Source organism: Python bivittatus, unplaced genomic scaffold (assembly GCF_059951505.1).
Source record: "Python bivittatus isolate LINGU-HERP-01145 unplaced genomic scaffold, Pbiv_v1 ctg000340_np1212, whole genome shotgun sequence".
NCBI classification, from domain to species: Eukaryota; Metazoa; Chordata; class Lepidosauria; order Squamata; family Pythonidae; genus Python; species Python bivittatus.
Genome location: NW_028277056.1, coordinates 4,641,776 through 4,773,568, shown reverse-complemented (window position 1 = coordinate 4,773,568; position 131,793 = coordinate 4,641,776). Strand labels below are relative to the sequence as shown.

General features: G+C 45.6%; 2 protein-coding genes across 10 annotated transcripts; one reads left to right on the top strand and one right to left on the bottom strand.

The window, feature by feature from the left end:
• Positions 1 to 19,207: 19,207 nt before the first annotated feature.
• On the bottom strand, positions 19,208 to 62,307 carry EMSY (EMSY transcriptional repressor, BRCA2 interacting). Of its 9 annotated transcripts, none has more exons than XM_088140463.1 (22): positions 56,740 to 56,881; positions 50,409 to 50,517; positions 49,614 to 49,713; positions 48,485 to 48,559; positions 47,592 to 47,773; positions 47,232 to 47,381; positions 45,646 to 45,908; positions 45,089 to 45,386; positions 43,545 to 43,754; positions 42,237 to 42,386; positions 39,995 to 40,168; positions 38,617 to 38,652; positions 37,913 to 38,049; positions 36,795 to 36,968; positions 34,201 to 34,399; positions 33,122 to 33,286; positions 32,304 to 32,459; positions 29,823 to 29,882; positions 28,788 to 28,942; positions 26,963 to 27,505; positions 23,335 to 23,826; positions 19,209 to 21,273 (listed from the first exon to the last, which is right to left on the bottom strand). In XM_088140463.1, exons 2-22 carry the CDS (start codon positions 50,476 to 50,478, stop codon positions 21,082 to 21,084), a joined length of 3,981 nt encoding a protein of 1,326 aa, XP_087996589.1. In that variant the 5' UTR covers positions 50,479 to 50,517; positions 56,740 to 56,881; the 3' UTR covers positions 19,209 to 21,081. The 9 variants fall into 9 exon arrangements, with proteins under 9 accessions (XP_087996594.1, XP_087996589.1, XP_087996591.1 ...); XM_088140465.1 differs by having other exon boundaries at positions 47,598 to 47,773; XM_088140461.1 differs by lacking the exon at positions 56,740 to 56,881 and adding an exon at positions 61,943 to 62,307 and having other exon boundaries at positions 19,210 to 21,273; positions 47,232 to 47,384.
• A 138-nt stretch (positions 62,308 to 62,445) lies between these two features.
• Positions 62,446 to 81,457, top strand: THAP12 (THAP domain containing 12). Its single transcript, XM_088140469.1, has 5 exons — positions 62,446 to 62,660; positions 70,483 to 70,603; positions 73,823 to 73,930; positions 76,797 to 76,833; positions 78,602 to 81,457. Exons 1-5 carry the CDS (start codon positions 62,572 to 62,574, stop codon positions 80,542 to 80,544), a joined length of 2,298 nt encoding a protein of 765 aa, XP_087996595.1. The 5' UTR covers positions 62,446 to 62,571; the 3' UTR covers positions 80,545 to 81,457.
• The last annotated feature ends 50,336 nt before the right edge of the window (positions 81,458 to 131,793 follow it).

The following is a 131,793-nucleotide window of genomic DNA, read 5'->3' as shown; positions in this document are numbered from 1 at the left end:
AAACTAATCATCGGAAAGCTTACATAAATTTTAGGATACAAGGATGGGTTTTGGGTTTGATCCAGCAGAGTCCAAGGGAAGTTTTCCCAAGTCAAATGGTGGCATGGAGAGAGGAATTTGGTTAGAGAAGCATCACAGCTGGTGCTAAAAAGATTAACTCTTTTTACTCTGCATCCTCCAAGAAGCTCACCAATATGAAGCTTTGGTCTGCCCAACTGCTGATATGCCAAAGGTTTCTTACCAAGGAACACAGCCCTTGGAGTAAATATTCTGTTTCCCTAAAAAAAATGAGGAACATGGCTGATGCAACAAGGTAGCTCTTAGCAAAGTCCATTTATGGTCAACGGGTTGAATGGAAAGTATGCAGCTCAAGAGGAGATCTGCAGTATCTGTAATGGTGGGATTAATGCCCCATTAAAACTTCCTTAGCCTTCGCTGTGTTTCTCAAAGTAGTAAACTAGACTGAAAGTTAGATCTCTATCTAGTTTCGGGACTATAAACCCTTCTCCTTCCATTCTCCTAAGCATACCAAACAAAGACCAATTAATCTTTGGCCACTGGGTGGGTGTTGTAGGCTGGACTTCAGCCGGAGCACTGCTGTAATGCAAAGTGGTCCTCTTGAAGAGGTCCCTAAAACAGTGTTTCTCAACCTCAGCAACTTGAAGATGGGTGGACTTCAACTCCCAGAATTAAATTGAAGTAAATAATGCGTCAGCTTTCGCCTCTCGGTGCTCACCAATGTGATGGGATTCAGTCTCCATGACTCTGCAGAGTTGATGACCAGTGCAGCTAAAGTCCCAGAGTGGGGAAGAGGAGAAGACATCTTGCAGGAGGGATCTGACACAGCAGCAAGCCTCCCATTGGTTTCTTGAGTGACAAGGTTTGGGCTGAATGGAGGGACCAAAAGATGCTGAAGTGATTGGAGTGGACCGTAGAGTCATCCCAACTCTGTTTCCTATTCTTGGTGGCTCATGGCATCAAGCAAAGGAGAAGGACATTCTCATCTTCTTTGAGTCCGCCCAAATGATATTGGTTGAACTCTATGGCCCCCCCTTCTTGTTCAACCCCCATCTCCCATCCCCATCTTTCATCAGCCCCAATTAGCATGTCTTATACAGGGATGATGGGAACTGTAGTCCAACATCTGGCGGGATAGAAGTTCCTCTGGCCTTGGCATGACCTTAATGTAACCAATTCTTAGTCTTAAATTTAATGCAAATCTTCAGGTGTGATCAATAGTAGTCCTTGATAGGATGAAGGGAAATAAGGGAAAATCTGCTCCAAATTGGAGAGATACAAACTTAAGCCACAAGGTCATATAAGGTCTCCAAAGCCTTTGGATGGGGGCCCAGTTTTCTGGAGTTGCCACTGAATTGTCATTTTTTTAATGTAATGGGAGGGAGTAACGTTTTAATTCACAGGGAACAACCCATCTAATTTTAATTCAATTCAAATTAAATCAATTTTAGTTTTGCCTGAGCCCTGCCATTTGGCACAACTTAATCCTGGCAATAGGTGTGTGTGTAGCCCTAGATGAGCCCAGGGTGGGGTCAACAAAGTAAAAATGGCATCACACATAAGAAAGGGGGCAAGGCTTTGATTGTGCAATTGGGACCACCACCTGGACTTTTTTTTAACCCCCCTCGAATGTTCTCATGTGTTCTTACCACATCACACAATAGCCAAATGTGGTCCTTGACCTGGAAAAGGCCAAGCCCCTGTGGGCAACCCATGGCCCCAGGACAATGCGTGGCCTCCAGATTTTAATCCTATAGAATAAGCCACCTAGAGCCACCCTATGACTGAGGCAAGAGACAAGTTGGCAAATAAATGCATTAGTATGGACACCACCTTGAGGTTCTGAATGAGACAGGATAGAAATCTAACAAATTCATCCTCAACAATAGCTGGACCCATGCATGTGATATGGGCCCACTAATGTTTTGGCCCACAGCACCCCATATGTTAGGTGGCCCCCAAAACACTTCCAGTCCCCAGCCCACATGATGGAGACAATGCCTAATGAGTATTAGCTCATGGACATCAACTTGCAATTCATTGATCTACAAGTCCCATCACCTTCCAACTCATCTGGAGGGACCAGAATGGGGGACAGCTCTGCCAAACAGAAATGGGGGCCCTCTTCCTGATTAGCCTACCATGAGTGTCTGCCAAGAGCCATGATGAGATCATGTACATGATGCCAACAGCTTGTGTCACTTGTGTAATTGGCATGATGATGTCATGAGCCACCCATGTGACATCACTTGTCCTCCTCGCCCCTCCTCCCCCAACTCAGATGCCCATATGGCTGGTCTAAGAGAAGAGAACAAGGAATTTTGGAGCACTTAAGATTAACCCAGGGAATCCTGCAAAACTTTGGCTGGACTTCAGCTGGAGCACTGCTGTAATGCAAAGTGGTCATCTTGAAGAGGTCCCTAAAACAGTGTTTCTCAACCTCAGCAGCTTGAAGATGTGTGGACTTCAACTCCCAGAAATCCCCAGCCAGCATGGCTGGCTGGGGAATTCTGGGAGTTGAAGTCCACACATCTTCAAGTTGCTGAGGTTGAGAAACACTGCTGTAGAATCTCAAAAGTGCCCATCTTGGATCTTAATCATTCTGACTGCAGGGAGACTTGATTGTCTGGAAACTGAAATCAGTGGAAGAGGGTTGCAGAACCGTGAATAAAAAAGTGAACCTGAAACCTGTGGAGGATAATGCCTTGAACCCGAGGGGCGAACGTAGGAGGCACACATGGAAACACAACAGGGGACTCACAGAGCAGAAAGCAAAACAGCTCAACACTTTGGGGTCACCAAGAAAGTGCAACCGAATCGTATCTGGAACAAACCCAGCAGATGTGCTGAACTGTCTAAAAATGTTGCTCTGCGCATGGGGAAGCTTCTCTTTCTCCAGAGAGAAGAAAACATAGCTTGTGCCAACAGCCGCATAAAAAGAAAGGGGGGATTTTGAAAGAGTGAAGTGGAGGCACCCCAAGAACATTTAGGGCCCTTGGCAAAAGCTCAACTTTCCCAGTTTTTTTCAACGACACCTAATAGTTGTACACATTTCAACTGCACATCTATGAGCCTTTGGGCCATACGTAAGAGTTTGACCAGGGAAGACAAGGGCCAGGTTTCTAAACGATGCACTAAACTATGATTTGCTTTACCGTAGTTGATGAACAAAACCGTAATTAGCTTGGATCGCACGACCCTACGCCATTCATTATGATTTAAACTCGATGACTGGCTTCTCATCATATATTAACGCCAAACCACAGAAACCACATCGTGGTTTGGCCCAAGGCCTCAACACAGCCACTGTGTGAACTGGAGAATTTGCAAAGTTGGGAAGATCGGTGATTTTAAATTGATCGTCCATGCTTCCTTTTAACAGCATCATTTGCATAACCTTTGACAGTCATGCGTTTGGGATTTTGTCATGTTCCACATTTGCCTGGAAAGGGGTGGGGGTGAGTCCTAAATTTGGCTAAGGGCTGGCATCTTTCATCTTCCCTGAATCGTCTTGTGCAAAAGCTTGCTTTGGTGTGGCGGGGGGGATAATAACTGGCCAGGGAATGTTGCAAGAGGGACCACAAATCTCTGTTCTGGGGGAAATAACCCTTTTCACAAGACAAGTTTGCTTTGTTGAGCTTGGAAGGAGATACGACTTTCAGTTGGTCCGAACTGTGAGTCATTCCGGTGCTTGTTTTTTGATGGAGGATCTGAAGCTGTGCCTTGCGTGTTCATGTAATCCATGGGTAGTGATAGCGGTTTGGTGTGATGTGTGAGCAGTGGGGTTGGGGGTCAGGGCTGTTTTCTCCAGTGAGTCACACAGAGAAGAGTAGATTTCAGAGGTGGTAGTAGCAGATTTCTAACTCAGATTCTAAATTCTAATCTCAGTCTAAATGAAATATTTAATCATCGAGATCAGTGTTTTTCAACTCCCAGAACTCCCCAACCAAGCATGTGGGCTGGGGAATTCTGGGAGTTTATTTTATTTATATTTATTTTATATTTCAAATTTAGATACCGCCCATCTCACAACAAAGTGACTCTGGGTGGTTCACGATAAAACAGCAATAAATATTAATTAAAATACAATAAAAACAATATAAAATACAGTAAGAATAGAATAAAAACCAAACACATACACAAATAATATCTTCCAAGAGGTTGATGGTCAGTAAGATGTTAACATGTGGGAGCATCTTCAAGGTGCCAGCCACCCCCAGGGTTGGTTGCCCCTTTTTTCACCCCGTGCCAGTTGGCAGAGCCAGGTCTTGACTGCTTTCCAGAAGGACAAGAGAGTTGGGGCCTGCCCCACCTCTGGGGTGGGGGGGCGAGTTGAAGTCCACACATCTTCAAGTCGCCAAGGTGGAGAAACCCTGGTTTAGATTTTGTAAATCCAGCCCTGACTCAGGGCAGGAATGCAAATGACATGAAAGGGTCACCGCAGATGGACATCTGGCTTCTGCATGAGCCCATGCGATGGAGGAGCACCGGCCATCTCGCCGGGCCACTGGCTCAGTGGTTGGACTAGCTGCTCCGTGCTGCGTTACCAGCAACATATGGGTGTCTTATTCCTACTCCAGAGTTTCACAGCCCATTACACATCCCTTCCCTCCTTCAGTCTCTTTCACGGGAGGGAAGGGAGGTACATCTGGATGGGCTCCAAAGGGTTGAGTCCCAGCATCATTTGATCAGCGGGAAACTGAGCCAACGCTGGAACTGCCTCAAACTGGAACAGCCAACGGAAAAGGAGAGGGGCGCCAACGGCTATCCGGCAACCACCATCTCGCCTGGTTTTGTGTATTTATTTATTCGATTGGATGAATTGAATCAGTTTGTTTGTGACTCTAGGGGCTCACATTAAAAACCACCACACCACACAACCCTTAAACAAAATACAAGAGCAATAAAAACCAATAACCCCTTTAAAGCCCAGTTAGAAACCAAAATTAAAACCAGGAAACGTAAAAACACAGGCTAGGGCAAGTCTTTTGACTCTTCCCCATGGAGAGCACCAGGGACAGTCCTTTGTTTCCAGTCTCCTGTTCACAGATTTCTCCGCACCTCTTTCAAAGCACTAGTATGAGATGGCAGCAAAGCAGGAGTGTCTGCCGGGGGGTCAAAAAAGTCAGGATGGTGGCCACATCTGTACGACACAGATAAAAAAAGGGCAAGGCTTCAATTGTATGGGTGTGCATGCCATTTTGACTTTTTTGACCCTCTCTGCTGCCATCCAGGAGACATCTGGGTTTTGCAGACCAGCTCTGATAGCCTTGGGCAAAATTAACTTGAACTTCGTAGATAGCTAGGCTCCAGTTCCAGGCAACGATTGCACAGAATTGCCTTGCCATTGCAATCTGAGCTCCCAGGAAGACCCCCAATAAGGGCTAACGAAACATTGGCAGATCCGGCCAGAGAGGGAACTGAAATCTTAATGTCTTCCTCGAAGGACATGTGAGGGCGCACAGAACGGATCTGCCCTCCTCCCCCGTTGCTTCTTGAAATCTTTGACTTCCCAGCGGTAGCCACCACCAGAATGCACTGACAAAACTCCACAGCACACATCCTGTGGAGTCACATCTGCTTCTAGTAATGGAAACTAAAGAGGCTCAGGAGCCTGACTCGTGAGTCAGCAGCTCGTTGAAGGAGCAAAGCCGAGGCTATCCAGCCTTGGGACATGGATCCTGCTGGCCAACAGGTTGTGGGACCAGCGATGGAAGACTGAGATGGGTGGCTTAGGAGCGGTGGGCAAGGATTTAAAAAAAATTCTTTGTTCTTTTCATTTCACTCTGAACGTCTCCATCTGCTTCCTTTGTCATATGTGAATTTTTGGTCATCCAGGGGAAGACGGATGGAAGGTTGTGGGGATCTAACCCACCAGCCATGTTGGTGTTTAACTCCTTTCCCAAGTGAGCCTGCGAAAGAAGCTAAAACCCCACATTTTCCAGTGAACGCAGTGACCTGGCAATTCTCTAAATGATGTAGATCAATGTTTCTCAACCTTAGCAACTTTAAGCAACTCCCAGAATTCCCCAGCCAGTATCAACTGGGGAATTTTGGGAGCTGAAGTCCACACATCTTAAAGTGGTTGAGGTTGGAAACCCTGGGGTAGATGATTTCACAGGCCAGGCAACAGATGTCATGCAAGTCATGATGTCATAGGTCAAACAACACAAACTGTGCTCTGTGGGTCCAACAGACAATCACATACATTTGCACGCTGACATCATGACATGCATGATATCCTCATGGCTTATGCTAGACGCCAGTGCGCATTTTGCACCAGTCATAACTTACATCCAGGTCATGCTTGCATAAAAACATGGGAATTCCCCCTCAATTCCATCTGGGTTATATTCAGGAAATTGCCATCATTGAGGAGAGTGTGGAAAATAAAAAATGCCTGCGGTGATCCATAAGCGAGCAGCGTTCCAAAGAGATAAAGCGCAGCGAAATGGCAGTGTGGGTGTGCACTCCTGTGGGTGCTTCCTGTGACAGAGAACTACTAAGGGTTTGGGCTGCCTTGTTTTGCGAAATATTCGGCTTATTGTGCTTGAAATGATTTCATTTGCTCAATGTTGCCCTTGCTCTCACGTCATTCTTCCAAGAAAATGTGTGTGTGAGAGAGAGAGAGATGACAGACAGACAGACAGACAGACAGACAGACAGACAGACAGACAGATGATAGAGGGGGGAATGGATGGATGGAAGACTGATAAATAAAGGTATGGAGATGGATGGATGGATGGATGGATGGATGGATGGATGGATGGATGGATGGATGGATGGAGAGAGGGGGGAATGGATGGATAGACAGACAGGCAGACAGATAGACAGATATAGACAGACAAGTGCTTCTCAACCTTGGCAACTTTAAGACGCGTGGACTTCGACTCCCAGAATTCCCCAGCCAGCTGGCCTGGATCAAGCCTTCCCCAAGACCCCTGATGCTGGCAAGTGTCCTTTGGCAATGAAATTGCAATCCGTCTCACGTCTGGCTGGAAGTGACAGGCCAAGGAACTTTAGCAAAAAAAGGAACCTTTCCAGCATTGGGGACATTTTCCTTAGAGCCCGGCAGCTGATGCCCAGGTGCGAAAGCCTTTTTAAGTTTCTTGGAAAGAAGCTGTTTTCTCTTGGAAAGGAAGTACAAGTCCTGCTGAATTTTGCAAGCCGTTTGGGAGAACCCCTGGTCTTTTCAAGGACGTTCTGCATTTCCTCCTTGCAAAAGGGATCGTCAGGGCTTCATGCAATGGAGCTGTTTGTCTCGCGATGCGTCACCCTTCAGTCCTCTGATCTTTGTGGGTGGAACAGTTTTGAGCCAGAGTGAATATGCAGCCCAGCACAGAATTCCTGAGTGTGAAATTGAGTGTGAAAACGCTACGGCTTCTAAACTCAGCCTGGATGGTTTCCTTCAGCATTCGATACATGCAGAAGATTCCCATCATGGTACCGATGCATGAGACATATTGAACACTTCTTGTTGGGGGGGGGGGGGGGTTTATGATAGGAAATAATTAAAATAAAAAATTAGAAGGCAAAATCCACATGAGCTACACCAGTGTTTCTCAACTTTGGTGGCTTTAAGATGCGTGGACCAATTCCCAGAATTGCACAGCCAGCAAGGCTGGCTGTGGAATTCTGGGAGTTGAAGTCCATGCATCTTAAAGCCGCCAAGTTTGAGAAACACAGGAAGTTGGCCTGATTCACACAACATACCACTTGGCTACTGAATTAATCTAAATTCAGAATTAGCACAAAACATGCAAATGCAGTTACTGAATTAACCCCTGTGGAAATGAGGCACAATCCATTGAACCATAAACCAGCTAAGAAGGCAGGGTTTAACTCAATTTAATTTTTCTAACTCGAGGCCGCCCAGCTGCACGGTTCATTTGCCCCCAGCAGCAGCAAAGAGGCTTCATTCGGCCAGGTGGATTTCATTCATTTGCTAACTTTGAGGCCGCCCAACTTCATAACGACTCTGGGGGCTTACAGTTAAAAGCGAAAGGCAGAGAAAGAACGTATAGCAAAGAAAAGAAAACGCACCCGGCCGGAAGACGAAAATACAACCCCCTAAGACGAAACGATCAAAATAGACCCCAAAGCAAAGGGTCTTGACCATCAGTCTGATGCAAGACCTCGGAGAACAATCGGATTTATAACGATTTGCGAAAAATCAGTCCAGGGGGATGTGGCTGTAGGTGGTGAAATGTCGCTGAGAAGGCATGCTTGGTGGCTCCCGAAAGATGGCATACCTTGATCGGTGGGACCAGGAGCGTGCCCACTCTAGCTGACCTCACTGGACGGGCAGAAACGTGGAGACAGGCGGTCCTTCGGATAGCCGGGCCGTATGCCATGCAGGGCTTTGTAGGTGATAACCAGCACCTGAATGGCACAACAGCTGGGAGACATTTATGTACTGTAGCGCGCCCATCACTGTCCTCCCTGCTGCATTTGGGACCAGCGGCAGCGTCCAAGTGGTCTTCAAGGCCAGCCCCACATAGAGTGCATTACAGTAGTCCATCAAGGTGGGAGCGACTGTTTGAAGGCACCCCCCTCCTGGTCCCGGAATGGGTGCCCCGGTGCACCAGGCGAACCTCTGCCATCACCCTCTTGGCCACCACTGCCACCAGCTCTTTGAGATTTGCAGAATTATTTTTTTTAAACAAACGGCCAGGAACACCGGCCAGGTTTAGCAGGTTGTGTGAATGAAGCCCCTAGATCCGCCAGGGACCTTTTCTGCAGGAATGGAGCGTTGTGATGGGAAAGCCATAGTTACAGAAGAGTAATCTCATTGGAAGCGGGCGGGGGGAGAGCTTATGGCTTGCCTGCATTAACGGGAGACGCTGGGAGAAGTTTCAGAAATGCAAGATCTGAGAAAAACCAATGTCTCTCAAAATAAACACTGCAAGCCTGGGAAACGGGAGGACGTACAGGACAGGAATCCGACTTCCTCGTGCAAGCTTTGGCCTCTGACCTCCAGCGCGAAGGCATATTTGTTTTGAAAAACACAACAGGAAATTCTCAAAGAGCCCAGTGGAGGGGAGACGTCACCGGCCAGCGTGGCAGAGGGCCAAGCCCAAAAACAGCGGTGAACTCGGGGTCTCGCCTAAGCAGCCCCTTCTCGCTTTTAAAAAAAATTACAATTATTGTGAACGGAGAGCAAGCTGGCCCTCTCCCCCAGAAGACTTCGCCAGAAGGTTCAATTCACGAGGAGGCCCCCAATGATGGAGAGGTGTCCACGCAGGAGGGGCCAAAAAAGTCAAGATGGCCTTATCCCCAACCTGAGGATCAAAGCCTTGTGCCTTTAATCCTTGGAGATTTGCAAGCTGGGCCTGCCCTGCCCTCTAGAAAACAGCAGGACAGCCACAGTACAGAACGCAGAAGGTGACACGACGTTGAATTGATCTTCACCTAGATTTTCACGCCGTGGACCGCAAGGATGCTAAGTGGCTTAGGTTCAAATCATAAAAGCAGGAAAACTGGGGGGGGGGGGGGGTAATCCATCCGACTAGACCAGGGCATCAGCAGGGATGGCAACCCCTGGAAGATCAGGGACCTGGCCTCACCATCAAAGCCCCCCCCCCCCTTTGGTACGCACACAGATAGGAAGGGTTGGGTTTTTGATGGCAATGCTGTGCATCTGGCAGATTTTGCACCCCCCTCCGCAGAAGCCCCTGAAACCAGAGCAGGTATCCCACCTGAATCGCTGCCTCCTAACTTCACAGCAGTGTTTCTCAACCTCGGCCACTTTAAGATGTCTGGACTTCAACTCCCAGAATATCCCAGCCAGAAGATCCCTCTGCTCTTGATTAGTCATGTCCTGAAATCCAGCCAGGTGGCTTTGTGGTTTAGGCACATTGGCCTTTACCCAAGGGTGGTGACCTGAGGCTTCAGGGGGGCAGAAAGGGATGGGCTTATACTCTATTGCCCCAGAGTCAGGCCAGAACCTGTGGGTGAACATTACAAGGAAGGAGGTTCAGGAGGAACCATCTGGCATAAAGCTGTCAGCCTGTGGAACAGGCCACCACGTGAAGTTCTCCTTCGCTGGAAGTATTCAAGCAAAGACTGAAGGTCACCTTCCAGAAATGCTCTAGTGCAGTGTTTCTCAACCTCGGCCACTTGAAGATGTGTGGACTACAACTCCCAGAATTCCCCAGCCAGCGTTGCTGGCTGGGGAATTCTGGGAGTTGAAGTCCACACATTTTCAAGTGGCCGAGGTTGAGAAACACTGGTCTAGTGGATCCTGCACTGAAAAGACAGCTGGGCTAGATGGCCTTTAAGGGGCCTTCAAACTCATAGATTCTGTGAGCTATGCGGGCTGTGTAAAACCAACATCTGGAGATTCAGCTTGAAAGCTTTATTTCCCCCCAAATTACTGAGTCACATCGATTTTCTGAACCGGGAAGTTGAGTGGGATCTTCCGATTGGAACGGATGCCTCTGGGTCCATTCAGACATTTGGGTTGGATTCCCCACAAGATCTACCTTTTCGGGATCATTTCGGAAATCCAAATCCAGTTGGGCCTGATTAGACGAGCGGCCGGCTGAATCCCAAAGGATTCTAACGGTCCGGTGAAATTGGATCAGTTCGGACTGACCCGGAGGTTGCTCCATTCTCACGATCTGCCCTCTCTCAGACAAGCCAACAGACAGCTTGAAATGCAGTTGCTGTAAACCCCCAAAATCGCAGCTGAAAACATGGGAAAGACTGAATATAACATCGCTGGCTTTCGTTGCACAGCCGTTGTGGCAGGGCGGGGCGGGGGTCAGGGGCTAAGCATGTCTCATGGTAGCATAATGCATTTTGTCATTTTGGGGTTACTGATTCGATACGGCCGACCATGTCCAGCTTCCTAGGGATTCAGGCTAAAATACCGTGGAATCAAAACGCAGGACCCCAAACAGGCAAAATAATCAAAGCTGACTGCAGTGTTTATTTAGACCAGTGTTTCTCAACCTTGGCAACATGAAGATGTGTGGACTTCCACTCCCAGAATTCCCCAGCCAGCAACACAAAGCTGGCTGGGGAATTCTGGGCGTGGAAGTCTACCCATCTGATAAGGCTATTGCAAATTCCTTATGTTGCAATTGAATTTATGCGTTCCCATTCATCTGAAAACCTGTTTTCCTCCCAATATATTTCTGCCTTCCTTGGAGATACTGAATCTTGGGCTTTTTTTCCAGCAAAACTAGGAGGTGCACGCTCTGGGTTGTAGTCTTTGCACTGTTTTATGCAGAGCATCCCGCTTTCCACTGCGTCCGTTCTTTCCTTTAATCAGTTGTTTCAACAAACCGATGATTGTCCTTTTAAAGTCTCAGTCAAGCAAGCTTAAAATAACAGTTGATCCCCTTCTTGGATTGTTTAGACTGGAGATAAATGAAAACCATGCGTTTCAGGCATGTGATTTCCCCACCCGTCCTGTTCAGAAATGCTCATCCCCTTCGGACAAAGTTGGGAAACACAACTTTTACTGTTGTGTTTCTCAACCTTGGTAGGTTTAAGATGTGTGGACTTCAACTCCCAGAGTTCCCCAGCCAGCTTTGCTGGCTGGGGAATTCTGGGAGTTGAAGTCCACACATCTTAAACTTGCTAAGGTTGAGAAACACTGTTTTACTGCCACCTTATTTAAGCATGTGGGGGATTTATGCAAATACTAAGACTCATTATCTCAATCAAAAGGTCTGCATTTTTCCACCCAGACGCAATTGTGTTCTTTTCCTTTTCCTTTTTACAGAAATATGATCTAAGTCACTTTTTCCAAAGCCAACCACCCCTGGAAAAGACTCCCAGATGCGCAAGTTTTTCAAACAAGCAAGGAAAGACTCCTCTGGGCACCGGCCCAAACAAAGGATGCGTAACTTGGCTTGCAAGTTAAACAGTCAAAGGACACAATAAAGGGCAAGCTTTTTTCAAGATGAAAAAATGTGCTGAGGCTGCAGTGCAGACCATCGTTTATGTGGGAATAAGGGACCACGCCATGCGCGTGGTGCAAAGAATCACCGATCCGATGCTTTTGGGGTAGTGAACAACCAGATGCAGCTGTTTACAGGCCCCCCAAGTAGTGTGCTAATGTTTAATTTTTCCACTCCAGTAGAAATACCCCTCCTAAAATTAAAAAAACAAAACCAGAACCATTCCTCCAGCCCTCATAGCAACTGACAGGGAAATATTTCTATGAAAAATGGAACAAGAATGAAGGTTTAAGCACACACTCTTGATCTTCAAATGGGTGTTTCTGAGATGCATTGATAATCCAATTTCTGGATATTGAGGTTCCTTGTAAGGCTGATTCCAAGGATCTCCCAACACAGTGTGCCAGAACCTCATCAACCACATTTGCGTCTAGCACATTGGACATATCAAGCTCCTGATGTTAGTTGATAGTTTAGTTAGCGGGGAGGACCATCGTTCAGTTAACCATGGCATATCCTCTCATGGGTCTGAATATCAAAACGAAGAGGGCTAGGATTGGGCACGACCATTTCCGAAACTCAGAGCGAGACGTGAAACTGCCTGAAAAGATGAAGACTGTGAGAAGGGACTGGAGAGAAATGAATTTGCTTCGCATTTGAAGGCAAGCATATCTAACTTTGCATTTTTGAACCAATGCCTAAACTGAAATTCAACTCGGATCTGAAACCTCCCTTCCTCAAACTGTTGCCTCTTTCACCTCGTACAAAGGATAGGAATTTTGCACAAAAAGCCATTTACTAGTGAGAATAATGTACCAAAATATAACAAGTTAAGGAAAATCGCTGGCCAAAATGCGTACGTTAGGAGATGTACGGGCAAAAAAATATACTCAGATTTTACTGTGATTTCAAAATTAACCTGGAAAGGGAGCACACTGATTTTAGACTAGAAAAATACGTAAAAACTGATAGAAACAAGATGAAAGGGTCTGAAATAGGAGCTGAAGAACCCTTGTGCCCTAACAGAAGGCTCAAGGCAGTGCCATGACGACAATTTTCTCCCCCACCCCATTTGTTTGATGGGGAAGGTATAGGAAAAGATTCAAAGCGTGTATACATCCTCCATGTATGGAAAAATCCTGCTTATCCCTAATGCAGCGTTTCTCAATCTTGTTGAGTTTAAGCATGCTGACCGGGGAATTCTGGGAGTTGAAGTCCACGTCTCTTAAAGCTGCCAAGTTTGAGAAACCCTGCCTTACAGGGCTTCAACTAACTCCCTGCCCAAGACCACGTTCCAGTGCCATCATCAGGGTGGGAGCCAAACTGATCTCTGGAGGGATCTTCCCATTTTCCTTCCTTTTCTGGGCTTCAGCTTTCTTCTACCTTGGGTGACCACAGCAGCTCTGAGTATTTTCTTGCCTGTGGAATCCTTGGTGCTCTCAGAGCTGGGTGGTTTGCTTGCAGAAGTTTCATGACCCAACTAAGGAACATCGTCAGTGCGAGTGAGGGTGGGGTTTACCCCATTTATATGCAGTGGCTTTGCCCCGCCAGTGTTGGTGGGGGCATGGTTTTCTCCTTGGTAGTTCCTTGATGTATTGTTTTCTGCTTGATTATTTGTCTGGTGTTAATCCCTGCTTATCTGGGCATAGGCTGCTGGAGAGGATGTGTTCTGGTCTTTTTGTTTCCTTCTTAGCTTTCTTGTTGTCTCTTTTGAATGGTGTGTAAATGTGCTTTATCTCCATGTGTCTAATGATGGGTGATGTGCCTGAGTGTTAAGCTTCCAGGAATTCCCAAGTTACTGTATATAAACAGGGAGCAAACCCCACCCTCACTAGCACTGATGATGCTCCCTAGTTGGGCAATGAAATGTCTACAAGGCAACCACCAAGCTCAGAGAGCATCAAGGACTCCACAGTTCAACCCTGAGATACGGATATTCTCTTCAGTTGGTACCTTCTGGTCTACTTCTCACAACATGCTAAACCTGGATCAACAATGCAAGAGCTACATTGACGTAACAAGCCAATGGCTATAGCTGTTGGGACCAAGGGCTGGGGTTGGCTCCAGGTCTTCCAATCCTTCCTGACTAATTTGGAGCAAACCCCCAAGTAGAAGTGTGTCCTGATGTGACAGATGATCTCAGGGCTGATCAGGTTGTCTGGGAAGATCCAAGGAAGATGTGAGATTCCTGGGAAGGACCTGAAAATGCCCCCCTAGTGAAGTGGCACCTTGCTGGCTGTAGAGAAAACCACACAAGCAATGATCCAAATATTAGACGCCACAGGCAATGTCTTAAAATAGAAGCACATGATTAGAGACACGCAAGGGGGAAATACAATGGGATTCCCCCCCCCCCCGCTCCCCAGCCACCACAAGCAGTGAAAGTGAACAGCTTGGGTTCTGGTTCCTGTGCTTCTGCTTCAAACATGCGCTCGGCGTTCGGCTCTGTAGAAATTACGTTCCCCCCTCCATCCCACTCTTACTCACCCTTGGGAAAAAGTTGGCCAGATTTCTTTGCAAGAAGAACTGGAGCAGATTCTGGGGGAGAAAAATCAGCAAGAGGAGTTCCTTCTTAAATAAGCAACACCAGCTTCTAGCATCGTATTTGTGTGCAACGTTTGGCTGAGATATTAGAAGTATCCGAGAGACAAGCTCCCCTCCCATCAGCCCTATAAGGTAGACCAGAAAAAGAAGCCAATGCTACGAAGGTCAGGACTACTTTTATTGTAAAGCTATAGCTGCATTTCTCAACCTTGGCAACTCTAAGATGTGTGGACTTCAACCCCCAGAATTCCCCAGCCAGTTGCTAAGGTTGAGAAACACTGAGCTATGGTAACAGAATTTTGCAAGTCTGAATGTGTTTCCTCCTTCCTCCCTTTATCTTTGTGACAACTAGGGAGGGAGGGGCTTGTCTGATCCGTTTTCTCACGTTACTGTATTGGCCTGGGCTCAATCCCTGCTTATCTGACCATTGCTTGTAGTGGCTCTTCTTCCTGTCTTTCAGGGCCATTCCCTGTTCCCTCTGCACCTCTTCTCAAATCGTTTTTTAAGAGCACACTCCCTACCTACTATCAAAATTCCAAATGTGTTTGCCTACTTCTGCAATTGGCTAACTCAAAATCGAAACAAGAGAACATCAAGCTTCTAAGATCTCAAGATAACTTCAGCATTCAAGACCTTACAAAAATATAAAATCCAGAAGTTACTCTAGCTCATCCTCAACTGTAGGCGAAAGAAAGCTTCCTTGGTTCTTGGAAAACAGAAGTACAGTAGTATGAAACCAGTTTTTATATTAACACTGGGGACAATTTGAAGGTGTTGGCATATGGGGACTGGGAGGATCAATTTAAGCCAAATTAGGTAACTTTAGATAGAAGGGAAGAGCTTTCTGAGAATAAAATCCCCATTGCAACTCGGATAGAGCAAATTTGCAAAACTCTAGATGACTGCTGCAGAAAAATAGAAATAGCCAAGTTAGGGATAAAACCCCAAGATCCATACTAGGTCGAGAACACAAGCAAAACTTCTCAAAACTCCAGGAGTAGAAAGAACGATGGACAGAATTGGCCACAGCAGGCTGGAGGAAAGGTCAATTTATTGACCTGTTAATTTTTGACCCACTTAAAAATCAGTGGGATTTTATGAGTAATCTCATCAACAAAGCCAAAGTCAGGACCCTACTTTTATGTCTGGCTGCGGAGCATCAAAACAGCCCTTTAATGAAAGGACTGCCCCGCTTGGCGGTCACTTTTTAAAACAGAGGTGAAATAGAACCCATAGCTGCCCTACCTCTTGGAGTGAGTGGATGTAGGGGATCTACTCTCATAGGAAATCTGCTTGCACACAAAAGATCTGAAGTTCAAGCCTACCACCTCCATGTAAAAGGACTCACTGGCTTTTATCTGGTTGAGATCATGGCTGGGTCAAGGTAGAGGTTCACTTTGCTTTTGAAGTGAGAAGTGGTAGTGTCCATCTGCTTCGGCCATAGGGAGTCCAAGGGGTCTGTTGAAGACCTCTTGATCAAAAGATCTCATTGAAGTCTGGAGGTGGTTCACAGCACACCTCATACTTTCCGGACTATAGAATTTGGTGAACTTTGGGCTTTATCCCACAAACATGTTTAGTTCTTAAAGGAGACAGGGGTCTACTCAGGAAACAACCTCAAAGACTACAGTTCCCATAACCCCTTGCCACTAGCCATGCTAACCAAAGCTGACGGATTCGGGGATTTTAGAAAATTCTACTAGTTTAGCAGAAGAGCCAACCTGTTAAATCTGGGATATTGTAAGCATTATTTTCTGAGCATCCGTTGGCAATCCACCCTATTAGCTTCCCTTCCAAGGCCTATATAACTTGCAATGACTTTGCTGTTAAAGTTGGAACATTGACTCATGTGGTTTGAGCTTGTCCTACTATTACCATTATTGCCTACCACTATTACCATTACTATAATCATATTTGGATTTGAAATTCACAGGATTGACACAATCAGCTGATTAAACTGATCACTGCATGTCAAGGAGACCTACGATTGTCACGTTCCTAGCACTTGGAATTTATCAAGACTCTGTGGACTTCTCACACAAGGAGATGACCAAAGAATTATGATGCAATGTTGGAAAGAAAAATCTACACCTGACTTGCCCCAAGGAAAACTAATTCACCTGCTTGGGGGAAAAAGACAAACAAGATAGTTTTTGACCAATTAAATCAAACTTTTTGAAGTTGCTCTTCTTATGACCTAATTTCCCTGCATCCTTTCTTTAATATCAATATTGCATCGTCACAGCTCACAATCACGGGGGCACATTTTTTCTCTCTCTCTCCTCCACTGTGTTAAAAGGCCCTGCTCCTCCATCTCACCAGACTTTTCCAAAAGGGGGGCAGCAAAATGAAAAATACCTCCCCCAGGGCCAAACTCATGCAGTAGGGAAGCACAGTAATTACTCTTAAAGGTGAAGACTCCCAGGAGTAGAACTCCATTTCTGATGACTCAGTGGACACATCCATGTGCTTTTCTTCACAACAAAACAGAATTGCTTTCCCTTGCCTCTTCTGTTTTGGGACTTCCAGGTCTAGCCTCTAACCCTAGGATTTAGGGAGAATTCAAGTATGAACCAGGTTAGCCCTGTTTAACATTTTGAGAACAGCAAAAGTCAACTAGGAGCTTCCCCTTGTTGTGGACACCAGTCTACATAGCTCATATACAATCTCCCAGAAGCAGACATGTCTGGCTCTTACCTTTTTTCCAGAAAATTTTAACTTCCTAGTTTAGCCTAATACTGTACTTCGTGGTGCTCTCCCATCCAAGTACTTAACCTGGTTAGTTCAGCTAAATGTTGGCTAAGTGTTGCCACCTACGTAGACAAGACTCCTTCATCTGCCTTCCCTTTGATGATCTGGTGGTATCGTGCTGGCTGGTCCTTCTAACTCTTAGTTGTATGGGACTTCAGTCCCTTTTCAAACGATGCCTTAAACTAAACAGGGGGACTTCTGAAGCAAGCTTGAGTTTGATTCTGTTCTTTGATTTTTCTTATTTTGAATGAAGGGCTTGGAGAAAATGAAGAGAAGCAAAAACGAAGGTGGAGAAGGAAGGTGGGTCTCTGGCTCTCTTTCATCTTGCTGGAAAAAACTCATAATTTCCAAAAAAAGTTGGGATGCCTTCTGGACATAATCTGAAAATTACAGATGTGTGAATGTTTTCCTCCCAGCTTCTTGGCCTAATGGTGAACTTACCAAACCACTACTGTCTGTGGCTGTGCCAGAGTTAGTGCTTCAGCCGAAACCAAATCAGCTTTTAGCTAGCAGACATTTTGCAGAACGATGAGAACGCCAGCCAGCTGTTTTGTCCTCTTTTGGCAATTTGTAACTTTTTTTTTTTACAGCCAACAGCTGCTGTTCGTGACAACACTCCATCCGTATCTCTACGCATCGCCCCACGTCAGCTTTTGCAAGGGTGGATTAATATTCTTTGGCTGGAGTTCCTCAAACATTTTCTGGGGAAAAGGTTGCAACTGGGGACAAACTGGATTGTCTGTCCACCCACTCTTTGCAAAGAATCGACCGTACAAGTAGGAGGCAGTCATGCAAACTGGTTGTTATTCATGCAAACTTCGATAATACTTGGTTAACGGTTGCAATTCCCGCTGCATTTTGTAATAATCCTGGAAATCTCTTGGTGGAAGAAGCTTCATGCTTACCTTATCAGCCCTAATATTAATTATGCTGGCTCCTCCTCATCTTCCTTTTTTTTACCAAGTTGACCAATTTCTTGTAATGGATCTATTGCTGTTTTTTTCCCCCATATTTTCCTTGCTTTCTGGGGTGCAGCAAGAAGCACGTGATAAACAAAGGGGCTGGAGAGAGCCACTGCCAATGAGAGCCATTTGATCCAGGAAAGATTATTTCTTTATTTAACTGTTTTTCAGGAATAGACTGCAGGTGGCTTTCACAGCCCTGCTCTATGGCCTGAAAACTGGTGCATAATTTCCCACTCCCTCTGCAAGGGAGAATCCCACAAAAGCTGCCATGTAAGTCTCTTAATACAGCTTGAGAACCAGAAAAAATACTTCAAAACACCAACTGCCTCCAAACCAGGATCAGCCCCACCCACTTTGCATTGTGGCCTGTGGCCTCCCGCAATCTTAAGAGGCCAACCTACCTCACAGGGTTGTTGTGGCGGGGATAAAAGAAGGGAAAACCCCATGGAAGCTGGCTTGAGCTCCTGGAGAAAAAGGAGGAAAGAAATGAGACATATAAAAAAACCTGAGCAAGTTCTTCAGCTCTTATCAGCCTGCAGGTTCTTGAATCTTCGACCTGGGGAATCAAGGCATTGAATGAGAATTCTCAAGCCTCTCTTTCTGGAACAGCACCCTCTAGCAGGGGGGTCAAAAAAGTCAAGATGTCAGGCACAGCCATGCAATTAAAGCCCTGCCTGTTTTTAACATGTGTCGTGGACCCCTCTGCGCCAGCATAAGAACAAATGGAGTTGAGATGCTTCCATAACTTCCAAACTTATCTAAGAATCCAGTACGGAGGATGGTGGGGAGGGCGGCTTCCACGTGAGTCTCCAGGCCCTCGTGTACAGCAGCATTCATTACTGCCTTCTTCCAAATTTTATAGCCTGGCTGGAGCCGAACACAAGAAGGATAATTCTCACCCCTGGCCTCTGCCGGGGCCACAGAGCTTCCCCCCCACCCCGGCCCTGAAACGGCTAAAATACACTCAGCCTGCAGTGGGAGCCCTTAAAACAGATTTATGACCCTTAGGAAAAAAGAAACGTGCTAAACTTTCTCAGCCCTTGCCCAAACCAGGGGGAACCCCCCCCCCAAATCGTGACTCTATTAAGGGGGCAATGCAGCCCCTTCTATTTGACACGATAACCTCATCTGCCCCCTCTGGGTCTCCCAAGGAGGCTTGCCTTGGTATCTGTCCTGTAAGAGCCACTGAGTCACCTCTCGGGCTAGAAATCACTGCAGCGGACGCAAAGGGACAAAAGTCTGCAAGGCTTTATACAGGACGTGGCACTCGAGGGACGGTGAAGCCCATCCGAGGGTGCCCTCTGCAGCGAGAACCGAGACACGACACTTAAACAGACTTCCGGGTTTCAAACTTCAGCCAGCGGCGTTTTCTGTCTACTGGTGGTTTAATTACAAAACACTAAAATCACAATATAAAAATATTGACACAAATTGTATTAGAGCTTTCGAAGAGCGCCTACTCAAAGTAGTACTTCAGCACCGAAAAACAAAACGAAACGAAAAAGATCCAAGAACCGAACCGAACACAAACAGCAGTTCAACTGAAGGGTTGTATATACAAGATAGTTCAAAAATTGTAAAATGCTTATTTATAATGAAATCTATACAAAAAAGTTAAAAACTTCCTATGTACAGTTTTTGTGTGGGTATACGCATACTCACACACAAACACACACGCACGCGCACGCACACGTATAAAAGCCATGTCTTCATTATTAAGGTTGTTTTTTCTTGTATCTTTTTAATCTGGACTTTTTAGCCACGGCAAACCCCCAATGTATCTCCTGTGCAAACTAAAACTATTAGACTGAAGAAGGATCACTTTAAATACAGTCAAACAAAACTATTAAAAGGGCAAAGTACATTTTTAAAGTCCCCACATAATCGTAAGAAAAGTGTGGTTGTTTTTCCTTTCTTAAAAAAGTTGCGTTTAAGAATGAAAGTTGAGTCCGAATATTTATGCTTGCACCCAAATTCTACCTCAGACGTCCAATGTCCTCCATGTTAAACCAATTCTCGTTTCACAGCTTAAATAGGAAAAGATATTGAACGCTGCCTGGCTCTGTTTCACAGGCCAGGAGTGGGAAAATGAAGCATTCTTCTTTTTGGCCTAGATAAATAGAAGCAGGTTCAGGATGGGGCTCTGCAAATAGTTTCATCTGTGGGTCAGAGAAAGAAAAAAAAAATCTGGGAAGTCAGGGGAAGAGAAGCGTCATCACAGCGTGGCACCCACAATTTTGAGAATTTTGGGACAGCGTGTTTTGTTTTAAAGGCCAATATCTTGAAATTTACTTTGAAATGAAAAAGAGGCGCAGCGTAGGGAAACGGTCTCCCCGCCTTTCTCCCCCCTGCATAAGGCAGCATGTCTGAATGCTCTCTGCTATCAGTTTTGAGAGACTCGACATGCTAGTCTTTAAAACAAAATCACAAATATCTCTTTGTGATGAAAATTCGTCCAACTGCAAACTCAGACTTCGGTTTGTGGCTTCGGGAGGGGTTGGGGAGGATTAGTTTGGGTGCTGTTGTTTTTTTTTTAAACACCACAACATTTTAAGAGAGAATCCAGAATGTTGCAGCAAACGAAACTTCAATATACCTTAGTGGAAAAAATAAAAAAGAAAAATCACTGCACGTCTTTCGCGTTCTCGCCTTCAACGAAAATACATTCTACTGTCGAACGGTTGCCCCAGAACGGTCACGAGGCCTCTCCTGTCAAAACCATTTTGCGATCCCGTCTCACCAATACTGTCTCGTTAACACGCCGGCCGTCAGCGGGTTCAAAGACCTCGGATAGGCAAAGTGCTTCTTATGAATAACAGAAGAGCTTCTTGGACACCAACAGCCGGACCTCTGGCTGTTGCCTTAAAGTGCATCCAAGCATCCGAAATGCACTAGGTCTGTTCCGAACTCTGCATCGGGCTGGGCTCCGTCCCATCCTCATTGCTGCTGTCAATGTCCTGTTCCATGACGGTGTCCTCCTCGTCAAGGCGTTGACTGGTGAAGTTGTTCAACTCCAAGAGACCACTGGGTTCCACCACCACGTTGGAGGTGGAATGGCAGGCGACCGAATACTGTGGGATTGTCTGGAAGAGGGACAAAGCATGTTAGGGGCATTTGGCTGAAGGACCTTGAGTTGAAAAGGCCACCTCAGACCAGAGGATCCACTCCATTGCTCATCGGAGGAATCTACCTTAAGGTATCCCCAACAAACAGCTATCCAACCTCTAGAGACATCTAGAAGGAAAACCTCTTCTCTTTGGGCTGCTGATTCTACGGCCAACTGCTCTTATGTTTGGGAAAGTTTTCCATACTTTCCATCAGGATCTGCCTTCCTGTATGTTCAGACCAGTGTTTCTCAACCTTGGCCACTTGAAGATGTGTGGACTTCAACTTCCAGAATTCCCCAGCCAGCAGGGCTGGCTGGGGAATTCTGGGAGTTGAAGTCCACACATCTTCAAGTGGTCAAGGTTGAGAAACACTGGTTCAGACTGTGATTCTGTCCTTGTGCTGTGGGGTGATCTGCGAAAGATCACAGCTCCCCCGCCTCTGGGGCATCTTGTCAGATATTTATTTATGGATTAACTTTACAGGCTCCTGACTCCATCCCAACTCTGGACGGCATGCAACATAAAACAATAAAAAAGAGAATAATAGAGAAATTGTACAAAACGAATGTCCTGGCCCAACTCCTGGTGGAGGAGCCACGTTTTAAGCCCTTGATGCCTATAGAAGCTCTGCTTAGTATTACAAAACAGGAAGAGGAACAAAGTGAGGAGGCCAGGAGAGAAAAGGAAGGTCCCAAGTTGAACTGGACACCTGAGGACTATTGTTGTTTTATCTGCTGGATCTGCACCCACCACAGTCCGAAGGCTGTTGGCGGTTCACAACTGAGTCACATGGAACATGGTGCTACAAGGTCTGTGGTGTAAAATTAAAATGGTTCAATAACAAAGATCACACTGCTACGCAAAATGTAGAACACACTCACTCCACAACAAAGCCCAGGGGCATTATTTTCTTTTCCAAAGGCGCCTTGAAATCATTGCTTTAATAACTGGTGGAAAGCTAAAAATGGGGAGGGAGGGAGGGGGCCAATCGCATCTCCTGGAGGTGGCTATTTCACAGCACAAGGGTACCCACTGAAAATTAACAAGTTTTCCTAGCAGCAGAACAGAAACGCCTTGCAGTGGCTTGCTTTTTGACTTCCTAGTGTAGCCTCCAAGCCTAGATTTCCCTGTGGTCTCCTCTCCAAGTACTAACTTAGCTCTTTGGGGAGCCAACTATCAGCTTTCTGGGATATTCTGCTTTCTGGGATATCAACTGCTGCAACTTGATTCCCTACTTCCAAGAGACATGGATCACGATGGCACTAATGGACCGTGAACTGTTCCCTGTGTCCTTGTTTGCTAGTGTAAATCATCTTTTCCCCCCATCCCTTCCTGCCCCAAAGCCATGATCTCTCCTCCTGGAGCGAGAAACCACAGCCTTTCATGGCTTCCTAATCCATCAGCGTGAGATGCCTGGGATGAAATGTGGTTTTGCCCCGAAATAACGGAAATGTCTGTTGTTTGGTAAATTGGTCTGGATAACGGGTGCAATGACACGGATTACACCATTATGCAAAGTACCTACATTTACATAAACTATGTGAATTTAGATTTAACAGATTTCCGATTGAAGACACCACCTTTCCCCAATGATCGGTGAAATCAAGCTATTTCTGAAGGTAACGCTACTCTTTTGCAGTATCCAAACTCTTCCCTGTCATCCTATGTGGCCAAAGCTACAAACCAACATCTCGCACATCCCAAACACCAATTCTCTTGGTTTGCATCTAGCTTTTTTAACAGGGGGACTGCTTATCAAGCTTGCAAGGCTCCCAAGAAGCCTTGAAAAAACTGAACCTAAGGCAGTGTTCCTCAACCTTGGCAACTTGAAGATGTGTGGACTTCAACTCCCAGAATTCCCCAGCCAGCAAGGCTGGCTGGGGAATTCTGGGAGTTGAAGTCCGCACATCTTCAAGTTGCCAAGGCTGAGGAACACTGCTCTAAGTGATTCCAAAAAAGGGGGGAAAGGTTTTGCTCCTTCTTCCAGAAGAGACAGAGAGGAGGTAGGAGAAAAAGACCACCGTGCTGCTGTCTTACCTGAATTAGGATCTCTGCAGCCAGCTCCTCGGCTTTGGGGGGCGCCACGTTCTGAATGCGGATAAACTGGCTGGCTGTGGGGGGAACTGGGGGGTTCGTCTTCCTCTCCTGCGGAGGCAGCCCCACGCCAGGAGGGCTCAAATTCGAGTCCAAGCCTTTCGCCTGCTGCAACGCGGACGCTGTCCCTGCCGCAGGCGCCCCTCCCGGGGCTGTCTTCAGCACAGAGGTGGGGGGTGACTCTGCCTCGCCGGGAGGGTTGGCAGAGGGGGAAGCCTTGTGTGCAGAATCCGCTCCTACCCGGTCACCGCTGGGCTCAATCTGGGCTTCCATCATGGACATCTTCAAAATGTCCGCCACCGCCGTCTTTGCAGCCACCTGGCCAGGAAACAGGGGCGGGAGGGGCGGCGCTACCTTGGACACCGTGGGGGGCTGATGCCCTTCAAAAGTGATCTTTGTCACAGAAGATCCTTGGGTTATTATGGGCTGGTGCACCTGAAAATCAAAGAGGGGGTGCGGATGTTACAGGTGGATTAACTAGTCGGCGTGGCTAAAATCACATCTCTGCTGTTATGCCAGGCTTCATACACACCGGTACTGCCGTCAGGGATACGAGAGGGTCAGAAACACAGCAGTTTTCAGACAGAAGCTGCAGCAGCCCAAATGGGGACTCCTAATAAAGTTGCCAAGGTAGCTTTCCCAGACGGAGGAGTGCCAGTTTGGTAATCACGTCGAGAAGGCTCATGTTCCTTTGGGATTTAGCATCGCCCGGCCATAACTCTCTGTCCAGGTTGATTGATTTATATTTATTACATTTATTACATCAAAGTTCAACAGGGCTGGAGGAAAAAGGCTTTTTAAAAAGATTTTTTATCCCTTTATTATTTTTACAAATAATTCAAGGCAGTGAACATACCTCATACTCCTTCCTCCTCCTGTTTTCCCCACAACAACAACCCTGTGAGGTGAATTAGGCTGAGAGCGAGGGACGGGCCCAAAGTCACCCAGCCGGCTTTCGTGCCTAAGGCAGGACTAGAACTCACCGCTTCCTGTTTTCTAGCCTGGGGCCTCCAACACTAGACCAAACTGGCTCTTTGGGAAGTGTGCGTGGTGACTGAATTTTCCCCCAATTCAGTTGCCTTCTTTCCATCCAGGTTGGACCCCGCCCCACCCTCCACCCCCCAAAATGAGAGGGCTTTTGGGAATGAGAATTGCTAAGCCAAGGGTAATGTAAACTACAAAGGAAGACGTACAGTGCAGATCCTTACATTGCCACGGATGTTTGTCTTTACTTCCCATAGAAATTTAAAAAAAGTATTTTGGGGGATGGAAATCAGTAACTTTATAAGGGAGGGAGACTGGAAATCAATCCATGCAATGGTATTTGCAGAGATTCATCTATGAAAAGGGCAGGGAGTTGCTGGATTAACCCACTGTTGTGCTGGTTACCATATATGTAACACAGTTAATGAATGAACCCATTTTACAGGTATGCAGCACTGAAATGAAAACAAGGCAAACAAGCTTGGTTTGTACAACTTGCTACGCTACAAATATGCTAACCAAGCTTGCTTGCTTGCTTGCTCTTTCTTTCTTTCTTTCTTTCTTTCTTTCTTTCTTTCTTTCTTTCTTTCTTTCTTTCTTTCTTTCTTTCTTTCTTTCCTTTCTTTCTTTCTTTCTTTCTTTTTCTTTCTTTCTTTCTCTCTCTCTCTCTCTCTCTCTCTCTCTCTATATATATATATATATATATTTATATTTGAATGCAGCCCCTAGATCTGGAACTGGCCCATACAAGTATATGGTACAGACCTGGCCTATTTGTAGGACATATTTTATCAGCACAATTGACAGCAAATGCCACAACACCCCTGCATATATATACACACATCGACACACTACAAAGATGGCCCAAACCCTCAAGATCATCCATAGCTGTGAGACCTTAGCATTCAATGCCAAAATCTGGCCACATTGGAAGATCTTTCGAAAATTCCTGCTTTTCTTCAAACGTTGATTTCATCTATATTTTTCCCCTTCTTGCACCGTCATGTGCTGGCAACCACAAAGGTGTGTGTCCTGACTGATTGCCTACAAGAAAGGCAGGCTAGGATATGTGCAGACCCTGATCTTCATCTGTCCCTGAACAGGCGTGGCTCGAGACCCTCTGCCTCCCCATGGAAACACCATCCGGCTGCTGCCCTAGGAGGGTTCACTGTGAGATGCTCCCAGGGAAGCTGTGCACGCAGACCCCGTTGCTGACCCACTGGGCTTTGCGGCAAGGACCCTCCCAGAGCAACATGCGCTGGAAGATCAGCTGGGGCCTGGAGGCCTGGAGAATGGGCCATCTTTGTTGGTGTCATTAAGTGGCTGCTCTGGGCAGGGGGTGAGGTTGGTCCTCATTAGTCACTCACAGCTCAGCCTCTTCCCCCATGCAACTGTCCTGCCAGCTGGCTCTGCCCTCCCCTCCTTTTTCACCTTAAAGCTTAAACCTCAACTGGGGTGAAGTACAGGGGGAGGGAGGAATCATCCTAGATTGAAATGCAGCTCTTGGAAATGAAAGGGAAAGGGTGGCATCGTCTTCTGCACCAGACTGAGCTACAAGCTTATCCAGCAAGGGCAGTTGGGCAACGTCTTCGTTTCCCTCGATGCTCTGGAGCTACAGCAGATGGTAGCGCCTAGTCAATCTTGGCTGATCCTGAAAAAGCTAAGTAGAATCAGTAACACTTGGATGGGAGACCCCCAGGAACACAGCAGTGCCAAAAAATACTTCTGTATTGTTGTCAAGGTAACGTGTGCATCTCTGGGTAGTTTCCGAGGGTTGATTTCAACCCATCTCACTTGTATGTGACTCCATAGTACCGAAATCCAGTGAAAAAGGTGTGGAAATCCAGTGGGTCACCAGCCTCTGGATTTAGCACCAAAAAAAAGACACTTCACATTTTTCAGAGCCCCTAATCTGCCCTGGAGGTGGGCTGCTGAAGTGTGGGGGAAGCCACTGAAGAATGGAGGTGCAATTTCCCACCCAAATTTGGAAACTGGAAGGCCAAAAGATGGGTTTCATTCAGTTTTAAAGAAAGCAGCACCCAGTCACATCCTGGTTTCTTCCAGTAAATCTTAATTCCACCAGCTTTGGGTCATGATGGCGATTTTGGCAATCCCAAAAATTATAAGCAAGGAAGTTTAGCTCCAGGCCCACCCCTGCCTTAAAAGAAGACAAAAATAGAAGATGCACTCGCGTGAGATAGGTGGTTAAATACATAAATAAATGCTGCCCGCCCCCGGAATCTCTCCCGGGCATGGGGCTCCTGTGACCCCTTTTCAGACAGGGGGTAACCACGTGGGCATTCCAACCATCTTCCAAAAGGAAGTGGATCCTGTTTGCAACAGCAAAAGCACACTGACAGCATACGCCACCCCGTTTACGAACCCCATAAGAAGATGCCAGCGTTTTGAGCACCCCCAGCAGAAGGAAGAGCCTTGGAGAACAGGAGCTGCTGGGCAACGCAAGGCAGCCTTGGCCTCCTTCACTCCGCCCTTGCCGGCTTCCAAACAGGCTGAGGCAGGGCCCCAGAGCGGGTCCTGGGGTGGACACAGCTGGCACCCCTTCCCCCTGCCCCCTCACGTGTCTCACCTGGCTTGTGGGCTGCTTCTCGGGAGCGGCAGGGAGCTGCAGCTGGCTCTGGGGCTGGACGTAGATTTTCTGTGCCGTGGGGGCCTGCTGAAGTTTGGGCAGCTGCTGCGTGGTTTTGACCGCCAGCACCTGAACCACAGTCTGCTGGGGCTGGGCGACCAAGGTGGGCAGCTGCCTCTCGCGGGTGACGGAGGGGGCGCTGGCCTGCTGGGGGTCCAGCTTGGTGGGAGCAGTGTCTTGCTGGAGAGGGGCTAGTTTCTGGTGTCGGATGGAGAGCTGGGGCATCTGGGGCATCTTGGCGGCGAGCTGCTCGGTTTGCAGGTGGATAGTCTGTTTCTGCTTGGCTTGGAAGCACTGCAAGGTCTTGACTTGCAGCTGAGTTTGCTCCAGTTGGGGTTGGCTCAGCTTCTGCTGCTTCTGCACCTGCGTCAAGGCGGACCTGTAGAAGAGCCCCGTCTGGGGGTCCAGCGTGTCTTCCACTTCCCCCTCCTCGGTGCCCAGCTGCTCGCTATGTTTGGTGAAGGCCGTGTGACTGCTCAGGGCCTGGAAGACAGAGGAGAGAAGGTGCCCGTCAAAGGCAGCGTTTGGACCAGCCTGACTCAGCTGGGGTCCTCAGGATGGGCTCAACTACCACCCCCTTCAACCTTAGCAAGCACGCCCGACTACCTCACTGGTGGGGATAACAGATGGGTGTAACCAAGAGTCTGGGGGGAAGTCCCTTGCCCCCAACCTCATGCATGGAGGAGATCTATCTAAAGAAGGTTTCAAGACCGGAAATGATCCAAGGCATTAACAATTCACTGGCTTGAACGAAAACAGATTGTTTCCACTTTAATCACAAGAGTTATTTCAGCAGTCTGTGTTCTCCTGATCCTGACTTGATCTCGGGCAAGAAAGAATGGAGGAAAAAATGCATTTGCAGAGGATGCACAGAGTACGGTGTTTCTACCCCAGGCTTCTCAGAGCCCTAAAGAAGCTGAGTTCATCTGTTCTGGCGGATGCTGGGCTGGGGAAACCCAGTCAGTACCCAAACTGCTAAGGGAACCCTTTCAAATTCCATACAAAGGATTTTTCAAGTTGGCCTGGAAGCCCCCCAAAAGGTCCAAAGCATTTGTGAAAAGAAAGACCTGCTCAGAGATGTTTGCCCACCTGTGTTCTACAGGTAGTCCTCGCTTAACAACTACTCATTTAATGAGAGTTAAAAGTTATGATGGCCTTGGAAAAAGTGCTTTATAACCTATACTCACACTTACAACCATTGCAAACCATCACATCACCCCCAGTCATGTGATCATGATTTGCGACCTATTTTTACCATGGTTGTTATGCAAATCACATGGTCGTTAAGTGAATTCCAGCAAAAAAACATCCATTAGGGAAGCTGGATTTGCTTAACCACCACATGATTTGTTTAATGACCACTGTAAAAATGGTCTTAAAACTGGGTCTGGTCATGTGGTGACTTGCTTAATGACTGCCCTGCTTAATGAACAATTTTACAGTCCCTACTGTGGTCATTAAGCAAGGATTGCCTGTAGAAGTAAAGCAAGAGATATCAGAGTAGGGTTAGTACCAAAAAAAATCTTTTTATGCGTTTTTCTTACTGGTACATTAAGCCCTCAAGACATTCCCCCACTCCCCAACCCCAAGTATAGAGCTCAGAGAAGGTGGTCTATGGTCAAACCGATGCCAAAAATAAGCTGGACATCCATGCCTTCCCTGACCATCAACTGCCTTTCAATTTCACGGAGAACCCCACACGGTACTGCCCCAGATCCTGTGCAACGCTGGAGAGCCCACCCCCCCACAATGGAGTGCAGCCAACCTGCTGCATGATGTGGGTGATGGCACCAGCAGAGGAGGTGGGGATGGATTTCACCACGACTGAGGTCTGTGTCGCCGTCTGGGACTGGGCCACATGCTGAAGCAGGGTCCGCTGGGGCTGAGAGGATGGCTGGTGGGACTGTGACCGGTGGCTCACTGGAAGAAGAGAACCATGAAGGGTCAGAGATCACTCATCAAGAACACCAGAAAGCAGTGTTTCTCAACCTTGGCCACTTGAAGATGTGTGGACTTCAACTTCCAGAATTCCCCAGCCAGTCTTAAAGAAACACTGCCATAGAGTCATCTGCCTGGATGAATAGCTATGAAGGTACTCCAAAACTCAGAATGCTGAGCATAGAGTCAGGGGCTGGAAGCAGCAAAGACCTTCTCCTGGTGTTTCTTTCTGCAAGCAAAGTCTTACCACACCAACAGGATCCTGCCTAAAGCTTGCAGTTGTACACAATGGAAATCCAATTGCAAAAGCAATAGGCACCTCACATATGAAGAAACTTAGCTGCACTACAATTAACTGGGCAGCAGTCCAGGGTGCCAAAATCGATGGCATGATTCCCACAGCCTTCGATGTAACAAATTGCTCAAGAGATCTGGGCATTAAGTTGAATGGGTCTACCTGTTTTTTGCTTCCCCACTAAATTATTTTCTGCTGTTTTTTCTTTGCTATAAATTTGCAGCAGGCACTCTTGCTAGAGCTCTAAGCTTATCTCTCATAAAAGAAATTAAGCAGAGGCCCAAGTAAACAACAGAGAGCTGTATGTCACCCATCCTGGCATGGAGGGACAAAAAATCACTGCAACTTTCTGGTTCCCTCTATCATAAAGTTCTCCCAACTGACAGTAGCAACTGATGGAAATAACAGAGAACTTTGTCACTGAGATCCTTCAGACAATGCACGAGTGAGTCTGCCTCCCAGAGTGGCCAATATCAGCATTTTTGTCACGCCAGGCCAGGCCAGGCCGGGCCACCCCCATCCTGTCTCAGCCCCTCTTGTCTGTACCATAAAAATAAAATGTCTAACCGATGTGGTTCTGAAGATACTCTTCTGAATGTGAAGGGACACAGTGAAGCCTTCCAGAGTCTGTGGATTGACAAAAGGGTTAGAGTTAAGAGAGGAAGCGAGCTGTGTGGCTCAGCGGCCACTATTTCCAAACCAAGTGCCCTTCTGGGTTGGAAAGCATTGCAACTCCCAACCAGAATCAGAATCAGTTGGCTGCTGTATGGTAAATCCAGCCATTCACTTCCATCCCTTGGTTGGGACTCTCCAAAGGGATTCACAGACGAAGGAAAGGAATACAACTTTGACCTTATGCAGGAGGGATGAGATTTTAAAAATGGAGGAGCTGCTGGCTGGGTGATACCAACCAAGTCTTGCAGGGGCTCAGGCCCCACAGGCAGAGAGGTGAGCTTCTCATGGTTCAGCCCAACTGAAGTTCTGTAATCAAACTGTTGCCTTCAACCCTGAAAGTTCTGTAAAATACACAGCACAGGTATGGGCAAAACCAACCATTCTCAAAACAGAATATTCGGAGTCATCCAGAACCATGTGTTCCAGATCAATAACTTGTGGAAAACTACTAAACTGGCACGATCTCAACCATGTTTTGCACATACCTAATACATGATTTTCGTTTCTTACTGGAACCCTGATGCTGGAGAAAAGCACCCTTTCATTTTTGCTGTCTTCCAGTTACTCTTTCAGAGAGCCAGTTTGGTGTCGTGGTTAAGGCATGAGGCTAGAAACCCAGAGATTGTGAGTTCTAGTCCTGCCTTAGGCACGAAGCCAGCGGGGTGACTTTGGGCCAGTCACTCTCTTTAAGCCCGGGAAGGAGGCGAGGGCAAACCACTTCCAAAAAAACATTGCCAAGAAAACTGCAGGGACTTCAAAAGGCAAAAAGACCTACACCTTCGAGCTTCAATTAGTTCTACTCAGAGGGCTGGTGTCAGATATTTATGCTCTTCCATCCTTCTCAGATTGATACCTATGTTTTGTGTAAAGCGCCAGATTAAGCCTCACTGCTCTGTTAAACAGTAAATAAATTGGATGATTGGGTCATGGATCTCCTGCATTGTGACTGCATTGTGATCTCACCCCGTGGGGTCAAAATGATCACAAGAACGGTGAGCAAAAATCCCAGAACCACACGGGGGGACCTAGTGAATGACCTGCAGAGAGCTGGGACCAAAGGCTACCATCAGTAACACACTACGCCGCCAGGGACTCAAATCCTGCAGTGTCAGACGTGTCCCCCTGCTTAAGCCAGTACATGTCCGGGCCCGTCTGAAGTTTGCTAGAGAGCATTTGGATGATCCAGAAGAGGATTGGGAGAAGGACATATGGTCAGATGAAACCAAAGTAGAAGGTTTTGGTCTAAACTCAACTCGTCGTGTTTGGAGGAGAGAGAATGCTGAGTTGCCTCCAAAGAACACCATACCTACTGTGAAGCATGGGGGTGGAAACGTCATGCTTTGGGGCTGTTTTTCTGCAAAGGGACCAGGACGACTGATCCGTGTAAAGGAAAGAATGAATGGGGCCATGTATCGTGAGATTTTGAGTGAACACCTCCTTCCATCAGCAAGGGCATTGAAGATGAAACGTGGCTGGGTCTTTCAGCATGACAATGATCCCAAACACACCGCCCGGGCAATGAAGGAGTGGCTTCGTAAGAAGCATTTCAAGGTCCTGGAGTGGCCTAGCCAGTCTCCAGATCTCAACCCCATGGAAAACCTTTGGAGGGAGTTGAAAGTCCGTGTTGCCCAGCGACAGCCCCAAAACATCACTGCTCTAGAGGAGATCTGCATGGAGGAATGGGCCAAAATACCAGCAACAGTGTGTGAAAACCTTGTGAAGACTTACAGAAAACGTTTGACCTCTGTCATTGCCAACAAAGGATATATAACAAAGTATTGAGATATGGACCAACTTTTGATATTGACCAAATACTTATTTTCCACCATGATTTGCAAATAAATTCTTTAAAAATCAGACAATGTGATTTTCTGGATTTTCCCCCCCATTTTGTCTCTCATAGTTGAGGTATAGCTATGATGAAAATTACAGGCCTCTCTCATCTTTTTAAGTGGGAGAACTTGCACAGTTGGTGGCTGACTAAATACTTTTTTGCCCCACTGTATCTGTGGTACACCTCCAAATTATTTTCGGCACTGTTTGTTTATTTTAATGAAGGTGCTACCAGACTCCTCCTGATGGTCAGTCTGCTATTCAAAGCTTTTTGATCAGACATCAGATCAAAAGCTAGAAATAAGCTATCTTCCCTTACACAGCAAGGGAGCTTCACAAGCTTTTTAAAATTTTGTTTTGGAACTCCTTCCACTCTGTCCCAAATCTCTGAAATTCAGTCCAAATTCAGATACTGGGAGCAGAAGGGACAGGTAAGTAGATCCAGGTGAGTGGGTTTGATTCTTTCCTTCCTGCAGGCAGACCACTTGGAAACAACCTGCAGAGGGCCTTCTTGCGCGCCCGTCTCGCGGAGGGACTCACCTGTGGTGATGTATTCTGCAACAAGCTCTGACTCGACCACGGCAATCGATGGACTTTCTGGAGAATGCTGCTTCTCCTGGGTCATCTGGATCGGGACGGCCATTTGACTTAAGTCGATGGTTGCCTGCCTGGGCTTGGTTTCCAACTTCTCTTTTACTGTTGCGGCAAAAACGGAGGGGATGAAGTAACAGGCCTGGGGGGTTGATTGTCTACAGGGGTGTCTTCAAGTCTTGGTCCAAAAAGTCAAGATGGCAGCCACGACGCACCTAAAGAATGGGCGGAGTGTCAGTCGTATCGCTGTGCTCGCCATCTTGATTTTCTGGACCACACCCTGTGGACACTCCTGTCTATTTGTTTCAAGGATTCTTCAAACCACAAAGCTGAAAGAGATCTCACAAGTCATCCAGCCCAACTGGCCAGCCAACGATCAGTTCAGAAAATCCACAGGATAATTCCCTGGTAGGTTTTGGGCACTGAGAATGTAAGACTAGCAGGCCCAAGCTCATCTTAGTCCAGTCTTTGGCTTCTAGTGGCCAACTCGATGCTTCTATGTTGCTCAAAAGTAGAAGGTGGAGATATCTCCTTGTCCTGCCATTGTCCCCATGCAACTGGTACTCGAAGGCATCTGCCCACCTTCTAGAGTTAACACTGAAGCTCACTTGCTCTCCTGAAATCCTAACAAGAAAATAATGGGAAGTTGCATTGCGAATCCAACCGTGTCCACCTGAGCGCTTTCTGCTCTTGAAGCACACAGAAAGGCAAATTCAAAAGAGTTTCTACAAGGCAACTGGGGTAAAACTGAGGTTTGTTATATTCACCTGTCGTTTGCTGGAGCTCCAACAAGGCTTTAATTGTTGATGTTGCTGATTGAGATTCACCAGAGACATCTTGGTAGATTATGGTTGGGCTGGAATCGACGGCAATTTCGTGTTCTGACCAATCCTGGCTTCGAGAAGCAATGACATGGACCACAGGCTGGGAATCTGAGACAAAGAAAGGGACAGAAGTCTCCCATCAGCCTTGGTTGGCCTCTCTTTGCCAAACCACAGAGAGTTTCACAAAAAAATATCTCTATGGTTTCTCCATGGCCATGTCCCTCTGTTATGCTTGCGGCTGGCCACTCTTCATAACATATTAACAAATGGAAATGGGAGGAAGTCAACACTAACTTGTAATCAAGGATGCTAGTCCAGCAGGGTACATGCTATTCTCAAGATACTTGCATACTTACCATGTCATCTGGGAAACATGGTTGTTGGGGCTTTAAAGGAGTGACAAACACCAGGAAGGACTGCCATTGTAGGTTCTGCTTCCATCTGAACTTAGGTGGTCTTGCTGGTCATGACCTGTACCTGCACTAGGTCTCAACTACCTGGGGACCACAGAGTAGATTTGCATAGTCCTTCCCACCTCAGTTCCACTCATTCCACTCATCACTCCCTGTTCCAGCATTTGGAACCCATTTAGTGATTCAGAAGATGAAAACTGCATGGAACAGACTGAGACCTTGCTTCAGCAATGGGCGTGTGCAGAGTTGGCCACCAAGATCCTTCAAATCCTGGACTACAAGACAGATGGGGAATTCCTCCACTCTCTCACATTGCTGACCTGCAATTCCCAGAATCCCTTTCCAATTTTCCATTTGGGGCAGCTGGAATTATCAACCTGGGGGTCAATATCTGGGGTGCGAAAATGCTCCTAGCTTTGGACTGCAACTTCTATGAACTTCACAATGCTAGCTGGGGCTAATAGGATCTGAAGTCCAGCACAGCCTGAAGGGCCAGAACTTTTTCTCCATGGAAAGACATCTCCAAAATGCTCAAGGGGGATAGAAAAGACATCTCCAGCAAATACCAACCCCACACTGATCACCGAGAGAAATCTCTACGCTGTTCACCTTGGGAACCCTGGGTGGACTCCATAGAAGAGGAACTGCTGTCAGTATACGCCTGGGGCTCTTCCTTCACCTCTGGCAGGAAAGCGTTCCCTGTCTCCACCACACGGGAAGCCTGCTGAAGCGTCTCAGTCACCAGCTGCCTCGCCTGCTCGCTGACCACCGTGGCCTGGAAGGTCACCGGCTTGGGTTTGATAAGGACCTGCAAGGAAAGCAAAGAGTCCTTGCTTAAGGGCTTAGAATTCAGATGCACATCTATCCTACAGCAAATTGGGGCAGCGAAGGGAGAAAGGGCAAACAGAAGCTGTTCTCGCAAGTAATACTGAACAGCAATTACTTGCTTACAACAGGGGTGGGTGCCCTGAACTTCTGCAGGTGTCATGGGTTTTCCTGCACAGTGCAGAGGGTGAGACTGGATACTTGTGGCTCCTTCCAACTCTACCATACTACAATTATTTAATTCTCTGTGTTGTGAGACTTGCCCCCATCTCCAGTGGAGCTGAATCACACAACAGCTCCCTAGTTTTCAAAACACCTTGGAAGAATGTGTTTTGGCTCCAACGTGGCTCACTTAAAGCAACCAAATCACTCCGAAGATACAACATAAATGGATTAAGCATGCAAACAACAAACAGTGTACGCTGGGCTCCCAGCAAACCATTAGCAGCTTGTTGAGCAGCCCTGAGAAAAGCAGAACCACAGCTTATGTACCTTCGGCCTACTACGTTTCGAAGACAAGACAAAGGGAAAGGCAGACACAATGTAAATTACAACATGACGTTGGAATGTGTTTGATAAACCCCTCTGGATGGCCTTCTTATTATTCATCCCTTCCTACTAGGTCAGCAAGTCAGCTACACTCTCTTTGAGATATGGCCAGTGAATATAAGCAATTTGGTTTCCTGGGCTACTGGTCCCTGCCTGATTCCTTCCCCTGTTGCCACTCAGGGTCAATTCAGTGTGCTGAGAATGTTTTCTTACAAGGACACTCTAAGCAGTTCACATGGATGGGGGGGGGGGATCTCATAGGTTTGGTAATGAATGCAGCTCACAAGTGTGTGTGTGGGGGGGGGGTACCTTTTACCACCACAATGGAAAAGTTGCCAGATATCAAAAGGAGACATATAGCAACTTAGATTTCATTTAAATATAAGGAAAACTTCCTGACAGTAAGATCTCTACACAAGTGGAATTGTCTACTTATGGAAGTTGTAGGTTCTCCATCTCTGGAGGTTTTTAAGAAAAGGACATCTCTCAGGAATGGGTTTTCCTGCACATCACAAAGGCTTGGATTAGATCAATGTTTCTCAACCTTGGCTACTTTATGGCTGGCTGGGGAATTCTGGGAGTCCACCCATCTTAAAAGTGGCCAAGGTTGAGAAACACTGGACTTCTCGTGGTCCCTTCCAACTCCACAATTTTATGAATCTATGAAATGTTATGAAGTCTTCACTGTTTGACTGCGTTGAAGTGCCACCAAACCAGCATTCTACTCTTTATAGTGACCAACCAGACCTCTTTTACAAGGCTAAAAATAGGACAGGAGAGCATTACTGCTGTCCATTTGTTTTCCAAGAGCTGGTCACAGGAGAGACAATGAACTCTGAACCACCACAATTCCACCGAGCCACCATAATTAGCAGCCACGTATCCCATCTCTCCTCCCTCTTTTAAGATTTTTTTTTTTAATCCAGAATTTTTGGAACAAGCCAATTTGTGACCTGGTTCATTCAAAATACCAATCCATAATGGGTGACCCAAGCCACACGCATGGGGTCTGGTGGATGCCCCACACATTCATCTACAATCACTACAGTCTTGAAGAGATCTAGAGATTGCTAGCTTGGGTAAAACTTTAGGGCTCTGCAAGTCAAACACCTTCAATTGTGCCCATGGATGTCTAAAATGCTGTGTGGCCAAACTACTCAATCCTTAATAGTTCATTTTTTTTTTATCAGTTTGAAAATTCATGCAGTAAATCCTCAATTTAACAGACTATTGATGGGAAGGGATGTCTGTTAAAGCAGAAGATACTTGTTAGAAGAAATTCAAGTGGGCTTTTACACATGAGTATTTTACATATTTTATGATGATGCGCCATCAAGTCAATGTTGACTCTTAGTCACCACATAGACAGACCTTGTGCAGGAGGATTTGTCCCTAACCTGGTCCTTCAGGTCTCCCAATGATGCACCTATCAGTGCTGTAACTAAGTCCATCCACCTTGCTGTTGGTCATCCTCTTCTTCTCTTTCCTTCTACTTTTCTCAGCATTATGGACTTCTCAAGGGAACTGGGTCTTCACATAATATGTCCAAAATATATTAATTTGAGCCTGGTCACTTGTGCCTTGAGTGAAAACTCTGGCTTGACTTGTTCTAGAATCCATCTGTTTACATATTTTATACATGCATAAAATGAGTATGGACGACTTACTCTGTTGCTTCCATTATCTCAAGTGCTAGGCCAAAACCTTGGAGAGTTTGGGAAGCAGATTCTGAATTGTTCACCAATCATTTATGAGGGGAGGGAAGTGGAGAGGTGGACTATGTTTACCTCTCTCTCACCCAAGGATTGAAAAAAGACCTTAAGGCATACCTGAGTTTTCCCTTGCTGTCCGTATACAATTTTGGTGGGGATGATTTTGGTCGCTGGCTGGACACTGGAGCCAATTCCTTTCGGCTGCGTGACAATCATTTTCGTAATGGGCCGGGTGGCAGTGATGATGGCTGGTTTTGCTCCAGCTGGAACGGCTTGGATAGTTTTCTCACCCTGAGAACAACATTTGTTCAGAATCTTTTAATGCTCTAAGGCAGGGCTTTCAAACTCTGTTCTGCAGAACTCTAGAGTTTGGGGATGCAGCTAATGTTCTATGGATAGAGCTTTGCCTCTTGATCAGCAGTGCTGGGAATTTTTTTAAAAACAGGTTCTGCGGCCTGAAAAAAATTGAAAACCCTTGCCCTAACAAACCTAAGCAAGGCTAATTTAAAAAACGAACAACTATGCACCCAACAACATTGCACATTTGCTCAAGTCGCCTAAAATCACTTGTTCTGCAGACGTTTTCCAATAATCATCTGCAGAAGTAGAGACCATCAAAATGCTTCCAGAAGAGTCAAACATCAACCAAGCTCATTTTAATGTTGTTCTTTAAAAACCAAGCTTCTCGTCGTCTTTTTTTCAGAGGCAAAAAAACTAACCAAACAGAAAACAAAACCCAGATCCCAATATCAAATAAAAACTCATTTGATCTAACAAATAAAGTGCCCAGGATCTCAGGAGTCTACCAAACCTTACAAGACTTTGGTGTTTCTGCCTAAAACAAGAACAATAATATATTAAACTTGTATGCCACCCAACTCTGAATGACTCTGGGCAGCTTTTAAGTGATTTTAAGTGAGAGTACCCAAACAGGGCAATAGTGGGCAAATTTCTTCAGATTAATGCCCCAACCTTACTTAATTTTAGAAAACCATTAAAAGCAGTGTTGTACCAATGTGCCTTCAACCCTGGCTAACCATGGATGATCATCATAACTACTACTGCTACATTATTTTGTTTTGGGGACAATTTTTAGTTGTGAGAAATTCACTTTGATCACGCGGTCTCCTAGGTGGCATCTCGGGAGGGTGCTGACACTAGCCCCTGAGCACACAATAACATTTTATGGGCCACCAGCTGTTGATGCTGCTGTTCTCAGGCTGATGTGTACTTACCCCTGCGTTTAGCAACGTTGTGACTACATTTTTCCCTGGCAGACCTTGAATAGTGGTCCCCTTTCCTGCTGTTTTCTGCACGACTATGACATTGGGCTTAGAAGTAACTGGGATTGTAGTGATCTTGGTGGTAGTTCCTTGAGAGAAGAAAAATAGCAAAGACCACTGATTTGAAGGAGGAACGATGCTAATGGCTTTCTCCTGGCACATTACAGGGGCAATCACATACGAGAATACTGACTACAGCTCTCTCTTTTCTTAATGTGGGAATGGGGATGCATCAATGAGAACCCAGAACCACTTCCCCATTCAGTGCAATGGAGAGAACCAAACTGCTAAGTACTCCATTGCGTTCACACACTGATTTGTGTGTCTAATGGGGCTTCCCTGAACGCGTGCATCAGAATGCATGAATACTGTGGACTGGACGAATTTCCTCAGTCACGGACACCATCCCAATCTGAGTCAAGTTTCATGGTAATTGGGAAAAAAGGGACCAATGAATTAACTTTCAGCTTAAGATGACTCTTTTTTCTCCCCCCCCAGGGAGCAGAAAACATACTATGTTGTCTCAGTTGGCCTGGGATGAGTCTACTGTTTTGAGTTCTCCGAGATATACTAAGAAGATTATAACATCTGGAGTTGTTGTGACCCTCGGAAAGAAATCAGACAAATTATTCTAGAGCATTGCAAGTTTTGGATACCTTTTTGCTGAAAATAGGTCTTCATCAAGGAGTTACCTTAAAAAAAAAGTGAAAATAAAATAGCTTGGTCTACAAACAGTGGCATTTGCTTGGGAAACTGCCAGCTTGGGTGGGGAGTTTCATAGAAAGAACAGAGAGGTCGTGAAAACTTGGCACTAATTACAACTGAGGGTTTGTTTTATTTTCATTAAATGGAAAGTCGGAGTTCAGCTCCTCTTCTACAGCGAGGCTTGCTTGACATCGCTGCACTCCCTTGCTTTTCAAACCTATTCTTCCCCAACTGTGCCACATCTTTGCAATCCTCATGATCACAACCCACCATGTTCTACACACCACTTCCTGACAATTGTTAAATGTGCATTTTGGGAGGTGCCCACCACAGGAAATATATGCAGAGAGGTATAAACTTATTCTGCAAATGTTCTGGTGGCATGCATCTGAAATGGGTGACCATATAAACCTAATAAATAAGTAAACAATGGCCTGCAGAAACCACTGATGGCCTGCAAGCCAGAACTCCTAACCACAGTTTTTTCCTGGATTGTCGTGAACCAGAAATGAAATCTCCTACCCCTCAAAGGCAGAAGAGACAGCACCCACAAACCAAAGGCTCCCCACTGTAACAATGAACTAGGGTTTACGGTTATGGCAGCATGCAAAAGGGACTGTCACAGGAGCAGACATGGCTGGGAACAGGATTTTTGACTTTCAATCTGGGCAGACTTTGCATGATTAAAATTCATCCCTTAAAAGGCTTTTAGAGTTGTTAGAATTTGGCCTGTTGGCTTTCTGTCCAATTTATTTCTGAGCCGCAATGCCTCCAACTTCAGCCACTGGAAAGACTGTGGTAACTTTAACTCTCCCTGTCAAAGCTTCCTTTCATTTCCCATCAGGCAAGGTGAACCATTCCCCAGAACGAATGCGCAGAGGAAAGTATGTTCCAGCGAGCATTCCCATCCCCATTCCCATCCCCTAGGAAATGCACAATATAGAAACAGATAGCTTCTGCCTTAGGAGGCCAGATATGTCTTCCAATGAAGGCTCTAGGAACGACTAATTCCAGCCACTTTGTAAAAACTCTGCCATACAGGCTGACTCTCCTACTGCAGATAAGACAGATTGCACCAAGAGCAAGAGATTTTTTTAGGCACCCAACAGTGACCTCTCTGGTCACTACAGCACACGCTGTAATGCTCTTTTCTAAACCCCCTTCTGTGTCGGATTTCCACTGCCTTCCTTTTGCGCCTCTTTCTCATGGCTGAAGCTAAAACAGCAAACTCACGGCAAAATAAGCTGGGTCCATTGACCCACAGCTCTCTAAATTCCAGGGCTTGTCCCTGCTTTGTTTCCAATTAAACAGCGGCACGCGCCTACCTACCGGAAACAAGGTTGCTGCTGATAATCTTGCCTCCCAGTGTGGCAAGCGATTTGGGGACGACTGTGATGATGCTGCCGCTAGTGGTTTTCACGTAAGTGGCCGCACCTGGCGTGCCCGTCACCCGTGCCCCGATGGAAGGACTCACAGTTGGACGGGTGTAAGTCGCTTGAGTCCCTGGTTTAAGGGCAAAAAACAAACAAAAAACCAAACCAGAATAAGATATCCACTTATGGTCGGATTGCATGTCACGTGTAAAGACCAAGAGGAGATGTGCATGGCCAAAACTTGCAAAAGGTGTGCTTTCCCTGCGCCTAAGCAATTTGACATTCCGTGGCCAAAAGTCACAACTGTGGAGAGATGGCAGAAGACAACTTCCACAACTGCACGGGTCTTCTAGAGCCCACAGACAGACAATATGCACGTCAGGATGAAGGCTACAGTGAACGTTCCTCTCTAACGTGCTAGAGCAGTGTTGTCCAAACTTGGCCACTTTAAGATGAGTGGACTTCAACTCCCAGAATTCCCCAGCCAGCCATGCTGGCTGGGGAATTCTGGGAGTTGAAGTCCACTCATCTTAAAGTGGCCAAGTTTGGACAACACTGTACTAGAGTTTTGAACTGTGTGCCACTATGGGAAGGGTGGGGCCAGTCATCCAGCCTTGTACCGACACATCTGTATTCTCAACCGAGGTGGCCGAAAAGGAGAGATGTGCTAGATCTAGGCAAATTGTGGGCCAAACTCCGTGGCTCTAAGAGAAAGTAGGCTCAAACTCTCCAAAGCGAACAAACCCAGAGTAGGGCCATTAAAACACTCTTTGCGTAATTTGGTATCAGGGAGCATTTCAGAAAGGAAGGTACCGTGTCTGCAAAAACACACCTTCCTGCCTCTGCTTCTCTGTAAATGTCACAGTAAGTAGGAATGGGGAGGAAGAGATGAGCACGGTGACTGGCAGATCCACCAGGCTAATCAGAGGGAATTACTTACTGGGGATCTTCAAATCCTGAGCTTTGGGGAAAGGATGTTGTGCCTTACATCATCCGTACCTTCAGACATCTTAGTCTGACCAAAGCAAAGTACATCTATAAGTGTTTTCCTTTAAAGGTATTAATAAGTAAAGCTCAAAAGCTCCTCTGCTTTGTTTTTTTTTAAATTTAGCTAGGCAACTTTGCTTGGTTCCAAAAAGCTCTTCTTTCACTTAAACAAAAATATTTATATAGACACATATGCACACAGACACTCAGATACAGTGGGGCAAAAAAGTATTTAGTCAGCCACCAATTGGGCAAGTTCTCCCACTTAAGGGCCTGGCAAGGGCATTGAAGATGAAACGTGGCTGAGTCTTTCAGCATGACAATGATCCCAAACACACCGCCCGGGCAACGAAGGAGTGGCTTCGTAAGAAGCATTTCAAGGTCCTGGAGTGGCCTAGCCAGTCTCCAGATCTCAACCCCATGGAAAACCTTTGGAGGGCGTTGAAAGTCCGTGTTGCCCAGCGACAGCCCCAAAACATCACTGCTCTAGAGGAGATCTGCATGGAGGAATGGGCCAAAATATGAGCAACAGTGTGTGAAAACCTTGTGAAGACTTACAGAAAACGTTTGACCTCTGTCATTGCCAACAAAGGATATATAACAAAGTATTGAGATATGGACCAACTTTTGATATGGACCAAATACTTATTTTCCACCATGATTTGCAAATAAATTCTTTAAAAATCAGACAATGTGATTTTCTGGATTTTCCCCCCCATTTTGTCTCTCATAGTTGAGGTATAGCTATGATGAAAATTACAGGCCTCTCTCATCTTTTTAAGTGGGAGAACTTGCACAATTGGTGGCTGACTAAATACTTTTTTGCCCCACTGTAGCTGCTTGAGGTTTTCCCACAAACTGCTGAGTTTTCAAATCTGACTTTCATCTCAGGTCCTGAATCTGAGAAACCTCCAGTTAGGGTTTTGTGTACTTATCTCTAAATAGGCTCCTATTTTAAATCCCAGGAAGGAGTTGAAAACAACCCTGAGTAATATAGATATACAGCTTGGTGTGCCCTGTGAAGATCAGTTCATGAGCTGGCAACCTGGGGTTTCAAAAGAACCCTGTGACTACCAGCCACCCCCCTCCGCAAGCAGAAATGACTCCAGAGCTAACTCTTTCATGCTTGACAACTTTTGCTAAGAACTATCACTTGCTCCCACTTCTTCGGTCTGGCTTTGGAACTGGCCTGGATGGAAAGATCTACTCACCAGCAGGAGCTGTGACCAGTTTGGTGGTCATGATGGTCCCGTTGCTGCTCACTACCATAATGGGAGAATTGCTGCTGCTGGGCAAAGTCGCCGTGACGGGTTTGGGGAGGATTTTGCTGGGTTGAACCTGCTGAGTGATGATTTTGACACCTGGGAAAGAGACATGAACAGGGTGGCAAGGCAAGCATTAGAAGGGAGGGAGAGGAGGGCAGAAAATCAGAGAAAGTTTAGGATGCAGCTAATGTCCTAGAGTAGGTCAACAAAGCATTAAAATTCAGAGCAAGATAAATTAATGGAAAGCTGATGAGGATAACACAGTGGGAAAGCAATATACATGGATCAAACACCACTATTGCCAACCAGTCAGGCAAGACAGGAAGAGGGCCCTCTCCAACTCAGACAGATCTAGAAAAAAATTGTAGCAAGTCCGCCGTAATCTAGGATACTTTTCTCCATCTCAGGAAAACCAAAAATAGACTACATCAGTATTCTCCAACCTGGTGCCCTGGATTTACAGTCCAGGGGTGTGCAAAATGTTCCGTCACAAAACATCTTGAGCCCTAAATGAGCTTTTCTGGGGGTTCTGAAAGCAGTTGCTGCTTCTGGAGTATTGAAATTGGACTGTTTTGAAGTCAGAACACTGCACAGCTGTCTTTTACTTACGCATCTTCCAGAACACATCTGGAAGGTACCAGATAGAGGAAGGCCACCCCAACCACACCAAGCTGTATAGGACAGCTTCCTTAGCTGACAACTTTGCTGGCTGGCCAATGCCGACCAGACCCTTTGTATCCTGAGCTCCTAAGATGCCAGCGTGTAGTTGCAAAATTGAAAATGTCCTGTTTATTTTGAAATTGAAAATGTCCTTTGCTCCAGCCTCCCCAACAAAGGGCTTGCTAACAGCTGATGAGGGATATCAGTGGTAATGAGGGAGGTGGTCAAGGACCCCCTCCTCCAGAAATGCCTCCAAATACATGTCCCACCAAAGGCACAAATATGAGCAACCAGGCTTCCAAAGCAAGGAGAGGCCTCCTGAAACTTCAGCATGTCCTGCTAGATATTAGGAAAACCATCTTCCTAATATATCCCCTGGCCATAAACGGCTGGGGATTCACTCCCTAGACCTTGATTTGGGATTCTGCTGTCCCAAAGGAACAATGGGATGAAACACCCCCAAGATATCTAAGCCAAGTCCCTTTCTTACCCACATATGTCAATTGACCCATGCCAATTTCTCCTAAATCTGCCCCCCATTGCAAACCTCTACCTCCCCCTGTCACCAGGACAATATTCTTTGTTTTGTAATACCTGATTCTTGTTTGATCTGGATGGTGGGCTTAATGTTGGAGGGCAGAGGAGACTGCTGGGGTGGTGGGGGCGGCTGGGGTGGAGCGGCCGGTGAAGCTGGAGTCAGCTGCTGCTTAGGAAACTGGGCGAGGATCTGGGTGGGCGTTCCCACCAGGCTCTTGGGTGAAGGAAGCCTGGCTGAGGCCACCTTGATCGCTGACGTGCACACACCTAGAAGAGGGAAAGGGTATGAATTTACAGGTGCATTTTTAAATTTCATTTTGTTTTCTTTTTATACAAACCTTTGAATACCACTGTCTTCACAGGAGTCAAGGTGGCATTCAAAAGTACGATGAAAGATAACAGTAGAGAAGTGGATTTAAAAAAGGGAAATGAAAACATACTAACATCTGGTCATTAAACTAAATTATCCAGCCAGCATTTTACATTTTTATTTAGTTTCTGTTCTCACCACTGTGTGAAACTGCATCACAACATCCATCATCTGAAAAGTACAACCCACTGGCATGCTGGCTTAATTATTTGCCCCACCCCCCTCAATCCAGGCCACTTTTGTCTTTAATGAGAGTTAAGACTCTGCCCTTTCCTAGTTCCTCACCTTCATGGCGGTATGGTTTGGATTAAATCTGATCCATTAATGGGCTCCCTCTAGCCTTTTTCTGTAGTCATCTGTATCTCTTCACCCATTAGCCACATTGCTAAAATCTGGCGTCAAACTACCAAGTACCTGTAGTGCAATTCCTCTAATATTTAGCAGTGAAGAAGAAAAAATGGTTGACAGTAAAACCTTGATTTAATAGACCCCCACACCATTTAGCAGGCAAAATTTCCTTCTGGACATTCTCCTAAGACAATGGACAAAACATTTGTTAATTTTACCTTAATTTTAAGCCATCGTTGGTGATTTACATCATTGGGGTAATGATATAATTATGCAAATAATGCAGATTGATGCAAATCACCTCATCTGGACAGTCGGGAATTGTAGCCACCAGCTCTTCCTAATTAGCCCATTAAATCAAAGTTTCACTGGGTTAAACTTTTGATAGGCTTCATAAACCAATTGTCAGGGTTTTTTGTCTGCTTAAAAAACTAAAAAAAAAAAAAAAAAACCCTAAAAAAAAGGCAAGCTGGTAAATTCAGCATCACCAGCAGGTCCTCAATGATGCCTCCTAAACCCCAAAGATTATTGCGCAATCTTGCCTGAAGCCTAGAGAATCACTGCTAGTGCAAGTAACCCATCCTACGGCTGCTTTGATTTCACGCCGGTTCTAAAGATTAGGTTCCTTTTCCTCAGTTTCCTATGTGCTCCCTTTGTGAAGTCCGTACTATGTGAGGAACACAACTTAAGACAGGTGTAACTATTTCCTGTCTGTCTGCTGACTGCTTTCTTCTCTAACTGGAAAAAGGTCTCAGACTCACAACCACTTGCTTTCCAAGATTCTGCCCAGGGGAAGAAGGAACTTCTGGCATACAGCAAACATTCCCGGCCGTTAAAAGCTACCGGCCCTTCCCACGCTCACTCAAATCAGCTAGCATCTCACCTTGTGCGACCGTTGACATAACCACAGAGGGCGTGGAGGACACCACTGTGGTCACCGCAACTGTGCTGGGAGTGGAAGTCGGCGTGGAACAGCTCCCTGTGTTGGGACTAGTGGTTGCGGTGCTGGTGCTGTTGTTCACCAGAGAGGACTGGGAAGCCGTTATGACCACGGGCTGCTTCTGGGTGGTGGAAGCAATCACGGATGTTGGGACGAGTTTGGTGACAGCTGCGTAGTTGTGAGATTTTGAGAGGATGTTGGGGACGAAAGTGGAGCTTGGCGATGTAGTCACAATGATTACCTGGAAAAGAACATTGAGAAACTTTTGCCAGCAGTCAAATGTGCTCAACACAAATGTGTTGTGTTGAGCTGGGAGACACTGCCTTCAATCTCAACTGACATTGCAACATCTTTAAGATGCTTAGTCAGAAAGGTTAAGCAGCATCGTGATACCATTGCATTCTCAAGCTGGATTTCCTCATCCCCCAGAAGATGTTGGCCCAACCCTTTGGTACGGTAAGAGAAGCTTTCACACAAACCACCCTGATCCCACCTCGGACCTTCTGGGTGGTGGTGTTGGTGGTCTGCGTGGATGAGGGCTTGGTGAAGGTGATCTTCACAGGAGACATGTGGGGCGGCAAGGAGTTGGCGATGCTTTGCATGATGCTGCTCATCTTAGGGCTGCCCCCCACAGGCACTGTGATGGTCTTGGTGACCGGTGGGACGGCTTTGGGGACCTCCTTCAGGAGGACAGGGGAAGAGCTTGAGGAGTTGGTACGGCGCCTCTTGCGGGGTTTTTCGTCATCGTCTGAACAACTCACACCTGCAACAAAGAACACATTCTTCTCATTCAGTTGATCCAAGTGGTCAAAATAAAACAACTTTCTAAAGCATTTTACAGATTATCGGACAAAGAGTGGAGAACCCTCTGCTACTGGCTTTCAAATGCAAACTTCCCTTATTTGCGCTCCCCAAAGTTGTACGTAAAAACCTACACCTGCTTCAAAGAAAATTCTTATTTCTTCCCAGATGCAGTCTGTGACTTAGGCAGACTGTGTAACAGAATATAAGGCACTTCTCTGTGAAAAATATCCTGCATAAAATGTATATGTTAGGTGAAATGCGCAGAAATGGACTGAGGAAGCTGGGTTGGAAAAATGAGAATCTGAGAAAATCAAACTTGCAGATTTGCCAAAGCCCTCATAATAGAGTTTGCTCCTTAACACTAAATATTCCATGAGCCCTTGGCTACAAGGATGTATAAAATATTCTACAGGTAGACCTTGCTTACCAACTGCCTTGTGCAGCAACCGTTCAAAGTTACGACGGTGCTAAAAAAATAACTCTGTGACCAACGCCTGCATTTACAACCTTTGCAGTTTCTCTCAATCGCGTGTTCACCATTACATCAGTTAGTAGGCATTGTCCTGTGCCTCACCATTTTTATTTTCTCCTCCGGCAGAGTGCAGAGATTGCTTAAACAAGTGATCTCCTCCTGAGCTGCTTTTCTCCAGAGCCCAGCACTTCCCCAAAAGGCTAACCACAAGTTAACAGGCTCAACTCTGTAACCTTAATTAGCCAGCTTCCAGTTGCTGCCTGTAACTGACAAGACTTTAATCCCTTTCACACCTTTGGCTTTTGTTTGCCTCCTAAGCAGCTCTAGGCTCCCAGCAGGCTAGGCAAACTTTCCTTTCAATGTGTATTCCCCACTGTGTGCCTGCTTACTCTCTTGTAATCCCTTTCTCTCCAATTAATGTAAATACAAACATTAATTCCCTTTTTGCTAATTATCACAGCACCGGGCTGAGCATTCCAAAGGGCAGGGGAGTGGGGCAAAAAGAAAGTCAAATCATAAGCACAATCACAGTCACGTGAGTTCCCACTTAGCGACCGAGTTGGTCCCAATTGTGGTCGCTAAACGACTACCTGTACAATCAAACTGTTCTAACCTGCAACCTTGAAATGATCTGTTCCAAGAGTACCAGAAGTAGTCTGACTTCAAAATGGGCTACTTTAACCTCCATTGTAAACTGGAGCCACTACATCAGCATTCCAGCAGCCTGCTTTGAGGTGTAACCGACATATTCTGATCATCTCTATACTCTTTCAAGTCCAGATCTTCCATTTTGGCTGATAATACACTTACTTTTAACGTAAACAGCACTTCCACTTGGGAGAACGACAACGTTTGAGGCTGGGCTGGCAGGTCTGGGGGATTTAACTGTTGCAACACTACCGCTCGGTACAGGAGTGGACGTTGGTGTAGAGGTGGTACTTGTGTAGGAGTAGCAAACCACTACTGAAGAGGAAGACAAAACACACGTTTTCGTTCGTTGTTTTTAAAATAAGTTTTGCTTTCTTAAATCATTTTTGGGCCCCACACGCAATAGCACCCAGCTGTCTTCAAAGTATGCTAAACCCCAGTTCAAGGTTTGTTCCTTCCAAATGTGAAAACTATCTCCGTTCTTCTCATTCCCCATCCTGTAAAAAGAGAAAGGCCACCTACCCTCACCTTCTTTGCTTCCTGTTTCTGCAGGGGAAGGGAGAGATGCGTTGTGCTGGAGGGCTGCGTTGGCCACCGCATTTGCTGTGACGGTGAAGGCTGTTTGAGGAACCAACCGGGGCATCAGAGGAACCAGTCGACGGCCTTCGATGGACCACTCTGAAGAGCTGTTAGGCCCAGACATACTGAAAAGAAACCCACAGCTTTAGAAACAGCCTGTTCGCTCTCCACCTAAGTTACTTATCCTTTCCCTAATCTGTTGTTCTCACTTGCTGGAAGGCACCAGTTAAGAAGCTGCACCAATGAATCACGGGCTGCGTTTATGTATTGCACTGAGTAAACCAATAATACCTAGAGTGATGGCTGCAGTATCATCTGGCTGTGTTATCTGGGACGCCTTTCTTCCGAGGAAGCAGACAGGTGCTCTCTAGCATGTCTTCAACTACTTGCAGCCTGCCTAATTGTTACAACAGAGTGGGGAGAAGCCTTTGATTGCTCCCCACTTTTGGGAAGTCGGGGAGGGCCAACACTCAAGTGTTGCTTCTCAGTGGTGACACTGCAGTGACCTTTTGCTTGAGGTTAGATCTGCTCTTATCTTAGCCACCTTCTGGAAGATGTTGAAAACCAAGCTCTCCTGGAGGGTGTTTGGACTGTGAGGCCTCTCTGTCTCGCACTGTATGTTTTATGTGGTTTTAGGATTTTAGCCCTTTTGCATATCTGTACTTTTGTTTTATTATATCTGTAAGCCGTTAAATATCTGTTGGATTGTAGTGAGGTAAAAATGTAGTAAAGAAATAAACATACTGGGCAGAGAGCACTGAAGGAAAAAGAGACACTCAGAAATGTTCCCTTATGTGAGATCCGGTTATAAAATTTTCTTAATACTCCCATCTTACTTATGTGCAATAGTTGTCAAGCGTTCATCGTTGACCGCCCTCCGAACTTCTGCCCGGTGTCTTTCCGTCGAAATGCTGTTGAAAGACATAGATCAAATTTAACTTCAGATTTGCAAAGTGGAATGTACATTTAATGGAAGCAAGACTACAAGCAGTCCTCACTTAACAACGGTAACTGGGACCAGCAATTCTGTCGCTAAGCAACGCGGTTGTAAAGCACGACGTCAGGTAACCACACCAACTTATGGTGCCAGTTCCGGTTGCTGTTGTTAGGTGAATCCTGCGCGGTTGCGTCCCACGGTCACGTCACTGCCATTTGCAAACTCCTGTCGGCTTCCCCATTGACTAACTCAGTAGGTTGCGAAAACCAGAATTTGCCCCATCTCTTGCTATTAGGATACATGGATTATTATTGTTTAACTGCTGGTTACTTAATGGCTTATAAAACTTGCCCCTTGTTTTTCAATTTAATCTAACAATTCCCCTTTTGCAAGCTTGTTGTGCAGGGGGACCCTAACTGTTACTTAGAGGTTAAAACAGTTTCCTCAAAATTTGGTCCTGCGATGGGCTTAATCATAATTCCCATTTTTCCCCTGAACAGATACTACAGGAGCCACAGGCATCAAAGCAACACTTCTTGAGAAGCAAGGGAAGCGTGACATTGCACGCGTCATGACATCAATCCTGCAAATGATGCACATTACGTAATTGCAACATTTGTACAATGTTGTAGCATGTGACATCACTGGGGCTTCAACCAGACAGCTATGCCCAGAGCCTTTGGTGGAAATAAACATTATGCACAACTGCAACCTGGTTCTTTATTTGGAAACATGTCTCCCTGCCCAGAAAAAGGTCAAAAAAGAAACAGGTGTAGTGCAAGGTGAGGTGGTAGTAAATAGCACTTTAACAAGGGGTGCTTATAATAGGCATGTCCCCCAATTAGTGAATGAGCAAGGTTTCCCTATAATCCCCTAAAGATCGACTGTTCTTCTTATGAGGAAAGGATCCCCCCCCTGCCACTTTCTGCATTTTTTGCACCTCCAACTGAATGGCCAAGTGGATTTTGATTCAAAACAGCCTTCCTTAGCAGAGAGAAAGCCAAGTGATCCAGGCTAATTGGGTTTACCTCAGCACTCTGGAAAGCTCCCCCAGAAGATCCCTCTTCTCCTTGGTCAGATCTCCCTGGGCCCGCAAGGCACTGATCACTCCAGCATATGCTTCCAGTTCTACATGGGGGGCAAGTGGTGGGGAGCGCAAAGTGGAGGAAGGAGAGGCTGAGAGTCAAAGTAAGTCATAGAAAGCAATAAGGGGGTGCAACTGATCACCCTGCCATCTCTCCCTGCAAGAATACTGCAAGGAAAGGTCCAGGGACTTTTTCTGGCAAGAGAAGAGCAGATGCAGGGCACGTCTGCAAAATCAAAGTATTCCGGCCTTCTGCAAAAGTGTAGGACTGAGACTCCAGTTGCTCAATGCCATTCTGTGGAGACCTGGATGTGCAATCCAGCCCATCTGGAAGATGTCAGGTCGGGGAAAAGAAAGCTAACTCCATCCTAGTCAAGTTCATTCAGAAACCTCACTTGGAATTTATTTATTTACTTATATTTCAAATTTAGATACCGCCCATCTCACGAAAAAGTGACTCTGGGTGGTTCACAATAAAACAACAATAAATATTAATTAAAATACAATAAAAATACAGTATTTATTGCATAAAAATCCCTGGAATCAGAGGGAAGTCATCTGCTGCCTCCAAACGTTTTGACAGGGGTCCCCCAGAGCCCCCACCAGTGTGATTGCCCATAGCCTTTTTCCCCTTGGAGCCCTAGCATCGCACTGATAGGCTACTTTGGACCTACTCTCCATCTTGAGGTCTAGGCTCTTGCCCTTCTCTACAAAGTTTTCCCATCCAGGCTTCACTTACCCAGTTTGCGGAGGACCCTTTTGCATTCATCTCTGCTGAGATCCAGAAGAGTTGGCCACACCACAGGCATCGTTCCTCTGTCAGTCTGCTCCTGCAGAGCTCAGCCTCCCTGCAAGGGCACAGAGAGCGTCAGGGGAGACAACCTCCCACGCACCACCTCCTGAATGCCATATTGGATCCTGAGTACCTACAACCCAGGTGGGGCAGAACGACACTCCCAAGAACAACTGAACAGCTCCGAAGAGCACGAAAAGGCTGTTTAGAAGGGCCTAGGCATACACAGAGAGCCAGTTTGGTGCAGTGGTTAAGGCACCGGGCTAGAAACCTGGGGGCTGAGTTCTGATCCCACCTTAGACGTAAAGCCAGCTGGTGACCTTGGGCCAGTCCCTCTCTCAGTCCTAGGGAGCTGGCAAGGGCAAACCACTTTCAAAATTTTGCCAAGAAAACTGCAAGGACTTGTCCAGGCAGTTGCCAAGACTGACTCAAAGGCATGCGCGCATGCACACATACACACACAAGGCATACATAGGTAAAAGAGGTCTGTCCACTCAGCCTGTTTCCTCCAATGCCAAGCTGGCAGCAAAAGGATCTGGGCTGCAGAAATCTGATCTGTGGAGGATCAACTCAGAGGCAAGCAATTGGACAGAGGAGTCACTTCAGTTGTATACAGTATGTGTTCAAAGAAGTTCATCCCCACAAAGGATCTGGTAGAACAACTCTTTATATTTAATGAAGGTCCTCAAAGAAAGATAACGGCACACAAGTGCTTATACGCACATGGATTCATAAAAAGAATACCAACCCGCCCCCCCAACATACACCAGCTGTCTCAGGCACAGTCCTTTGCTCCTTGATCTTGCAAATCACTATTTCTGGGTATCTTACTGGATTAGTTATACCATCTGAGGGAGGTCACTTAAAGTCACCGAGAGAGCATTGGAAAATCTTGCAGGATGGTTTCCTCCTCTGGATCATGGAAGCCATGGAACTGGCTGCCACATCATGCAGGAGCAGCTGACCACTTAGACTGTTTTAGAAGGCAGCTGGACAAATTCACAGAGAATCGGGCTCTCAAGGGCTACTAGCCCTGATGACGACTTGCCACTTCCAGAATCACAGGTGGCAAGCCTTGAGTACCAACTGCGGGGAGCAACCGTGGAAGAAAGCCATCAACTTCCTGCCTGTCCTTGTGAGGTTTCTGAATGCAACTGCCTGGCTACTGGGCCATCAGAGGGCACCCTGGCCTCTTCCAGCAGGCAGATTCTTACATCTTCCCTAGAACAGCATTTCCAGCTGCTGACCATAGAGCTGTGGTCCAAAACATCTAGACAGTACTTTGCTGGGGAAGGTGGCTCTTGAAATAAAGAAGCGATGGCGAGAAACTACACATGCCTCCTAGGATGGACTGCCCATTATGTATGGTGCCACCACACCCGCAAATCCACTCCAGGGGAAAGACTATGGAATACAAAAGGGAGAGACATCAACAAAAGTCACTTCCATCAGACAACTGGTCTTTGCAAGACCCGCATCAGCCCCACAAGGTTTTAAGTCACAAAATCAGCATCGCCTCCCCACAAGTATGGAATTGAGTCTTAAGACTGAGCAAACTATCTTACACACTCCCTGCGTTTTTGCTGTCCCATCCATGGGCAAGTAAAAATGCAGGAAGGTGGATAACTGGAGCCCTAAATGCACGTTTTATAAACTGCAGCATTCTTTTGAGAAGACTGAGTGCCATTTTCCTAGAATGCAGCTATCTGGGGATCAAACATTGGAGTTGCAGGGTTTGTGGGAAGGTGAGGACTACCACAGACTGGGTTGGTGGATTCATACAAGGTATTGCCCCCTTTACTGACCCAGCTCAGTGTCCTTTGCAAACCTAGGCAGTGTTGGAAATAGAAGCCTTGAAAATGAAGTTTCCTTGGGTTTCTCTCACTTGTCTTTTGATTCATTCGTTGGTGCTACTCAGAATTGTTGTACTATTTCACCCAGCACAATTGACTAGCTTCTTATACAAAAATGAGGCTGAGATAAAGTTTTATTCCTTGTTCTTCATTCCTCGTCCCACCATCTGTCCTCCCTTCTACAACAAGCCAGACCCCTCTCCTTCAGCTTTTGTACAGTATAACAGACGCCTTGCTAGAATTAAACAAAACAGATACACATTTGCCATAGGCTATGGGACATTTGGAAGAAAATGTTCTGCACAAAAATGTTTTTGGTAGTAAAAACCATTTAAGAGACATAAAATTCAGGTAAGACCACAGGACTGGTCTATTCTGGAATTGCCTACAACTGCAGAATCTGGAACCAGGGCAAAATCTAGCATTTTGAGAACATTCTTTAAAAAGAAGTTTCTAGTCCCAATGATACCAAAAAAAAAAAAAAAAGTGGTAACACCAGGAGCCAAGTAAACGTATGTTGAGAGGCCATCCAAAGGACAGGGGTGTGATGTTTCAGCCCTTCCTATTGCAAGCAGGCAGGCAGGCAGGAGTGTTATTACAGTACTCAAAATACAGTACATTTGAATAAGATGCATCTATTTTTTTCCTTTTGGTGAAGAATACCAAACCTTGGTTAAGGCCTTTTGTGGCTAAGCCCTGCATCCTAAAGCTATATAAAGAGCAAACCCACACTTTTGCATATCTCCGCTTCATTCTGTAACTTGGCAGAAGACGCCTAGGTTGATTTGCTCTGCAGGAAAAAAAAAGTTGCTGGTGCAAATTTATCGCCAATTACTGAAGCTGTTTATTTCGCCCCTCCCGCTGCCAAAAGGCGCCCAGCACCTCCAAAGAGCCCAAAGGAGTGACTCAACCTGGGGTGCGTCCTGCAGTGCAAGGCAATCTTAAGAGTTACACATAGCCCCAGAGGGTATGGATGTAAGGAGAGGATCTGGCATTGCCAAAGTAATTGCAGGAAGTCGAAGAGCTGGAAACACTCTCCGTTCCAGGCACACTTCTTAACCCACAAAAGGTTTTGTTGTTTTAGGCAACGGGCTCCCATCAACAGATCAGCAATTACAAGTGAAAACACTCACCCGTTACCAGAAACTTCCATCTGACACGTGGAAGGAGGTTAAGAGGCCAAAAACAGTGTTTCTCCACCGTGGCCACTTGAAGATGTGTGGACTCCAATTCCCAGAATTCCCCAGCCAGCCATACTGGCTGGGGAATTCTGAGAGTTGGAGTCCACACATCTTCAAGTGGCCAAACTGGAGAAACACTGGGCTAAAAACTCTTCAAGCAGAGAAGGAAATGTCAGCTTTACTGTTTTTTTCCCTTCCAATTTATATTATGGCAACATAGGGAGTGCTCCCTGCCTCTGTAATTGCAAAAATTAAACAAGAGAGCCACTGTGGTCAAGGGGTTGGACTAGGGGTAAGGAGATACAAATTCGAGTCCCCACACCCAGCCTCAGATCCTCCGTGTTGGGCCAGTTCCTCCCTCTTGGCCCCAGAGCCAGGATGGGGTAGTGGGGAAGGTGATCATCTAAGAGAGACTTAGATTTTACACCTGTCTCAGCCACAGACACTCCCTGTGGAGTTTTAGGACAACTGCTTTCTCACAACATAGTCTACCTTGCAGGATTGTTGTGAGGAAAAATGGGAAGGAGGAGCATTATGAATGCTGCCCTAAATTCCTGGAGAAGTGATCTAGGAATGCAATCAATCAATCAACAGACCAATCACACGCCCTCCCTGAATCTCAGAGTCTGGTCTTCCATAGGTCATTAGCCAACTAACTGTCCCAGTGGCAAATTACAATAGTTGCGAGGCTCAGCACAACCACTTCCACCGTCACGCTGTCCCACCTGCTCTGATGATGCCACCAGCTAACCAACAAATTAAGTCCAGAAAACCTTTAGCGCTAACCTTTCAAGGGGACTCCAGTCTCCATACAGTATCTGTCCAACCAGCCTTGGCTCCCCAAAGCAGTAGTTCTCCTTGCCAAAGGAGCTCGCATGGTTCTTTCAAAGGCTTGGAGGTACCGGCAACCATGGGGTAGGAGCGCAGATCCTACCCTTTGATGGTTTCTGCAAATTTCTTCTTTAGAGTTGGAGTGTCGAGGTTAAGCATGCACAAAATGAACCACTGCAGAGGAGGAATGTCAATCCAGCAGTTCCAGGGGAGGGCCTGACAGTCGTTCAGAAGTAAACCACAAATCATTTCCTGTACTGGAAAATCCGCTTAGAGTAAACTACTAGACCACCCTGGAATAGCTGGATTGGTGTGGTCAAGTAGAATGAGAGAACGTTCCTGCATTTCCCAGAGACCAGGCCCAAGTGGTACCTTTTGCATTCGCCTAGTGGAAGGTGAACATGGGGAGGGGGGTGCCACAAAAGCAAGCAGATGTTGCTTCACAAAAGCTGAGAAATTCTTCATTCAGTGTCCTCTTAAGAGCCATCCTGCCTCTTTGCATGAGTTCTGGTTTATCTGGCAATCTCATTTCCAGAATCTTTTGGGCATCACCTAAATCATCATCCAGATCTGCCAGATCACCTGTGGTTGCATTCAATATCCTTCATACTCAGACCTGCTCCAATGGGTAACTAGACAGTCTTGGCTGAAATTATGATCAGTCAACAGACCCTGGATCTTAACAAGGTTCAGATGGCCCAGATGAGCAGTTGACATTCTCCTAAAATACACATCCAGACAGACAGAAGGGAGGATACCAGTCAGGGTGGAGGTACCCACAGTGCAAAGGCCTAGTCAATTGGCAGTTACATACACAGAATTGTGTTTGTATCACAGAGACAAGTCATCCAAGGGCAGATCAACCACAGTTTCCTGATCCAGCTCCCTAGAAGACTTCTGGTGAGGCTGAATTGTCCCAGGCTAGACTTGGCAACATTTAGGGGCAAAGACACCAACTCAACACATAACACAACTCTGTGCAGGGCAATGGGCAATTGTAAGGAACAGGATGAAGATGGAATTTGTTTGCCTCCACTCTGATTAAAGCCCAGATACCCCCAACTCTTCATCCTACTCACGGTTCACACCATCTTCTGCAAGACGTCTCCCAAGGAAGGAAACTCAAGACTTGGGAGGAGGCTGTTATGGACAAGGTTTTAAAAACACCCTGCCTAATTAGAAGTAAAACACTGGGGAATACCCTCCCTCTTTCCCGCACTCTCTCTCCTTGCAACCACAAAAGCGCTCTGTACCCCCACCAACGACTGGAAGCAAGGAAGGAAAAGGATGCTCGAGGAGAGACGCGCCTGCCCCACCAACAAAAGCAAAGCCCCAAAAGGCCGGAAAAGGGGGCGGGGGAGAAGGGGGGCAGGCAGGAATCTCCGGTGGGAAGGAAAAGAGAGAAATGGCTCCCACTCGCCTTTGACAGGGGAACGTGGGCTGCCAAGGGAGGTCCCAGAGCAAGAAATCTCAGCCAGGAGGAAGTTCAAAACAAGAAGCTTATTTCACTTTCCTGCCCTTCAAAACGATTTAAAATGGGGGGGGGGGAGACCTGCCGGCAAAAAGCAGTAATCAAAAATGAACCCCAGGAGCGACCCGTGGTGCTTTTCCCACCCGCCACATCCCCCCCAAAAAGGGGAAAGTAGAGGAAGAGATGCCAAAGACCCCCCACAGACAACTCATCAGGGGAGGGGGTGGCATTATTTTCTCCCCCCCTCCAAGTAAGAGTGGGGGGCATCTAAGGACAGGTAGGGGGAAAGCGCTGGGTATTGTCATCCCCATTTTGCCCCAAAGGGGGGAAAAAAGGAAAAAAAGGGGGGTGGGGAGGATGCCAGGCACAGTCTGTGCAGAAATCGAGGGGGGAAGAGAAGAAGCCCCCAAAGGGGTGGGAGGAGGGCAGAATTGGGAGTCTTGGGGGGAGAAAGGCGCCAACCTTTCCTCTTTTTCCATCACAGCAAACCCTATCGAAAGAAGGAACCCCCCCAAGTTATTCATCCTTTTCCCCCTCCCGCCAAGGCAGGCCCCCCGCTTCTTCTCACGGCCCGCTGGCTGTGGAGGATGGGAGTTGTAGTCGTCCTGCCCCCCCCTTACAGGGAGTCCCCTTTTCCTCCCCTTGGGCGGGGCCAACCAGGCAAGGGAAGACGGGGACCGAGTTCGCGAGGAAGACGCGGAGGCTGGGGATGATGGGACTGGTAACTCAGCCCGTCGGGATGCGGCTATGTGCGTGTTTGCGTCCGTCTCCCCTTAGCTGAGGGGATGGGGGGGAGGGGGCTGCCGTGGCTGCTGGGAAGGAGAGTCGCAATAGGCTGAGGGAGGACCCTCCGGCTGGGGATGATGGGCTTTGCAATCCTCCTGCAGCCGCCCCGCTCGGCCTGCTCACCGGCCCACCCCCGCCAGCCCCCGCGGACCCACCTGCCAGCCCGCCCCGGCGCCACCATCGACCCCTCCGCCCCGCGGCGGCCGACGCGCTCGGGCACCTTCGCGTTTGTTTGGCGGCTCCCGCGGAAGCAGCCAAGATGGCAGGGGAGCGAGCCCAGCACGCCTGCGCGCCGCCGCCCGCGGCACGCTGGGGGATGTAGTCCTCCCCGCCCGGCGCCCAAGACATTGTGGCCCGAAAAGCGCGTCCTCCCTAAAGCTGGGCGGGGAGGCGGGGCTTGTAGAGACCGAGCGACTGGAAGCGCCTCGAGTTCCGGCTCCCTATCGCAGCTCATCCTTGCGGGGCAGAAGGATGGGCAACCCAATGAAACCCACAGCCGGGAAGCCTAGATTTCACGCCTGCTGAACGGGAGCCAGCACATCCCCTTCCTTGCTGTGGGGTGTTTGCCTGTTAGCAGCCGAGCAGCAAAACGTGAAACGAAGGATTCTGCAAAACCGTCCTGCCTGGTTATTCAGCTTTCCCTGAATAACGCGCTCCGTATCGACCACGGTTTCCCGTCTGCACTGCAGGGAGCGCTCAACCCACCCCGAGCAAACCGCTTTCGCCTCCTTACTTTCCCCCGGGCGTCTGCTGCGTATCGAAAACTCCGCAACCGGAAATCTAGGGAGAGGACGTGGGAGACTTTATCCCTTGGGACAAGATCAGGAGAAAACGCGAGATACGGGTGGCGAAGCGGGACACGGGGCTTCCTTCTCGTTTGAAATTCTGGGTCCACGGGGTAGGGGAGTTTTAGACAAAGGAGCAGCGAGGGAATTGGACGGAGTTTGCACCCCTGGGAGATCCGTTTGCTTTCACGTTACAAACAGACCTCGTTGAGGTACATTACATTGCTTAGGAGCATTTTTTGGTTTTTTTCACAACCCAGGTTTTTTTTGGGGGGGGGGTAACCTGCCAAAACCGGGCAAACGAGTGAAACGCGTGTTGTGTGAACTCAGCTGTTTGCTCTCTGAAAAGCAGGCGATTTGCTTCGAGAGAGAAAAAAAAAAATCACGCTTTGGGGGGCATTCGTGAAAGAGAACGGCGATTGCCCAAACTGATCGTTGCAAAGAAAGTGCGAGATGATGAACTACAGAATTTTTCTTACTTCTCCAGCCACTCTTTTCGTGAAAAGGGGGAAGGGAGAGGAAAAAGTGCTGCTGGAAGTTCCCAGCAGGAAACAGAAGGGTGGATGAATAAGAAAACTACAGAGATTTCATTCATCAGTCTTAAGAGTTAACACCTTTAAGGAGCCAAAGGAGATTGCGGGCTACGAGGTGTGAAGGCAAAAACGCAATATTCTTTCCTGCCATCTAGTGGCCGTGTAGCGTATTGCAGCCCAGATCTAGCATTCCTACCCCACCCTAGCACAGGGTTTGTGCTTAAACTTGGCAAGTTTAAGATGGGTGTCTAACATGAGAGTGAGTAAGTATATTGTGTGAAAGCAGGCACTGGCTTTGCAGGCAGTATAAAGCAGGACATCCTGCCAAGGCATATTATGGTTTGTTTGGACATCATATAGTATGTGAATAGGGCAATTATGTATTTGGAACTTGGGTTTAGGGCAGGGTTCCTCAACCTCAGCAACTTTAAGATGGGTGGACTTCTGGGGTGGACTTCCCCAGCTGGCTGGGGAATTCTGGGAGTTGAAGTCCACCCATCTTAAAGTTGCTGAGGTTGAGGAACCCTGGTTTAGGGGATGATGTGAATCCAATCAAGTGGAATTTTTACTTACAATGCCAAGTTTACTTACTTAACGCCAGGTTTTGTTTTAGAATTCCTTTTAAAATTTATTTATTTATTAGACTTATCCCCGCCCATCTCCCCACAATGGGGGACTCTGGGCGGTTTACATCAAATTAAAACAAATAAATACATAATGAAAATGTATAAAAAGAAAAACACATTTACACAAATGGAAGTCAAATCATATTCTTAAGCCCCCCCCCCCCCCAGTTAGGATTAGGGGAGTATTAAGAAGAGTTAATTTTCTCAGTGTCACGGCCTAATTAAAATGCCCAATCTTTTTAAACAGTTACAGTAGGACAGACAGGCAGAAGGCTGGCAGAGCGCATCCATGAACAGCAACCAGCAGTCAGAAGACACAATGAAAACTCCTTAATCTCACAACACATGGACAGACTCAACCGTAGTTTCACATGGGAAACTCTGATCATCCTAGACCAAGGTAAATCCAAAACCGCTAGGGAAGCTTGGCATTCAGACACATCAATAGATGCATAGAGATAAACCACATTTAGACACCATTCAAAAGAGACAATTAAAAAGCTAAGAAGGAAACAAAAAGACCAGAACACATCCTCTCTAGCAGCCTCCACCCAGATAAGCAGGGATTAACTCCAGGCAAACGATCAAGCAGAAAACAATACCCTAATCAAGGAACTACCAGGGAGAAAACCTCACCCCACCAACACTGGCAGGGCAAGCTACTGTATATAAATAGGTAGCAAACCCCACACTCGCTAGCCCTGATGATGTTACCTAGTTGGGTCATGAAACGTCTGCAAGCAAACCACCCAGCTCAGAGAGCATCAAGGACTCCACAGGCAAGAAAGTGCTCGGAGCTGCAGTTGTCACCTAAGGCAGGAGAAAGCTGAAGCCCAGAAAAGAAAGGAAAACTGAAAGATCCCTCCAGAGATCTGTTTGGCTCCCACCCTGATGGAACGTGGCCTTGGGCAGGGAGGTAGTTGAGGCCCTGTAAGGCAGGGTTTCTCAAACTTGGCAACTTAGATGTGGACTTCATGGGCTTCAATTTTAAGACCATAGATGGGCTGGGGGATTCTGGGAGTTGAAGTCCACGCATCTTAAAAGTTGCTGAGATTGAGAAACACTGGTTTAGTCGATGGAACCTGGAGCATGCCAACCCTGCCAGATCAACTGGCTGGGCAGATATTATACCCACTTGGCGCTAACCCATCAAGTAGTCTGTTTCATGCTGATTTATCTAATATATGTGTCCCTCTCATTTGAGAACATCCTTCACCCACAGTGTAACACTGCATGATCTCCATCAATGTCTAGATTGAGGCCTCATGCTATATCACGGCTTATTTTGATCTTGGTTTCGTTGAATAAGCCACAAGCTAAGAAAATTCTTTGTAGCGTGCCATAGCACAGCTCAAGTTTCTCGCATCCTCCAGACATACTCCATACAAGTCATGTGTACTGACATCTGGAAAGATTGTTAGAAAAATGTCGAGCAAAATCTTATTTGAATTCTGATGGCCTGAAATGGAAAGCAGAGCAAATACAGTTTGCAAAAACAGGTTATGTCAGTTAATATGAAGCGTATACAGTTACGTACTTAAAAACTCATTACCCTGTATAAAAATTTGAATGGTTTGCCTCTGGATACTGTATTCCATTATAAACAAATCACTTCCTGGATATATCTGGCATGGAAGCCACTAAAATAATACATGGAGGAAGAGATGGAATACATTGCTTGCTAAAAGTCATATATAAAAAGAATGATGGAAATGAAGGATAACAGATCAGAAGGAGGAATTTGCCTTACTTTCAACAAGGAAACCAAGACATTAGAAGAACCGCAATCCAAAATTCAGCTTGTCATGTTTCCTAACAAACTGATCCAGGCATGCAAGGTTTCAACACAATCTCCTCCCTGCCCTCGAAATCTTACCCAAACATAGCTGGATGTAAGCTACTGTTGAATAAACATGCCAGGCTACACACTGATTGTAAGAAATCAGATTAATTTTCAAGCAGTTTAAATCTTTTGGCAAGTTGTAGATGTTGTAGAAGGAGCGCCGTGTTAGTTTAAGGGAGCCAAAAATTGCTCATGGAAGCTTGTGCATTTTAATAAAATTTGTTAGTTGGAAAAGACGCTGCTAGACTCCTGATCTTTCTGCAAAACACTGGTGGGAATTCTGTGCTGGTTTTTCATTATGTGCCACCAAGTCGGTGTCAACTGTTAGGAACCACATAAATAGATTTTTCTCAAAGATGATCTGTCCCCAACCTGGTCCTTCAGGTCTTCACTGGTGCCCCCATCGCCACTTTAACTGAGTCCCTCCACCTCGCTGATGGTCGTCCTCTTCTCTCTCCTTCCACCTTGGAAGAGGTAGCTATTTCTACTCCGCCTATTCATTTTGGCCAGACCGATTGAGAATAATGCAGTATAATTAATCCAGAGGACTAAGAAAGACTTCTGTACTGTACAACATCAAGTGCAAATTCATAACCTGTGCCTAGTGCACCCTTGTGATTGCACACGTAGGACAGGCTGGATGGGTTAACCACTGGGCCATGCTTTACTCAATTAAGCCCATTTTTAAGACATCCAATATCTTTTCCTGGCCCAACTAAACGACGGGACCAGCTGACTTTGGCTGATCTCATAAAGCTCAACATGGATAGGAGACCACCAAGTAATTGCACAGAGCCCGGGAGGTTGAAAAAATCTTTCTGGACACATCCATCAAGTTATCCCAGGTCTAGTTTGACTCATGGGGATGTTATTTTTGTCCTTTGCTGAATCACTCCTCGCTACAGCTATTTGCATGCTCAAAGTTTGAACTGCCCAGATTTAAGTTGCCAATTTATACTTACTAAGGCAGGGTTTCTCAATTTCAGCCATTATAAGATTTGTGGACTTCAACTCCCAGAATTCCCCCAGCCAGCATGCTGGCTAGGGGAATTCTGGGAATTGAAGTCCAGACATCTTATCGCTGAGTTTGAGAAACATTGTACTAAGGTTTTGTACTAAACATTTCACTGCTGGGTAATGTACCAGCAATGCAGTCGTTACCAAAGCAGTTCAGCAGCTAACTCTGATATCATCTACCTCTGCGTGACGCTTTTTCTCTTTCCCCCGCAAATCACGCATTTCTTCGCTCGTTACCGAAACGCACATGGCTCGCTTCTCTCTGGGTGGCCTTTGCGCATGCGCCATCCCTTCCCGCGTCGGCGATCTCCAAGGCGCATGCGCACCAGGCTCCCCCGGGCGAGTGGGACGGCTGAGAAGCTCCGCCTATCCCTTTGAATTCGACAGCATTCCGTCTTGGCAGGGGAGTGCGCATGCGTAGCTGTGATAGCGCCGTGCAAGTTCAGGAGAGTTCTGCTTGCAAGCGGGACAGAAGAATTGCATTTGCAAACTTCTGCTTCTCAGTTAACTAGGTAGGAGGAAGGCCACGAGCGCACGTTGAATCTTTCCCCTACCTTGTGTTCCTAGTGGATTTGCACGATGCACACTAGATTAAAATGTGGTTGGTTCGCTCGGCTCGTGATTCAAGGGCTGCGTCAGACGACAGGAGGAACGGGTGACCCGGCCCACGCATCGATGCACGGGGCGATCCCAGCCCGGGAGCAAATGCAGAAATCGCGCTCGGGGTTTGCCGTGCCCAAAGGCGCCCGCCTGCTTCTCAGAGAGCAGAGACGCCGTCCCGGGGTCCGTGGGAAGCCCGCTCCCTTTTCCGAAACGGCATCGCTCCTTCAAATCAGATAGCACCCGCTGGCAAACGCTCCCCTGCGCCCGAAGGGGCGGACCCCAAGCCCCATCCTCCCCGGCCAGGAGGCAGCCCATCGCGCCTGCATGGCGAGCGCCCTCCACTCCGGAGCCCAGGCGCCCGCGGGCGGCCTCTTGCCGGGGCGCGGGCGGGCGCATGCGCGCCTCCGCCTCGATGGTGGTTGGCGGAGCGGCCGAGGAGCGGTGCCTGGTGGGAAGGAGGCGGTGGCGGCGGCGAGTCCTCCCGCCGCCGCCGCTGCTGCTGCCGCCGCGGCGCCTCCGCCGCTTCCCTGGGGCTGCGCGCGGGCGCTTAAAGGGGCCGCCGCCTCCGCCGCGCTCGAGGATGCCGAACTTCTGCGCCGCCCCGAACTGCACGCGCAAGAGCACCCAGAGCGACCTGGCTTTCTTCCGCTTCCCGCGGGACCCCGCCCGGTCAGTGCGCGGCGTGGGAGGGCGGGCGCGCGGGCTGCGTCTCCACGTGACGCGGTTGCAGACCCGGGTCGCGCTCGGCCACGCGTGCATCGCGGGCGGGCTGCCTCGGCGGACCCGGGTGCGGGAAGCGCGAGAGGGAGGGCTCTTTCCGGCAGGGGCTGCCCGGGGGCTGGACTACAAAGCCCGTCGGGCTGCGGAGCGCCGAGGTCTCTTCTGCAGGGGTTGCCCCCTTGCAAACGCCCCCGGTTTGACTCCAGGACTCATTCCTCCTGCTCCCCACCCTGGTGGCTTCCAGAGCTGTTGGACTATCGTGCCCACTTGCATTTCCCAGAGCGGTTGGACTACATAGTCCATTCCCGTTCCCCTCCCTGGTGACTTCCAGAGCTGTTAGATTACAATGCCCATTTCCCACCCTGGTGATTTCAGATCTGTTGGACTACAGTGCCCCTTTGCATTTCTCAGAGCGGTTGGACTACATAGTCCATTCCCCCTGTTCCCCACCCTGGTGATCTCCAGATCTGTGGCTCACCAGGATGGCATGGGTCATGGTCCCAGGCTGGGGAATGGGCACTGTAGTCCAACAATCTGGGAATCACTAGGGTGGGGAAATGGAGGAATGAGCCTTGGGGCATTTGCAAGGGGGCCACCACTGGAAAATGCAGGCACAGCTGGGGGTTGAAGCCCCGCCCCTTTTTAACATGCAGGGTTAACAAGTCCGGGGGATTCCCCTGAGTCCTTGCAGCTGGAAATCACCAGGTTGGGAAACCGGGGAAAAAGTGTTGCAGTCCCGCATGTCTGAAAGCCATCAGGTTGGGGAACTGGAGCCAAATCAGCATGCTGGTTTGGAGAAGGGCAATGTTAGCAATTAGTACCAGAATGCAAAACGTCTGAATATAATGGAAGACCCCGGATTTGCCTGTCCTGGAGGGCCCGAGGGAGGAGCGAGAGGATGATGTCCCTGATAACCCAGGGGTTGCCACACAGGAGAGGGCAAAGTTGATTTCCTAAAGCTTCTTCAAACACCCTGGCTGAACGCACAGAACGTACCACAGAGGGTCGAGCGGTCTGTAGAAAAGCTAGCCTTTGTCCGAACATAGTGTTGCGTTAAACCGTAACATGTTTGAGCATAATCTGCAGTAGTTCCATGGTGTTAACGAAGGCTGTGCGCAGCATGAGAAATGGGTTTGGTTGCACATTTAACACGTGGGAATTCCGACCACCCCGTGCCAGCCTTTCCATGATCAGCCTAAAGCAAAATCTGGGACTGCTTTCTTGTTCCAGGCTTGGAAAACTCAAATGAGTGCTGGGCATAAAAGAAAAAAACGTGCTTTGCTCTCAGCCGGCGTCTTGGAAGTTCTGCCGAACCGTCGTGGCCCAGCTGTGGTTTGGCTGAAGTGAAACCTGGAACAGTTCGATGACTCTGAGTTTCAGCCAGAGGGGTCTGACAGCCATGCAGGGGGAAGAGGGCGCACCCTGCCTCTCCCTCGCCTTCTGTGTGCAGATAACGTGGTTGGCTGAGAGCGCTTTTAGGTCTTGTGGGGGCCCCTGCTATGTGTGGGTTTAGCACTCGTTTGAAAGAGAGCTAGACCTGGTTATGAAACATGGGTTTAGTGGACTTCGAAGAGGGTTAATCCTGTGCTGTACAGAAGGTTGAGTTAAATGGGCAAGTGAGGTGGGTGCCGTGTGTTTCGGGTTCCGTTACCAGTGGGTGCAACACACTTTCTCCATTGCTTCTACCGACAAGGGGGCATATTTTTACCATGTTATTGCTTTGAGGAGGAATGCATAGCCCATTCCTACGACCCTTGGTTACTCTACTGGCTTTTCCTTGCAGCATCAATGATAGAAGTCACTCATTATCAGTCCCTTTATGCTATTGATCGCTCCCTCCCACTTCAACCTGTGCCCCTCCTAGACGGGGGCCTGTCCGTCAAACATCGTGCCCAGCCTCTCTCCACCGAACGTGGCCATGAATCCATCCACGTGACACCCCCTTTCTCCATCAGCGTCTTTCTAAAAAAGAGCAAACTGGCCTAGACCGAACTCAGAAGATGCAAGAAAGCACAGCTGGCCCACGCAGAAAAAGGCACAGGCGTAGAACCTCCTTATCATTCCCTGGGATACATCTCTGTTGTTTAACTGAGATTTAAGGGTTAGGTGAACCCGTCTGGAGAGAAACCTGAGAGGCAGAACGGTCGAGCAGCGAAGCCATTTACCCAGTGAGGTGGTGAGCTCTACTTTGTGAAGTCTGAACGGAGAGACTGACACAATTGTCTTTGTGTGGAATTCACACATGTTGAGTTCACACATGTTGAGCTGGGCAAGCTTCAGGATCAGTTATGGCTTTAGGCATTTTAATACGCCAGAAAATGTCCAGGGCCTTTTTGTGGTGGCATCCTCAAGGTGGAAGGTGAAGGAAGTAAGGTTAGCATCAGGGGCGATCCAGGGAGCAGAATAAGGTGGTCAAAGCCTGAGCCGGAGGGCAACGGTTGATTGGGTGCGTTGGGAGAATTCTCAGTGATAAAACAGGAAAAAAAAAACAAGTAGAAATCTGTTTCTTAGCGTAAGGAAGATCAGGTTCCTTGCTTGATCTTTACTTGGCAAATCTTTGTATGAAAAGGCATAGCAAACACTTGAATTTCTTCATCCTCTCAGCTTATCCAGTCTATGTCCCCAAACTGTCCATTAGGGTGATCAGCTGCTGGCCCTGCATTGGAAGGAGTGTGAGAAATGAACAATCCACTGTTTTCAGCCCATTTGCACATGCAAATCATTGCTTGGCAATGTGGACATTGAGCAAAGGGACAAGCAGGTGTGAACTGTAGTTTTGTTTGCAGATCTTGGGTTCTACCAGTCACATCTTAAGTTAATTAATGGCTTCTGAAAAGTCCAATCCTGGGCATGTATTACAGGTAGTCCTCGACTTACAACCACAATTGGGGTTGGAACATCCACTAAGCGATGCAGTTGTTAAGTGAGTCGTGCCCAATTTTACAACCTTTTTTGCAGTGGTTGTTAAGTGAATCATTGTGGTCATTAAGCAAATCATGCAGTTATTAAGCAAGTCCGGCTTCCCCCTTTGATTTTGCTTGTCGGAAGCCCCCTGGGAAGGTTGCAGATGACAATCACATGACCCAGGGAGGCTGCAACTGTTGTAAATACATACCAATTGCCAAGCACCCAAATTCTGATCACATGACCGTGGGGATGCTGAAACCGTTGTAAGCACAAGGACTGATCGCAAATCACTTTTTTCAGCGTTGTCATAACGTCAAATGGTCATTAAACAAATCATCATAGTCAAGGTCTCCCTGTATGAGTGCTGGTAGTATTAGCACTTCCTTTAAAGTAAGTAAACCCTGTTTCTTGCATTTACTTATAAATGCTTAGAGAAAGTCCTAAAAAGTCTAGTTTGGTAGCAGAAGGTACGTTTTTGCACGTGTGGGAAGGTGGGTTCACTCCACAACATCTTAGATAATCCATGGTTCTTCTCTCTGGATCAGCTTAATGCTTCGAAGACACTTTATGTTGGCGACAATATTTATCAGCATACTGTTCTCAAGGCCTTTCATGCATCTTAATAATAACTGACACTAAACTAATCACATGAGACATGTTGCCGAACTCTCAGAGTAGCCTGTCGGCAGATGTTGCCAGTTCTCACCCTGTAGAAGGGAATGGGTCACCCTACACGAGATTCCTGAAACACTGTCTGCTGATGCAGTAAGAGTGGAGAAGTAAGAATGTTTGCCACCCTAATTGGCCCAGGAAAGGATTGAATGTTCGTTCTTACCTGGGTTTGATCGAGTTCACTTCTAGTCTTTCTCCAGAGACACTCTAAGCATTTCTTCTGTTCTTTCATCTCCTGAAAGACCTCAACAAACCAAGGAACGTCAGGATCTGCAGAGATTAAGCAGCCACCCAGGAACAACCTCACTGAACATTCTGGTCACCTCCATATTCCAAACCAAGCAAAGCACGTGGTGGCATTGCCTTCCATATTTCTAAGAAACATCCCATATTGCTGTTGAAATCCATCCATTTTGATCCATAAAGCATCTTGGGCAGACCAAGTTAACAGATCCTCTGGCCTTTGGGGGATCAAGGTGGCTACTAACCTCAGGTGAACCAGGAAATGATCTGACAACAACTAAGGACTTTGTCCTCCATTTTCAATCCCTCATTAAACTGCTCTGAAGTGATGACAAGATCTAACATGTGACTGCTCACATCTGTTGGGCCAGAAGTTATCTGGTACAGACCCATGGAGGCCGTGAATTCGTAAATTCTACTTAAACCCCATCCCAGGACCTGGAAGTTGAAGTTTTCTACCATGAGAAGGTAGGGAGATTCCAGTCCCAGTCTGGAGACTAGGTAGGAGAAGATGGAAATGAACCTGGTGTGTTGCTTAGTGGGATATTAAAGTCATATTTTCTTTGGGACACAAAGCCAATGCCTGAACTGGATTACTTTGATCTAGTGTTAAGGCAGGGTTTGGTTAATTATGGTTTATTGTGGACTCCTTAAATGGCTGGGGTTTGCTTAGCCATCAGTCATGATTCAGAGGTGACAGCAGCTGGTTCATACAATATACACCAAACCAAAACCAACAAAGCAAAGTGTGACGTGTAAATCCAACCTTTCTCTGGACTGTGTACACCCCTTGTATGATGAATGGAAGCTTCATAAAATAAAGATGTATCCCTACATCCATGAAGGTAAAATATCCAGGAAGACATTAGAATTCATCTTTTGCCGTGCTAATTTTCTGATGGCTGGGATTTTTCTTCTGGAAAAGAAGCATTCCGTTATGGGAGGCCCTCTGTGAAATTAAGCGACAAAGTGGCTGGTGTTTTGTGGTGTGGTTTTTGAGGGCTGGTGGGATGAAGAATAGATTGAAAGCTGGTCTTCTCTCCTTCCAGTGAAATCTGCAGCCTCTGAAGAAATTCTGCAGCCTTCAAGCTCATTGCGGATGAGTTCTGTTGCCTGGCCAAAAGATGCTCGTCTTCATTAAAAGTGTTAATAAAGTGACTTGTGAACAGTGAAATCTACTGATTTGTCAAGAGAAGGGCTGAAATGACTCTGGTATGGGCTCTGGAAATTATCCTCCTTAAGTTGCACTAAAGTCAGGGAGCAAATCCATATTGAATATTGAGATTCCATAAATCAACAGCTCTCTTCCCTTAAACACTTCTGCCGGAGAGCGTGCTTTGGAGTGAAAGAGGAAAAACAAGAGACTTGAGACTATTTTCTTGACTGGTAAGAATGGTTTGAGCTCTGCTGATACTTTAAATATGTGGTTCAGGAGACACCTTGAGGTCTAAACCAGTCTTTCTCAACCTCAGCAACTTTAAGATGCCTGGCCTTCAACTCCTTTCTGGCTGGGGAATTCTGGGAGTTGAAGGCCAGGCATCTTAAAGTTGCTGAGGTTGAGAAAGACTGGTCTAGATCATTGGAGCCAAAGGTTTATTACGGTATGAGAAGCCTGTTTTGTTGTCTTGCAAAACTACACAGAACAGGAGATATAGCTTAGCACTGTAGTCACTGGGCTTATATTTTTACTACTACTTAGATTTCATTTAAAGGTAAGGAAAAATGGGTTGATAATAAAATTTGCACAACCGTGGAACCATCCACCTATAGAGGTTGCATGTTCTCTGTCTCTGGAGGCTTTGAGGAACAGGTGGGGCAGCAACCCCTTGAAGATGCTTTAACCGATTCTTCTGCCTGTTGCAAGGAGTTGGTATCTTCCAACTCTACCATTCTTGATTCTGTGATTCTAAAAATTCTGTAGCTTTGTTTTGAGAAACAAGAGACCATACAGTGTCACAAATTGCGTGGGATCGTGCAGCTGTTCGGAAAGGAATGAAAGAGGAGACGTGATCAAGAGAAAAAGGCAAGTCAATTATCACATAAATGGCAACTCAACCCGTCTGGGAAGAAGCGTTTTAAGTCCTCCAAAGAGGCTTCACCTTCACAAACTTGCTATAAAGGAGGCTGGGAATTTCCTCTTGCAGTTTCTAAAATTCTGTATTTTCCCCAGGCTAGCATTAAAGAAACGTTTTTGAAATCTGTGCCTCTCTGTTCTTGGCCAGCTGTGTGGCGCTTGATATAAATAATTTCATGAGTGCTTTGTTCCTTAAACCAGCGGTTTTCAATGTTTTTCAGGCTGTGGAATCGTGTGCGTTTTTTTCTTTTTTCTTAAATCCCAGAACCCCTGATCCAGAGGCAAAGCTCTAGTGATAGAAATTTGGCTGTGTTTGAGTCAACTTTATTTTTTTTCCTCTTAAACTCTTGTGGAGCCCTGTTATGTTCTGCTGGAATCCTAGGATTTCCATGGAACGTGTTTGAAAAACCCTGCCTTAAACTATCCTACAGGTTATGTAGGCTTATTGTAGTTCAAAAGGTGGAAGCGTTGAGCTGATCCTCAAAAGCTATGCTGGTTAGACCTGGTTTGTAAACGAAAGAGATGCCACCAGGAAGTTGGAAGAAACGTCCCAGGAGAAGATGATGGCAAACCACTTCTGTAGTGTTGTTAAGAAAGGAACATGACTAGGAGCCCACTAGATGACATCCCTTCGCAGAGCGTGGCTGATCTCAGAAAAGCTAAGCAGATTTAATTTGATTAATACATTGATGGAAGACACCAAGAATGTCCAGGGTGGTAGGCCAGACTGGGAAGGTGAAAAGCATCCAGAAGCTGGGCTAACTCCATGGATGTATTTCTGAGGTCCACCCGGACTCAAACTCAACTCCAGGACATATTTACTTTTTGTACATTAGTAGGAGGGGCAAGTCTTGATCTGCCTAAGACAGCTGGATCGTTTTCTGGTTCTTCTCCAGAAAAATGAAACCCATGCTGGTCATTGCTGCAGTTTGATTTGGTGCTTTGGAAGAATAATGTCGCATTTATCAGGACGTTCTGCAGGGAAGAAAGTATTGTGGTTTGTAGGAGCGTCTGCAGGAAGGATCAGCAACGTCAAAATGGTGGGCACGATCGGGAGATTGAAGCCCTCACGTGCATATTAAAAAAAGGCAGGAGAGACAGATCCTTTTCTCTTGAGATGTATTTCTTTTTCTTCAATCTTCGTATCAAAGGCTGAAATATTATTGGAGAGCCTAAATAATCAGACTAAGCTGTTTTATCTCAGAGGGCTAAAGATTGAAACTCCATTTCCACTATAAAGCATAGGATGACATTGTAACATGAGTAATAAAATTAATTTGAGGTGTTGATTTAAACAGCAATTTATTGTATTCACAATACTGATTTTTTTTAAAAAAAATCGTGTTAGTGCTGACCTTCTGACTATAGTGAATGGAAATCAATGCATTAGAAAAATATTTCCCCAATTTCTGATAGTTAAAGCATTTTTTGCACCAAAATTGGTGGTTCATTTCATTCTGTCCATCCTCAGTCACCTCTGAGATTGATTTTTATAGTGCCTTAATGTGCAAATGACTGAGAATTTACTCTGTTAAGCTTCTGCATGGCTCACTTATTTGGCATTTTCTCATGCAGAGTTGCAACAGGCTGCCGCATCTTGATCCGGATGATCCGACTACATCTCCCTGCTTGGCTGATCCAGTACTCCTAGTGTAGAAACATTGCAGAAATTCCCACTTCTCACAGAAACAAGATGCTCTTCCCAGACCAATCATTCATGCAGAGTTGCAGCAACCACTCCTCTTTAGTAGGCTCACAGGATACCATGCGTGATTAAACCTTTCTTTTTTGGCACCCAGTTTAGGAATTGTTTGTCTGCAAAACTTCCAGGGGACTAAAATATTTATATGTGTGTTTATCTGTATCTTTATGCAGGTGCCAGCGGTGGGTTGAGAACTGCCGAAGAGTTGATCTGGAAGACAAGACTCCAGATCAGCTGAACAAGCATTACAGGCTATGCGCAGAGCATTTTGAAACTTCAATGATATGCCGAAGCGTAAGTGGAAGGAAGCTGTTGACTGCATAACACAGTGTTTCTCAACCTTGGAAAGGTTCCCAGAATTCCCCAGCAAGGCTGGCCGGGGAATTCTGGGAATTGAAGTCCACACCTCTGAAAGCTGCCAAGGTTGAGAAACACTGGTATAACGTGTATCTGAATTCCTTTTTCCCGTTTTGCACTCTGTCGACAGTAAAAGACAATTTTGACAACTCAGCAGGAGGGTCATACTAAGCAAAAGCCATTTGTGGCTTGATTGATTGTAGTTAATTAAGTAGCTCCTTTGCTGGTGAGACCGTAAAGCCCCTAGATTTTTGCAGGAACCTGGAAGACGTGGATTATATTCCATCTTCTGCTGTGCATGCTCGTTTGTTTCAGCAGTTTTGTGCCCTGTTGGGATACTTAAATACCGACAGTCCCCTACTTACGGACAGGTTACGTTCCAAGACGCTGTTTGTAAGTCCGTTTTGTCCATAAGTCCAACCAAATAAAAAGTAAAAAAAATAGGAGGAGGCAGGGCAGTGGTGTGGGCAGAGGAGCCCCATCTTCTGCGGCCAATGCGTCGCCAGGAGAGGGGGTGGTAGAGGAGGAGAGGGGAGCGAAGGACGAGCTGGTGGGCCGCAGCACGCTCCGTTGCAGGGTGAGGCAGGAGATCTCTGCCCCCTGTCCTCTGCCACCACTCCTTCTCCTGCCTCACCCGGTGACAGAGCACTCCACGTAAACTAACCCTTTCTGAAAATTCCAATTCCAATGCAAACGGAAGGCGGGAGAAGATGGGAAAGGGTTAGTTTGTGGCACACTCCAAACTAACCCTTTCCTGCCTTCTCCTGACTTCCAGGCCCAACTTCTGGCCCGACTTCCGGGTCCATCTTGTTCGTATCAGTGAAAATTCGCAACATGAAAGTTCGCAAGTAGGGGACTGTCTGTATAAAAACATGCCGGGGTGATGGGAGTTTAGGGAAATCGCTGCTGTATGTGAAGGGGGAAAAGCCCTGGCAGAGCCTTCTGATTGGAACGACTGAATTGCAGTGAAGTGTCTCGTCTGCGACTCTCCCGGGAGAAATTCTGTCTCTCAAATCAAAGAGCATACTGTACCCCCATCTGGGAGAGAGGGGTGGCATGTAAATTTAATAGTAAATACAATAAACAAATATTTTTTGTTTTAGAGAAAACCCTCCCAATGTTTTCTCTAAACATTTGCCTTTGAAGTAGCCGAGGGAATTAACTTGCATGAGAAATGCAGAAGCAGGTCGGTTTTCACTCCACCGGTCCAAAACAGATTCCCGACTTCCATTTGTCCCAGCTGATCCTTTAATTTTTTTTTAATAATATTTTATTGAAATTTTAAAGTTACAAAGTTAAAAGTTAGAAATGAAAAAGAAAATTGAAAATACAAATTATAAAGAAAAGGAAAAGAAAAAGTGAGATAAAGTAAAAGAAAAAGAAAAAAGTTATGAAAAATGGATAACTTCCCATCTACCAGCTGATCCTTTAATTGTAAAGAAACACAGAGTTAAATCTCAGGTAGGGGTTCAAAATAATGGCACATGCGTTGTAGCATCCCCACGCAAGGAAGGCAGTTTTCTTTTTTCAGCGTAACGTCCGACATAAGAAGAAGGCCGCTCCGTTTGCGTGATGATTTCAGGACGCAGTTCTCAGCCTGTCGCCCCTTTGTCTGTAGGCACCCAGGGGAGTCTCCCTTATAGCTAGCAAAGTGAATTAACGTAACGTGATTCCCAGAAAATTAAGTAAAAACCCAGGCAGAGGGCCGCAGAAAATAAATGAGGCTTTAATTGGTGGTTTCCAGCAAGAAACAAGCCAGGTGGGCTGGCTGGCTTGTTTTTTGCCAGCAAGCAAGGGATCGGATGGGCTTGATGGCATCTGAACATGAAGCTTTGAAGGAACAAACAGGGTGTCAGAAAGAGGGTGGCCCACCTGCTTTAGAAATTAATCCCACCCACTATTTGCTTTAGCCCAGTGTTTCTCAAACTGGGCAACTTTAAGACAGGTGGACTTCAACTCCCAGAATTCCCCAGCAATTGCCCAGTTTGAGAAACACTGCTTTAGCCCCTTCCATATACAGTGGTACCTTGGGATACGAACGCCTCTACTAACGAACTTTTCGGGTTACGACCCGCTCCGGCCGCAAAAATTTACCTCGATGTGCGAACTCCGCCTCGGGGTACGGTCATTTTTCCACCCTGACACGTGGTCTGCGGCCATTTTTCTGCCCCTGACATGTGGTCCGTGGCCATTTTTCCGCCGCGCCATGCGGCGCCCGGCCGTTTTCGCACCGCGCCCGGCCGTTTTCCCGCCCCTGACGCGTGGTCCGCGGACGCCAGAATGGATTAACGGTAATTACATTGACCCTTATGGGAAAATTTGCTTCAGGGTGCGACCAAATTCGGAGGGCGGAACGGATTAACCGGATTTACATTGAACCCTATGGGGAAATTTCCTTCGGGTTATGACCAACTCAGGATACGCCCAGAGTCACGGAACGGATTAAGTTCGTATCCCGAGGTACCACTGTATACTACAATGCCTGAAACAAATGCCTGTTGCACAGCTGTAGCCCTCAACGAGGATTGCAGAGCATTAACATAGGAGGTGAATTGCTCCTTGTAATTTAAAATTTGCTGGCCTCTAGGTACCTGATGCACGGCATAGTGGCTGTGTGGCATAGCTGTGCTACCGCAAGCCCCTTGGTCTTGAGTTTTGAACTGGATGGATGGGGTCTGTCTCACTGGAGCATTTCACTTGGTTCTGCTCTGGATTCCTTTTCAGTACGGCCCAAACGTTTCCCTCTTATTCGCACATGTTCTAATGCTTCTCAAGGGTTCTTTGCCCTTAAAGAACGTAAGAACGTGGCTTAAAAGGCTCGCAGGGGGTAGTGGTAGCCAAAGTTGGTGAAAAGGAAAAGGAAAACCGTGAAAGCAAATTACCAGGATGTGTTCCTCGTGGTGCCTTGTGCACCTATGTGCAGGAATGTACTTGGAATGCAAAATCTATTTTTTTCTTGGTACTTTTCCCTCTAAAAAAGCCTGATTTTTTAAAAAAAATAAAAATAGAAGGTAAACAAAACATCCCCTCCCCTCCCCTCCCCTCCCCCCTCCCTCCCTCCCTCCTTCCTTCCTTCCTTCCTTCCTTCCTTCTTCCCCTCCCCACCCCACCCTTCCCTTCCCCTCCCTTTTTCTTTTCTTTTTTTTTCTTTTCCAGAGCCCCTACAGGACAGTTTTACGTGACAACGCTGTGCCCACAATATTTGACTTGACAAGCCATTTGAACAACCCACACAGCAGGCACCGCAAAAGGATTAAAGAGCTGGTAAGTATGGCTCAGGCTATAGGTCTTTGGTCATAAATTCCGGTTGATGGCTATCTTCTAAATCAGTGTTTTTCAAACTTGGGCACTTTAAGAAGCATGGACTTCAAATCCCAGAATTCCCCAGCCAACATGGCTGGCTGGGGAGTTCTGGGAGTTGAAGTCCACGCATCTTAAAGTGCCCAAGTTTGAAAAACACTGTTCTAAATAAAAGGTCTCAACGGATCAGAATGATAGTCAGAAGAGGTTGTAGGTAGGGGTCCCCCAATCTTTTTCTTTTTTAAATAATTTCTATTAAAGAAGTTTTCAACAGAATAAAAACAGTACACATTTTGAATTGAAGGGCACAAGAGAAAAGTAATAAGAAAGTGGAAAAGAAAAAACGAAAAAGAAAAGAAAAAAGTAATAAAAAAATGGCTTCCAATCATCCTAACAACAGTTAAAAGTCCTGTACATTTATATTTTACCCTTTCTAAGGCTACATCATAATTTCCTTCTTTCCATAATTTCCCTTTCTAATCTTCAATAAAAATCACCAGTTCATTTTTTTCCCCTTTTTTTAGCAAAACGTCCATCAGGGGTTTCTAGTCACTTATAAATGTAGTTGTTGATCTTTCTCTAATCAAACAAGTTAATTTTGCCACCTCTGCTAGTTTTACCATCTTAACCAACCATTCCTCTGTTCTGAGTATTTCAGAGTCTTTCCATTTTTGCACATGTAGTAGTCTCGCAGTGGAGATCATATATAAAAATAGTCTTCCATGGCTCTTTTCTAATTGTCTGTCCATTAGTCCCAGCAAAAAAATTCTTTTTTTCAGTTGAATATTAGTCTTTAAAATTCTTTGTATCGTTGTATGTATTTGAACCCAAAATTTTCTGGCTTTTTTATAAGTCTACCAAGCATGATAAAATGACCCTTTATATTGTCCACATTTCCAACATAAATTTGAAGTACCTTTATACATTCTAGATAATTTTTCCGGAGTCATACACCAGTGGTACATCATTTTATAAAAATTCTCTTATAAAATTATAAATAAATAAAATTATAACATAGTGTGAATTTCAACCCTTTCAGTCACATGTTTTCCCACTGTTCCAACAATATGTTGTAACTAAAGTTCTTAACCCATTTTGTCATGCGCTCTTTCACTTGTTCTTCCTCCATTTCAAGTTTCGGCAAGAGTTTATACATTTTAGCAATTACATGTTCATCATTTGTACATGATTCAGCTTCAAATTTTGTCTTCTGCTCAATTCCAAATGTCCTATTGTCTACTTTAAACCTTTCTCTCAACTGTGCATATGAAAACCATTGAAATCTAAATCTGTCTGCAGCCAGCTGCTCTCTTGGTTTCATCTTATATTCTCCATGTTCCTGTTCTAACAACTCTCAATAGGGTAACCCAGTCTTTACTTGGTTTAGTAGGTGGCGTTCGGTTATGCTGAACTGTGGGGAGGAGAGGAGTCCTGAAGTTAAAATGTGTTGTTGTTCCTATTCTTTTGATCATCTACCTCAAGCAATTCACAAAAATACAAGACCAGCGTCACGGGCTAAAGCAGTTGGTTAATGTGAGACAACAAGCTTAGAATCTGACTGCCCCAGTCTGTAGCACATGGGTTGGGAAACTTAGCAAGATGGGTGGGGTTGTCTTATGTGCCTGGCTCAGAGAGAGATCCTTACATCTGAATTTATTGTTTTACTGTGAGAATCTAGAAGAGGCTATTCAAGACAGTGGACAGGTTGGAGGGCCAACCGTCAGTGATAACCAGATTTGTGGGACTTGTTAAGAGCCTTCTCCAGCATGGGGTCTCAGAGATATCAAGAGTGCAGCTTTAGCTACTATGGCCGGTGCCCTGCTAGCTGGGAATTATGGAAGTTGTGGTCCTAACACATGGAAGAGTGCTAGGTTGAGGTTCAGGCTGGCTGAAGTTAGAGCATCAGTGTGAACTGTTTATCTTAAATCTGAGGAATCACCTACCGTCTAAAGTTATTTTGCTAAATGTCCTATGACAGTCCAAAAAGGCAAGTCTTGACATGGTCCAGAGTCATAAATTATGAGTTGGGTGACTGTATAGCTTCAGTAAATAAGTAAATACAGGTAGGTCACGATTCCTGCGTGTTTGAATAATGCAGTATTCAATTTAGTGCGGATTGAAATTGATACCAGGTTGCATTTAATGCGACCCAAAATTCAGTTAATGCAAGGTTAACGTGTGTGCAATTGAGGCAAGCACGTGGGCAGTTGTGGTTGGGGTGTTAGGCGCTGCTCATCTTCATGTGTGCAAAATGGAGAAAAGGAAGATTCTTCCAGAGGAAAACACTATAAGTTTTAAAAAAAATGTTTTTATCAGTGTAAGCTTCTTTTTTTTAAATTTTGCTTTTTATCACTACTCTGTGACTTTGTTAACCAAAAATTTAAATTATAAGTATATCCTTTTTAGCTCTTACTGTAATCTTTCCTTAATGTACCTATAAAAATTGATGTTTAAACATTTCCATTGCCTATTTCCACCCAGCTGGGACCCATTACCCTAATTTCCATAGAAATATCTTCTAGAATAGTGCAAATTCGAATCATGCAACCGTTTTGTGGGATTCGTTAACTCACTCATTGAGACCTACCTGTACAGAAAGTGTGTGTTGCGCTCTAAAATAAAATCATCTCTTTTTCTATAGGAACTGTGCTATCTGTCTGCTCAAACTGCCCTGCCCAAGGCCACTGTATTGCTTTGAACATTAACCCTGGCAGGATTCAAACTCTCGGTGTTCAGAAAATTAGTACAGAATTTCTTTGAATTGTGGTGTTTCTGGAGACAGATTTCTCAGGTGCATCATTTAAAAAACCTCTCCCTTTTCTGTCCCCAGAGTGAAGAAGAAATACGAACATTAAAACAGCAAAAGAGTAAGTTTATTTATTTATTTAAATAAATCTATCATATTTATAAGGCCACCCATCTCACACAAAGTTAAAGCGCTGATTCTTAGAATTGGATGGCACACCAGTGCAATGAAGCTGTGTTAGCCTTCCTCTGGAGTTGATTTCACATCAGCCCCACGAGGTCGACCAGACCAGGAGATCAGCTCCACAGGAAGACTAGAGCTTCCTTCATTGAGATGGACTCCAAGAACAGGATCTTGCAGGAGCGCTTGTGCTGGGCCTCCATCTTCTCCTCATGCTCCGTTGAACCAGGGAGGGGTCTGCCTGAGCCGCTTCCAAATGGGATCTCACTTCTCAGGACTTAAGTAAGAGCCCCTTTGGCTTAGGTGACCATTTTAGCACATCTCCATCAAGGTCATCTTCCTTACTCTCTACAGTACCAGATGAAGCAGGCTTTAGTGAGGGCATCCTGTTTTCCCTTGTCTTTCCCACTCATGTCTTTGCTCCTCCCAACTCTTAGAAAGTTAAAATAATTCCTTCCTTCCTTCCTTCCTTCCTTCCTTCCTTCCTTCCTTCCTTCCTTCCTTCCTTCCTTCCTTCCTTCCTTCCTTCCTTCCTTCCTTCCTTCCTTCCTTCCTTCCGTCCTCCCTTCCTTCCTTCTCTCTCCTTCCCTTCCTCCCTCCCTCACCTCTTCCCTCCCCTCCCCTCCCTCCCTCCCTTCCCTTCCCTTCCCTTCCCTTCCCTTCCCTTCCCTTCCCTTCCCTTCCCTTCCCTCCCTCCCTCCCTCCCTCCCTCTCCTTCCCTCCCCATCTTTGTATCCCACCCTTCTGTTTTTATAACAACTCAAGGCCCTTTTTCCCCTTTCTTTACTTTCACATTGTTTTTCCTATATTTGATTGGTCAGGCATTTAAATAAGCACGTTTGGGGTCCAGCCTCGCTTTGAACAAGGAGTCCTGTGGTTTTGCTCATCCCAACAGATGAATGGCTGCCCACGATGGGCAGCTCAAGCATTCCTAGGCCCTGGCCCAGTCTCTGGGCCTGCCTGTGTCTACCCACCCCGCTGGGCATTCATTTACTTCAGTTGCTATGGAGCCACAGGCTCTTCTTAGGCAAATAAATATCCCAAGGGCTAGTGGTTCTTAAACGGGGGGTGGGCATATCTTGGGAGTAATAGAGCAATTTGTAATTGCTTGTTTGGCAGTTGAGGACTCAGTCTGGGAGTGCCGCTGCTGAGTCGCTTGCATAAAGCAACAGAGTCTGGTTTTTTTGTGTGGGTATTATTCAGAACCAGGGAAGGTGTAATTGGGTCAAACAGTTTAAGAACCACCGCCTTAGATGACGATGATGATGTTGTTGTTATTATTATTATGGTGGGTTGCATAGTCAGCCAGATGTTTAGACTGGAGTTGGCATTTTTGTCCACCTATCGAGTCCTTCCCCAGGACCAGGGATAGGCAGATCTTGTTCAATGGTGTTCGAGGCATCGTCGCAGGATGGAAGCTGTTGCAAGTCACACTGCCTTTTGCAATGGACTGATGGTGATGTGTCAAGGCCAATGGTCTTTAAGGGGTGCTCCAGATGTTTTGGGATTGCCCCTAAAGCGCCTATAACTGTTGTTGTTGTTATTATGTGCATGGCTGCTCTCTTCTAGACTTTAATAAATCTAATTAATAATAATAACAATAAGGACACTACTAAAGTATTTAGACGCCTCAGTATTTTAAAGAGAGTGGTTTGGCATTGCTAGTGTGTCGTCATTAAATATACTTTTTCCCATTTTCCCTCCCCTAGTTGATGAAGCTTTTGAACAAGAAAAGGCAAATCCAGAATCCAAGAACGACATCCAGAACCCAGCATCAGAAGAAGGCCGGGAGGAGCCAGTCGAAGATGATGTCCCGTTAACCCAGGAGGAGAGGGAAAACAAAGATTACCTCAAATCTTTATTTGAAATTTTAATTCTCATGGGCAAACAAAATATCCCTTTGGACGGCCACAATGTCGACGAGCTCCCCGAAGGCATTTTCACTCCGGACAACTTCCAGGCCCTCCTGGAGTTCAGGATCAATTCCGGAGACGAGGTCCTGAGGAAGCAGTTTGAGACCACGGCCGTGAACCTGGCGTATTGCTCCAAAGCGCAACAGAAGCAAATGCTGGAGATCTGTGAGAACTGTGTGCGAGAAGAGATGCTCAGGGAAGTTCGGGACTCTCAGTTTTTCTCCATCGTCACCGACGAAGTGGTGGACCTGGCGGGCGAGGAACACCTGCCGGTCCTGGTGAGGTTTGTGGATGACGCTCATAACTTGAGAGAAGAGTTCATTGGCTTCTTACCGTATGAGGCAGACCCTGAAATCTTAGCTGTTAAGTTCCATACTACAATTACCGAAAAGTGGGGCTTAAACATGGAATATTGTCGGGGTCAGGCTTATGTCGTTTCCAGTGGGTTTGCTTCTAAAATGAAGACTGTGGCTACGAGGATCTTGGAAAAGTATCCCCAGGCTGTTTATACCTTGTCCTCTTCTTGTGCCTTGAACATCTGGTTAGCCAAATCAATTCCCGTTCTTGGCATTTCCATTGCACTGGGAACAATGGAAGAAGTCTGCTTGTTCTTTCTCCAGTCCCCTCAATTGTTGGCTGGGCTGGACAACATCATCTCCATTCTCTTTCACAACAGCGAGGAGAAAGGGAATTTGCTGAAAGAGATCGCCCATTCGCACTGGACAGGCCGGCATGACACCTTTGAGATTGTAGTTGACCTCCTCCAGGCCCTGGTGCTATGCTTGGACAGCATAAATGATGCTTCCATCCCATGGAACAGCTCTGTGGCGGGACAAGCGTATATCCTTTCTATGGCACTAGCAGATTTTGACTTTGTGGTCACGGTGGTGATTATCAAGAACATCCTCTCTTTCACCCGGGCTTTTGGTAAGAATCTCCAGGGTCAAACTTCAGATGTTTTCTTTGCAGCCAGCAGCTTGACAGCCGTCTTGCATTCCCTCAACGAGGTAATGGAGAACATCGAGGTGTATCATGAGTTCTGGTTTGAGGAAGCCACCAACTTGGCCACCAAGCTGGACCTCCCCATTAAGCTGCCTGGGAAGTTTTGCCGAGCCCAACAGGGGAGTTTGGATTCTGAGATCACCCCGGAGAATTACTACAAAGAAGCACTTAGCATTCCAACGGTGGAGCACATCATTCAGGAGTTGAAAGATATCTTCTCGGAGCAGCACTTGAGGGCGCTGAAGTGCTTGTCTCTAGTGCCTTCGGTCATGGGACAGCTCAAATTCAATACCTCTGAGGAACATCATGCCGATATGTACAAAAACGATCTCACGAACCCAGATACCCTCTCCGCGGAACTTCATTGCTGGAGAATCAAGTGGAAACACAGAGGGAAGGACATTGAACTTCCTACCACCATCTATGAAACCCTCCACTTGCCCGACATCAAGTTTTTCCCCAATGTCTACTCATTGCTTAAGGTTCTCTGCATCCTCCCCATCATGAAAGTGGAGAACGAGAAGTTTGAAATTGGCCGACGACGCTTGAAGGCCTACCTAAAGAACACGGTGACCAAGCAGCGGTCGAATAACCTTGCCCTGCTGAACATAAACTTTGACATCAAACATGACTTAGATTTAATGGTGGACACTTACCTCAAACTGTATCCAGAGAAAGCTGAATTCCAAGAGGAATTTCTTCCTTCCCGCAATTCGGAAGCGGTCCAGGAGACTTAACAGAATGAGAGGAGTGGACAACCAGTAGGGTTGGGATCCTTCATTTTGCCTTTTACAGAATAAGGGTGGGGGGATTCAGCACCCCGCGTGAAGTAAAGCATCAGAGCAGGCTCCCTTTCATTTTAGGCATGCCTTGAAACAAGCTGCAGATAATTGATCCAGCTCTGTTTTTGCAGCTGATGTCCTGTTCTCAGCATAAAACACTCAAGTTCCTGTTTTGTTTATCCCCGAGAAAACCCGGTTCAGAAAGACCATGTGGATCCTTGCCTTGTGCTCAGTAATGGAAAAGTTCCTGTATGGAAGAGGACCTGTATTGATTGCTAATTTCCTTCCTCTTCCCCCACACCCCAGCCCTGGAAAAGGGAAATGTAAGTTTGGAAAATGTCTGGTATTCTTCTGAGTGTCTACACCGAGGGTTTTAAATGTGGAGACTGATCCAGTTCACCGAACCTGGTTCTCATTTCTACAAGGCTTCTAAGGTTCTTTCAGAAGAAGGGGGTTTGTGAGTTCAGAAGCATGTTTTAAGAATTGCAGCCGTTTTACTAATCGAGGCTTGCTTGAGTTGATCATCTGGGTTCCCTTTCTGTCAGATTTGGATGCAATCAGAAGAGAATGTGGTCCCCCCTCATGAATGAATTAAGTTATCTTGTCAAAACAATACCTTGCAAACATCTAAAACCATGGCCAGCCAGACCTACGTCTATATTCTTATTCATTCTCTGTGGCCTCCAGGATAAGAACTAACTTGGTGAGCAGGCTCTGGAGTTTGTTCGTTGGTTTGTTTTTTTAATGTAGAAGTCATACAGAAACTTTTCTGCAAATATTTTTTGGCCAAAACAAAAAGAAGGAAAAAAAAAAGAAAAATGAATTTTTTTGTATAGTTTATTTCCATGCAGAATAAAATGTGAATTTGCTATTTTGGTAGTAGCAGTTGGTTGTAGAGGGAAAGGAGTCCCTGCCTCTCTAACTGGGCTTGGAAGCTAAATCAGGGGGGGCGCCTGTTTAATACTTGGATGGGAGACCACTGGGTTATCTCAGAGTGGTAGGCTAGCCTGGGAAACACTGCTGTTGCCAAGAAAACAACAAGGATGTGGTCATGAAGTCACTAGAAATTGCACTGAACTCCAAGGAGATTCCTTTTGTAATAATCTTTAGGCCATTTTCCTCCAGATTGAAGGAACAGATACAGGAATTTATCGCTGGAAACTGCTGGGTTTGAAGTCCAAACCTCTAGAGAGAAACCAGGTTTGAATAAGTTGTCCGAAAGGTTCCCCCCAAAAGAGGGAGAGGTCTCCTGAATCAATGGTGCTCCAGCGATACCATCCAAGACCTCTTTCACGGGTGTCAGTAAAGGAACACCCTCTCTCTGCCACTGTTCCCTTGGGACATGCCAAGGAAGAGCGGGATTCTTGCAAATCATCCTTGCCTTGTAATAAGGGGTGGGCAACTGTTTTAGCAACTGGGGGGGATCAACCAAGAGCCACGACAGCAACGGTGCCACAATTCATTCTTTGAGCATGTTAAGCCAAACAGAAGACTTATTTATGTTTTCTGTTGGAAAACCTGAAATTGCTCTGATTTGCATCATCTGCCCAGATTTATTGGGGGGGGTGTGGCTCTGAGGATTGTGAAGAAGCTTCTGGTTTTTGATTATCTTCTCAGCTTGCTGGGGGGCCCCGAAGGCTGAATTTCACCTTTGGGTAGTGTGCCAGGATCATGTTCCAAGAAGGCCAGGAGCCAAGACAAGGAAATGTTAAGGATTGCCAACATCTTGACAAGACAAAGTCAAGTTAAGGATTGCCAGTAGGATTATCCTTGTAGAGTTAATCATTTCCCCTTCCCGTCTCATCAGAGATGACCATTTGCAGCAGGTTTGGGGGGTTGACTCAAAAGATTTAGGGCACAAAGGTGGTCATCCCAAACCCTACTAGCTTTGAAGAAAACCAGGGTCCTGCATAATTGCAAAGCAAAGTGATCAGAGAAGCGCATCACTTGGTTTTATCCAATGAACCACTAGGTAGCACCAACGTCCTACCTCTCAGCTCATGAGCAGGAATTTGTAAGCTTCTATCACTTCCTTTTTGGTCCCTCTTAAATAAAACATTCTCCTTCTTCCCCCCCCCTTCTAGATTTGTGGTCACTCCATTCCCCAAAGTGGGGAACGTTGGATGAGGAGAGGGGATTCCAAGCAAGCAAAATAAAATGGATCAAATTTGCCCAGAAAATTCCACCGACGTGTAAGAGTTTCATGTGGGCGTCAGCTCAGCCTTCTCTTATCCCAAGGAACGGACCGTGCCCACAACACTTCTATTTTATATTGGTTGTCATAACTTCTCTGCCCTTGCTATTATCCTGTGATAGAATCATAGACTGGTGGTGTTGGAAGGGATCCCAAGGATCATCTAGTCCACCCCGTGGAACGTGCAGGAAAACCTGGGAAGCCATCCTCAAGAGATGGCTGTTTGGTTTCCTCTTTGAAGCCTCCATTGTGGGAAGACTCACAACCTCCAGAGCATCTGAAAGAGCATCATCTGCTCTGTCCATTTTATTCCACCTTAATTTTTAATTTCTAGATCAGGGTTTCTCAACCTCGGCCAGTTTAAGATGGGTGGACTTCAACTCCCAGAATTCCCCAGCCAGCCATGCTGGCTGGGGAATTCTGGGGGTTGAAGTCCACCCATCTTAAAGTGGCCGAGGTTGAGAAACACTGTTCTAGATCACCTGAAAAACAGAATTCCAGGGAGGCCTAGCCAGCATGGCCAAAATAAAGGGGTAATCACAACTAAAATCACAACTGGAATAAAACGACATGCTGTGTATTGCCATCCAACATCTGCAAGGCACCTAATATCCTACTTCTAGCCCAGCCTCATCCATCCCGATTTCCAGATGTGTGGACTTCACCTCCCAGAATTCTCAGCGCTGGCCTTGCAGGCTATGGAATTCTGGGTGTTGAAAGCCACATATTTGGAACCCGCCCAGACTGGAGAAAGACGCTATAGTCAGAACCCAGGAATGGGGAATTTGCGCACCTTCCAGTATTGTTGAGCTATAAAAAGCAACCAGCGTCTTCCACGCTGACTCTGCTGGTTAGGAGCGAGCATCGTAGGTATCTGGTACAAGCCGTGATGACATCACACGCATGACGTCATTGCCCAAATGGTGCCGTGACACCCTTGACGTCACTCGTCTTCTCCCATCTGCAGACGACCACGTCAAGAGTATCTAAGGACGTTTCGAGATTCTTTTGGGTCATTTCTCAGGTGTGATTTATGTTGGCTTCCACATCCCAAATAACTGAAATCTGGTGCAAAGGTAATTACCATGTGGTGCAATGCTGGACGTGCTGGACTAGGAGAAATCCAGATTTGAGGGGGCTCCCAGCCACAGTAGCTTCTTGGGTGACTGGGGCATTGCCCCGCTTTCAGCTAGCTGACCTCACTGGGTTGTTGTGGGAAAAATAAGTGGAAGGAGTACTAGAGTACGTACATTGCACAGGGCTCCTGAAGGAAATGTGAGATATAAATCTAAGAACTTAAAAGAAGCTGTGTGGTGTCCCCAGTACAAGGGAGAAGCAAGTTCTAGCCCTTCCCTAGTCCTGGTTGACTATGGGCTAGTCATTCAACCCAACCTACCTCACAGGGGTGTAGTGGGGAAAAGTGGGAGGAGGGAGGGAGAGAGAGACAGAAGGAAAGGCAGGAGAGAAACCAAGCAGCTAAAAGACTCCTCGTGCCAAGGATTGCTGCCATCAGAGGAGGCTTGTTTTAGGCAATGTCATCGACAGAACTGGTCTGATACGAATTCCCATCAGAAGACAGGGGTTCTAACAACAACAAAACTCTCAGTCCAGGCATTTATGCCATCCTGTGATTAGCCCCATCATATCCTGATATAATATGGAGGAAGGCAGGGCATTTTTAGAAAGCAGCTGGATCAGGTCTTTTTAGCTGATACCCAGCCCTGCAATGCATCGACATCAATGGAGAGATTGCAGTGAGACCAAGGGGGAAATATCTGCCTTACAGCATATTTTCAGCTGCATTGTGTTGCACGACACTTCCCTGTACCGTATCTACTGGAGATGACCCAGGCCTTCCTCGGAAGCAGGGACCCAATCCATTCCAGGAGACTATCTGGCAAACCGGGGCTCAGTAAAACTCAGTCTGGGTTAACAGAAGACAATCGTTCTATTCACAGAATATGTTCTGCCTAAATCAGGAAACCATATAATGCCTTGACATGCTAAAAGAATGCCTTGGTTCACACAACACAGTAAATTGCAAAGAGCTGATTCCATTTTAGCCTCCTCTGGGACCGCTTTAATCTATTTAGACAGCAAAACCAGAGGCATCCTCAGGTGGGGTCAAAATGGCAGCCAGGAGCCGGGGCTTTGATGACTTAGTCCCTGCGGCTATCTTGACTTTTTTGACCCTCCCATTGGACCAACCTTGAACAGCGTTTCCCAACTTTTGCAACTTTAAGATCTTTGGACTTCATTACCGAATTCCCCAGCCAGCTCCGGAGAAGAGGATGACCAGCCGCAAAGTGGAAGGACTTCATTACAGTGGCAATGGGGGTACCCTTGGAAGACCTGAAGGACTAGGTTAGGGCTAGATTGCCATGGGGAAGGTCTATCCATGTGGAGGCTAAGGGTCCACAATGACTTGATGGCACAATCAAGGCAATCAAGAAGTAATGGTATATGGGAATGACCTTGGGTGATGGGGGGAAGAGATGCTGCCTAGGGAACAGTCAGATAAGAGAGGGCATAGCCCACAGCTGCATAACGGGAAGAGAAAAAGACTCAGAAAGGAACCTCTAACTTTTGGGGCTGTAAAAGAGACAGCGGGAGATTTGTACTTTCGGACTTGCAAGATTCTGTTAAGGTAGCCTTACAATAAAGTAGAATTAGCTCATCTGGTTGTGTTTCCTGTCTGGTCTACCTGGGAAGGCTGACACAAAGAGAGTAGCCCCACTATCCACCCCATACCATTGGTGGCTTATTTTTGTCTTTATCCAGAATCTACTTTCCTGGAATTTCCACCCCTTGACCAGCTTCTCCAATCTGGTACCATCTAGATCAGTGTTTCTCAAACTTGGCAGCTTCAAGACGTGTGGACTTCAACTCCCAGAATTCCCCTGCTGGGGAATTCTGGGAGTTGAGGTCCACACGTCTTGAAGCTGTCAAGTTTGAGAAACACTGACCTGGACGGACAAGGGAAGAAGAAGAGTAGCATTTCCAAGACAAGGTATCAGCCCAACCGTGCTATTTTTGGAGCTCATACAACCTAGTTGCTCATCCATCCTGGCTGCTCAGAGCTTACAACGGACTCCCTTGTGGAGCAATGCTGACGGTAGTTCAGTTCAGGGGGTGATTCCAGGATGCTAAACTCAGAGGAGAGAGGCCTGAAACCCCTGTCAAAACATACAGTGAAGCGGTGGTCTTGACCTCTCTCCAACTCCCCACAATCTCTCCCTCTTGACCACCACTCTCCAAACGTGACATTGCTCCAAAGCCAGCTTCTCCTCAACCAGGGGGGCGTCACCTGTTAGCTCGTCCAAGACATCACTCCAAACACCTCCCCGTCTGCCCATCGACACCACTTACGGCCTTGTCTTTCAACGTTGGCAATGTCACCGTGACCTCCCAATCTTTAATCCCACCAAGTGAGAAGGTCCCGGTTTAAGCTGGTCCCACCTATCCCTTGGCTTCCATGGCAATAAATCGGCTTAAAGTCAATTGTCCAGTTGATCCAGGCCGTAGATCAAGCTGTTGGGGGGGGCAATTTTTGGCCTCTGAGTCCCCAGTTTCCCTGCTAGCAGCTGTGAGAAGCAGCTGGAAATTTGCCTGGGAAAGCTCTCCAGTTCCAGCCAAGCCTGAAACTGGGGGAACTGATAAATCATGTACAAGCCAAGACTTAGGAGTTTGCTCAGACAAACACTACTAATTGCTCGGCGTCCTGACAAGGAACGTGATGCCGGGCTGGCCGAGGGGATACTGGGAAAGGCTCGCCCGGGTCAGGGTTCAACAGCTGCCCCACTTTTCAAGTCCAGGAAAACCAGGGACACACGTGTTTCGAGAATCTTTTGTTGCTGCTTTGTGAAAATGCTTTGCAGGTTTGCCAGTGGGTTTGGTTTCTGGGGTAGGTTTGGGAGGAAATGTTTATTTCTGTCCCCCTGCGATACACCCCCCCCAAACATGAGTACACTGGGGTTTATGCAACATGCTGAACAGGGTTAAACATCTTGTAGCTGCATCCTCACATGTTAAGCGTGGTTAATTAACCATGATTGGTTTTTGGGTGGCTTGGGTCTTGCAGGGCCTCGGCCCATTTGCTCAGCATAGGGTTCCAAGTACTGCATGAATCCAGAAAATGGATCAATGCCTTCATTGAATTTAGTGTGTTGTGTGAACCCCCCAATTTTTCTGATTGCATCCTTCGTTGGTGCAATTTTCATTTTTTCTCCCTGAATGCCAGTGGCTGGGGAAGCAGAAGGAAACCCCAAATACTGCTGTAACATTCAGGATCATGCTTTAACAGAGGAGCTGTATTCCTTTGGTGAAAAGTATTTCTCCATCTGAAAATGACAAGAGCTGAATTTATACTTTGGATTGCTTGATTATGTGCCACCAAGTCTGTGTCAGCTCTTAGCGATCACATAGATGGATTTTCTGCATGATGATCTGTCCCCATCCTGGTCCTTCAGGTCTTCCAACAGTGCCCCCGTCGTCCCTGTAACTGAGTCCATCCACCCTGCCGCTGGTCATCCTCTTCGTCTCTTTCCTTCCACCTTTCCACGCATTATGGATTTCTCCAGAGAGCCGGGTCTTCACACGTGTCCAAAATATGATAATTTAATTTGATCATTTGTGCCTTGAGTGAGAACTCTGGGTTGATTTGTTTGATGATCCATCGGTTTATTTTCTTGGCTGTCCATGGTCTTCTCAGGAATCTCCTTCAACATCAAAGTTCAAAGGTGTCAGTACTCTTCCTCTCCTGCTGCTTCAACGTTCGACTTTTGCTTCCATCGAGGGTCACAAGGAAAACCATGGCTTGCCCGATTCTGATCTTTGTAGGCAGAGACACATCCTGGCATCTGAGCATCTTCTCCAGGGTCTTCGTGGCTCCTTTACCAAGTGCTAGTCTGCAACTTATTTCTTGACTGCTGGATCCTTCACTGTTGATGGTTGATCTGAAGAGGCAGAAGCTCTCCACAACAGGTTGTATAGCTAGTGTGGTCTTTCCCTCTATGAAGTCACTTAGCTAAAGGACAGACCTGTAAGGAACACTATTGTTCTTTCTTGCACTATGGATCATGGATCAACAAGAAAGTTGAACTGAACGACAGCCAAGATCCTTCTCTCCAAAGGAAGTTAGTTAGAGGTAGAAATGTGGCCAGATCCAAGCTTTCTTAAGTCCAAGACCTCAAGGTTGTCACGTTGGGGAAGCCTTTCCAGCTAGCTGGATTGGATAACCCCTCGTGTTTGCAGCTAGTGTGGCCATTGGATGGTGAAGGCTCAGAGGCTATCCAGTTGGGAGCAGATGATATTACTCACCAATGTTGACGTATCCAGCAGAGTGAAGCATTATGAAGTCCATGGATGGGTGATGTTCTATGGAGTACATCCATGAAGTTCATGGATGAGGTAAGGGGATAGGAAGGGCATTTAAGATCCTATTTTGCTGGCCAAATCATCGTATTATAGCTCGGCGTTGTAAAAGAATTCCTCTGCCAATTCTCTGCCAATTCCGGAGTGAGTCTGGGGATTAGGTTTCAGCAGGCTTTTGCAGGATAGGAATTCTAGCATCAAAATCTGGCTCGTGTTTATCTTCCCAGGCAAAATTCACACCCACATCTGCAAATAGCAGAGAGAGGAAGGGAGACTTTCCATCCAGGGGTGCGAATAGCACACATTGCAAGGTGAAAAAGGGCCGACCTTGGGGGAATGGGGGTGTTTACGGTCTGCAGCAGAGAAACATTTACATCCAAGGAGGAAACCAGGAACTCTTACGCTGAAGAAAGGATACTGAAAATGTATGCTTTAAAAAAAGATGACTTTGAATCAAGCTCATCTTCTGCTAAGTACACGGATGTATCCACGTTGTTTTATTTGGCAACAGTCCCAAAATAATTCACCATTGCCTTTCTCCAGGGCTTTTTCAACTTCCCAGTCTATGCACAACTGAGATTTCCTGGTGGCCTCCCATCCATGTAATAACGATATAAATTGAATAAATAAATAAACAAGTAAGTAAAATAAAATAAAACCAGATGTGACCCTGCTTAGCTTCCAAGATCAGCTAACTTGTGCTACGTAGTTGGGATCCTGAAGACTATGTGGACCTATCCCCATAGCTTCCTTGGACTATTACAGAAGTGGTTTGCCATTGTTTTCTTCTGGAATGTTCTTTCCACTTTCTCAGAGAGACCTCTGACATTTTCTGGTGGTCTCCCATCCAAATGGGAAACCCCACTTAACGTGCTGAACTTAGCGAATGCCAGAGAAATGCTGAGGGCTGCTGAGCAATTTATATTAATTGTGGTATACATTAGGGAAGATACCCACAAAGGCTGAAATGTTATGAGATGTCTTAGACTGATTTTAACCCCAATATTGAAGCAGTCAGGGTTGGGGGCAATTTGCACATCTGTCCTATTGTTTACTTTCGCTGGTGTTTGTTTCTTTCACTTACTCCCTCTAGTACAGATTGTGTAAATCCACACTTCCATTTTGCTTTCCCATTTCTCTGTCTCTGTCCCTTGTTAGAGGGAAAGACACTCTATCGGTTTAGCTGCCTGGATTCATGCATATTTCAGACACGCTATCAGTTTTACCGTCTGGATTCCTGCATATTTCAAAAGGACTTTTTAAAAACCTTTCTTTGGCCGAAAAAACACCTGCCAGGCAGGGCTTCCTGTCGGACTACAGCCACCGAGCCAAGAGTGACCGGAGGAAAATTGGTGGAGGAAAAGAAACGTCAAGAAATGGCCTTTTAACTGGGGCCCATTATCGCTTCTCTTGGAGTTGGCAAGCGGAATCGAGTGGTGAAATAATTAATTAGGTGTGAAATTGCTGCTCTACCGAAAATGGCTTGCTCAGAAGACCATACGCAGGCTGGCTGGGTGGGGTTCACATGCGAGGTGGTCATCATCCTTGTTTGCTTCGGAGGACAAGATGGATGGAAGATGCCAACGGAGAAGGAAAGCCTTTTTGGTCATCCTCCTCCAGTTGTGGGACATGCACATTTCTTGAAGCCACAACACTGGTATTCAGCCAGCCTGGGATGGGGGTAGCCGTGAATTCCTACCTCCCCCCCATCATGGCACAGAATTTAGTATTGCATTTTGCAACAGGATGCCGAAGGGCCATGAGCGTGGACAACTGACAGCTGAAAATGTAATAGTGAGAAAACAAGAGTGGAAAGGAAGACAGGAAGCAAAGAAGAAAGAAAAGAGAAAAAAAATCATTTTTGCGATCAAGACAGTGGCTGTGACAGCGTGATCAACTCTCTGCCTTTTTTTTAGGTGTGTTGCTGTAGCTGGTCTCTGGAATACATTTTTCGTTGACTTTGCTTCTTCGAAAGGCTCTAAGAAGACCTTTTTTCAAGCCAGCTTTTCTCTTGCTGTTCGATGGTCATTATTTTTCACGGCTGAATTTAATGTGGCTGCTTTCAACGTCAGTTGGATGTCTCCCTGGCCAACCCCTAAAAGCATCTGGAGGCTAGGGGTTAGAGCAGACAAGTGGGTTTTATTACTAACTTATTTAAGTATTTTTTAAATTCTGAATCACCCTGGCATTTAAATCTAAATCACCCTGGAGAGCGACACAATTAGGAAGATTGTTTTTTCTGTTTATTCTCCAAAAGAAGAAAGCGTGCCTCAATCATTTCTGCTATTAGAAGCATAGTTATGATTAGAGGTCACAGTAACCCAGGTTTTATTTCAGGATTTACTTCTGCTTGTCTGGTTGCTGTTTCATTTATTTACTAAGTTTATTTAGCTGCTCCTCTCACACTTGTGACTCTGGACTCTTTAACCAAAAACCTAACAACAAAACCATTAAAACATTAAAAGCAATAAAAACCATTAAAAAAAAGCAAACACTGGAGCTCTGAGGTTGCAACCCTTGCAGTGATCCGGGCTGGGTTATAATTTTTGGGAGGAGAAACTGAATATATTTATCCTACAGCAGAGAAGACTGAAAGGATATATATTGTAGTGGTCTTCAAATATATGACGGGTTGTCACCCTGAAAAAAGAGTGGATTTATTCTCTATTATCCAGAAAACAGGACCAGGACCAGTGGGTTAAAGCCACAAGGAAGGTGGTTCAGGTTTCTCTTCCATTTGCAAGAGAACGGAAAATATCGAAATAGCAGAATCCATCAGCTAACCTGGTATTGCAATAAACTCTGATTTACTGGCTATGCCTCATTTTCCCTTAGGGAAATGTTCAGGGAGCGGAGTTGATCATTCCGTCTCCCCGTGCTGGGATCCCACCCTTAGCACCAGTGACAAAGGCGTTAGGACAACTTAGAGCAGTGTTCTTCAGACTTGGCCATTTTAAGAGGTGTGGATTTCAGCTCCCAGAATTCCCCAGCCAGCTTTCTGGGGAATTCTGGGAGTTGAATTCTGGCTTAGAGGGCTGGAAGAGCAGAAAGGAAGGTCTAGAAAAGGGCATTTCCACAAGTCGCCATTGATCAAAGAGTGAAGGTTGCTTAGCTTAAAATGTTCTGGCCCACGTTTAGGATGGTCACCTGTTTCTGTTAAGATTTGCAATGTCACCTTCTCTTTGGAGAACTTGGATCTCAAGATGTTTCTTTGGGTTGCAGGATAAGCGAACGGCCTTGATGCTTTGGGGCTGGTGATTCTGTTTTAAGGAGAGACAAAGATGCTTCAGTCAAGTAAAGGGAATTTCGACAGAGAACTGTTGAGGTGGCGTGGCCAAACTCTGTCATTGTCTAGTGTCCCAGGCGGTAGGACCAATGGGTTAAAGTACAAGGATGGAGGTTCAGGCTAGACATCAGGAGGAACTTCCTGACTGTAAGAGCTGACAGCCAGGAGAACATGCTGCCACGTGATTTGGCAAGTTCTTCTCTAAAGTTCTTCATCTGTCATATAGATAGTCCTTGTCTTATGACCATTCATTTAACAACCATATGAAGTTATGATGATGCTGAAAAAAGTGACTTACAATCAGTCCTCACACTTATGACCATTGTAGCAACCCTCTGGACACATGATCAAAATTCAGGTGCTTGGCAACCAGCATGTATTTATGATGGTTGCAGCATCCCAGGGTCACGTGAACGCCATTTGTGGCCTTCCCAGGGGCTTCCAACAAGCAAAGTCAATGGGGGAAGCCAGATTCACTTAATGACCACATGATTTGCTTAACGACCATGGCAAAAAAGGTAAAATTGGGCGTGACTCAATGATGCATCACTTAGTGACAGAAGTTCCAGTCCTAATTGTGGTCATAAGTCGAGGACTACCTGTCAGAGAGGTTCCACTTGAGATGGTGTCTTCATCTTCATTGCAGGTCTTCCAGGGGTATCCATAGGGCATGTTCAAAAAAGTCAAGATGGTGCATCATCCGTATGACACACACACACACACACACACACACACACACACAAATGAGGCAGAGCTTCAATTGCACCGTGGCTCTTGATGTTTTTGACCTCTGAGAACTTCAAGGAGAAGGTGGCTGCTCCTCTGTTAGAGAGGCTTTAGTGGATCCTGCCCTGAGGAAGCGGCTGGTTTAGATGTCCTCTAAGGGGCCTTCCCATTCTGTGATTCTATGCGTTAAGAGCCTTGCCCTCGAGGCTTCCACAACCACCACACCCCCAGCCCAACTTGACGTGCAGCTTTCTGAGCGATGATCGGAGTTTTGGATCGCGCTCTGGAGCAGCTGTGAGCCCAGGCCTCGATTTCTACCAGATGTGGAGGAGGTTGCGGGGGTTTGGTGCTTTTTTTTTTTTTTTAAATTAAAAACAAAAGCGTCTGAAAGCAGGCTGAAAATGGAGGTCAGCAGAGATAAGATTTATGGATTGAATTATCCCTGAGCCGGGCTATTGTAGGGGGTGAAGGAAAGGGATTTCATAAATATTGTTTGTAATGTTAAACTTCTGTGTTGCTCGCTCAGTGAAACCCATCTGGGTATGGTGGGAGTTATCTCTAAATGCTTGGCTTTAAATGGTTGTGTGTGTGTGTGTGGGGGGGGGGACAGCCTACCTCCTCGTCTTCCTTTCTCATCAGAGCGAGCACAAGGTCACATTTGTTTGCATCCCCAAGAGGTCCTCAGCCGCCCAGCCATTAGGTCAAGGTTGTTCTTCACTGCCCCAGACAGGTACCTTTGGGCTTGATTTTTGCTGTGCAGAAAGAATCGTGGAATCCTAGAATCACAGGAAGTGACCCTTGAGGTCATCCAGTCCAACCCCTGTCTCAGAGCAGGGATCCCAATCCAGGTATCCTGGACAGATGGCTGTTTAGCCTCTGCTTGAGCACTTCCAATGAGGGAAGGCTCATTCCCCTTCCTTGGCAAAATGGTTTCACCATCAAATTAGTGTTAATGTTAGACATTTCCCTCTAACAGTTCAATGTTTTTCAACCTTGGCAGGTTGAAAGAAGTGTGGACTTAAGATGTGTGGACTTCACCTCCCAAAACTGAAAATTTGTGGACTTCAACTCCCAGAAGTTTAAGAAGTGTGCTCTTCGCCTTCCAGAATTGAAGATTGGTGGACTTCAACTCCCAAAATTGAAAACTTGTGGACTTCAACTCCCAGAAGATGTGAGGACCAATTCCCAGAAGTTTAAGAGGTGTGGACTTCAACTCCCAGAATTCTGGGAGTTGAAGTCCACATGTCTTAAAGTTGCCAAGGTTGAGAAACACTGCACCAGAATCTGCCTTTCTGTTCTGTGAATCTATTCTTTCGTGTCCTGTTTTCTGGAATTCTGGATTCTTGGAGAGGGGAAGAAGGTAAAAAACACAGAAGGAGACCTCTAAAGGTTCCCAAAGGGACAAGGCTCTATATATGCCCAGCAGAAGGCCTAGAAGATTTATATATCTTGACTTTTCCAAAATGATGCCATCCAGAGGCAAGGCCATTGCAAAGCTAAAACTCCCTTCCCCTTCCTCATGCTTCCTGTCCCCTTCCTTCCTCCCCTTCTGCTCGTTCTCATCTAAACCCAGAACGGGATAAACAACAGCTGGGAACTCTGAAAGCCTGTGGTGGCCACGCTCTCAGAATGGTTGCCCGGGTGGACTATGGGTGTCACTGGCCTCTAGGATTCTCTTCATCGCCCTGGTGGGACCTTTATGAGGTCCATCAGCATTGCTGCAGATGAATACAATGCAAGACCTTCTTGTCGCTCTCCACAGAAGGGAGCTGCCTGTTTAAAATTTGAAATTATATTCTAAGAAGAAGGCAAGGGGACAACTTTGTCTACCCTAGCCGAGAGGTCCTGGAAAATCAAGATGCCCGCTGTTATGGATGCATCGCTCTGACTGTGCAGGGATTCTTTCCTAGGACTGAAAAAGAAGAAGAAAGACATTTTGCTGCTTGGGGGAAGAGTGAACGGGGGAGGGAAAGGAAACCTGCCCCCCGGGCAGCCTTTTTTTGAGGGGGGTCTCAGCTCTCTGTTGGATTGTCTGTTACTGCCACGCTCGCATTGCTTCTTAGCCTGTTCGCAGCGGCATCTGGGCGGGTGATGAAAATTGGATGAATGGCAGTTGGAGCATTGGGCTCCCAGCCCATCGACACACAGACAAGAGCTGAGCCCAGTGCAAAGGAGGTTCTTCCTGTTGTAGGGGGAAAGATGGATGAATCAAAGGAAAGACGACTACCGGTAAAATCAACAAAATTAAACCAGGGGCAAGCACGTTAGATCTTTGCAAGCAAATGTAAATTCGTATGCTTCCTTTCTCTCTCTCTCTCTCTCTCTCATTTCTTTCACCCTCTTGAGTCATTATATGGCAACATTCAAGCACGTGCATCTTGGTTTGGGGATCCCCCCACAAAAGATGGGGTGAAATAAACGGTTTGCATGATGCAACTCCAAAAAGGCATTCACACACACACAAAGTTTTTTTTGCATCATGGCAGGCATTCGCCCTAAAGGTGTTGTGTTTCGATCTCGCCCTTCTTCCACGTTTGTGTCTCGGTGTGCAAAAGAAACCTGGGCTTTGGACATCCTTGCTTGGGGTGCCCCACTGGCTTCTGGGTAGCTCGCTTGGTTGAAAAGGAACAAAAATGACCCATCGGGAAGCCAGAAAGAAAGTTCTCCCTCCCTTCAAGTTTTGAACCCCAAACTAAGACCAGAGATCGATTTCTGACCTTTGTTGCTGTCTATTACCCCAGCATCAGGAGCAGACGGGGGCCAAAACGGCGTGCAGTGCAAGGTCTTCTACTTCAGGTGAATTATGGAAGTGCAATAAAACCAGATGGAATAGATCAGGAGGCTGATGGAGCACACAAGAACAGTGTCAGCCAGAATCATCTTTTCTTCACCTGCCTGGGTGTGAAAGCTCGTCTTTTATTCTTCTGGCTGAGATGCAGGCAGCATTTGGAATTTGGCAAAAGCGTGGATGAAGCAAAACTCTGTGTTGCAGGCCATCCACCTGTGTATTTTCATGGACAACCACTCAGCGTTGGACAGGAAGGAGGAACTATCTGGTTCTGGCCAAGGAGCTGGAAAGCTGCTTATGTCAGTAGCCTAGGATGATCCAGCTTTTAACGTGGCCAAAGGCCATTCTAGCAAATGGAATAATCGAGCTTCTACATCAGGGCTTAGCAACCCAGCATCCACAGGTGCCAAAGAGCTACAAATCACTAGAAGATGTTTGTAGAACCTCAAAGCATGTATTCACATGCAGGGAAATATGGTTGAGTTCTCCATGATGTCATAGCCAAATGTGTTGGGTTTGCAGGTGCCCAGGTTTGAGGTCCGGTGGATAAAAGCTGGTGAGATTTCAACCTTTGGGGGGGGGGGGGATAGTTCTGAACAGCCAGCCCCTGAAAAAACTGGCTGACACCTGCTCTAAGCTGATGACGGCTTTGAAATTCTGGGACTGAAATCTGCATCTTCTCCAGAGATTGTGCGGCTGTCCTTCACAGCTGCAGCGTGATCCTGGAAAAGACACACTTGGTTTCAGGAGTTGCAAACAGGTGTTTTGTGCATCCAGACACAGTCCAAAGTATTCTTCTGCCTTTGAACCCAAAGCAGGACCCTGCCCTGTTAAATGCATGTTTTACTTTCTTCCTACATAAATGCACAGCTGTCATTCCTCCCTATGCAGAACAATGACCAGTTGGGCTTCATATTAGGGTGGGAGGCAACATTCCAGTATGATGACAGAGGTACAATGAACTGCATCCAGGGGGTTGGAAGCAGGAAGGCGCAAAAGTGTATCCTCTAGCTATCCTGCATTTAAGCTTCCATCAGACCCTGCTAGCACAGCCAATTGCAAAAGACTAAGGGGTTTCGAATTCTCTTTCCCCACTGCTGATTTGTAATGAATCATGGAATCACAGAACTGTAGACATCACAAGAGTCATCTAACCCAGTGTTTCTCAACCTTGGCAACTTCAAGATGTGTGGACTTCAACTCCCAGAATTGCTGGCTGGGGAATTCTGGGAGTTGAAGTTCACACTTCTTAAACTTCTGGGAAGTGGTCCTCACATCTTCTGGGAGTTGAAGTCCACAATTTTTCAGTTTTGGGAGTTGAAGTCTACACCTCTTAAAGTTGCCAAGGTTGAGAAAGACTGATCTGGTTCAACCCTCTGCAATGTGTAGGACAGTGTTGTCCAAACTTGGCCACTTTAAGATGAGTGGACTTCAACTCCCAGAATTCTGGGAGTTGAAGTCCACTCATCTTAAAGTGGCCAAGTTTGCACAACACTGGTGTAGGAGAACCATCCTACCATCCTGGAGAGGTAGCTTTTCAACCTCTTCCTAAAAACCTCCAAAGATGGAGAGCCCACAGCTTCCATAAGTAGACCGTTTCACCGTCAGACAGTCAAGAAGTTTATGTATTGATATTTAAATGAAATCTAGATCACTGAAATCTATATCCATTACTTCTGGCCCTAGTTTCTGTGGCCATGGAAATAATTCTTGGCTTGCCATTTAACAAAGACCCCTTAACAATGACAGGGATGGATTTCCTGACATTTTCACTTCTACAGTAAGTCTGCATTTGATATCTAGCAAGTTTTCCATTCTTTCAAGAAGAGTTATCTCTGATCAAGCCATGTGCTCTGAAAACTAAGCAGCTGTTGTGTAATTCAGTTCCCCTGGAGATGGGAGCAAGTCCAACAACTCAGAGAATCACAGACTCATAGAATGGGGTAGTTGGAAGGGACCCCAAAGATCATCTAATCTAATCTTCTTCAAAGTTCAGGAAAATCCATTAAATCATCCTTGAGTGGTGGTTGACCAACCTCTTCTTACCAACCTCCAGAGATGGAGAATCCACAACTTCCATAGGTATATAGCTCCATAGTTCAAGAGATCTTTAGATGAAATCTAGGTAGCTGCAACTTATACCTAGTTTCTATTGCCAGATCTTGACCACCTTCCCTATAGCTCTCCTTTAGGTACCTGAATATGGCTATCATATCTTCCCTGTCTTCTTTTCTTCAGACTGAACGTCTCAGGTATGCTCTCCAGCCACCCTTGGGTCAGCAGGAAAATACACCCGCATGAAATGTGTCCATTGCTAATTTCTCTCCTGTGTCTCTTGATTGTGTTCCTAGTTCTTCTGAGTCCTCTGCCCTTTCCCTCCAAGATAGGGATGGTGGTAGAACCTTGAGGCACCTTTGGATGATACCAGAAGAGGGGAAATATTACTTTAACATCAGTACAATAAACCCTAACTGAGAAGATGGGTTAATTCAGGAAACAGAACCTGTTTGTTATGTAAATGCGGCCATTGGCCATTGCTGAACCCACTGCAGAACTCACTGAATTATAAGCTAACAAAATGGGTTGAGTTTATACAACATAGGAACTCCCCCCACCCCCAACCAAGGTTAATACAAGCCGGGCTTAGCAAGGTGCGCCAATATAGCTGTCAAGTATTCCATTGACCTGGATAACCTTGTTGGGTGAACGTGGCCCATGATTGTTCACGCAGCTTAATTTGGCTCAGGATTCCAGGGGAAACACATTTTATTTTCAGCATTTGGATGGCAGGGTTTTTAACGTTTCTGGTCCGTTGGGTTTAATTTTGGTTTTACTTGTATATTATTGTTCTTTCACAGGCAACAGGACAGCTCTTCCCCTACAAAAAAGCTTAGAAGTGTTTTAAATGCACTAAAGAGCAAAAATAAACTTGTGACAAGGCGCAGCCTTGAGGAAGAGGCGTGTCATGTTCCAGGTCCTGGGACCCTTGGCTCTGACTCATTTTGCCCATGCAGTAGCCCCTTCCCCTTCCTGCGTTCCAGCCCTGAGCAAATGGATTGAAAATGTGTGGCGAAGAAGGTTCTCAATGAGGCAGAAGTTTTCCCCAGCTTCCGAGCACTTGGATTCCGACGTGATGGCTGGCCGGCGTGCCAAACCACCGTTGGCTAATGGAGTGTGCAGCAGAGTTTGACTTTGCTTCCCTCCCCCATGGACCGGCTTGGTCTCGGTTCGCTTGTCCTCTGTGGATGGTCTTGACGTTCAGCCTGGTAGGAAGCCAAGTGAAATGGGGCCGGTTGAAGTGAAGGTTCTTCCAAGTAAGAGGACCATGGGGTATTTTGGCACTTTGCCCTTACACTTCCTTCTGGTGAAGAAAGGTTGGAATGGGTAAGTAACTGACAGTTCCAGCTCAAGGCATGGTTGCCTTGTGGTCCCAGAGCATCTTGGTCTTCTGAGAGAGAAGCAGATAGAGGAGTAGGTTCCAGTCTTTCTCCCTATCTGCTTCTGGTCATAATATGGTTCTGGTCAAAGATTAATTTGAGAACGGTCTTGCATTGGGAAGACTGTTGTCCTGGAGATATGATACAAGCCCAGTCTTCCACAACTTGGCACCCTGTAGATGTGTGGCCTTCAACTTCCAGAATTCCAAGCCACGTGGTTTTTGTTAAGAACACAGGGAACTGAAGACCACCCCCAGCTTTGGGAAGGGTGAGTTAATAGCTAAATAAGGCAATGATACCAGTGGTTGGACTTTGACTACAGTAAGGAGGTTTTTCAGGTTCCTACTTTGCTGGAAGATAAATTCCCTATTGGGTTTGGTACCGTGTCTGAGGTGGTTCTGGACAAGGTCCCTTCTGTCCACCCAGCACAGTTCTGAAGCTCACCACCATCACCACCACTTAGCTTAGTGGGCAGAGGAAAGATGAATAGAAACAGTAGCAGTGATAAGTAACAGTGGATCCCAAACGCCCAAGTAGAAATTCCAGGAGAAACATCTGTGGCCACCCCATTCTTCATTTTCCCAGAATGTCTCTGGGCCCTGATATATGGTATGTTGTCAACATGCTTCTGGAGCTGGCTGGGGAATTCTGGGAGTTGGTCCACACATTTCAAAGTTGCCAAGGTTGAGAAACACTGATTTAGTCATAATTTAGTACAGTGTCTCTCAACCTTGGCAACTTTAAGATGTGTGGACTTCAACTCCCAGAATTCCCCAGCCAGCTTTGTTTTTTGGACTAGAATTTCATATTTTGTTTCATTATGCAGTTAAAAAAAAAAACTAAGGAATCCATGACATTAAGCTAGGCTGGAAAGTTTTAAAAAATATTGTAGAAGACAAAGACAAATCGTGTACATAACCTTTCAAGAGAACTGCACATAAAATTGCCAGTAGTTGAGCTTTAGGCCACAGCAGGTGGTAGCACAAAGCTAACTTTCTGTGATCTTGAAGAAGGTTGAGCTTGGTTAAGATTTGGATGGGAGGCCACCAGGAGATCCCAAAACTGTACAGTAGTCAGGGAAGTAGAGAAAAAAGTTCCCAAAGAAGGCAATGGCAAGCCACTTCTGTACAGTTTCCAGGAAAACTTTGTAGATGTGCTCATGAAGTCAACATGGGTTGACCTTGGCTTGAAAGAAGCTTTATCTTTATTTCCACATTTCTATTATTTCTACTCCCTGTTCCTCAAAAGCAGTGAGGACAACCTCTATGATAACTTACACTTCTGCCAACTTCAAAAGGCTGAGAACAAGGGGTAAAAATATTCATTCTATCTTTACCCTGCCCTGATTTCATGCAGTTCATGGAGTAATGACAAAAATCCCTTAATCTATTCCACCCAGAGAAAGAAAGAAAGAAAGAAAGAAAGAAAGAAAGAAAGAAAGAAAGAAAGAAAGAAAGAAAGAAAGAAAGAAAGAAAGAATACAACCTCCAAGGAACCTTCCTAGGATCCTAGCTTCTCCTCTTCTGCAAAAAGGATGGGGAAACTGACAGAATCTCATCTCTGCTCAATTGCCTGGGTTACTAAGGGGGAGATACAAAGCCCTCAAGGCAGCATTCCTCTTAAAGGACCTCAGGAGCTAGATTGAGGCAAGAATCTCCAGCACAGCATTTCAAAATGTTGCAAAAGGAAATACTAGCTTCAATACAATTTATTACTACGCTGCAGCTGAGCTGGAAATAAGTTGGCTCAGCTCTCCAACCCTTATCACTGGATTGTGGAAATCCAGAGCTGTTTTGGGTACAGCATCTGTTCTCCCTTTTACTTTGGGGATGTTAACATTGTAAGAGACAATGTTATTTAACTGAGAACACTTGACAGAACATGTCTTGTTCCATCAGGGAAAAACATCCCTTTTTGGCATGGGGGTCCTTGGGGTTGAAGAGAAAAGGAAATCCACCCTGGAGCCCTCCCTTTTGACTTATCCTGGATTTTAGACTCCTATAGCTGGAACTGTGGAACCAGCCTTATGGTGTTTCTTGAGCCTCAACAAACATGGATGAGACCACTCAGATTCAATTGGTATTTCATAGAGGGAGGTTAATAGAGAGAGGCCATATAAACCTTTGCTCCGAGAGTTTCATCTGCCATGATTTTTCCTCATGCCAACCAGGATGAAAGCTAGCAAGGGAGCTTTCCTGTCCCTTGGTCACCTCTGACCTTGGATGATCTCTTCCCTTGCGTGTCTTCCTTGCAGACCTCACGATGTCTAATGGGTCCCTTCTGGTTAATCATGGAAAGCCAGCTGCGCGTTCTTGCACAGCAATGGCCAGCCTTGTCAGCGCCTTCTCCCTCAGAATGGATTCTCAGACACATTGAGGTCCTTCTTGGTTTCTTCAGGTGCCAAGAGAAGAAAAGGGGAGATAAACCAAGAGGGCTACAGGGTTGCTTTCGCCCGCTTGGCTCTCTGAGGCTCAGCTTCTGAAGGGGCACCAATGGAAGAGTTGGAGCCTCCCCCCTCCCCAAGAACTGCTCTCCAGTTCAGGCCTTGTCACATTTGCGGACCCATGCCAACTTTTCGTAAGGTCTGGTTGCAAGAAACCCAGAATATTTCCAGCCTTTGTAAATTAAAACTCAATCAAGCTCCTTTCACTTCCTCCCATCCCCGTCTCTGGAGAGGGGTCCTTTCCCCCTTTCCCTTTGCATGTGCTGTTTGACCAGAGGGGAAAGCAGGTCCATAATTATCAGCCCACCTTGATGAGGATCACAGACTTCCAGCTTAATTCTTGTGCCTTACCCATTCCGGAAAAACAGCATCCAAAGAAAACAGGAAAGTGTTAGCATTTAGTGCCTGCAGAGAGCGACTTTGGGTTCCTCCTGGGCTTTCACCAGTTCTGATCTGTCCCACCACCGGCTGAGAGTAGGAGTAATTGAGAAGATCCACTTCTGGGAATCCCGTATCTCCTGAAGCCTGTTAAAATCAGTTGGATCATTTGGCAAATGGGAAGCTGGACTCAGGGACCCTTGCTGGCTGGTCCTGTGCATTTGGGTTTATGTGCATCTCCTGTTTAAAAAAAAAAAAAAGGGATTTTGATCATGTGATCACTGTTCCTATCATGACCTTTTGGACTCCCACTCTGTGGTTGCTCCTGGGTCAACCATCATTGGTTTCCAGGCCAGTTAATAGGGTGATCCTTCTACATTTCCTCCTTAAAGAAGCTCAAATGGGAATTCTGTTTTGCCTAAAATGTGTCCATGCCAATGGATGTGTAATTATACAAATGGAGGCTCATCACAACGTTAATGAGAAGGCAGGATGTATCCCCAAAAGGAGGAAACCTTGATGTCCCTGCTCCTGACAAAATTATAATGGGCTATTTCATCACTCCTACATCCATCCTTCTGCTTCTTTATCCTGAAGCTGCATGGCACAGTCCGAGTGCAGGATGCCTTCAGACAAGGAGAGATCCTCGGCAGATCAGACTAGAATCCTGTAATCCCCCCAAGATTTTTGTCTTCCCAGTTAGCATCACAGAACAGTTTTATTTGGCATTTGCTATGCCTCAAAACTCCTGGAAGCTGATTATGCCATATCTAGACACACATTCCAGTATGATCGAGGATCAAGAATCAGACTCAAGGATCAAGGATCAAAATCAAGAAATGCCAGGAATCAACTGGGAGTCATCTGATCGACAGTTCATTTGATCTTCATTCATTTGATTGAATTCTGTATTCATCTGGGCTTGACATACAACTCTGGAACTGGCTCGTGGGATGATTGATACCGCTTCCCCCATTTTCTTGATTTGTATATGGCTTTTATAGATTGGTTATTTGTGATTTAATCGGGGGGTATTTATGGTTTTTATTGTCTTTGTTTTTAATTGTAAGCCGCCCAGAGTCACCCTCTGGGGGAGATGGATAGCATATACAATTAAAAATAAATAAATAAATAAATAAATAAATAAATAGGATAAATAGGATAAATAAATACAACTCTGAAGGACTTACAGCTTTGCTAATGCGTTGATGGACAGCCAACTCCATATCTTAATGAAAAATCTCCTTCTCTCTCTGTTTTTCTAAAGAGGATAGAGAAACCTATCCGGTCAGGGGACTGATTTGTGCTTCTGATGAACCCTAACAGAGCAATTGTGAAATTGCACTATTCCAGCTAATAAAAGGGAAATGGCAGGGGTAGGGGGGAATGAGAGAAAATCAATAGTCAAAAGCTGCATTCACCAGTGGTAGGAAAAGAAGCAGACATTTAGGACAACTGAAGAGATAATTCAACGAGTCTTTAATAGGATAAGAGACCTCAACTGCACTCATCTGAAAGAAAGAAATGGAGCAGAGCAGAACCATTGCAGGAAAAAAAATGCAATTAATGTTGCAGAAAAACTTTGCTGACTTGGACTAGCTGGGAATTTGAGTCATGGGAAAGGCTGCGGCTGGAGAAGTCGCAGGAGATGAAGCGCTGCAGTGAAACGTTCGTTTTAAATTCACTTCTGGATCATGGTGGAAAAATTGACGTTTTCCAAACCAGGAAGGGGCCGTGGAGAAAAAATGAATCAGGATAGGACTGTAAGATAGTTGTGCTGCAATATTCCACATGGCCATTAGGTGGCAGCATGGACATACCAAATGCTAACGCTTTGCTGCCCTCTGGTGGCGATTTGAAGCTCCACATCAGAGCTGCTTAGGAAATTTCGGTTTCCTTTTCAGCCAGGGCCTTGTCATCTGGTGGATGACTGGAGTGTAACTTTGACCTCTTTTTTCTATCACATACTGTGCAAACACCTTTGCAAATGCGGGTTTATCTGCAAGATGGCAGAAAACCTGTCGGGTGAAGAGGTTTCTAAGAGGGTATGAAAACTCCCAGAGTGTTCTCAAAATAGGACAGTATTTTTTAAGGTGAAAAGGGCCTGTTAGATTTCTCTAATCTGATCTTTCATGAGCTGGGAGGTGAGGGAATTTCACCAGGGATTCCTCTCTGTGGCCTCGCTGAACTTATATCTCCCTGTATATTTCTCCCAGATTCTTAATGGAATTTGAATTTTAATAGCCCAGTAGATAAGATTCCCCTAAATCTGTTGAGTTCCCCTCCCTGTGTCTCAGGAGTGAAATGAACAGTTGAATTTTCTCTAGAGTAAATGCTCCAATTCCATACTGTTGTTGTTCATATATTCATGCCCTGAGAATAGTGATGGGCAAGGTGTGGTCCACCAGATCACTCAACTCTCAGATCTTTTCGGGCTTTGTCAAAAGAGCCAATGACTAAGGCTGATGGGAGCTGCAAGCCAAGAACATCTGGAATTTCACCTTAATCTAGATGAAGGAGAAACATCTTGACTGTGCAAACTATCAGCCAGTGGAACAGGCTGCCACAAAGTGATGAGTCCAGCAAAGGAGGTCCTTCAAAGGAAGCTAGAGATTATTGTCAGAGATGCTCTAGTGCAGTGTTTTTCAACCTTGGCAACTTTAAGACGTGTGGACTTCAACTCCCAGAATTCCCCAGCCAGCCATTGAAATCCACACGTCTTAAAGTTGCCAAGGTTGAGGAGCACTGCTCCAGTGGACCCTGCATCAAGCAGCAGATTTATTTATTTGGTTGGTCATTTTGTGTTGTCCTAGATGAACTTGAAATTTCCTTCCAACTTTATGATCTCACGCTGTGTCTTTGAACTGTGAACCAGGCCATAAAACTCTAAGTGTCAAACTGGATCAGGCTCCCATCTATTCTTTACTCAAATGTCCTGTCGCCTTTCCAATGCTGATGGAATTGTAAAATCCATTCCAACGTTAGCAATAATTCTTCCAAAGCTAAACAGCAGGGGGGTAGGGGTGGGCAGGGGGCGAGGCAGCCGTGCTTTACCTCGATGAAGCATTTCACTCCAGAGAGATCACACAGTTCACCTTGTCAAGGCCAGGAGAAGCTGTCATTTGCATGCCCGGATGCCTCTTTTGAAGGATGGGGCTGCCCCAGGAGGCCTCGAAGAAAAGAAATGCCAACCAATCTTCATTTTTAGAAACTCAGGATGACCGTGAACTCTGGGGACAGTTGGGAAGCAATGGACGGCGAGCTGGCTTCGGTTAGGCTATGTTTTTCATGGTGTTTTTGAATGAGGCCGGTGTATATTTAGGATTTTAATCCTACGTCAGCTGCCCAAAGTTGCAAAGGTGGGTTGGGCAGCTATCCCCATGGATTAAATAAATAAAATCCCAAGCGTGCCATGAGGCCATCAAGCGAGATTATGATGTTGGCATCCGTTAACCTACACCAGTGACAGTCACCCCTGTGACCACGGTTGTCACCCCAGCCATAATAATAGAAGAAGAAGCTGGAAAAAATGGCAATAATAAAAGGAGCAAGAGTTATAGAATTGTCAGCCCTTTTGTCAGCCCAAGTCAGGAAACAAACTTTTCTAGGATTACGGAAATGCTACTTTATTCTAATAGGGTATAATAGTAGAAACTTGAGAGGTGTCAAAGTTACCCTCTGCCCCCTCTTATACCCAGTAGAATCAAGGTGGGGTTATTTTGAGTCTCTGTCTTGCCCGTTCCCCTGGCTGAATTGTCGTTTATTTTCCCTTAATAGCTCTTGCACATCTTCATTTATTTATTCAGCAAATTTATATGGCCGCCCATCTCACGTAATGTGACTCTGGGCAGCAAGAAATTATCAAGAAATCATCAAGGTTTTCTCTGCTTCCCTTTGCAGCAAAAGACATCATGGTAGTGTTTAGAGCAGTGTTGTCCAAACTTGGCCACTTTAAGATGAGTGGACTTCAACTCCCAGAATTCCCCAGCCAGCAGGGCTGGCTGGGGAATTCTGGGAGTTGAAGTCCACTCATCTTAAAGTGGCCAAGTTTGGACAACACTGGTTTAGAGCATTGTATGAACCATTCATCTGTGGCTCATTCAACAAACCATAATTAATCCTAGTAACACCTAAGTATTTTACTTTTTTCTCAGTCTTAAAGCCAGTTTTCTCCGTCAGCTCTATTTGATTTTCTAACTTCATATTTTTTGTTAACATCTTTGTCTTCTGATTATTAATCTTAAAACCTGCTAACATACCAACATCCTCTAATTTTTCCTTTAATGTTTCTGTTCCCTCTAGTGGATCTTCCAAAACTAACACCAAATCATCTACAAATGCCCTTAACTTACAAAACTTTTTAAAAATCTTAACTCTCACAATTTTCTCACCTTGTCTTATGTCTCTATTCAGTACCCGAAGAACTAAAATGAATGAAAGTGGAGACAGTATACATCCTTGTCTTGTCCCTTTTTGAATCTCGCAAGATTTTGTTAGTTCTTCATTGACAACTGTTTGTGCTTTTTGAGAAGTATAAATCGATCTTACCTATTTAATAAAATTATCTCCAAGGTTCACAGGTTCCAGAACTCTAAACAAAAAAACATAATTAATCCAACCACGACTTAGTGCCCTGTGCAAACCCCATCAATAGTATGGGGGGGGGGAGATTATTTTAAGTATTTCTTTGTTTAATTTGCTATTTGATTCATTTTAGCTCTGCTGTAATTGGCCATGTCTTGGCAAGTTTCAAGTCAGAGATGATGGAGAAAAGAAGAGAAGAAGAGGCTCTCCTCCGTTTCAAGGATCTCCCCAGGGGTGACAAAAAAGTCAAAATGGCATGTGACCCAGAGCAAATTCTCCTGCTCTCTTTTCTGAATGCACAGTAAAATGTTGCCTTGTGTGCTGGTCTGTGTTGTTACAACCATCTCTTAAGTTTTGATTGTTGAGAACAACTTGGTTGAGAGAAGCAGTAAATTCTCCAAGTTTCTTTCTTGGAATTTGCACCCCCACCACTCCCACACACACACACCCATCGTCAGCTCAAGAGCTGACCTGGATTATTGCAAGGAAATGAGAGTTTCTCTTTCCAGAGACTGGACATCGCCAAAGCAAAGGAAGCCAGTGAAAAAGCAGGCATAGACACAATAAAACCGGCAGTGGAGGTCAAGAATTCTTCCTGACAAATGATGTGCTGAAGAGCAAGATTTCCTAGCCATTACGTGAGAGGCGGCCTTGGAAAAGCAAATAACTTCTTGCCGCTGGAGCTAAGCAGAGTAAACAGGAGAGAGTTTTTGCTGCCATGTAGGCGCAAATGGTCAGGCTCCAATTCTCCTACTTGGGACACATGATGGGAAGACCCAGCTCTCTGGAGGAGGCTCTGATGCTGGGGAAGGTGGAAGGAAAGAGAAGAAGAGGACAACCAGTGGTGATGGGGGCACCATCAGAAGGCCTGAAGGACCAGGTTGGGGCAGATCCTCCTGGAAAAAAAATCTGTCTATGTGGCCACAAGGCATTGAAAATGACTTGACGGCACCTAACCAATCAATCAGTGCTGCTTTTCTAATTTGGTCATTTCCAGATTTATTTATTTATTTGTTTATTTGTTTATTTATTTATTTATTATTAAATTTGTATGCCGCCTATCTCCCCCCAATGGGTGACTCTGGGTGGCTCAGAAGGGTGGGGATTACAGTTCCCAGCATTCCTAGTCAGAATGGGCATCCTGAACCAGATTTACATGCAAAGCTATTCTCCTTTGGGGAACTCCCACCCTGATCCTTTTCAGGAATCTTTCAATGAGATTGCAATTTCTGATCCCGTCCTTCCATCAGGGAGCACCACCAATCCATGAAGATTGAGACCCGCCAGTTCACATCACCCTTTTGCACATAAGATGCGCTGAGCGCTATGAGAATTCTTCTCAGGCAATTCTGGTGATTGGAACCTCTTCAGCCTTCGTAATTAGGGACATGAGGTCAACCCAGACTTTGCAGATCATGGAACTGGAGTTGGGAAGAAGAGCCCAACATGGAAGAAATTCTCCAGCACACTAAGAATAAGGGAGGAAAACAGACATTATTTTTTCACCAGGGAAGAAAGTATTGGAGAAATGACAATTCATAGCAGGGGTATCCGTGGGGAGGTGGTCAAAAAAGTCAAGATGGCAGACATGATCATGCGATCAAAGTCCTGCCCTATTTTTATGTGTTGCAACACCTTGAAAAAAAGCATAGTGGTGGCCACCGTCTTGACTCTTTTGACCTTTCCTTTCCTTTCCTTTCCTTTCCTTTCCTTTCCTTTCCTTTCCTTTCCTTTCCTTTCCTTTCCTTTCCTTTCCTTTCCTTTCCTTCCCAGAGAAAGCTCTTTAAAGCTCCAAAGAGCACAGGACCGATATATCTAAAAAACTCTACCATTTTCCATATGCACCTACCTATAATTGGAGATCACTTACTGTAGGTCACACTTCTCCCCCAAAGGGGCTTGGATTAAAATATTTGCAGGCTGTAGCCCAGACCCCATACACTTCAGAGGTCAAACAAGTTAAGCCAACGACTTAATGCTGTGTTTCTCCACCTCAGCAACTTTTAAGATGTGTGGACTTCAACTCCCAGAATTCCCCAGCCAGCATGGCTGGCTGGGGGAATTCTGGGAGTTGAAGTCCACACATCTTAAAGTTGCTGAGGTGGAGAAACACTGACTTAATGGATGAGACAGATTTTGAGTGAGATTTTGGAAGAAGAGACAGAAAAGAGAAAAGTGGCTTTGTTGTGTGGTTCCAAGAGGGAGTGACGGGTCTGAAAGTGCGGCCTTGTAGAACGGTTGGGCCACCTGGCATCTGAACTTTTGAACAATGTTCCCCAGCGTCCGCCTGCCCCTCACCTCCACCCCCATGATCTCAAATGTAATCCTAATCATTCTGAAAGTTATTCTGAGAGTTCAGTAAAGACAGTTTAAAATTAGAAATGGAGAGAATGTTTTATCTCTAGATAGGGTTGGGACTGTTATGGTTTCCTGCTAATCCTTCTCTTGAAGTCCTTAGATGCCAGTCCCAAATAGGACAGAAAAAATAGCCCTTCACCATTTCTCTTTTGAGAATGAAGAAAGGGAAAAAACATCAGATCCATAGCTGCTTATACTTTCCTTTGCTCTCAGTCCCCCTTTCCTTTCCTTTCCTTTCCTTTCCTTTCCTTTCCTTTCCTTTCCTTTCCTTTCCTTTCCTTTCCTTTCCTTTCCTTTCCTTTCCTTTCCTTTCCTTTCCTTTCCTTTCCTTTCCTTTCCTTTCCTTTCCTCCCCCTCCCTCCCGCCTGCCTGCCTGCCTGCCTGCCTGCCTTCCTTCCTTCCTTCCTTCCTTCCTTCCTTCCTTCTTTAATTCCTTCCTTCCTTCTTTCTCCTTCTTCCCTTCCCTTCTCCTTTTCCTTCCCTCTCTCTCCTTCCTTCCTTCCTTCCTTCCTTCCTTCCTTCCTTCCTTCCTTCCTTCCTTCCTTCCTTCCTTCCTTCCTTCCTTCTTCCACAGTCAGCTTCACCCTCTTGTTTCAGAAATAACAATAATGGCCAAAAGCTACCCAGCCCAGCTAGCAGCTTATCGCATCCCTCTTTCAAAGGCGGGATGGAGGCACCGTCTGCCCCCAGGTCATTGCTTTGAAGCCCCTCGCCCTTGCTGGGGCTTAACGTTTCACTGACCTTTGATGCTCTGCCAGCAACAGGCAAAGGCTACCTGGGACCGGCTGCAGGAAGACATTAGGAATCTCCGTAGCTGGAGGCCCTAGGCAAACGACTGGAACGGTTATACCTTTAATGTATTTATCGACTGTTTTTGGCTTTCTTGTACGCTGCCCAGAGTCGCCTGCAGTGAGATGGACAGCTATACAAATGGGTTTAATAAATATATAAATGATAAATAAATAAATAAAAAGCCTGCCTGCTTTACTCTCTGTATTAGGGAATATTTTTTACAGATTAAAAAAAAAGTTGAGAAAGTTGTTACTGTTTCCATTTGCAACCCCTTGTAACCTAAACCTCTAATTTACACATCAATGAATACATTTTCTAAGAAACCTTGTTCTTAGGCAAACTACCTTGCTTGTGTTTCATTTCCCCCATCAAGGCGTTGAATAAAAAATCCCATCGTGTAAGCGCTATTGAAGTGTAATTGCCACTGTTTGCACATAACTTTCAAGACTGTACTTGTTTCGGATAGATAGAGAGACCGATAGATATTTGCAGACTTTAAAGTATTTCATGCTATCAGGTTATTTCTTTCTACCCTGCCTTTCAGACTACGAGCTGAAGGCTCACTGTGAATTCTTGTAGCAGATGAACATCCAAAATTGGTTGCAGAAGAATGAATGGCAGAATTATTTGATTCCTTTTACTGATATTCCTTTATTCCTATTGCTGATATTCTAGAAATTAGTCTATGGCAGCAATAGAAACAGCTCAGAAAAGCTTCTGCCTTTTAATAAAAGGGGTTCACCAGAAATGATTCCCCCAGACTTCTCCTAATGTGGCTGTTTTTCTGTGCACCCCTGAGTAGGACTTCGCCAAAGGTCACCCAGATGGAAATAATATCCTTCTCAAATATGATTAAGGGCTCCAGAGTCTGCGTCCAAAACTATGACAGATCTGACATGAGCTCTTATTTTGTCATCCAAAATGAGACTTAGCCAATATTTTGGGCTGTGAGGAAGGGGCATTTGCAGAAATGGAGATGGGTTTTGCCAAGCACCTGTGCCCAGTTTTTTGGCTCATAATGTCGTTTGAAAGATGCTTTCTAGCAGTGTTTCTCAACCTTGGCACCTTCCAGATGTGTGGACTTCAACTCCCAGAATTCCCCAGCCAGCATGGGAATTGAAGTTGGGAGTTGAAGTCTGCACATCTGGAAGGTGCCAAGGTTGAGAAACCCTGGATTGTCGGATGCTCAGCATGGATCATCCTTTCTGCACCTGTGGCTTAGCAGATTGCAGGAACCTAGCCTAGCTGGTGAGTTTACAGTTCAGGGCCTTGTGGGAAGCCAGAAAAGGGGTTAATTTAGTAACCAGGTTAAATGGGCATTGTAATAAAGAAAGCTCTGATGGAAACAGAGTGGTTTGGCTCAGCTCGGTGACAACAGAGACAAGAAGAAAGAACTCACCTTCTCGTCTTTGATTACCGAGCTATAAATCATTACTGAGAACATGAATGTTATCGCAAGCCAGGATCTTCCCTTCAGAACTCTGGTTTATAAAGCGGCTTTCTACTGTGCTCCGGGTTGAATTTCTGGGAGTGCCCACCTAGGGTTCCTTAATGAAAAGCAAAGATCTCCATGGGGGAAAAAGGAACTCCAGGGTTTGCAGGGAGGTTGGAGATGGGCAGAAATTAAAGGCAGCCCTGGAGAATTCATGCGTGGGACTTGGAAAAACACAAGGAAGCCGAACTGACTTAACAACGTCCTAGTGGTGGGAAAAATAGGGGCCACATCTGGAACTCACTAGTCCCCATGTTCCAGGTATTGTGGCTGGTTATGTAGCAATGTCTTTTTTTTTCCAGTAAGAACTTGATTAGATTATATTACAAAGTACAAGAGTACAGCAAAGAAAGAAGATAGAACTAAGAGAAGAAAGAGAAAAACTAAAATAGTGAGGATAGATAGAAAATTGAAACAGAAAGTGACTTCTGACCATCTCCCATACAGATTCAGATACAAATTAAAAAAAAATGAATCTCTTACCACTAATTAATCCAAGTTCACATTATTTCTATCAACACAAACCATCTAATCATTAAAGCCCACAATCAGAGCCTCATTTTTTCCCCATAGAAGCACGTAATTTAAGAAGGGTTGCCAGAAGGAGACAAATGTAGAAACGGTATTATCTCTTATTAACGTGGTTAACTTCGCCATTTGAGCCAAATCCATTAATTTAATGATCTATGCCTCCACTGTAGATATTTGGGGTTCCTTCCATCTTTGCATATATAACAGTCTTGCAGCTGTGATCATATGCAAAAGCCAAGTTCCATGTTGTTTCTCCAGTCCTTTCTCCATCCAACCCAATAAAAACAGTTCTGTTTTTTTTTTTTTGAAAGCTCACTTTAAGAATCTTTTGGATAGCAATACAGTTCTGGTCCCAAATTTTTTTTAGCCTTTTCACAGGTCCATGTAGCAACATCGTTCTTGAAAAGGAATAATAATGCATTATGATTGTTATTCTTTCATTATTCCTCCCGAAGAAAGAGGAAGATGTTCCTAGGCATTTAAAAAATATATATAGTAATTATTTTTTTAACAAAACTATCATTAATCTTAAAGAAAAAACATTGAAAAAAAATGAAAAACACAAACTAAAAATACAAATTAAGAAGAGGAAAAAAGAAGGGGGAAAAATCTATCTTATATTTTATACCGATCAATCGTCACTGGTTTACCGATTATCATACTGACGGTGCTTGCGGAAATAGCAAAGCTGACCAGTTTGGTCGGGGAAAAAAAGGAGAAAGACTTTTTTAAAAAGACTGGGAGTCTTATGGACTTTTTGTTGAAAGAAGAAAAGACTGAACTGATGATTTATGGATTTGGGGATTATAAAGGGAGGGGAAAGATGGCAAATTACTCGATAAAAAGAAGGGCGGAACTCATCATTCTACGTTTTCTTTCTTATTTCATCTTTTAAAAAAATTCCTGTATTTTTTCTTATTCTTTTAATTTTTTCTACTTTTATTGCATTGAAAAATTCGCATTAAAATATTTAAAAAATAGTCACTGGTTTACCAATGAATTCTCTACTATAACATGAATCATACAGGGTATTATTGTAAAATATCACAAAATCTCTGCCATAGTAACAAATAATGCAGCATCTTTTGATTAGTACAGAATACTGCCTTTTGCAAAACAGATAAATCACACATTTCCAGCAGCCATTCCTTGACATCTGGAATAATATCACTTTTCCAATTTCTTAATATAATTCTTTTTGCCGCCACCCCCCCATGCTCGATGCAACCACAGTTCCTAACAAACAATCAAATTCCAAAGCTTTGGTATATAATTCAACATTACATTAACATCTTTAAGATGTTCCTGGGTAACCCAACTGTGTCCATTGTAGTTGCTTATGTAGTTGATCAACCCAGAGGTTGACCTATTTATGGACCGACATACCACAATCCCACAATGTAGCTGGTTTTGGGGGATCCTCCTCCTCCTCCTCCTCCTCCTCCTCCTCCTCCTCCTCCTCCTCCTCCTCCTCCTACTCCTCCTCCTCCTCCTCCTCCTCCTCTTCTTCTTCTTCTTCTTCTTCTTCTTCTTCTTCTTCTTCTTCTTCTTCTTCTTCTTCTTCTTCTTCTTCTTCTTCTTCTTCTTCTTCTTCTTCTTCTTCTTCTTCTTCTTCTTCTCTTCCTCCTGAAGAAAGATGTTCCTACATAACCCATAACCAACTTCAGTGTGGGATTGTGGCTTGTATGTCCAGCTGTTGGCTGTTGGATTCCATGCAGCTGTGTTGAGTTCTTTGCCTCTCTTTTTCCCGGCCAGCTCCAGATCTCCGATTACATATTGTGCAAGGGCGTAAAGGTGAATAAGAAATGGTACTGAAAATAGAGATGTCAATAATAGAGAGCCAGTTGGTGGTTAAAAGCACTAGGCTCGAACCTGGAAGACTGTGAGTTCTAGTCCAGCCTTAGGCACTAAGCCAGCTGGGTGACCTTGGGCCAGTCCCTCTCTCTCAGCCCCAGGAAGGAGGCAATGGCAAGCCACTTTCAAAAAACGTTGCCAAAAAAACTGCAGGGACTTCTCCAGGCAGTCGCCAGGAGTCAAGACTGACTCGAAGGGACCAAACAGAAACAACGATAACAATAACAAAACACATAATGCTTTTATATATATCAGTGGGGTGGCCAAATCTGGAATATTGTGGTCACCACACCACAAAAGGAATGTAGTGGAGCTGGAGAAGGTTCGGTGGAGGGCAACTGAGATGATCCAGTGCAGGAACAGCTTGCTTATGGGGAAAGATTGCAACAACAGGGGCTTTGTAGTCTAGAAGGGAGGCAAAAGAGAGGGGACATGACAGAGGTGTACAGAATTATGCATGGCGTGGATAAAGTGGATAAGGAGAAGACATTTTCCCCTTCCCAAAATACTTGAACCAGGCACCACCCAATGAAAATGACTCCTGGAAGAATCAGGACAGACAAAAGGAAATATTTTTCTACCCAACATCAAATTCAACTCTGGAATTTGGTACCGTGAGATGTGGGGCTGGCTACCCGCTTGGCTGGCTTCACAAAAGGGTTGGACCACTTCATGGAAGTCCTGGGGATCCGTGGCTCTTAGCCCTAACGGCATGGGACTGTCTCTGAAGGGCCTTTGCTGGGAATGGCCTTGAAAGACAGGAGGAAGAGCCGCTACCAAGCAACCGTCAGATAAGCAGGGATTGAGCCCAGGCCAAGAAAGTAACGTGAGAAAACGGATCAGACAAGCCCCTCCCTAGTTCACAGAAAGATAAAAGGAGGGAGGAGGAAGCCCATTCAGACTTACAAGATTCTGTTACTTTAGCTCAGTGTTTCTCCATCTCAGCAACTTTTAAGATGCGTGGACTTCAATTTCCAGAATTCCCCAGCCAGCCAGGCTGGCTGGGGAATTCTGGGAGTTGAAGTCCACACATCTTAAAAGTTGGTGAGACTGAGAAACATTGCTCTAGCTGTTACAATAAAAGTAGTCCTAAGCTACATGACATTGGTTTTCTAGACTGGTCTACTTGTAAGGGTTGAGATGGGTGGACTTCCTTGGACAGTTGGTTAGCCACTGGGAGAACAGGCTGCTAGCTGAGGGGTCCCATCCAGCAGGGCATGGCTTATGTTCCTACGTGTGTGCAACAACTAATCCGAGCGCAAACTGAATTTTGATCAGATTCTGCCAACTTGCTAGCATGTCGTTAACCGTGATGGAAGTGAAGGTGAAGAGCCGAAGTAATTTGGCATACCTATTGCAGATTCGGATAATAATAAGAATACGCTGCCAGTTCCCACAAGACTCACAGCAGTTGTCAACGAATCCCACAATACAAGAAAACACCCATGAGACATAAATCCCAAAGACCACAATAAACAACAACCAAGATCAGTAACTATTGATATTGTACTAATGTCCTGCAGAAAAATCTCCTGCATCCGTCAATTGGGTGAGAGAGCATTTGCTTTTGAAAAACTTTTCAAAGGAAAAGAGAATCTAGGGGAAAGTCTAGTGGGTGAAGAATGGTGTCCTTCCAATGCTTTAGGGATGAGCTGGCCAGAGAGTCTGTGCAAATGAGCTCCCTTTTCCTGACTTTTCTCCATTCTGGTCATTTGCAGCATCCTTGGCCTTTGACCGTTGGGAAGCCAAGTTCTTGGCCTGGACCTTCTTCAGCCAGAGAAGTTTCGAAAGAATTTGTCGAGTGCTCAGCAGGTTTGAAAAAGAGAAGCCTGTTTGCTGGGGAAGACAAAATGATTGCAAGTGTGTGTGTGCGTGTGTGTCCTTGAGAAATGAAATTGCAAGGCAGCCGTCCTCTCAGCGCTAACCCATAGGAACTTCTGATTTCTTGTCCAGTAGAATGGAAAAATAATGGATCTGCGATGCAAGCGTATCTCTGCACGCATAACAACGTGTGTGTTTTCTCCAAGCGAACAGAGTCAGCATTTCTTAAACAAGACCTGGAGGGTGAGAGCGGGAGAGATGGCCTTCTAAAAACAGAGACATCGGGGGGAGGGTCAAAAAAGTCAAGATGGTAGCCAAGATGCCATGATTGAAGCAGTCTTTATTAGCACACACACACACACCAGGGACACCCCAGCTTCCAAATACAGTATTTATCCTGCAGGTATTTCGACCTCCACATTGGGATTCTAAAGTTTTACTTCCTCCTGCTGGGTCTACCACAGCTTGCTGTGATCAGCCTCTGAAATGAGAAGCTGGCTTGATATTAGAAGCTATTGAATGGGGACTTCATAAGTCCTAAGTTAAGAAAGGGGGGAAACGTCTCTCCAGCATGCCTTCGACGACGAATTGGCCCGCTGCTCCAAGGAGAGAGGGCCGAGGGTGGAAGACCTCTGCTAATTCCAATGCAAATTTCCCTCGGACTCTTTTGCCCTTTAACTTTTCTTCTCACAGCTCCCACTTGGCTCCAGCCCTTTTAGATTTTTTTTCAGTGGGTAGATGAAAGACTTCTGTTCTGATTCAAGGCATTCCGGCCCACCCAACGCACTGGTCTCCCAACAGTGGCTTCGTTTCATCACGGAGGGCAGCAGATTTGCAAAGAAGAACATGACGTTGGCATCTTCTTCAAATGAATTCTGTTGGCTTCTGCTTCACACACACACACACACTGAGGGTACACCTCTCCTCGTCCCTTTGATACTTGCTTTGGAAAGAAGAAAAAGAAAACCTGCTTTGAAGCCTGGGTGCTGGAGCTCCTTTCAACGTCTCCAAGCCAAGGGATGAACAAACTGGGGTTTGTTGAGCTGCAAAAGGACTGTGTCTGAACTGTGCCCAGCTTGAACAAAAGACAATATGCAAAGGGACTCAGGACAGAAATGAAAGCCACAGTGGGTCATGGCTCTTTTCTCCTCTCCTCCCCTCCCTGCATTCACCAGACAGCCTGAAGATCTAAGGCAAGAGTACACAGGATGAGCTGGGGGAAGACTTGGTCCGAGGCTCGCAAAGTTCAACAAATCATTGCAGGAGCAAGTCTCCCTCTTATATTGTGGCCATGCACATTTGCTGGACTGCAGAAGAGAAGAAAGCTAGGATTCAAACCTTTAAAACGTTTGCCAGGGACCCAAACCAGGAGGGGGCATTTCAGGGTCTATTCCCAGATAGCCTTGAACGTGACTCAGAACGGGAAGATCAGGTGCAGGTTTCAAGATACACGGCAGCAGGCAATGACCTGGAAGAGGGCGGAAGTAATGTGAGAGGCTTAAGCGTTTCAGGTCCTTCACAGAGATGCCCCCTCAATGCACTCGCCATGAACGAGACTGAGAAATTCTTCTTGCAGGTTCCAAGATTTTATATTTACCCCAACCAGCGTTAAAGAGGCCTTTGTGAGGCCTGTGATAGGTTTGTTTTCAGCTTGCAGGGGTAGGAAGGGAGTTCATAGGTAGGACAGTTGATAGATATGGGGTGAATAAGGATGCATCACCCATTTGCAGTGGTGCAATCTGTTTTAATGCGTTGCACGGCCTTTGCTATCCATAGGTTTTGCTGGATCCACTCTTAAGGGCTGGCTTCCAAATGCAGAAGGTGGCAGAATTCAAAACTGGTAAAGAAGGTTAAATTGTCTCCAACTTCAGCGACAGATGTCCCCTTTTTAAACGTCCCTCTGCTTTAGGAAAAAAGTGAAGAAAAGCTGGGGAAAAGAATGAAGAAATGAAGGGGAGGAGTTAAAAAAAGAATAAGATACAGGTCGTCCTTGTTTAGCGCCCACAATTGGGACCGGCCACTCGGTCGTTCAGCGAAGCGGTCGCTAAGTGAAACCGCGACCATGCTTATGATCTGATTTCAGTTTTCCTTTGCTTTACAGACCTGCAAAGGTTGTAAATGTGAGGATTCGTTGCAAAGATCCTTTTCATCACTTTTGTAACTGCAAACGGTCACTGAACAAGGCAGTCACTAAATGAGGACGACCTGTAAACATTTTTAAAAAGGAGCCGCCTTGCTCGCTGTCCGAATCTGTCCAGCCCAATCAGTAATTTAAAGTTTCTGCTTCTTTGTTTTTCATAATGTATTTTGGATCACCTCCCGGAAGGCAATGCGTCTGAAGGTTGCCCATTCTAGAAGAACAAACTTCAGCTCAAAAATTATTATCCCTAGGACTAGAGCCAAGGCCCTCCTTGAGTAAGCCCCACTTTGACCACAAAGTCTTTAATTCCCACGCTCTAGGACAACCTTCCTCCCCCAGATGTCTTGGACGTCAACTCCTCAGCACATCTGGTGGGCACCTGGTTGGTGAAGGGTGGCCTAATACAAAACATTAACAAAGTCCATGTGCGTACAGCTAAAGCAAGCACTTTTTATTTTCCTGGGTTCCCTTACCCTTCTTTTATTTTATTGCAGAGGAAGACAACATGCCATCAACGTCCGCCCCACCAGTGCTGGACACCTTCCTTGCTACTCACTAGGTTTCCTGTGCCCCCAACTGTGTTTTTTTTCCTGCATATTATTTGCATTTAACCAACTCAAGGGCAGACAAATATGCTCCAAAAGCAGTGTTTCTCAACCTTGGCCACTTTAAGACGGGTGGACTTCAACTCCCAGAATTCCCCAGCCAGCAAGGCTGGCTGGGGAATTCTGGGAGTTGAAGTCCACCCGTCTTAAAGTGGCCAAGGTTGAGAAACACTGCTCTAGTTCATTGCAGTAGAGTTCCAGTCAATCTTGTGGGGTCTGTTTCCTGACATGGCCTACCTTGAAGGGCTGACGCTTGCAACACACTTCTTATTTAGAAGAATATTTACTTATTTATGTATTTACGCACATCTTTATGTAATTTACATAGCTGGCCATCTCCCGACTGCAACGTTTCGGAGGCGCACAGAGAAAACCAGAAAGCAGTAACCTAATTTGCAAAGCAAACATCCAGAACAATAATATAAGCCGTCCTGTTTTCAATCTGCAAAAACGAGAATTAGTTAAAGGAACCAACAGGGAACCATCCAGTCCAAAAGGGGCCCCAGATGAACCTGTGTAAACGCTCTCCTAGCCACAACTGTCACCTGTTCTTCAAGCAGGCCTTACCTGAGTCCCGCTGGTGGGACAAAAAACAAATTAAATTAGTGGCCTGGCTTTGTTGGAAAGTGTGCCATGGAAAAAAGAGGAAAGTGGCAAGAAATCTGGGAGTTGAAGTCTGCACATCTGGAAGGTGCCAAGGTTGAGAAACCCTGGCTTGCTGGATGCTCAGCTTGGATCATCCTTTCTGCACCTGTGGCTTAGCAGATTGCAGGAACCTAGCCTAGCTGGTGAGTTTACAGTTCAGGGTCTTGTGGGAAGCCAGAAAAGGGGTTAATTTAGTAACCAGGTTAAATGGGTGGTGTAATAAAGAAAGCTCTGGTGGAAACAAAGTGGTTTGGCTCAACTTGGTGACAACAGACACCAGAAGGTGGCAGGAAGCGATGCTGGGTTGTCCTAACTGTCAGGTCCTTACCCAGCTGTTGCAGATGTTCCACAGTGTTCCTTTGACCAGCATTAAATATCCCACACAAAGTTTGAGCAGAGAAAATTAGCCCATTGCAGAAGGCAACTGGGTGCAAATGGGACTTCCTGGAAGCTAGTCTTAAACTCCAAAGTGAGCTAGAACCAGTTAAGTCAAATTACAGGTAGTCCTCACTTAATGACCATTTGTTTAGTGACCATTCAAAGTTATAACTGTGCTGAACAAAGGGACTTACAACCGGTCCTCACACTTAGAACCACTGCAGCACCCCGGTGGTCACATGTTCGCGATGCGGGCAGTTGGCAACCAGCTTGCACTTATGACGGTTGCAGCGTCCCAGGGCCATGTGATTGCCATCTGTGACCTTCCCAGCTGGCTTCCGGCAAGCAAAATCAATGGGGAACTACGTGATTCACTTAATGGCCATGGTGATTCACTTAATGACTGCTGCAAAAAAGGTTTTAAAATCGGGCACGACTTGCTTAACAACCTCCCCACTTAACAATGAATTTTCTGGTCCCTATTGTGGTCATTAGGGGGACGCAGTGGCACAGCGGCTTAATGACGCTGAAAGTTGCTGGCCAGAAATCGTCGACGCTTCAGCGGTTCGAGCCCAGCCTTCGCGTTAACAGGGTGAGCTCCTGTTTCCTCCCCAGTTCCTGTCAACCCAACAGTTCGAAAACTCACGTGAGTAGATAAATGGGGACTCTCACTCCTGTGGGAGGAAAAATGCTGGCGGCGCCTTGCAAAAGGAGTCAGGAGCAGTTGCCGGTAAGCGCAAAACTGTGCTCGCCCGAAAAGGGCGCGAAGCAACGGAAACCCCGCCTCCTGCGCTCACCAGCTGGGCTCTGCTCTAGGAAGGAGGCACTGGCAAACCACTTCCGAAACACTTGCCTTGAAAACTGCAAGGACTCGTCCAAGCAGTCACTGCAGAGTCGGTAACGACTGAGTGCAGATTAAAAAAAAAAAATTGTGGTCATTAAGCGAGAACTACCTGTATGCTCTGGTGACATACTGGGAGAGAGTAAGTGAGGTTTGGAGGAAATATACCTTGTGTTCTGTTACTTGTCCCTCTGTGCAAAGTAGTGTTTGCCAACCTTAGCAACTTTGAGAGGTGTGGACGCCTGTACCCAGAACTCTTAACAATGGCCATGCAGTCTGGGGGATTCTGGGATCCAGGTCACCATTTGCGGGAGACTCTGCTCTTGAGACAGCCCTACTAACAGAGCGTAAGCGATGCACTGAGATAGGGCAACTGGATCTTTAGCCTGTTCACTTCATGACTGACTGTGCAAACAGCTCCAGTTCTCCCAGTCAAGGAAAAAGAGAACGGGTATTAAAAAAAGCTCTTTGGGCGATTGCTTTCAGATGCTAGTTAGGTGGCTAACAAGGGGGGGTACCCATAATTATATTATTCTCTTACCAGAGAAAGATTTCTGATTGAGGGGGAGCGAACCAAGATAAACTGAGCGAAGTGTCTGCCCAATTTCCAGAGCGTATTTCCCTTCCCGTGAGTTCCCCCCAGCCCTCTGAGCTTTTAAAGAAAAATTTGCTAAACAGTTGAGGAGCGAAGAAGGCTTCCACGTACTTGGTGGCTGGGAATCTTAAGCAGATCTTTTGTTTTCCTGCAAAAGGTTTGGGACGCCCTCAGGGTGTTGTGTGAGTCTCTTCATTCATCAGCACTTCCTGGAATGACTCAGTGAGATTTGTCCCTCCTTTGCATTCCTTTTCTCTTCCTAATTTTCCCAGCCCTTTCTTATACCTAAGAAAGTCACTCTGAATGTTTAAGGGTAAAGACAAATTCTTCCTTTCTAATGTCCATCCCATCAGGAACCCTTTGGGAGTGAGAGACTCGATTTATTCCCGGTAGGAGCTGTAGTAGAAATCAGCTTAGCTCTGATACCACCTTTGTTTTATTCATTTTTTCTAAGCAAAAAGGCCAACTTTTTACGTGGCAACTTGTAAGATTCTACTGCTTTCCTAATTTCCAGATGTATTGATGATAATGCTAGCCGTTCAATCGTGTCCAGTTCTTGGCAATTTCTATGGACCGGCTCCCTCCGCATTTTCCGATCTTGTACGGCTTCTTTTAGTTGTTTTATGTTCTGGCTGGTGTCGACTCTGGTGGTGTCTAGCCAACGTGTTTTTTGGCGGCCTCGTTTCCTTTTACCTCTGTTCATTCCGAGCATAACTGCCTTTTCCAGCGAGTTTGATCGCATGACACGGCCGAAATAAGTAAGGTGGAATTTTGTGATTTTGCCTTCCGGAGATACGTCTGTTTTATATGCTCCAGAACTTGCTTGTCTGTCACCTTTCACGTCCAAGAATGTTCAGCTGTAATACGTATAAATTATAAAAATTATATTATGCTATTCACTCTCCCTGTGCATCTGTGTATGTGAACGGCAGTGTTTTCATTTCGGTTCCAAACGGGGTCTGTTCCATTAGCATGAACCGAGCACTGATCTGCAACTCAGTGTCTTTTCCTAGTATCACAGGGCAATTGAACATTTTTGGAATCAAATCTAGAGTGACACACATCTCTATGGAGGAGCAGAAACCCACAGCATCATCCTGTATTCTCTATTTTCCTGGCATTGCTTGCCAACTTTCATATAAAAAGGGAAGACAGAATTTATTTAAAACGATTAAGGGCTGTTTTGCTGGAGTGTGCAGCAAAGATATTTTGAAGTGAACGCTGTGAATATTCCTTTTTAACAAGAAAGTGATGTGTATTCCCGTTTTTCCATCCCGCAGAATATTCTTTAAAGTAAAAAAATATTACACCTTCCTTTTTTTTCTAACAGGAACTCCAAACAGTTTGCAAATTATTCACAGGATCTGTGTTTAAAAGCTGGCCAAATTACCAACGTCAACCTTTGTTTGAATCTATCCACAAATAGCAGTTACTCAGTCCAGCAAATTCACACAGTCATTTCCGGGATGCTTCGGGGTCTGGAGCAGCCCCTTGCCTTTGCAAGTTGATGGAAACGTTCAAGCTTTTCTAAAATAGACTGTCAACCTTAAAGGCACTTTAAAATGCCACCCTAGCACTTGGATGGGCCAGGAATAGATTTTCAAACCATCTCTCGGACACCTGGAAGAAATAACGCGAACGTTTAAACCAGCCGAGCCCCATAGAAAGATTCTCGGGGTCGTTGAAAGAAATGCCATCTGTATGACTGCATATAAATAACTTGGTTAAAGCCAGGTGGTCCCTTGGCGCATGTCAATGTATATTCCATTTGTCCTTCGCAGAGGGCAAAAGCGTTAATGATTATAAACACACATTCTCCCGTGCTGGTTTTTACCCTCGCCGACCTGCTTGTCCGCAAGACGAAGGTTGGGAGGAATTTGGGATGGGAGTCTCCTCTGTGCTTGCTGACAGGGCCTTCAATCATTCCCCCCCCCCCCCAAGGATATCTGTGGAAAATGTGCTTTGGTAAACGCAACCCCGAGCCAAGTGACGACCTTTTTTAAAAAAATTCTGTACCAAAAAATTGTACTTTGTCTTGGGGGTTAGGGGCTGGGAGGCTCGCAGACAGCCACGCTCTCTTTTTGCGACAGAAGTTTTGGTCGTTGATGGGAAGCCACGGAGGTTGAGGTGGGCCCAAAAGGAAAGAAAAGGGTTTTGAACCCTGCAGGAAGCCTATGTTGGTTGCGTTCAAAAGTCACAGCTAAACGGGTGTTTGTTATGGGAAGAGAAAGCTTAGCTTCCCTCCATGCCCAAAATTACTATTGGCTATTTCTGGGGAAAGTTAAGAAAAAAGGATGGACTTGTTGAGCTCAAGGGTCCCCTTTCACATCTAAGATCAGTGTTTCTCAACCTTGGCAACTTTAAGATGTGTGGACAACCCTGTGCATCTTTAAGATGTGTGGACTTCAACTCCCAGAATTGAAGTCCCCATGCTGGCTGGGGAATTCTGGGAGTTGAAGTCCACACATCTTAAAGTTGCCAAGGTTGAGAAACATTGATCTAGATCATACCACAATTTCCTCAGTTCCAATAATACACTGAATTATAAATAAATGAAACCAGCCAGTGTCCCCAAGGAGCTAAGCCACAAATAGCTTAAACCAGATTTAGCACAACGTGTGAATGTACCTCCTTCTTTATCGAACTTGGTTAAGGGTGCTGTGTGAACAGAGCTGATCAGCCACAATAGCGGTCTTCCCCAAACCAGGCCTCTCCAGAGGTGTTGGACTGCACTTCCCATCATCCCCAGACTGCATGTCCCTTGGCTGGGGAGTAGGGGATCTGTGGCAGGTGCTGGGTGGCAGAAGAGGGTTCAGCTCCAAAACCTCTTTGCCTTCTTGCTTTCCAAGAGGACAACAATGAAAGACAAACGGCAAAGCTGTTTAAGATACTCGGTTTTCCAAAAGCTGTTATAGCCAAGCCCTAATGCAGAAGGGTGGAGATAGGAGGAGCAGAAGACTTCTTAAGCCCTCTTTCAGCATCTTCGCCCCAAATCTGGAGGAGAATGAGTCAACCTGACCAAGCCTAAGGCGGTTCTCATCAGGTTGGGGAGGTTGATCATGAGGATGACCTGCTTTTGCAAAATGCCAAATGGGGAGGATTCCCAACACTTCAGCTCTCCTGGACTCTCCTCTTTCAGTTCCCGAATGGCAAAACCCTCATTTTCCAACCTTACTTCTAACCCCCTCTGACACCCATTCGCTCCCACCTATCATAAATTTGCCTTTGCCAGAATGAGTCTATAGGACTTCTCCGGTAAAAAATCAGCATACGTCTCCTAGGTCTGTATCAGTGTTTTTCAACTTTAGCAAATTGAAGATGTGTGGACTTCAACTCCCAGAATTCCCCAGCCAGCCATGCTGGCTGGGGAATTCTGGGAGTTGAAGTCCACACATCTTCAAGCTGCCAAAGTTGAGAAACACTGGTCTATATCTATATGAGAATATATATATATATGAGAACACAGATAGCTTTTGGCCTCCGTGGGCCAAGGCAGAGATATCTACGGGGTAGGACTGGGTGTCAAAAAAGTCAAAGGGGTGGCTGTGACTGTACAATCAAAGCCCGGTCTCCTTCTGATGTCCACTGTGTAAAAAAAAGTGGATGGGTCTTCCATTGCATGATGGTGGGTGCCATCTTGACTTTTCTGACCCTCCTGCTGATGCCTCTGCTGCAGGGTGACCTCCGTTCCTTCAATCCTTAGGAGGAATGAACAAATTCTACCCAGCAGACCCCTGGAAACAGATTTAGGCTTTTCATTCCCAGTGAGTCCCATGGTAACTTGGACACTAACCACAGACAAAATCCAGGTCTTGTTCTACACCCCGCCTCAAAGACACTCTGTGGGGCACCTGCAAAATTTAGAGAGGGAGAAAGACAAAGAACAGGCCAGTTGTCCAAGACGGGGGCTCACGTGTCTGTTCATGCAAAGCCCCTTGAGAAAAGATCAACCAAATGCAAGCAATAAAATAGTCTATCCGATAAGAGAAAGGCAGGGTCATTATACACAACATGGAAGGTTCTAGAAGGAAAACAAGACTGAGGCTTATGGAAGGAAACACAATAGATGCTGCCAGAAAGGTTGCTTCCTTCCCATAACTTGACTAGCCAGCCATGTAACTCTGATGCTCCAGGCGGTTGAGCCCTGACTGAAATCACCCTGTACTCATTCACCCTTTTCTGGAGATCCTCAAGGGGACATTACTCCCAAGGAACATGGTCTCATAATCCAGCAATCCCACCATCCGCCACGGCAGGAGCAATGCTCTTGTGGATTGAGAAGATGACTTCTCAAATAGGATTAAGGATTAATTAACAATGTTGATTGTAGCAGAAATGCTGCTGCTGCTTCCTCCTCCTCCTCTTCCTTCTCCTTCTTCTCCTCCTCCTCTTCTTCCACCCCTTTCTCCTTCTCCTTCTCCTTCTCCTTCTCCTTCTCCTTCTCCTTCTCCTTCTCCTTCTCCTTCTCCTTCTCCTTCTCCTTCTCCTTCTCCTTCTCCTCCTCCTCCTCCTCTTCCTCTTCCTTCTCCTTCTTCTCCTTCTCCTCTTCTTCCACCCCTTTCTCCTTCTCCTTCTCCTTCTCCTTCTCCTCCTCTTCCTTCTCCTTCTCCTTCTTCTCCTACTCCTCTTCTTCCACCCCTTTTTCCTTCTCCTTCTCTTCCTTCTCCTTCTCCTTCTCCTTCTCCTTCTCCTTCTCCTTCTCCTTCTCCTTCTCCTCCTGGTCTAAAGCAGTCATGACTCTACTCAGCAATGGGGGAAGACCCACTGTGAAGAAAGCAGGACAGCCACTTTGCTCCTTTCTTAGAAGTGACAGTGCTGTGTGACTCCACAAAGCAACTTCAAGAGGTTGATTCACTCAGGCCTGCATCGAAGCAACTCCCCTCCCCCCAAATCCACACAACTGATTTCTGGATTCACACAATACATTGAATCCTAAACAGTTTCAACCAGCTGGATTCACAAAACACTAAGCCACAGAAAACCAACCAGAGCTAAAACTAAGGAAGTTCAGCATGTTGTGGGAATGCAACTCCTGAGTCTTTAACTGACCTGGTTAAGTGTAATGTGTGAATCTAATCAGATTCCATCTGAAGCTGACTGAACCCAATGTTGCATGTTTAAAAGTTCCCCGTCCCAGAACTCAAAGAATTCTACTAGCAATAAAACCTACTCACATCCACCTGGAAAACACATAACCCCTTTTCCTTTCCAAGGTTTAAATGCAAATGTAACCCTATCGTCTTGCACGTCCCCCCACTGATAAGAGAAATCTGAGATAAGCATGTCTCAGATGGCATTTGCGTCTTTCACACAAGCGCTCCGGATAAGAGGAAGGAGACCTCAAAGAAGCTCAAAGACATATGTAGAATCTGCCCTAAAAGAGGCAAGACCCTTAGGAAGATTGCAAAGCCTTGGCAATGATTCTTTTGCAGAAAGGGAGAGGGGGTGTCTGCAGATCTTGGGGGGCAGGGGGCTGGTGGTAAATTGAGGGAGGAAGCATTTTGCTCCCCTAAAACAACCAGATGAGTGCCAGATGAGTGTAGATCCCCAGAAGGGAGAAAATGACATCAGAGAAACATCTTCTCCCTGAGAACATTTTCAGCTCCCCAACAATGTTAAGAGAGATTTCCTCTCTTAAAACCTCTCCAAATGGAAGGATTGGGCCTTTGGATTTGTGACCCCAAAATGTAGCTACAGCAAGCCCATCCTTTTGCTTAACTTGCAGTCTCTGCCTCTTTGGGGAGATTTGCAATTTGATCCTCAAGGAATATCAGTCTTGGGTCTCCCCTCCCTTGCTTGAATAACATGGAAATCACACGCTTTTTTGATTGAAGTATAAATCAGCGATCGTAAGTCAATTTTACAGCACTTTAAGCATTCAGAATGGCAGACGTTCCCATGTTTTCAGGGGAAAGGAACATGCCTTAAACTTCACTGCCACCTTGGATTTTGACAAGCAGAAATTATCCTGCTGATTTCATTGGGCTCTTGATCAGCCCTAATCCGTTAGGGAGCAGAATGGAAAATATCGAAATAGCAGAATCCATGAGCTAACCTGGTACTGCAATAAACTCTGATTTACTGGCTCGATCTTGTTTTCCATTAGGGAAATGTTCAGGGAGTGGAGTTGATCATTCTGGCTCCCCGTGCTGGGATCCCACCCTCAGCACCAGTTACAAAGGGATTAGGACAGCTTAGAGCAGTGTTTTTCAAACTAGGCTTTCTGGGGAATTCTGGGAGTTGAAGTCCACACCTCTTCAAGTTGCCAGCATGGTGGGGAATGTTGAGAATTCTGGGAGTTGAATTCTGGCTTAGAGGACTGGAAGAGCAGAAAGGAAGGTCTAGAAAAGGGCATTTCCACAAGTCGCCTTTGATCAAAGAGCGAAGGTTGCTTAGCTTAAAATGTTCTGGCCCACGTTTAGGATGGTCACCTGTTTCTGTTAAGATTTGCAATGTCACCTTCTCTTTGGAGAACTTGGATCTCAAGATGTTTCTTTGGGTTGCAGGATAAGCGAATGTCTTTGATGCTTTGGGGCTGGTGATTCTGTTTTAAGGAGAGACAAAGATGCTTCAGTCAAGGGAAGGGAATCTTGACTGAGAACTGTTGAGTATGACCAAACTCTATCATTCTCTAGTGTAGTGTTTCTCACCCTTGGCAGCTTGAAGATGTGTGGACTTCAACTCCCAGAATTCCCCAGCCAGCCATGCTGGCTGGGGAATTCTGGGAGTTGAAGTCCACACATCTTCAAGCTGCCAAGGTTGAGAAACACTGCCCTAGTGTCCCAGGTGGTAGGATCAATGGGTTAAAACTACAAGAATGGAAGTTCACGCTAGACATCAGGAGGAACTTCCTGATTGTAAGAGCTGACAGCCAGGAGAACATGCTGCCCCATGATTTGATGACTACTTTTCTAGAGGCCTTCAGAGAGGGCTTTATAGTTCTTTATATTTTTACCTTTTTTTTCCTTCAGCTGTCCTGATTTCGATTTAAACTTTTTAGATAATTCCTTTGTATCTGATTGATCTGAGTTTGAATTTTCTTTCCTGGAACTCAATGGTTTATTTGTTAGCTTTGGACATTGTAAAAGGTTATGTCTTTGCTCTGACCCTTTGACTGTGTCACATTTCTCCACTTTCACCATTTGTCGGACCAATTTAGTGAGAGTAAATAGAAGGTCCTTACACTCAGTTAAAAAGTTTTTAATTAAAGGAAGTTCCGACTCCCATTTCATACTTAATTTATGTATTTGGAGCAATATATATATACAATCTGCTTTTAAAATTCCCCCATCCACATTTTGTGATTCTGGGGGATTTAAATGCCAGAATTGGCCTGAATAATGAAGCATTGATAGCCAAGTTCCCTTATTTATCTGCCAAACCTTGGGCAAGTGGATTGTATAACAGACAATCTAAAGATCAGAACATCAACTACGCGGGTTCTTGTTTAGCCAGTCTTTGTAATAAGTTAAATTTAATAATTTTAAATGGTACAACAGCACATGATCATCCTGGTGAATTCACTTTTACTTGTGGGTGGGGAGCAAGCGTGACAGATTATCGTTTAACATCTACCAATTTATTTCCCTTGGTCAGATTATTTAACGTCAGCTTCAGATCAGATAGTGATCATCAGCCTATAGATTTAAGTTTGTTAACCAGTGATAAAGATGTTCATCTGACCCAACATTGTTCCCCAGATGTTCTTCAGGAAGGAAATTTATATTGCAAGATTTCTCGGGCAGAACATTGAAATAATTATTTAGCTGCCGTTTTAAACTCTACTTAAGCTTTAGCTTTTAGATCATGTATGATACAAGATGGGAGTTCTAGAGAAAAAATAATTTCTTTTAACATTCTGAGAAATCTCCTAGTATCTGGAGCATCTCCCACATCAAATCAAGGAAATATTCGACTGAGTGTTACTTCCAGTTGGTTTGATGCGGACTGTGTCACAGCTAAGAAAAAATTAAGAGCTCCATATTTAGCATACAGAAAGCCTAATTTACAACAGCCTCCTTTAAGATACTATGAGTTGACGAAAAATTATAAGATGCTGATACCTCAGAAGAAACAGAAAGCAGAGGGAGATTCCTGCTCGTTATTAATAAACGCTTCTTTGTATAAAGACTCCAAAACCTTTTTGAGATTAATGTCCAGATTGCTGTACACCATCCAAGTCCTGGGAAAAATATTTTAAATCGATGTTTATGGAGCAGGGGCAGCCTGTTGGAAATATAGCAAACAACATTCGATTAAAGTTATTTACTCTTCCACAGTGGGAACCTATGCTAAAGGAAGAGATTGTTGACCTTATATCAAAAGTAAAATCTGGCAAGGATAATATACCCATCAAACTACCCCTCTGGGGGAGATGGGCAGCAAATAAATTTAATAATAAACAAACAAACAAACAAATAAATAAAATAAACCCCTTAAACAAAATCTAGATTGGTGGGACCCTTTACTGGTGGCCCTATTCACTGCAATAGATAGTTTAATCCCCTTGGACTGGAATAGGGTACAATGATCCCCCTAGATAAGAAGGGAAATACCAAAAAACCTGCCAATTATAAACCAACCTGTTTGCTATCAGTCCCGGGGAAACTTTATGCAAAGACATTTAAATTCAAATTAACTTCTTACCTTGAGAAATATTTTGTTTTAACCAATGTTCAGGCTGCTTTTAGAAAAGGCAGGTCCACCATTGACCCAGGGTTTGTATTAGCCTATCAGCAAGAAAATATTCTGTTCTCCTGAAAGGTAAATGTTTTGCTGCTTTTATAGATTTTAAAGCCGCTTCTGACTCTGTTAACAGAACCAAACTTTGGGCTAAATGAGAGAATTTGGTTCCGACAGGTGTCTTACCTACCCAATACAGGCACTATGTCAAGATAGTCTAATGCAAGTCAGATGCAACAGAAAAGGTTCACTTCCAGACGAGATTACAATGAATAAGCGATTTAGACAAGGCCTCTATACTATTTAACATCTATCTCAGTGATCTGGAGACCACCTTACTTCAAGTCGAGGGCCATTGTCCATCAAAAGGAAAATTTGTCCTTTGCTATATGCAGATGACGCTGTTCTTCTTTCACATACTAGATTGGGTCTGAAACACCTACTTGGGGCACTAGTTACGAATTGGCAAGAAAATCAATTACAAATTAACTATGATAAAACTAAAATTTTGGGTTTTGAAAAGGAAAAAGAGTTAAAAAGTACATCTGGACAATTCAAGACCATATAATAACAGAAGAGAATGTTAGTTATCTGGGCATTTTATTTAACCGTGCTCTAACCTGGCAACATCATTGTAAGGCCATGTTTCTGAAAGCAACGTCTAGTATAATGGCCTCGCTTCAGAAAGGAGGAAGATTTGTTCCTGCAGCAATACAGGTTTTGAATGCCAAAATTGCATCTCAGATGTTATAGGGAGCTCCAATTGGGATCACATGTGCTAATAATAACACCGCACAATTGCAGGTGAAATTTTTAAGATCTCTTTTAAGGGTCCCAAGATGTGTTCCAAATTCTGTTATTCTCTTAGAAATTGGGCAATGTTCTTTGAAAACAAAGGCTTGGTTAAGCACTATTAAGTTTTGGTTGCAAATATATGTTTTTAAAAATAAGGATGGATTGCTTCAGGAAATCCCAAATGAATTCTTTGTTGATACGTGGTTCAAGCAGGTGACTTAAAAGATTAGTTAGTTTGGCATAGATCCTACTTATTTATTCTCCAAGCATTATTCTCAGCATTTTGTTGTATCAAGCAAAGACTATGGGATAATCCAGTACCGGAATTAATGGCTAAAGCCAAAATATCATGTTCACCTGTAACTTTTGGAATTAACTACAGATATATTTTTCAGCTCTCTAAATATTTGAATACTTACATTTAAATACATACACTTAAATATAATTTACTTATATTTAAATAAATACACTTAAATATACTTTACTGATATTTAAGAAAATACGGAATAGCCTTTTCAAAAGCCAGATTAAATGTGTTGCCATCAAATAAGCTATATAGTAGATTTTAAAAATTCCCATCTCTCAAAGATTTTGTCCCTGTAATTGTACTGATCCTGAAACGGTGGATCACATTATGTTGTACTGTGAATTTTATAAGAGGCTTATTTTAAAATCCAAACCAGGAAGACATACTTCTGAGTATATAGACATTTTATTTGCAGATGAAAATCCTGATTTTCAACAGCCAGATTTTTAATTATGGCTATAAAGTCAAGGTTTTTAGTAACAAATGAATGAGTTGGGGTTTTAAGTGTATTATTTAATATTTATTAAATATTTTATTTGTTAAGCTGTTTTATCTAATGCCAAGTTTAGATTATATTTGTAACTGGCTTTTGGGCCTTTTGGCCATAAATAAAACAGAAACTTCAGAAGGGGCTGAAGGCATTCCCAATAGCAAGGCTGCTGTAACTCTTATTAAACATTAGAGTTACAGCTAGCCCTCGAGTGACAACCACAGTAGGGACTGGAAAATCCATTGTTCAGCGGTGCGGTTGTTAAGTGAGGTGTCATGTGCCCGCTCCCAATTTTACGACATTTTTTGTGGCGGCCATTAAGTGAATCACGTGGTTCCCCATTGCCTTTGCTTGTCAGAAGCCCCCTGGGAAGGTTGCAAAGGTGATCACATGACCCCGGGATGCTGCAACTGTCGTAAATACATGCCAGTTGCCAAGTGCCTGAATTTTGATCATGTGACCACGGGGATGCTGCGATGATCGTAAGTGTGAGGACTGGTTGTAAGTCACTTTTTTTCAGTGCCATCGTAATTTTGAACACTTGCTGAATGAATGGTCGTAAGTCGAGGACTACCTTTATGTAGTATTAAGATCTCAAAGCAGGCAGACACTTCTGATCCAGTGTGGGCATCCTTGCTGTATTCTGGTCTCACACGGTCACTGCATGGACCCAGGAGAATATGTATTTCAGTTCAGAAAACATTACGGCAACATATAACCACATTTATCTGCTTTAGATTTCTTGCATTAGCCTCATTGGAAGATCATCCCTCTTTATCCAGATTTCTTTTTTGAAAGAGTTGGAAACAGATGGTGGTATTTTTCAATCTTCTTAAAGCACAACTCCACACATATTTACTTGCATGTCAGTCCCAATGTGCTCGAAAGGGCTTAATGCAAAATAAAGTCAAACAGTATGTTCGGGGTGGGAGGAATGAAAGCAATTAGAAAAATACACGAGTTTGCAACACTCCCTCCCTTGGCCACCCAGATTGGGGTACCAGTTGTTAGGGTGGAAAAAGTTAAGGCAATATTATGATCCCTATCTCCAATTTCCCTCCGTACTAGAGATACAATAAAAGTTAAGAGTTCAGAAACAGAACTCCGGCTTTGCATGAAAAAGGTTCTGGGTTCCTATCCTGGCACGTTGAGGTTGGCTTGGAAAATCCTAGTGAACTGCTACTAGACCTTGAAGATATTAGTGCATTGGGCAAAAGTGAAGCAGGTTTTGACTGGTGGCTATACTGGGAAGAAGAGATCACCTTGAGAAACAGGAGGAAAATCCTCAACCAAGGCAATGGTCAGATAAAAGAAATCTGGGTCCGGGGCAGGAATGAACATTGAGAAAGTGTCTCAGAGTTCACCCTCCTTAGTTCTCCTGAAGATAAAGGGAGGGAAGGGGCAAGTGCATTCAACGTTGCAAGATTTTGTTGCTATAACCCAGTGTTTCTCAACCTTGACCACTTGAAGATGGGTGGACTTCAACTCCCAGAATTCCCCAGCCAGCATGGCTGGCTGGGGAATTCTGAGAGTTGAAGTCCACCCATCTTTAAGTGGTCAAGGTTGAGAAACACTGCTATAACCTAAAAATAAAAGTAGTATTTGCTTGCATGTCTTTGGTTTCCAAGTCTGGTCTACCTTGGAGGGCTGAGAGACTTTCTCAAGTTAC

Bases quoted from the DNA above. Each gene is read 5' to 3' on its own strand.
- EMSY (XM_088140461.1), bottom strand. From the start codon at position 50,478: ATGCCTGTGGTGTGGCCAACTCTTCTGGATCTCAGCAGAGATGAATGC. The intron at 48,560-49,613 runs GTAAACCCAATT...GTCTTTCAACAG, and splicing joins GAGCTTTCCAGAGTGCTGAG to CATTTCGACGGAAAGACACC. The intron at 38,653-39,994 runs GTAGGTAGGCGC...TTTTTTTTTAAG, and splicing joins CAGCAGCAACCTTGTTTCCG to GTAACTCCTTGATGAAGACC.
- THAP12 (XM_088140469.1), top strand. From the start codon at position 62,572: ATGCCGAACTTCTGCGCCGCCCCGAACTGCACGCGCAAGAGCACCCAG. The intron at 70,604-73,822 runs GTAAGTGGAAGG...TTTCTTTTCCAG, and splicing joins CTTCAATGATATGCCGAAGC to AGCCCCTACAGGACAGTTTT. The intron at 76,834-78,601 runs GTAAGTTTATTT...TCCCTCCCCTAG, and splicing joins AACATTAAAACAGCAAAAGA to TTGATGAAGCTTTTGAACAA.